Raw genomic sequence first — 143,637 nt, forward strand, 5'->3', positions numbered from 1 at the left:
AAGGAAAGTAGATACAGGACCAATTCCTGCGCATCACCAAATCTCCTGCACCTGAGTGGGAGCCAAATTCTCAAACCTTTCTGAAAGCTTTCCCAGAACAGCTGATCTTACAACAACAGATTAATGCCTTCAATCCCATCGGCGACAATAGAGCCCACAAAAGAAGTTTTTTGTGTTAATGCCAAGGAAATGTTGGACGCATCAACAAGTAGCTGATGAGTGATTTTTTTCCACAGTCTGCAGTTAATGAGGATAAACTTGTTAAAATAATATGTCAACCTGTTCAAATGATTTAAATATGGCCAGGTGTTATATTCTAATATCAGGAGCACCAGGCTGTTCATGGACCTTTTATGTATTCTCTTGTATAAGTTAGTTTGACTTCGAGCTGCCGTTATCTGTAATTTCATAATGAAATCATGTGTTGTGTAAAGGTGGTTAAACTCTTGATTGACGACATTTAGGATGTCATGTTTGGTGCTTTCGGCCTCGCGGCGTGCAGCTGGACAGCGAGCGCAGCAGTTACCGGAGCTCAGGCCGAGTGTGATGAAGAAGACAAGCAGAATCTTCTCTCCTTCCTCGAACCCGCTGGAAGCAAACGCAGGTGGTTGCGTTGTTCCTTTTGTTTGTTCGAGTTTGGAAGCGATGTTGTACCCTTAAATATACAAATTCTGTGCAGTTTACCCTCCAAATGCTCCAAATCCAATTCAGGTGTCTCTGCTTTTCTAGTGTGACCCCCCCCACACTGCAAACATCTGGGAGAAGCCTGCCAGCTCACTCTGAATAATCCTCGACCTCCAGCCAATTCTTTTTTCTGAGGAGACGCCAGCGTTCGTCTGGCTCGAGCCTCGCCATTAGACAGACATGTCCTTAAGAGGTTATCTCCCAGTAGCTGGTTGTATGACTGTTGACCAAACTAACCCCCCCTAAAAACAAAGAAACCATGGCCATTCACTTTTTGTTTCTTAGCAAAATGGGATGGTTTGCTCACACACATTTAAGAGCTGCATTGTGCTCTTCATCGAGGGTGAGCAGAAAGTGATTACTCAGAGTGGAGGGGCACGGATCCTCCGTATTTGTATTCGTCAGGCCAGCGTCCTCTGAGTCAGACGGTGGTCAGGCACACAGCTCCAACTGAGTCAATAGCATTTCCATGTAGAATGCAGAGAGGAGAGCTTATTGTGTCACATGCTTATTTCAATGCTATATTGCACTGAAGATGAACTCAAGGCTTTGTATAATAGGCAGCTGCCTCCCGCCCAAACTCCACCCCCCCCCATGGCCTCCAGCAGAATGCATTTAAGCAGTATTGGGGATTTACATTCCTCAAAGCTTGAGATAAAAGCAGTCAAGCTATAACTTGAGTCATACGGAGTCTGTTTGGACAAGCATCTCTTTTACACTCGGCTTTGATCGGTGACCAGCCGACGAGTCTCACTTCTGTGATTGTTCAGTGATGAAATTTACACTCTCAGACCACAGACGTGTTCTTTTTGAGCACACAACCACAAAACACAAAACGCTCAGGTTAACGTTGTGTCCCTGCACCGGCAGCTGATGTGCTCTGGTTAATGGTAATCAGTAAATACTGATAAGGATCTGAAGCCGGTCCTCTGAGAGGCACATGTGGAAGCAGCTTGGGGTTTCTGGAAAGCAAAGCATAATGATAATGTGTGAAGGAAACCAGGTGCTTCTTATCTCCCGTCCGACACCATCAGGGTGATGAAGCACAGAGGTGGTGGGGTCAAGGTGCCGGAGCTGCTCCTTCAGGGGCAGGAACAGGAGTCGAGCAATATCCCTCGTGAAGTCCTAGTGCAGCGTTCAGGATCTCAGGACAGTGAAGCCAAACGGATCCAAGACAAACGGAGGAGTGGCTCAGGATAACGCAAGGCCTGGACGCAGCTGTCCGCCCTCGGTGTCCATCCAACTCTGCTCGAAAGTTCAACCAGTTCACCGTTTATGGCTTCACAGCTGAGGAAGACCAAGGAATGTATTCTTTGCCAAGGCTGCTTCAACCGAGTCCAATGAAACGTCTGCATTTTAACTTCAACATTGATTGATTTTAGCACGAGGCTACATCCTAACAAGTTGGTAAGTGCAGCGAAAGGGTCTGAATACTTCCTGAACGCATGGAGGCCTCATGATTACTGTGCAACCATGATGTGTGATAGCAAACGCCCCGAAGCGCCATCAGGCCAACAGCTCATCACGCCACTTGGAAAGGACATTGTGACTGACAGCTTGATTCTCGTACCCAGGCTGTGTTGACAAGCTCTCGCTTTGATGTGGTGTCTAATTTTACACAGTTACAAAACAAATACAAGAGACTTCACATACCGCAATTTTCATTGATATTTAAACCTAAATTCTTTTTTCTTTTTTTGCTATTTGCTCCTGAGGTTGTTTTTTTTTTTTTTTAGCTGTGGCCTGTTCTTGGAAAGAATTAGATTGTAATAATTTAATCATAGCAGACGATTAAAACCGTCATTAATACAAACAGACATGTAACATGAGGAGAATCGGTTTTGTTGCCAGGGAAGTTTGCAGAAGCAAGGAATCTGCCATGGCACGAGGGTGCAAGAAAAAGAACAAAAAGCAATATTAGAGCAGATTAAAATGATTATCATGAACATCAAGTTACTTACGCGTGGAGAAATAAAACCATCTTTGTAAAGCCAGACCAGGACCAGGTCCTGTTCCGTTGGTCCCCATGTCCTGTCTGCCTGTGCTCCGGTCTCTAATCTTTATTCATCAGAGGCCTATGTAATGAAAAGGTCACCTGAACGTTGCGTGCTGCAACAGTTTTAACACTTTTCCAGACTGGCATCTCAAATCACAACATTCAGGATGGCATCACGCCAAACTATCTGATTACACATGAAGAAAAAAAAAATATCAAGGGTTGAACTTGCTTCTTTGTGCAGACATGAGAGTTCCCTAATGCTGAAAGTAGAGCCTGGTAAACGCGTTGTTCCTCACAAGACCCATTTAATTTTCTGTCTGCACCATTGCAAGGAGTTAAAATCCCTCCAAAGGGGCAGATTCCATGTGTTGGTAAATAACGTTACATTGAGGAACTCAATTTGGCGTTTTAAAATTGGATTGGCAACGGGTTGAACATCCTGCGAGGGAACGGCACGATACGCCTCTGGCATGAAACGAGCTACGTGCGTTCCCTCATCATAAGGGCCTGCAGGAGATGAGCAGGCATCCGTTTTACCACACGCAAGATGTGAACAGACACCACAGAGACGAAAATGATGAGTTGTTGTCTCACTTTATTTAATAACCTAGACCCCCGCCACCAAGGGCTATTGCATTTAAAAAACAAACAAACAAACAAACAAAACAAAAAAAACAAACAAACCTGAACTCGTACAAAAAAAAAAAAAAAAATCAGTCTCTCAGCAAAATGAGGTGAAAAAAAAATAATAATGTGACAAACTTCCTCTTTCATATCTGTACCTTTTTTGGGGCACATAGGCAGCAAACTGAATATTTCATGCGTGGTTCACACTGAGATGCTTCTTTCAAAAAGGTGAAAAACATCTATGAGAAGTGACGAACACTGAAAATTAGTGTAACCAAAAATAATGCACTGTGATTTTAAAGCATACTGTCACTGGTAAACAGAAAAAAAAATAAACAAAAAACTAAATCTACAGCATTTGCAGTGCATATAAAAATAATAAATAACACTGGATACAAGTACATTGTAAATATATGTACACAGAATTATCAGGGCTGAACAAGAACAATGCATAGCGAGGCTAATTAGTACCACCACAGTGCTCTGAACTTACAGTAATCAGTCTTCCCTCCATAAGTGCACTTCAGATGCACTGAGGGTCATCACACTGTGTGAATCGAACACAGGAGCATCACGGGAGCCGGCGAGACAATAACATCAGCTCCAAATAGAAAAGAACAGTTCCACCTGATTTGGGTTTTAATGTGCGTGATGAATTGGTTGCTGCTGACACCGCTTCGGGGGCCACGCTCATGTTTAATTCATGACAGCTCCCAGTTGAGGGGCGCGCTTGTTAACCGTTTTGTGCAGCAACATTGGTGTTTTCTGGAATCAGTTATTGGCCTGTGCACAAAAGTGCACAAAATCAGAAAGGATTATGGTAAAATAGAAAATCATCAGACCGGCTGGAAAGCAGCCAATCAGGCGCTGGCTTTTACAGTGGCATTATGGTCTAAAAGAAGGGAGTTATTTGTGCATCTGATGTGTTTTTTTTTTTGGAACATATTTTTTTAAATTATTCTGCTGGCCTGTAGCTGTTTTTTTTTTTTTTTTAAACAGTTTTTTAAACAGTAACTGCAACAAATAATTTTTCGATTCATCTTACTACAAAAACTTGGAAATGTGGTGGTAGATCCCGATGATATTTTAGTGCCAGTAAGGAGGAGAAGGAGGAGATGGTTTGTTTTCATCAAATGTGCTGTGAAAATTCCCCCTACGAAGTGGAAGGAACTTTGGAAAATGAAGAACACATGATGAAGCCTGATGCTGAGGATGAAAGTGCGTCATTGTTGTCACATAAAATGGGTGTTGCCCAGGTCAAAGGCGGGGAAGGAGGAGGGCGAATGAGGCTGTAGTGTTTATCGGATGACAAGCAGGCATGGGGATGCAAGGGAGGTAATGTGACTGAAAGGAATGAGATGACAGTCCTTTATACGGGATCACAATGACATTTTGGGGCTGATGTAGTGGCAGGAAGTGCTGAGCGAGATCAATGAAGATTAGCAGACGGTTGAAAGGCCTGTTGTCGATGTGGTGAGGAAGGGTATTTATTCTCTCGGCGGTTTGGGTTATTTAGAGGCACAAACTCTGCAGATATCATCCTGCCTTGAGGAAATCTCAGGGAACACATCATTTCCTTTAATTGTCCACCATACAATCATTCTGTTTTTAAAAACAATAACAGCGCGTGAGTCACATCTTTAGTCCCCCCCTCCAAAAAAATAAAAAACTAAATAAAAAAATCCAGTGATAAACAATGACTACACTTGAAAAAGAAAACAGAAAAAAATATTTATAGCTATGATACGTTGAGATGAAGCACACACATGGACATCTACATCTGCCATAAGCTTTAAATAGATCATCCCAAGTGGCTTTGTGCTCATTGTTATAAGTTTCGTGTGCAGATCAAAATTTCCCTTCTTTATAAGATTAGTGTGAGAGCAGGCTGGTGCTGAGAGGCCTGCAAACGTGATTAAATCAAAAAAATAAAATGGTAATAGATTGAGAATACATATTCCTAAGAGGGAAAAAGCATCCTGGAGCATTAAAGAGCTCTATAAAAGTAGTCCATCTATAAATTACAACAATGTCAATCGCCACTTAATATGCGCTCAATCTCCTCTAGTCTCTTCAAGGCAGCTGCCCTTTTTTTCTCTATATCTTTAATCTCTTTAGTGGACTTACCCTTAGTCTGCTTGTCAGACTGGCTACTGTCCAAAGACTCTGATTGGTCCACGGCAACACCTTCGAGGCTTTCTGCAGAGGATTTCCGTGCATTCTTCTCATCCCCAGCCCCCTTTCCAACAGCGTCAACACCCACTCCTTCCTCCTCACCCTGAGCAACCTCCTGAACTCTTTTTGGCTCTTCCTCCTCGGCCGCTGCGGTGGCTCCCTCTGCCGAAGTCAGCGGCTGCCCCGCCGCGCTCATGGCAGCCATTTTGCTGCGTACGATGCTCAGGTGGCGACGCACATACTCCTCGTTTGGCGCCAGGGCCAACGTTTCCTCCAGGCACTGCTCGGCGCGCGGCAGGTCGCGCTCCTCAAAGTAGACCACGCAGAGGTTGTGCTTGCCTTGCACATTGGTGGGGTCCATGCGTAGGATTCGCTCGAAGCAGGTTTTTGCGCCGCGGGTGTCCTTCTTGTGGTTCATGAGGATGTCCCCCTTCAGAATCAGGCCCTTGATGTGCTCAGGGTGGTGGCGCAGCAGCTCGTCCAAAACGGGCAGCGCATCCACCTCACGTTTGGACTGAGAGAAGAGCAGCGCCAGGTTGAACAGGGCACTGCGGAAGCCAGCCTGCAAACTGATGGCTTTACGCATCCACCGCTCCGCTGCTGCATTTTCGTTGGCATCCATTGCCAGCATGCCGAGGTTGAAGTAGCCATTGGCATCTTCGGGCTCCTCCTCCACATAGGTGAGGAAACGGCGGTTGGCCTCAGGCCAGAACTTTGGTTCACCTGGAACAGGAAGCAGAGAAATGATTTTGAGCAAGATAATGATCCTAAAATTGCTTCTAATGGCTTTGTGTGGGTGTAATCTCCCACCTCTTCAGGACCTCCTGGTACCCGAAGGAAAAAGCAAAGCCCAGCCGACCCTGCCCCCCCACTCTGGATACAAACTATTCAAGCCTGTCCTTCAGAATCAAACCTGACACATGGATAGTTTTTTTAACCCTGTCTGCAGTTTTCCTTGTCAGAAATGCCAGCGTCCCCTCTCCCACTAATAACTCACATCCACCTCCAAAATTTTGCCACACTCAGGGAAATTTCAACATCTTGCAAAGCAAACAATCAATCATAATCACTCCTTGAGATAATGCATCCAAAAAAAAAAAACAAAAAAACAACCTAAAAAAACATTAACGACACAGAGTAATGGGAGTAGGCATGTGAGGAATGAGAAGAGAATAATTCATAGCTTCTACAGGCACACCTGCCTGCCTGCCTGCCTCCGATAAGGTCCAAAATGAGATGAATAAGGTGGAGCACCCAAGTGACCCTTTGTTGAACTGTATGTTAGCTATTTCTCATCTGAGAAATAGCTAACAATGAAAATGAACAACAAATGATGTGTATATGTGACGCTTTGCAAAAGTTGCTCATTCACATTCGAAACTTTGCAGTCATACAAAAAAAAAGTAAATAAATAAAAATAAATAAAAAATAAAATAAAAATATAATGTAAAGAATGTGAGCTGTCCAATTAAAAAAAAAATCTAATCTGGAGAGTGGGCAGCACATTTGGCAAACGAGAAGTGTTTAGCACAATATTGTTTAATACCTGAGCTGGTATAATAGTTGGCTGATCTCAAAGTCATACTACAGCGAGAACTATTGAAAACAAGCTCAGAAAAAAACAAAACAAAACAAGAAGCACTGCCGCTTCAGTGACTCACCTTTTTCTCAATTCTGTTGGAAACACCCCTCATTAAATTAAAGAGACATGCCATTCATAATCTTTTTTTTCCCTCGGTCACTGAAGTGTGACCTGACAGAAACTTGGCCATTACCTCAGTGCACGCAGAGTTCATTTGGTTACACCCTAAAGGTAGTATCAAGATATATTTTTCTTTGTTTGTACCACTTGACATTAAAATAAAAAAAACTAAAAAATAAAGCCCTTTTCAAATGGTAAGTTTGCATTGGGATTCTGGCCCCTGCATGGCAGCAATAAAATGGATTATCTTAAAACTTTTGATTTCCTTATCGCAAGCCTCACTCACCAGACTCCTGCATGAGAAGTGCGGAGTTGAAGAGTGCCAGCTTGTGGCGGGGGTTGAGCTCCAGGGCGTGGTTGAAGTTCTTCAGGGCCTCTGATGGATCCTTCATCTCAATGTTGACAATGGCCAGGTTGTACCACAGGTCAGCGTTGGTGCGGTCCAGCTCCAGCGCTCGGAGGTAGGCGTCCCGGGCCTCAGTGAGCTTATTCATCTTCAGCAGTAGCTCCCCCCTGGGTCCAACAAAATCCAATAAAAGTCAACCCTTTAACACTCACAAGAGCTAATTATATTCAGAACTGGCACACTCAGCTTATTATATGTGTCAGTCAATAACAACTGCTCACACAAGAAAAAAGAAAAACCGAAACCCAATAACATAGATGTTGGTGTTACTTACATAATAGATTAAAACATTGTAAACCATAATAATGTTTTCCACACATGTATTTTAGTTGTGCTAGAGATGAGATGACGTCTATGTTTATTTTTCTGAGCAATGTAACAGTCATTTGTTTCTCCTTCTGTCCAAAGCCTCTAATGCGCCAAATATCTGATTTTCCACGTCTCTGTCTTCATTCTGTCAGACCAACTGCTCCTAACTTTGAAATCAGAAAAATACAGGACCTATCCCAGAGACTTTGACTATACAAGCAGCTGACAGCTTGGCCTCTGATTGGCTGTGACGTCACCCACCAAAGCCAATAGGAGCCTGCCATGTGGAGACGTGACTCTAGATATCACTATCAAAGACAGCGGGTGAGAATCGATCGACAAACACACAGAGCAAGCAGTTCAAAGTTATCATAAAGTCCCATAAAAAAAGAACAGCATGTTTCCGAAGTGTCCCTGAGCTTAATAGGCTTACAAAGACACACATAGCACTATAATTATTTTATTTGTGTGATTGATGAGTTCCAGTAAAAACCCACCCACGTACACTGAATACCAAAAAAAAAACCAGAAAACACTTAAGTCCTCTTTAGTCCTTTCCCTGTAAACAAAACATGTGCATGCATGAGAGGAAAAGATATTCATAATACTTGAAGAATTCAAAGATACGAATCTTGCCTGCTGATGTAGGCTTGTTTGAAGTCAGGCCTCATGCTGATTGCTTGTCGGTAGAGCTGGTCGGCCTCTTCCAGGCGTGATTCGTTGGCCCGGATCAGATTGGCCAGGTTTATGTAAACGTTCAGATGGTTGGGGGCCACACGGGTCGCGTACTTCTTCCCGGGAATAATCTGATGAGTGGTGAGAAAAATCTAAGGATTACCATTTTGGTAAGATCTGAATAAATCCAAAGAAACAGAACAAGGTCAGTGTGCTTTACCACTTTCTGTTTTAAGAAAATGTGCGAGGATGAGATTTTAAAATAGGGAGTGGTGAGTGTTTTCATCACGGCCTTGGAGATGGTGGTTACAGTTGACATCACTGCTGCTTTCTATATCAGCAAATGGAACAATTGGATTGAAAAATGGCAGAAAAATCGCCATTTTAGATTTAGATTTAGATAGTAAAATTCAGGCCAGCCAAGAAGTAGATTTAAAGATGAGGTGTGCCACACATGCCAATCAGCGCCAAGGCAAATGGCAAAAGGTGCAAAGCTACGGCAAAAAGCAAGCCCAGAGCAGTTCCCTCTTTGCTTACCAAAACCCAGCCAGCTTAAATTCATTAGAAAATGAGCCTTCCTGGTTTGCACTGAACCAAACAAATGCTGGCATCATGCCGCTGCTAAGATTTGTGTGTTTTCTTTCTACTTGGTGTTGGGACTAAGGTGTATTGTCTTTTTGCCATGCTGGCACTCTCTTTTACACAGAAGTTAATCTGGCTCTGCAACTGCCTGTTGCAACTGTACCCCTTATACATAAAGGTTTAATAAAAGCGAAGAAAGGAGCAGAAATATACAGCTACATATTTTTTGGTTATACAACACAAGGCTGCCTATTGAGGGATTGTTGTCGGCAAGTCAAATAGATAACTGAATCAAATGTAGTTTAAACTGGTGTTCTTGATTATGTAACCGCCGCCATTAGGTGTTGCACAACATACCTATCACACACATTAGGAAAGCACGCAGGACAATGTGATACAATAAATGGTAAAAAAAAAGGAAGGAGGAAGTCTGATTTGGACTACCGAGTAATGCAACATGATACCTGTGGCATGAGGGACTTGGCAACCAAGTAGGCATCCTCTGCTTCTTTGGACTTGTTTAAGTTCTTGTAGGTCCTTCCAACATTCATGTGAGCGCCAATGTCATCTGCAGACAAAAAACAATAAAAAACAATGAGCCAATGTCTCAGCTAATGTTCAATATGAATAATGATAGAAATTATTTGGTTGATGAAAGCCAGAAATTTAGAGCCTAGAAGCAACATTAACTCAAAGTGTTGAAAGGGCTTCAGTCAGCGCAAGGCAGAGCTGATGCTTAATGATTGACATAGCAGGAAGTCCTCACTGAGTTAATGTGCTTACATTAATTTCAGGGGAAACATTCTTGGGTGGTGAACTGACCAAAATGTTATTTTCTCAGGTGACGTTGTAGCTTCCTAAAAAATGAGCTCCGAAGTGAAGCGGAAAACGCTGGGAGGGGGCTCTAACGACATGTTACTTAGGAAAATTAAATTAAATTCTCAAGACTGAGATGGTGGTATTTGTGAACAAGGAAGGGAGTCTAGAGTGTGGAAGACTTCATCCTGTCTTTTTAACCTCGACGATGGATGGGGGTCTCAGCTTTAGGGATCACATCAAGTGATACTCATTCCTTCATTCACACTCTCACTGGCCTACTGTAGCAAAAACATTAAACAGCTGCGTCTTTTTCAGAACACTGCCGTTGGGGTTCTGATCAACTCAATCAGGGTTTTCGCACACTGTTTTGCCTTTGGATGTTGTCTGTGTTTTTGTATTGCTTTAAATTCTTGAACTGTATCTGTTTGGTCTGTCTGTTTTATCACATGCGACAAGTCATTCGATTTTACTCTTAGCCAGAATACAATCTCCCTTCGTCTTGTAATAATATATTAATAATAAACCACTTCCTCTCCTTTCTGCTACTGCTTCCAGTTTTCCTGTTCCATTTTCTTTGTAAGACAACAAGGAAACTATTGTGTGATCAATGTGTGACCCTGTGAGCAATTCACACTGGCCTCTGATGACCTCTTTCACTTCATAAAATGTGATTCATAAGGGCTCGGAGCCTGAACTGTAAGATGAGATAACAACCCTTTATTAGTCATACAGATGGGGAAATTTGGATGTTACAGCAGTAAAGACAATAGAAACAGAAAAAATAAGTGAGACAAAACAAAAAGATAAAACTGACAAGAATATATAAATAAACCGATAAAATCAAAATCTAACCAGCAGATATGTACAAAAATAGGCAATGCAACAGAGGAATGAAAATGTCAACTAACACTTCAGTAGATAATATGATGCGTGGTGTTGTTTAGCTTCCATTTTCCATTATCACTATTCATTACATAACTTCAGTTAGTTTGTCTGGTGTGGCAGCAACACCAGCAGTGACTACCTGGTCGGTAACTTTTACTTATGGGAACATCTTCATGTTGCCGCAAGAGTTGCTTCATTCGTCTGATTGCACTTGTAAATTTGTGGAGTAATATATTAACTAGCACAACGAGGGGGGAAAAAAAACAAACAAAAAGGGCCCATGTATAGAATAACACATTGTGGGGAAAAACAACAACAACAACAACAACAACAACAACAAAAAAAAACATGTAAAGTGTTGTGTGATGGTGATAATGATGCTGTTTCTTACCCGGCTGCACCCGAGTGGCCTGGAGAAAGTACCTCAGTGCCCTGGCGTAATTATTTTGATTCTCCAGAGCGTGTCCAACATTATTCCACAGCTTGGCATTGTTTTTGTTGACCTGAAGCGCCAGATAAAAAGAAAGAAAGAAAATAAAGTAATGCTGCACTTTTGACTGATCCATTAAAAAGAAGATTGGTCTTCAAAAAGACACAAAGTGGTGAAAGATGTGCATCGGCGCATTGCAGATCAGCCTAGAAATACTAACAGGGCGGGACACTCAGTGATTCTTTTCATCTTACCTTCAGAGCAGAGGTGAATAGAGTGTATTCTGACTCCCAGTCCCAATTCCTGTTGAATGTTTTCACTGCGTGTGTTGTTAAAAGGATTCCGATCATCAACCAAGACATCTTCTTCATGTGACTGCAAAGGAACATTTAAATGCTTTCAATTAAAAAAACACACCAAGGCTTTCTAGATACTCACATTTCGCATTTAAACCAGTATATAATGTAAAGATTTGACATTATATACTGATCTCTTCTGATCTCAGTCCAAAAATTGGAAATGTCCCCCGGTACTTAAGAGAATGAGATATTGACGAGTATGCAATGTTAACAGAATGTCAGCAATTTGTCAACACCTCACAGTGGAAAGTCCCACCTGTGCAGATGATGGGGAGGACACAGGCCATAAAGTGATTGCCTGGCACTCATATATCTTATCTATCCGCACTAAGTGTGGGAACCTTATTGTTGATCGAATGGCGCAACATGGGGGGATTGTAGAGGCTTGTGTTCCTCATCTCGCTATAACTTGATCTTCCCTTGTGGCCTCCTATGAAATTCCACTGACAGTTTTTGGTGGTGACCAGAGTTCAAGTCTTGTCAACGGTGCAACAGCACAACACACTTGCCTGCTGTCAATTTGACTAATGCCTTGTGGTGCTGTAAATTCATGAACATCATCATTCAGCTGTTATTGAACTCTTGACATCCCTGCAGTTGATTTTGTTTTTGATGGTCTGTCCTCGTCAGATTTATTTCGGGCACCGAACTTAATTTGTTTGAATTCATGTTTAATGCTTAATTCAGTGCTCAACAAACAAATGTATTAACACACATTTGTACTAGTTTATTTAAAACAAACAAACAAAAAAAAAAAACACAAAAAAACAAACATAATGGCATTCGTGTATGTGTTTGTGTTTTACAAAGAGACTGATCTGAGCTATACAATAGCGTCAGTAGTGGTATCACATCAATACACTGGTAGGAACACTGTCAAACTGTCAGGTGAGAAAAATGACCATGGAAATGTGCGTCTCCATGCTTCCTTTGGCACGGGGCGGGGGGGGGGCAAGTATCCATTTGCAATGAAAGATTGTTTTTTGTGTCTTTAACACTATCATCTATCATTACAGCACCTTTTTGGAGGAGCACTCACCCTTTGTGTGAAACAAACTTGAACCCATGTGCAACAAGGACACAGAAACCCATGCTGGGCACGTACAGAACCCTCTCTGCCACCACGAAGCCCACAGGGAAGAAGAGGTTAGACGCAGGAATGAAAGGCAGGACGATGAAAGACAGGGCCTGAGAGGAAACACAAAAAAAAAAAACTTTAGATTTCAATGACTACATGCAAAACTGTAATATAAAACATCGACTGGAAATAAAAGGTATCATATGAGTTGATACTCAGATCTAATACTTATCCTGATACAAGACACAACATGACAAAGATAGGGGAGAGAGCAAGGTATACTAGTTCCAAAGAAAGGATTCCTTGACGGGGATTAATTGAGTCAAACTTAAACGAAAACCACTGAAAAGGTTAACTTTGTGTATTTTCACAGTGAGTGATAAATTTGATTTTCCACAATGCCTCTTCACTCAAATGAACCATACATCCCTTAATGTCAAGTATTCTGATGAATAATCCAGCAGTGAAGTGTAATTAAAATCTAGTGTAGTGACTTGAAGAAGCTGTATTTCTGCCAGGGTGTCAGCTGCAGGCTTTTCAGCTGGGAGCCATCCTTCACTCATGTTTCTGCCCTGAACAACACCAGAACATGATGGAGGAGCATCTTTAAGGACGTGTCCTCGCAGCTCACTGCACCTGGACTCAAATGGTTCCATCATGTGGCTATTCTCCAACCCTAACCCTTTTCAAATGCAGCTATTGGTTGCTGATTTCTTTTTTGTGTGTGTGGAAAAAAAATTAAAGGGATGTTACTGACATTAAACAAGAAATTAAAGCCAAATAAATCGATAAAGAAAGCGATTCCTAGCGGCACCACATTGTAGGTACTCCCAGGCACCAGAACAAATAACTGTTCTCTAAAACATTTCAGTGTCTCATACCTCATGTGGGACAGACTACAGCCTTGCAATGATTCTATGTAGGTTGGTGTTGTATGATATTGTTATGCAACGTATTCCAAAATGCAACACAAACCAGAGTAAACACAACAAAGGTCATAATTTGTGCTGATTTGTGGTCCCCTTTTCGAGGACTGAAGCGGAGAGCAAAACTGTGAGGGAGTTTACTGACCTTCAAGTATGAGAGCCACAGGCCTGTTGCACAACAGATGCTGAGTTGTCTCTGTGCCACAGTTACCACTCATTCATTTCTTCAAAAGAGCTCATTTTTTATCTCTCTGGTCTTTATAAGTAATTTTGATTACTTATAAAGACCGATTACGGCTTACCAAAAGTAAAAATAACTGATTGATTTTTTTGATTAAACTTTTTACAATGATTGTATCGTGCAATCGTGTTGTGAATGTCATATGTTGTCAATAAAAAAAAAAAAGAAAAAAGTGTGAAGCGCAACAATGAGAAATAAATGCGATACACAAGTTACAATAATGAGATCTGTCTTAAGCAAATCTATCAATTTAAGCACCAACTAAACTAATCCCCAATATAGTAGGGTAAAGTCATTTGTTGTTTCAGCTACACACGAGGAACCACTTTATTTAACAGCTTTGGTAAAGCCCAATGTTTTTGAAGAGTTTAAAAAAAAAAAAAAAAACAACAACAACCCAAAACCAAGCACAAAGGCTTCCGCGAAATCATTTAAGAATGTTGTTGTGTTCTCCAAAGCAACAGGGGGTGAAACTTTTTGTTCGCCATGTGGCACACCAGTATTTCATTGTTTTGTCTTCCGATAACACCATGTGCCAACACATGCTCCCACACTGCCGACATCCAGAACTCATAACTAAATATACATGGGAGCCATATGTAAAATCAAAATGCACCTAACCAAACTTCCTCTCACCATGACAACAGTCTTGGCTGAGCTGTGTTTGTAGCGCAGGCTGTGGTAAGCTAGAAAGCCCAGGAAAGAGTAGAAGGTCAGTGTGGCCAGATTACGAAGGTCTAAGAGCGACTCCACCAGAGGGATGGTGCCCATGGTCCAGTCGCAGCAGAGCTCCGACGGGTTGAGCAGAAGCCATGCGTTCACAGGAAGCAGGTAGTTGAATGTCAGCTGTCTGGTGGGAGTAGGGCTGACAGCTGCTGGGTTATCGAACCTACAAGAAGACAAAGACAGCCAATAAAGCTGAAAGGAGCAGGAAAGGATAATAAGTATGTGTATAACTGACATGATATGAAGAGAAGACAATGATGAAGAGTTTCTATTTGAAATTAACCCAAAATTTAAAAAAACAGTGATCACTCTAAATCTTTGTTAAAGACTTGTAGTGATGAAACAAGCACAGACTGGTCTCGATTGTTTTAACACAGTTAGTTTTCAGTAATTTGGTTGAGAAAAGCTCAGTTGATAAAATCTTCTGACAGAGAAAGCGTACGGAAGATGTGACATTGAATTGGTCCCCCATCTTGAAATCTGAGCAGAACTAAGGGACCCAAGTCAAGGAAAATGCCCTGCGTTGTATTATGAATACCCTCAGTCCACCTTTGGACTGACATTTGGGATGTTCTCACCTTTGATAAACCTCGGTTCTTACAGCTAATCAAAGTGACCTTATTCTTTCTCTCTTTTTTTTTTTTTTTTAAAACCAGGACCATAGCAATTGTAATGTGGTATTGAAAAATAACAGCTCTTTTACAAAAGAAAAACTAGCAAGTGAGAATATTAGATTGTGTTGGCATGTTTGTTAATCAGACTTATGAGACAGCACAGCGACAGCCTAATTTTGGACAGTTTAAACTGAAGAAATAATGCGTCTGGAAAAACATTAATTATATACTGTAGCTCACCACCTGCTGCTGCAATAATTATATTTACTGTCATTATTAACACTACTTAAAATCACTCACTGTGTTATTTTAACTTACAGCTGATATATACTAACATACTTTCAGAAGCATAAACCATTCATACTCTGCATCTGTGTTTTGCCAGCATTTTAATGCGTTCTTATCTTATTTCTATTGCAGCTCATTCAGTACTCCTTTAAAAAAAAAAAAAAAATGTTTACATTTTTTAAGAGTTAATCTGGTCCAAAGTACCCTCACATGAAGAGCCCCCAGAAGCTTCCCAAAACAACCTTAATCCCAGCGACACCAACTAGGAGATGAGATCTTAATGTTTTGTTTAATAGATGCCGTTTTTCTTATAGTCGGGCTACTGAAAAGACCGTTCTCTGCTTTGAGCTTATTAATAATAGCAAACATAATGTTGTCCATGGAAAATATATTTTTACCCGTACTGTTGGACAATTAACCCATTAATTAATGTCAAAATATAATTCAACTGAATATCTTCAATACCCTGCAGCCACAATGGTCATGTTTTGTCTGTGCAACTGCTGTGTTACACCCTCACATCCTTAACTTGCCATCTATCTCTCTTTTGTGTTTAACGCAAGCACCTCTATCCCCTATTTGTGTCTGATCTGCTGTGGCACGGTGGGAAATCCTAAATCGTTTAAATGAAGGCTGGAAAAGTGGTAATCTACATGTGGTATTGTTGTGGTTTGAGCACTGAATTTCTTGCAGACAATCTGGAGACATCTCCAGGATTACTGCACAGGGATTAGCATATCTAGGCTAACTGTCTGGAATTTTATCTTTTCAATTGAGTTTGCGTGTTATCCTGGATGGACAGATTCAAAATTATTTAGAATTTATCCAATTAAATCGCTGACTTTTGGGCAGGTCATGTAGTTCATCTAGAATAAAAGCCTCAGACATCAATTTTTTGTGGTTTTAGAATTAAATTTTAAGATCAAATTTCCTTGTTCAAGTAAACTCTTCTTTCATTATCTTTTTGTTTTATGTAATTGATTGAAATGCAGCAGCATAAGACTCTTTATCCGTTCAGTAATCTTACACAGAAAAAAAAACAAAAAAACAAAGAAGATGCTTTCCAGAAACATCTATTCATTATGTATACCACTTATCCATGCAAAATCGCTTCAGGCTGCAGCTAATCCGAGTCTATCACATCCGTCACACCCTATCAGTCATCAGTCTATCACATGGTTGATGTATAGATATGATAAATGTTCAGGGATCTTGCTCACACTCACACCTACAGCAAATTTCAGTCACCACTTAACCCAAACAAGCCTGGAGTTAAAGATTAAAAAAAAAACATTTGAATTCCGCCCAGAAAGCCCCCAGTTCTGGCTTTTCAACCCAAAAACCACTGACTTCATGGAATGCAGCTTGAAAATGAATGGAGAAAAAAAAAAAAAAAAAAAAAAAAAAAAAAAAAAAAAAAATATATATATATATATATATATATATATATATATATATATATATTTATTTTTTTAATTCAGATAAAAACCATTGAGATCAGCTGAAAAGTAGTTGACCCAAAACTATATTTTGCCTGCTGTCAAACATAAGGATTTTGAACTTCAGAAGTAGGATGAGTAGTTGTCCAGCACTCTCATGCCATTGACTCTACCAATAGCAGATGTGATGCACAAGATCTACACCTGGAGCTCCAGATGGCAGCTGCCCTGAGCTCAGTGACCACCTCAAAGCAAAGTTGACATTAGCTGCAGTGTTAGGAGCGATTGGCCGTCCTTTTCTTCCTACAAACTGTGTGAACCTATCGTAAAATTCACATATTTCCCACTGATGAAAATCTCATCTTTAACTCTGCCAACACCACAGATATCACTCACCAATTTCACTGAAGGACCAAACAGCTCATAATAGAGTGAGAGTAGTATCTATCTATCATGCTTCCAACTATGTAGAAGTCAACTGAGACCTAAAAAACATTTTCTCTCTCTCTCTCTCTTTTTAAATTCCCTTTTGTGTAAGAGGATTACAGGGAACATTTTCACAGTGGTTTTCAGATTGGCCTCTGAACCGATAACTTGGTGTGGTTCATCATCAAACTGATGGTGAGCAAGTACATTGCGAATGTGTGCACGTATAATTAACTTTAAGGCAGAAAACACAGAAAAATTAATCTATGCCTGTTTTTTGCAGCCATCAATTGCAGGAAGTGAGAAGCCATGGGATGATTTTCTACTTTGACCAAACAAATAGACATTATGTAAACTATTACATAATCTGAAAAAAATAAAAGAAGTCGACTAGTATAATGTGTTTGTATAATTATGCAATCCATTTACATTCAAACTATGACTTTAACTGTATTCCACAGCGTATTCATGTCTACAAATGTCACTTCTTTTTGTGCAGATAAGTTGCAGCAGCTGGACAGCTTCACTTTTTACAAGATTTTACTACAACCCAGTAAAAGCTAATCATTCTAAAAATGTATTGTGCAATAAAGCTTATGAACAAAACGACATGCTTTGAGTGTATTTGTAATAAGACAATGGAATTCCTAGTACAACAATAAAAAACAGTCTGGACACACACACACAAAAAAAAAAAGAAAAGAAAAAAACAATGGTGGGAGAAAACATTTTGGAAGGTTGTGAGAAAGGCAACTGATTGGATACCTGGTGAAGACAGGAAGCTGGGACTGGATGACTTGAACTCTAATGATCACGAGCAGCAAGGTGCTGATGACGAGGACGATGAGCTTCAGCAGAGTTTGCAGGACAGCGTAGGGGAAACCGTCTTTACCCTGCAGGACCTGACGCAGCGTGTCCAACAGCATGGGAAAGGTAAACTGGGAGCAGAGAGACAGGCAGGATGAGCCAGTGCAACGCTGACGTCCTATTGTTTATTTTACACCCTTTCAATCTTAATGTTGGGTTGTGCCGCTTCTGCCTTTGCCAGTGTTGGTATTTTTCTCATTTCCCATTAATTTAGTAACTTTTTATTGATTTGCCACAACACAGCACCACATAAAACTGATGTTTGCAACACCTCACTCTGATGTACAGCACCAATTTGGACGCACTTTCAAACGGGACTTTCCAATTCAAATGATTGGCATGCAGTCAGTGCAGTCGACAGAGGGATGATTGATCTATTGATTCACATGTCATTTGGTTCAGCTTCTTAGCTGCTGCTCTTCATTGTTGTAGGGAAAGACAGAGGGCTAGAGGGCCATAAACAATTCTTTGTGTATTATCACGCTATCTCAGGATAGCCATGACAAAATAAAGAGTTTTTCACAGATGTCACAGACAATCAAACAACCATATTTGGTGGTTACAAATTGTTAAATCTTTTTTGGACATTCCTTTAAGGAGGTTTAAGGTCTAATATACACTGTTCAAATTGTTAATGCCACCTTTTATCTTACACTTCAGTTCAGCCTATTGCAAAAAGCCAGTCATTCACCAAAGGAGGCCTTACCCCTTGTGCAACGAACACTTCATAAACGCAGCAGATGCCAACTACGGTGATTCCCTGCTCCTTACACAGTGTCGCTGCAGCCACGAGAACGACTGTCAAAGCAATGGGAGACCAAACTGGAAAAGAAAAGTGAAAAAACAAAAACAAAACACATACATAAATTACAAATGCAAATTCTTCACTGGACAGAACCGGCTAGCAATTGAAGGACTGAGGTTTGTTAAAGATGTTTCGCCTTCTTATCCCAGGGGCTTTATCTGATGAATCATCGGATGGTGTGCTTGATCCAGTTGTTGGCCGGATATGACTATGACCTGGATGAGTGAGAATATTAGGGATGTGCCAAAAAAAAACCAATTCATATAAGAATTGAGATTCTCATTTACTGCAATTCAGAATCCATTTAAAATGTCTCATCTTGGGTGTCTCATTGGGTCTAATCTAGACTTGTTCAGGTGCCCACACCCAAGGCGCTTTTATTTTTGTAACTTAAGCAATATGTGATATTGCTTTTATGCAACAACTCCATCTAAGCATGGATAAATGTTTAAAACTTAATACATGTGAAAACAACACTTTAATGTCGCCATCGTCTCGAATTGTGAGATAGTAAAAGATTCCCACCTCTAGAAAATATGCAAGACATTTCCCTGGACAGACTCTTCAGCCAAAAACAGCTTTCTATTGTCTGGATTTAGAGGTCACGGCATTTTAATCCTTTGCAGCACTTAGTATGCCAACATCCATTGTTTAACACAGTATTCAAGCAATCCTCGTTGATATGCAGAGTTGAAAAATCCTAATCACTCTGTAAATTTCACCTTAAGTTCAATAGCCCAGAGGCAAGTGCAGGGTGAACATTATGGAAGTCAGGTATTAGGCCATGTGCTTGCTTGTTGGCCATGTAACATGTAATATTAATTAGGTACTACTGAGTAAGTAACTGCACAGACGTTAATCCTGGTCCCTGTGCTGGTTCAGACGATCTCATTGGTTCAGAAAAAAAGATCTGTAGTCAGATACAGTTTCAAAGAGCTGTCAGGTCCCTGAGGAAGAGTGCTAACAGACATCTGGCAGGTGTTCCAACAAAAGCACCTTCACTAATATAAGCCAAAATAAAGAAGAATCAAAGTGCTTTAGATACAGTACAGGCCAAAAGTTTGGACACACTTTCCCATTCATTTGAATGAGAAGGTGTGTCCAAACGTTTGGCATGTACTGTATTTACAAAATGAAAATACACAATGATTGATCCATCTGCTTTGCAGCAAATGAACTGATTTAAGGTTATCACAGACAGGCGATTTACATGTAACTGCGGGTGAGAAATTCCAAAGCCCTATTATGATTGAGTTGATTTAAGAACAGGAGCAATGACAGGAAACGATGGAAAACAAATAAAGAGCACGATGCAACAAATGTCTCTGGACAGATGTAAGAGAGATACGGGAAGTTCAAGGTTGGCAATCAAACCAAAACAGGGTGTTTAACCCTGAAAAATCCCCAATCTTTTAAATCATGGGGATTACTCATGGCTTTTGTTGGGTTGCTGCACTGAAATTTAAATGCAAAACCTGAACAATGTCAATGATATAAAATTTTGACATAAGGAATTCTTCATATTAAATGTACAAGATAGAGATGCACTCATAAGTCATCTTGGCCGATTCAGAAAACACTGGCTATTAACTGAAGGGATCTCCCACTGGCAAACTCTCTTCACTCAGTGCAGAACTACAAGAATAGAATCAAATATTTGAGGTTGATGCAGCCACTGGTCCAAGTACTTCACACTGAAAATCAGATCTAAAAATCGCCGGATGTTTGTGATGTACATTTCTGAGTCTTGCGAAGTTTCTAAGCATGTTTGTAAGCAGTTTCTAAGCATGGGGTATTTACCGACAAATCACATGAACAGGCCTATTTATCCAAGTCCCAACCTTTGACCAACTGACAAGTTTCATGACTGACAATTAACACTTTAAAAATGCATAAAAAAAAAATGCACTGAACATGTCACAGTAAGTACAAATATAATACAACCAGATATGTATGATATTAATCTCTAGCAAAGAGTATCTATCAAAAAAAGTATCTTTTTGAAATCAGGAATAGTTTTTGCCAGGCATGTGAAAAAAATACTAGGAATTTCACTCTGGAGTTTCAATCTTAGACAAGGGAAAGATAGATATATATAAAATAAATTGAATTTGAAGTGGGATATGATACAATTGTGCAATTGTGCAATAGCGAAGTAATGCAACTGTTCATGAGGTTGTCAGGTGGCTTATGGGGAGATCTGGGAGACAGCCTAGGGGAAGAAACAGTTTTCTAGTCTGGTGGTTCCGGCAAAAAGAGCTCTGTAGTGGCTACCTGAAATGCATACTGAATTGGCATTGAGGCGTGACAGTTTCCCCTTTGTGCCAGATGTTTGTTCCCATTCAACCCCTAACATTGCCAGTCCATTCACACAAACATCTGACTGAACTTTTTATGCTTTTAAATGAATGAGTACTGCAACATTGCTGAAACCTTTGCCAGAAATCACTCGTGTCCAACACAACTTGAAGTAGGTGAATTCTCGTGAATGTTTACAATGAGAGTTCACATGGTAAATAAGAACTGCGATGACACAGTTGAAGGGCACTGGACTTACCTATGGAGTGGTCTGCACCTGTTGATTTTGTGTAGGCCAAGAAAGCAGCTAGAAGGAAGATTGAAGAAAGAAGTTCAGCTCTGCCAACCACACCTGTAACCTGGTGATCAGAAGTGACAGCAGTCAGTACTTCAGTCCATCTATACCGATTTACTAAGAGCATTCATCAAACTGAATTAATAACCCTTTTGGAGATGTGTCGGAGCAGATCCCACAATGGGATATCATAAACCTTGAGTAAACCAACACAGGTGATAAATCTTTTATCTTGTCACTTTGAAAACACTACACACGCTGAGAGTTGGCAAACTGCATGTACCAAATCCTCCTATCAAGTTGTGATAACAGGTTAGTCCAGGTAATTCATCTCAATAGGCAGCATGCAAACACACAGTCCACATAATAAAAGGCTCTTTGAAAACATCGCCTGTCATTTTTGTAAATAATGACTGCCCTCATGTGGAAGAAACAACATTCCCACTTCTATAATGACAAAAGGCCTGAATTCTCAGGGGAAAAAAAATAAAAATAAATGAAAATATCACACATTCAATCCCCAAAATTATTCTAGTACTTCACAAAACTAATCTGTAGTGCATATCCCTTCACTAAGCATTAACAGGAGGGTTAAGGTTTCCTCAAAAAAAAAAAATGTATTAACTTTTAGGTGAACTGTGACACGTGCAACATTCTTACCACTTGACATGGCTGAAATCAAAACATGCTGCACGAACGGACTGAATACTTAGCTGAAATTTTGACACCCAAACTGTTGCATTGACTTATTGCATTCCCTTAAATCTCCAGTCTACAAGGATCCTTCAATATTTGATATTTTAATTTGATTGCAACAATTGCTGTGAAACAAAAACACAATGTTATCTATATCAGTGATTCCCAACCGCTGTGCCATGGAGGATTGTCCAGTTTCACCTGACTGGTACTCTAAGGAGTCCCTTGGAGTGCCTGTCACGTGAGGTTGGCTGGTCTTCTGCGGCACAGCGGCTGGGAATTACTGATCTAAATAAGTGCACACCTACTTTGTTATCACTTTTCACTGTCACTTGATTCAACTCAGATTTGGTCATTAGGAAAGCCAAAGTAAACTAATTAGGAAAGCTAAGGACTACACATTATATCAATTTACAGATGGAGTTAAAATGGTCCGATCAGCTCATTAAATTCAACTGAATGTTTGAAAGTCTGTTGCTCATGGCAAATCAGTATGTGCTACATATATGGTTATTGAGCACACCAAGTAAACTGTATTTGAAGGTACTTGAGATACTAAAAGGGGAAAAAAAAAAAAAAAGGCAAAATCTCCATTCAAAACCACAGATAATCAAAAAAAGACACTGACAAAGACATGGGGAGACACAGTCAGTCTTTGTGTGCATTTATCATGAAGGGATGTTCAGTGCTTGGAGCATAACTCAAAAACAAATGATCCGTTCAAAGATTCCAGACGGCGATAACATGAAGGGCATTTGCTGGAGTAACTCCAAGGGCTCATTTGTGAGGCAAATTGTTTCCATTCAAGAAGTCAGAGAGACCCGGCATAGATTAGGAAACACCATGAGGGAGATTGGCACAGCAGTGCACGCTGTGTAACAGTAGCACTCCTCCAAAAGAGGCAGAATGTTTCCCTTGTTTTTCTGGTCAAGGCCTGTCTGGTCATCAGTTCATCTGTGCTGAATAGGATGAATTACAAGTCCTAATTGGGGAAGAGGCTTTTCAGACAGCCCCTATTGAAGAGAACGAGATTAAGATCAAATGATCAACAATGTGCAAAAAGGTTTTTGGTTTCCAATCAAGTTCACACAACTTTACCACCTTGATAACACCCGTGAAACAGCTGAATAAACCAACTTTCCATTGAAATACTGCTTGTAAAGCTTTTGTTTAACCAATGTCCATTGTGTAGAGGGGGGTTGAATGACAACAACAGCAAATCCATTTGCCTAAATCGCTTTACTTTACTCTTTTGCAGGTAATTCGTAGCATGTGTTTAAGCACACTAAAACAGTTAAGAAGGATCATGGATAAGGTTCATTCACACCCTTAGCAAGCCATTTGGGTTCAAAAATGTTATTTCACCTACTAGTTGATGTTATATTATTTCCAAAAAACCTATATAAAAACAATGTAAATTAGATCACTGGCTGTGGCTCAGCAGACAATAATAATAATACATTTAATTTATATGGCACCTTTCAGGTCACCAAGGTCATAGAACAGGTTGTTCTCTAATTGGTTATTCAATAGATTGACAGCTGGCTCCTCCAGTCTGCATGTTCTCAAGGTAATATACTAAACCCCAGAACGAGACCAAGACACTCAGACCTAAATTCCCTGCTGATGTGTGTGTTAGACAAGTAGAAAGGCTTATATTGAGTGAATATAGCTTGTAGTCTAAAGCCATATAACTGGTGAATAAACACATAGAAGCACAGCCCATTTAACTTGCAGCTGTTAGTATTGTGTCACTTGAATTTACACATTTTCAGCTTTTCAACTTCAGCCTGTGATTCTGTTTAATACAGCCATAGCTTAAAAATAAATAAATAAATACATTTAAAAAAATCAGCTAATAGCACATATTACATAGCTTGCCTCAGCTGGTATATGTATACTTACAGCTTCAGTATGGATGGGATGCACAGCAAACAACAAAGCTGCCACCAAGCTGGAAGTCTTGTCCAGGAACAATCGGCACACTCGCAGGAAAAGCACACATACTATGCCATGTAAAACCACATTGAAGAGATGGTATGAAGCTGCGCTCAGTTCACTGAAGAGGTAGTTCAGTCGGAAGGTGAATACAGTGAGTGGTCGGTAAGATTTATGGCTCCGCTCCTGTAGTGAGACACACAAATATACTGTTCAATGCAGATATGTTGACAGATTCAAAGCTGAGAAGTGTTTAGATAAGCTTTTGACTGATTCCTAAACTTCAAGAAGAAATTGCATAACTATTTTAATGTTTTGATAAACCACAAACATCTGTACACAAATGTCATTTACCTCAGCCATGGGCGTTCCCCAAAAGTCATTGAGGAACAGGTCACGGAGAGGGGTTGAGGGCCGCAAGTCTTTGTTGTCAAGGATTGCTGAGACATCATCAAACACAAAGCCGCACGACAGACTGTTCCAGTAACATCCCACCACCAGTCCAGTCAAAAGTAAAATCTCCTTCCATGACACGACAGCCATGGCTGACCAAAGCCGTCATTGATCACTGAGAAGGAAAGCAAAGGGAACAGATATCACAATTGCTGACAGCAACAAGGGCAGAACACTCACCTTGTTGTATAGATGAGCTTAGCCCATTTTCAAGACAACTAGTCTATCTTCTTAACTTGCAAAAGTCTTGTATGGTTATATCATATGCAATTATAATTCACAACTTTCCTTTATCTTCTCTTAACTTGCCTCATATTACAGCGACCCTCGATTAGTTATGCCACTGTTAAACCTGCGTCTTACCACCCTTGACATCTGCCAGTCTCTTCTCTTGGGCTGTGGGATGTTCTACAGTATTTGGAGATGTAACCAAAAGGCCAAAATACCCAACAAATAAGCAACGTGGCATACAAAAATTAATGGTGGTTGTACAATGGCAGCAAACTAAAACCATTGCGAATGACTACTGGGAGTGGTTAACCAGCTGTTTAACTTCAGATGCTGATTACAAAAGGTACAAACTCAGTTTGTGCCGTTCGATGGCAAGAGGATGGGCTTAAGAAGAGTATCACGCAAAACGCTATGTTGTTTTCAGACTGACTGGTGTTACAGAACTTATAAGGTTAGCTGACGTTAGCTAGGCTAGCAGCTAATGCTAGCTAGCTTGATAACAGTCTGAAGCGCAAACCGGAAAAGCAGATCTGTGTTTTAGGTTACTTCTCGTTTCTTGTTTTTTTTACTCACCGTATCTGTAGCAGGGCAGGTGGGTGACTGCATGGATGATAAAACAATAATTAAAAAAATCTGGATGTTACAAAAACAACTACGTTGCACACACCTCGACAAGCGGCAATGGTACTGCTACTTGTGCAAGCTAACTTCCGACACTTCGCTTTCACTTCCGGCTCAAAGGTCACCGCGCAAGCTAACCGCTAGCTCTGTTGGACGATGTATTTTCTGATTAAAAAAGGCCTGAGTAACCTCCGAATCTGCATTTAAAGTGGCGTTTATAAGTGCCAAATGTTAATTTTATACCCGCAGTGCCTCTGCAGTATGGTAAAGTTTCTTGAAAGTGTTTTCTCGCCGCTTTGAAAAAAAAAAAAACTCGTTTTGTTTGCTTGTGGACTAGCCTAATCAGCTAACCGTTGTTGTCAGTGGTAACCTAGCAGCCAAAGCATCTCACCATGGAAACCTCGACATAGATGTTTACTTTAATTTTATCATATATATGACATAAAAAATCTCCGACTTTTGTATTAGACACATCCTTATAATCATAGGTGCTTGAATTTGATTTATCCAAAACACATTTTCAAACCATCGCAAGGCACTTCATCGAAACGGGGGGAGCTGCTCGAACGCTTTATTTTTCACAAGTTTATGATGTGACGTGCCTTTTTTGTTTAAGAACAACATCGTCAAAAAGTTGTTGTCATGCAAAGGATGACACTGTTTTTCTAGGAGCGAAACAATGTTTGATCGCGATCTAGCTAACCAGCTAACACTGGCTGGGCTGTAGCTAGCACTGAGGTGTCTGGTAAAAAAGAAAGAAAAATCTTTGTCAACAAGCTGCAGCCGAGATGCCTGCTGTTCTGGAGTGGGATAAATTGACGGGAATCGATCCTGCACGCCTCCAAGAACGCGAAGACCAGCTGGAGGAGGTCCTGGACATGTTTGTTTTGGTAAAAGTCCACCCTCCACACTTTGATTGATAACACCTCACATTTTCTGCCCAGTCGCCCACCAACCAGTCATCCAACACTTCCTCTTCTCTGGTATCACATTACGAAGTTAACACTGCATGTTAAGCGACCGGAATGGCACCAGCAAACACTCCAGTTCTTCTGATCCTGGATTATTGCAAAGCTCCTCACTGATTAGCTTTGCCAGCAAAATACAGCCTATCACATTGTTTTACTTTGCATGCCTCCCTCCTTCTGTGATTACAATTAACCTCACAAAACAGCATTACATCTGCAGCATGTCCTGTCTGAGCTTCATACACACATTTAGTTTGACTGCTGTCTGCTGTATACACTTTCTCTGCAGACTGAAGACTGGGAGGTGAAGGATAAATCTCCCGACAGCATTGTTCACGTTTTTAGACTGTTTCAGGCCTTGCTCAAGGTGATCAATGTTATTATTACTTATCCAGTGCCAATCTCTACCACACTTATTGTTAAACAACTCCTTTTGCATATGTGATTCCATCAATGTTAAGTAAACTTAAGTTAATGTTAAGTTAAAATAGCATCAATGTTCAGTAAAGAATTCACATTATAGACCCTGATTAATATTCTACTTGAAAAATTGGATTAAAATAAATTTGACCTCTTTCCCGCTCCCTCACTGCCTGCTAGATTAAGGATCGGGAACTTGCTCTTTCCCACAACTTTATTGAAAATGTTGGAATACAGCATGCTAAAACTGGTAAGTGTCCAAAGAAAGTTTATTGGTCAAAGAGTTTTATTTGTTCTGCTAACAAACAGCACAGTGGTGATCATGACTTATGCTCTATAGAAAAGGAACTCCTTGCTAAAGTGTCAAGACTTGAAAAAGAGCGCAAGGTAACACTTTTCATGATCTCTCTTTCTCTTTAACTCTGCATACAGTGTGACTCATGGGATTCACTGAGAAAAATTCAGTATTTTCTTTTTCTTTTTTTTTTTTGCATTGGAATGAAAATCACCACCATTGTAAATCAGAAAGAAACATATTAATGTGTCATCTTTCATGATAATTTACAACTGACAACAGTGCATTATTTATGTATTAGCCAGCCATAGAGTGTAACCCAGGCTACAAAGAGACTGATTGCATTGACTCAAACACAGCACATAAGAAGATTACAGCTAATACCTCACATGCTCACAGCCATTACGTGTAGTTTCAACTTGATTGTTTTTAATGTTTGTACATATTCCGATTATTCAGAATTCTACATGCCAGCTATTTATATTACAAAGAGAACGTTTAGACACAGAACATGTGTAAATGATGCTGTGTGCATATACATTTTGCTATCAGATTAGTTAATGGGAGACTAACAGATTTCTTGGTGGGGGTTGTTTGGCTGTTTGTGTATCTTGTTTCCGGTGCATGTGGCTCAGCACTCCGGCAATGGGCCAGACACCCGCTTTCTTAGAGATGAGATTCGGCAGCTCGAGCTTCAGCTGGAGCAAAGGGAGAAGGAGTTAACCCATTTAAAGAAAGAAATGGGCAAGGACAAAAAAAACAACGAGGAGGTATGAGCATGTTACCCATCGTTCCCATGAATAGCGTAAGACTTTGGATTGAGCATTTGGTCCTTGGAATGACCTATAATTGTCAGGTCATTAGTTGGACACACTGTGTTGACATTGTGCAGACATTGCCTTTTAAGTCCATGCTGTTGAAGAGCTTTTTTTAATCATTTGCAGAATGTGCTGATAGGTTTTACTGAAATGTGTATAGTTTTATTGAACTGCATATCATTATATATCAATATACATAGGAAATTATGCATTATTTTCCTCACAGAATAAAAAAAAACAGAATTTGTTGGATTTACAGGTTCATTCATATTAAAACTTAAATTCTTAGACATTATTATTATTATTATTATTATTATTATTATTATTAGACATTGTCTACTTTGTCCCATTGTCCCTTTCCAGTAATTAATACTTGGGTTTATATAAGGGAAAAAGAATATTGCCTCCTAAAAATATCACAATATCAATATTTAGTGCACATCTAGTGTGCTACATTTTTACTGTGTTTTATGCGTTTTGTACTCCCTGTTCTGTTTTCCTTAGTTGGCTCTGCGAGTAGAGGAGGCTGAGGGAGAGGTCAAGAAGCTGAAACAAGAGGTATGTGGTGACTGGCACTGCACCACACATACCATCAAGCTTTATTAATGGTTTTCTCAAAAGTCATCATTTCTTTTCCCCACATTCTGTTCCATCACCATAGATCAAAAAACTTAAGAAGAAGGTAAGAATTATAGGTACCGTAGGAAAAGTAGATTCGTTTATTCATCTTCTCCCACTTATGTTTCTGGGTTGCGGGCGGGCGCTGGAGTCAATCCCAGTGAGCATTGTGCAAGGGCGGGGTCACCCTGGACAGGTTGTCAGTCCATCGAAGAGCCGACAGACAGAGACCAACAACCACTCACACTCAGGCCTACAGGCAATTTAGAGTCACCAATTAACCTAAACATGATGTCTTTGGACGGTGTGAGGAAACCCACGCAGGCACAGGGAAAGAATACAAACTCCACACAGAAACCCGGGACAGAACCCGGAACCTTCTTATTGTGGGGCAACAGCGCTCACCACTATGTGCTGCTCCAAGTAGATTTCAGTTCTCATAATAAGCACTAGTTGGGTAGTGAAATATATGAATGTTTCAATTGTACATGCAATGACGCTGTAGATATATTAATTTCCTTTTTTTTAATACCATAAAATTATCAGGGAGAGGGAAAGGTGGCCCCCAGGTAATGTCAGAAAGGCTGAAAACATTAACATTAACACTGTCATAAGATAATATAAGCTACAGATGAGACAAGGAGGAAGGTATGAACAGGACACAAATAAGTAAATCCAAATTAGAACTATATGATTCAGGCCGTGTTTAATTAGATAAAATGTACAATATATACAGTACAGTTGTGGAGTGTAGTTTCCTGGTGTTTTGTCTAAAGTGACAGTAGATTTTGCAGTAGTTACCCGTAGTTGAAGTATTTAGCAAAATAAAAGTTCAAAATGTTAAAGATATTTCACTGTTGTCATTCCAGTCCTGTGTAGTAGCTACAGCTGGATGGAAATTAATTTAATATAATAATAATACATATAATAATATATGTATATATATTGTGTATATATATATATATATATATATATATATATATAATAATTTTTTCAGCATCTTATAATCTGGCTAGTGTTTTGTTAATTTATAGATCAAGCTGTATAGAAGTATCAAGACATGTTCACAACAAGATCTCAGAGGTGAAGATGACATCTTTAATCCTTTTCGGACAATAATTCTGTCCTTCCTGTACCACGACAGAATGAGCAGCTTCATCAGGATGTGGACTTCTATCGCTCAGAGCTTGATCAGAAGGAGCCGGGCCCATCCAGAGACGAGAACGCTGAGATCCAGAGAAAGCTCAACTTGGCCAACCGACAGCTGTACCAATGCTTGGAGGACCTTCAGGTACTTGGAAATGTTTTTCTCTTCTGCAGCCTCTCCTCAGCGAAGCCAGCCTCGCAGTAGTACTATGCGTTGGTCTTTGAGAAATGTCAAACCTTCGCCATGCCAGAAAACATGCAAGATCAAATTGATTCCATGCGATTTTTATGGATTTCATCTGCTTTCCATACCTTCACTTTGAGCCTGTAATTTATTTCATGCAAAGGTATGCGGTAACAAATCATATTTATCATAACACTTTGTGTCCATTAGCGAGCAGATGACGACAACTTGCATCTGAAGACACAGAATGAGCAGATGCAGAAAAGTCTGGAGGAGTCTGTTAAGGATATGGAAAAAATGACGGATGAGTACAACAAGATGAAGATTGTTGTGCAGCAGACTGATTCTATTATGGACCAGCTCAGAAGGGAGAGGGATCATGCAAATCTGCAAGTAAAGTCTCTTTTAAAACAACTACTAGAAAAGTCCATACTAAATGAGTGACTGCTGAGAGGGGTTAAGTGACATTGTTTAACATTTCACTTCAAGATTATCACTTGGATGAAGTTGAATAATATGATTATAATGTGTACTTGATAACAAATCTGGCTTTTGTGTGTGTTTAATTTGCAGGTCAGAGAGTTGACGGATAAAATTCATAGCATGACTGAAGAGGATGACCCAATTATGGCAGCAGTCAATGCCAAAGTAGAGGAGTGGAAGGTGAGTGTTAATTAAATGACTACAAGTGTCAACAATGCATCTTGTTTTTTCTCTTTAGGCCAAATAGATGTAAAGGATAACTAATAATGGAGTTGCAGCATTAAAAGTGCTTAAAAAAAGCTAAATTTTCAACTCTTTAACATTTTTAATCCATTGCAAACATTTTAATTGGCCATTTTCTGAAAATTAGTGACTGAAGAGCAAAGTGTCAGACTTTATACGACTGCATTTTGTATCAAACAATTAATCAACATGACCTTAGTTAGTGACATTCATGCTGCACATTCTCAAACAGCCCCTGAATTAAAAAAAAAAAAATGTATGCATTTTAACCATCACTACTCTTTGTGGCTCTTTGTGGACAACCATGAACTTTCCTTTTCCCCACACACAGAACGTGCTCTCTGGGAAGGATGATGAAATTTTGGTGTACCAGCAGATGATCCGGGATCTGAGGGAAAAGCTTCGTTTGGCCCAACTGGACTTAGACAAAAGCAACATTATTGCCTTGCAGCAGGTCCTTCATCTTTGTTTACGCTTTCTTTACGCATGTGTGTAACAGTAGTACTTGGAAAAAAGCGAAAAATTACAAATATATTTATGACACCTGCGTGTTTTCAGAGTAAATTTCCTGACATAGAAGAAGTGTAATTCTCTGTGAGTGGCTTAAATATATCTCACTTGCACAAGAAAAGGGAACGCTGCATGACTATACTATCCCACCCATCTGTCACATTTCCTACTTTTTTATGCCTTTCATCAACCTGTCCTCTCTTCCGCTGCCTTGGCCCAGGTCATATATGAACTCTGTGCTGTAAGTTTCACCTGTCATGTGCATATTATTCCCAGCCCGCTCGTCGTTTTTCATTTCCTACATTTTCTTAACTTTGAAAGTGCCGACACATGTACCTTAATTCTCATTATTTCATTGTGAATCTCCTGAAGGCTGTTCAAGAGAGAGACAATCAAATCAAGATGCTGAGTGAGCAGGTGGAGCAGTACACAGGGGAAATGGAGAAGCACAGCCAGCTCATTGAGGAGTTAATGAGGTCCAAGAAGAAAGACAGAGGTGTGTGGATCCTTCCAAAAAATTCCTATACCTTCAAAATAAGATAGGACAAGAAAAAGAAGAAGAAGAAGATTGTAAAAGATCACAACACACTTTTAAGATCAAAATAATATAATACTCAAATCTGCTTTTCCCTCTATTAACTTTGGGATGCAAACATTTGCAGTAGTGATATTGTGAATGTAAGTCAGGAGGAATAGAATTTCTTCGCGCTGCTTTTTGGAAAAACTAACAAAATAAATTAAGAAAAAACATTTTTCAAAGATTTTAAATGCCAAGCTTAGGAAAGATAACAGCATTTTAATGAACACCACAAAATAAATACCAGTTTATGAGGATCTTAAGGATTTTCTGCTCCAGAGTTTTACACAGACACGGAGTTAACAAACTTCACAGTCAATAATTAATAATGACAGGAGTTATTAAACAGAAGATGACAAAAGATGACAAAGAAGTTATGTAAGGGGATCTTATCTAATCATCCACCTGCTATGAATGTAATATAAGGCCCAAGTCACTCTGACCTCACAAAACATGTTTCAATCTTGCTGGTGGAATTTCTTCACCTGTATTTAGCTAGTTAAATTTCTGTAGGCAAAAGTTCAAGGTCTCTGTGACCTCTCAAGTACATTTCTTGGCCAGTGAATTAACCTCTTAATATTCTGCGAAAAAAACATCCTCATGCTGTCCAGGAACAGATTGTGACCACATGTCCTGCTGTTTCCCTGGTTGATGGGTGTGCACTCCTGGGATGTGGGAATTTCACTTGAAAGGCAGGCACAAAGACAAAGAATCTGTCATTGTCTTTTCTTTTTTGGGGTGGAGGTGGGGGAATTTGTCTTCTACAAGAAGCCAAATAAAGCTGCTGAAATAGAAATCAGTAGTTTTAGATTTAGTTGAAAAATGTGGCTTGAAACCAGACTGATCACCATGCAAAAAATCGTATTGAGACAATTTCCTTTTGTCATTCCAGACCTGCCATTAACCACGCAGCAGAGAAGAACTGAAGAATTGAAGTCCAAGCTGGAGGCTGCAACAACCAGAGTGGTAGAAGCAGAGCGAGCTGTTAAGCTTGCAGAAGCTCATGCTGAGGAAAAAGACAAAGCACTCATTGAGGCCTCAAACCGTTTAAGCCAATACGAGTCTGTAAGTCTACACATACCCTGTCTGTCCCTTAGGCATATACCAAAGATTTGTTTTTTATCTTAATCAAATGACTTGAGACTTCTAGAAGTGGGGATGATTGGGTTTTTTCGCTGTCCATGCACACTTCATCATTGCAATGAAATGTGACTGTGGTGTGATCAACATGCTTTTCGGGTCTACAAGCTCAGTGTTTGTCTTACACCATGGCTAATTACATACCGATTTGCTTAAAAAGGGTGCAGTTAGAAAACAAGGGAATAAAGTCAATGAGACATGCTTTTGGAAGGATGCATTTTTTTTTTTATTACAGGGTATTTATGGTTTGGAAGCTGCCATTCTGGAGATCAAGGAGTGTAAAAGTCAAATCAGGGCAAGAGATTGTGAGGCGGAGGCCATGACCAGAGAGATCAACCAGCTGGAGATGAGAATTAATGACCTCATGGACGAAAATGAGGATTTCAGAGAAAAACTAGGTCAGGACTTTTGAACAAATGTTGTTGAGTCCATCTTTCAGACTAAACCTAAACCACAACTTGACTTAGAACGGTAAAAATAATTGTAGTTTTGTGTCTCTTTCATGACTCCAAAGGTCTAGAGCCGAAGCAGGAAGTGGACCTGACAGAGTTCAGGCGAGCCAAAGAGCTCCGGCAACGTCAGTACAAGGCAGAAAACCAAGTCCTCACCAAAGAGGTAAAGTGGGATGTTAGTGGTTATAACTGCAGCCACTAAAAGCACAACACTTTCTGCAATCCTTTCCTCTCACTGAGTTTTTAACTAAATTTTCTTCTAGATTGAGCGGCTTGAAGAAGAAAGGCTGGAGCTTAAGAAACAGATCCGAAGCATGGTTAAGGAAAGAGGTGATGATGAAACATGGAAATTAATAACAGTAACAATAACAATTCTATTTATTATCTTTCAACCTAAATACTTTTCTCATTTAGTCAAGTGAGACCACAGGAGTTGAGTGACAAAATATTTGTAACTCAAAGTTATTTCTGGTTTTATTTATGGAGTGTCTCTGCATAGTGCCTACTACTGATTTGTACAAAGGGGTCATGCTAGTTTTCTCAACTTGCATCCATCTGCACTGCACAGTTGTTCGGCATATGTTTACCATCTGGGCCATTGGCTCTTCCCAATTACACAAGAGAGCTTTATGACAAATTCAGTTTTATAGCTAAAAATTAAACTATATCACCTTTTTGATGAGTGGATGAATTCATGGATGACTTCATTCATCTCCACAGGGAAATGAAATCATTATTGACGCTGATGATAGATACATTAAAATACAGAGACAAAAATACACAGTCCAAAAGTCTACGTCAGAAATGAGAAGTAAATAAATGTGTATATGGACTAATGCACAAGGTGGAGGAGACAAAGGTCTGTAGATGATTTATAAATGTATTATCGAGTCTGACTGCAGATTCCATAATGTGAGGCGGACACATTGCTGAAAATATGCACTGATCATTACGTTTCAAGAATCTGTTAGTATTTTAAAAGTATTTAATGGGTTAATTATTTGATTTAAATACTGTGATGTAAAAGATAAGTAATAATCAGGTGTCCTCTGTAGGGATCCCTCAGTCAAGCTTGCTTCTGGATGAAGACGTCAGGTCCAGCAGAGCCATGCCACTGAAGCAGAGCAGCAGTTACGCAGATGAGATCAGACGCAGGGTAAGCTTAAGGCTAGTGATGTAATTTCACTGATACGTCAATCATTTTGAGTGATTTGGATAGCATTAAATGAAGTAGAGTAGGCTTAATTACCAAAATAAAAGAAAAGGTGGAGTATCTGAGCATCTCAGAAGAATCAGACTTTTGCCTCAGAGTACATTACATCTGAATCAGCCCTGTTGTTGCTTTAACTCGTATTTGCAGAACGAATACCTAGAAGAAGAACTGAGCAGAAAGGAGAGGGAGCTGGGACTTCACAAGACCCAGTTTCAAGTCAAACGTAAGTTGAACCATTCAGTCCTTTGTTGAGTCTCTTCCATTAGCTGCACATTTTTTTGTGTGATGACGGTTAAAAGCCAGAGACACGGGGCATTTCATTGATACCATTCCTCCCTGTTTGAACTCACAGTTGAAGAGCTGTCAAAAGTGAAACAAGACCTGGAGGTTGCACTGAAAGACGTCCTCCAAGCCATGAGGATTAATCAGGCAGCCTCTCCATTTGATGGTGCCATCAATGTTGCCAACTTGGAAAGACTGACCAACGTAAGTGTCTCCTATTGTTTCACACTCATTCTTTCTGGTACAAACTTTGATTTTACAACATTCTTCTCTTTTGCTCCATACATATTCTACAAAATATGCTACAAAGTATACAACTGGCATACAGACGGCTTTAAACAAAGAAAAGTTCTCTTAATCTAGAACAGAAACCATCCCAACGATGATTTTACCACACTTTCCCCAATAAAGTAAGCTTCCTATGCAGCCAGCTGCTTATTTCCCTGAGAGCAGTAGGACTAATTTGTTGGCTTCACATTTGAAGCTTTTTGGCCTTTAATGGCTCCCTGCAACATCATTATTGTTAGATAATATTGCAGTAACATTCCACATGTGGTCAAAATGCTTCTAGATTGACAGGTTTAACCAGAATATAATGTTTCATCATTTCTATTTATATGAAGTCAAACAGTTTATATGTCTATCAAGCTGAGGTTAGTTATGAACAGCTTGTCTCCAGTGTTATTCAAAGCTGCACACACAAATCAACCAATGAACAAACACCGCATTCAAATTCTATATCACCCCTACTTCGCAACCACAGGAAATTTGAAAGCTCATAAAAATGGTTGGTCTCTACCCAAAATGTGTAATAAACCATAACAAGAGTCAAATGCATGCCTGATAAAAACCGAAGCTTGAAATATGTCTGCAGGTAGCCAAAGTTAAACTGTTTGTTTTAATGCCATTTCTACTGTTCTCAGTTGATTGATGTCAACAACACGGGTGGCCCATCAGATTCAGCCCTGCACTTCAAGTCCCAAATGCATCAGCTTGTTGGAAGGAACGAGGAGTTGAGGCAGGAGCTGAAATCGGCACGTGAGGAAGCAACAAACAGCTTCGGTCAGCTCGCCAGAGCCAAAGAAAAGGTACATCATAGATTGTTTCAGTTCAACACAAAGGAGAAAATTTCTCATTTCTCTTCCTTTGGTAAAAAAAAACAAAACAGCGTTATCTACGTCATTGGGTTTCTGTGGTCACATGTTTTAATATGATTTGATAAGTTGTTTATGGCTAAACCATTAGGCACTTTAGGGCAACTCATAAGTGTTTTCAGCTGTGTGGCACAACAGCCGTTTCACAAATTAAAAGCATGAATATCTCATATGTAAGTAATTGAGCACATGCAATTTTACGTAATGACGATTTATAGAGTGGCAGTTTCTGAAGTAATCTGAGATTAATTGCCAACAGGGCTGCAACATATGCATAACCCATGTTAAATTAATTTCCTCTGAAATAACATGTGCTGCTTTTGTTTTGCATAAAGAGAGGTGGAACTTATGTCTCAACTTACGTTTAGCTCCTGCATTCAAACAGCATAAATGATGAGTCATGTCCAATAGAAACTATGTTTTCCAGACCACAACCACCAAATGATGGTTCTTTCAAGCTTCTTCATTTTATTTTGTCATTTCACTTATAATCGTTTGTTTTCATTTGTTTGTCTAGCTTATTTTGCGCTTGGATTTTTAAAAAATACATTAATTAGAACTTAATTTGTAGATGTTTATAGTTAAATTAGTTTGAATGAAACTGATCATATTCCCCTCGTTGTTCAACTGACAATATGTAAACCTTCATCGACATGATAATGCCTTGCATGATATAGTCATGATAGAAATGATGTAGATAAACAATTACAATTTTAGTGACACTAATGTTGGTCTGGCTGTCGGGCTGTGATTTGATTACCGATCAAAATACCGATTTAATTTCTTTCGTTTGTGCTTGTCAGGTGAGCCAGCTGGAAGGAGAAGTGGAGTTGCTCAGGAAGTCTGGCAGCAGTGGAGTTGTCCTCCGACCCTTGACCCTTCCCGGGAACTTGGAGCCCAGTAGCACTGAAATCATCACTTCCCTGAACGAGTACGCTGTTCGACTACTTCAGGTTTGTTTATGCTGTCTTTTCAAGACCTGGACAGAAATGCACACACATTATCGATGTGTTTCAAGTGTTAAACATTGAGAAAACTTCTCTTAATTAATTAGGAGCTAAAAAACAAGGAGGAACAAAGTGATAAACTTGTAGGAACACTGGAGGAATACAAAGAGAAGTTGGCTGTTGTCAGCCACCAACAAGGACTCCTCTATAAAGAATACCTAAGGTGGGTTCACAAGGAAGCTTCTTGCAGTTTTCTGGTTGTGACTTGAAGAAAAATCCTTACTGAGTGTTTTTTTTTTTTTTTTTTAATCAGTGAGAAGGCTGAGTGGCAGAAAGAGAAGACAGCCATTACAGAAGTGAAGGACAAACTAGATGAGCAAAAGCAAGTGGACGCTGTTAAAATCCAAGAGTTCAATGTAAGTATGATAAATAAGTGCTCCCAGTACATAATGGCTGCAAGATGGACTCCATTAGTGGAGCATCGACAATGTGCCTCATTCACACACAGCCACACACACACAAACGGTCCAAAATCGTCTGAGGTTTTCCTCTAAGATGATCAATGTGAAAAAGGCCACAAACTCTGCCTTTCAGTTTAAGATCTTGTATGTGTATTATATATATATATATATTGCTCCACCATTAGTTGTGGTGTTTAGACGTTGGTAGTATTGATAACAATAAAAATAATGATTTTTTTTTTTTTGCCAAGAGCTTCAGACTTTGTTGTGTTTACACCAACTACTTCTTCATCCTCTCATGCAAGTGAAAAGCATAGCATTTGGGGTTTGAAGCAGTAAGAGATGCTTTGCATCAGCAGGATGAAACCTTTTTTTTAGATCTGTTTATTTATTTCACCCTTCAGGAGCTGCTAGACACCCTTCAGAAGGACCCAGACGAAATCAGAAGACAGTTGAGCGAAGCATTCCGCAAGTTGACGGTGCTGAAAGTTAACGAGAGAAAACTGACACGGCGCTACACCACCCTGCTGGAGCAGGAACAGCACCTCCGCAAGGAGAACAGCAGGCTGCAGGAAGAGAGCAGCCACATGCAGGCTTCTGTCACTCAGAGGATAGGTTACCTGCAGAGATACAAGGTAGAACAAATGTATTCTCATAGACAACCATTCTAACGTCTGTTTGTCCAAGTAAAAGTGGAAACGCTGAATCAGCTTCATCTATCCAGAGATAATGCATAAAATAAAAAGTCACTCAAGCAGGAATGCACCAGAACCATCACACATTTTGAGAAAGTTTACACTTTTGTAGATAAGTAGTGGCAATGTTATTTATTCTCTGTGCTACTGAATATAAATCAGCAGCACATAGAAAAAAGAATATTTACAAGCACAAAGGAGGCATTAAAATAAAAGCTGAGGAAGAACTGGAACCTGTATTTTTTCTAGTTGATTGATCTTAACCTCTTATCTAAAATATAGTGAGCTTCTTTTAAAAGGAATTTAGTATATTTCACAGCTTGACTTCCATATTTACAGATTTACGGCCATCGGGATGATTGTAACATTGTTGATGATGACATTTAGTCAGCCCCCCTGGCTGTAGAGATTTTGGAAATGCATAGTCCGGTCAGAATGACGTTAACTGGGACGAGGAACACAAGCCTCTCTCTGACTGTTTGCACCATAAATCATTTAATTGACTCGTCTTTGACGAGTGAATACTGTAGCTATTGTAGCAAGTTTTGGCCAGAATATGAGCGAATCACTGGTTGCCAAATCACATGGTTTCCTTTTAGAAATCACAAGTAAAAGTTGTGGTTGGCATCAGCCATAATTACCACCAAAAAGTGGCCATTTAACAGCACTGCCTTTTGTTTTGACTGTAGGAAATGGCTGCATATAAGATAGCAGCGCTGCAAAAGGCCCTGGATGACAGCGTGCCCTCCTCAGACCTGGAGAAGGCGAACAAACAGTATACAGAGCTCACAGTCAAGTACAGAGATGTGCTGCAAAGGGACAGTCGCCTCATACAGAGAACCACCAATCTCGAACATTTGGAGGTATTACACCATTAATTCATCAACTTCAATACACATCCTGGCTTATAGTACCATGCTTTTTTGATTTTGATGTGTTTCAGGGTGAGAATCAGTCTCTCCAGGAGCAAATCTCCTCCATGAAGAAAGAACTAGAGATCACAAAAGAGAAACTGAACACTTTGGAGCAAGCATGGGAGAACGTCGGCTCAGTCGGTAAGCTATGGAGGCTGGATACTGACAGTGTGCTTCTTATGCCTATGTGCCAATGAGAGCCAGGGCCGGTCAAAGGTCAAGGTTTTGACTTTGTGAACTTGATGTCTAAGTAAAATGTCATCATAGCCCACACAAATGTCAGCAAGCCCTACAACAAAAATACAGTAAGTGTCAGCAGGATTTGATTCAGACTGAGAATAGCTTTCTTTTTGCTTTAATGTAATTCAGTAATGTTTGAAGAATTTAATAATTATCTGTGGATCCTGCCGTTAAATTGTGTTTTTTTTCTTGAATATCAGCAGGTGAAAATGGCATGGATAAAGCAGATAAAGCCTTGGCCAACAATGAGATGGTATCTGCTGCCCGACGAATCACCACTCTGGAGATGAAGGAGCTGAATGAGAGGCAGAGAGCTGAGCATGCCCACAAAATGTATGAACACATGAGGAACTCTCTCCAACAAGTGGAAGAGCGCAACGTAGAACTGGAGTCAAAGTTTTTGGAAGTAGGAACCCAAGTATTGTTTTTTTTTTTGTTTGTTTTACATTTTCGTTCATGACCCCTGAATGTATGTCCTTTCTGTGTTACATTTTGATCAGTTAAAGACATTTATATGTTTTGATTTAAAGAACTCTTTTTTTCCCTCAGTTGACAAAGATGAATGTAGAAGCCCAGAAAGTGGAGCGGGAACTGAGAGATGAATTGGCAGACAGCATCAGCAAGTCTGTGAGTGATGCTGACAGGGCCAGGATTACAGAGTTAGAGAAGTCTGAGGCTGAGCTTCGCGTTGAGGTCTCCAAGTAAGTTTGACAGTGTGAAGGCCTGGGATTAATCAACAAGGGTCTTATTATGAAATGTATGTGCAATTTACAGTTATATCATTCAACAGATAAATTATATGCAAATATTTTTGTCAAGGGTCATTGCTGTAGATTATTCTGTAAATAAAGACTGAGCTTGTTCCACCATCTGGGAAATGAACATGAGAGAGGCCTTGGCTGTAATTACTTTGTTTGCAAGGATGAGAAACAAAATTTACTCAAAAAGTCTGTATAGGTTCAGTCATACAGGTCTTAGTTTTCTGAAGTTGAATCAAGGGCAGCTGGACTTCATCAGTTTTGATTGACTAGTGGGAAAACCCAGGCCTTGGCATACTAATATATTGGACTATTCATGCAACGAAACTAAACTAAACAGAATTTGAACAAACATGTGACCATGCATGCAAAGTTAAACTGCATTTGCTTTCATATCTGTATAAACTGTTTTGTTATTTTGTACAGGCTTCAAGAGGTGTCTGATGTTTCCATGATGCAGGTGTCTGCTCTACAGGCCAGACAACAGTCCAAAGAGAAGGAAGTAGAAGCTTTGAGGAGACAAATATTAGACTACCAGGTAACTGGGTGTTTTTCAATGTGATATATTATTCTATTATTATGTATAATAGAATAATATTACTGCCTGTTATGTAGGAGTGATGAGGATGAATATAGTACTTCTGATTCTGATTAAAAAAAATATTAAGACAGGCAGTTATGTACATTATTGAATGATGTGAAACAGTCTGCAGCTTCAGTGTCACCTCTCTCTCTCAGTCACAGTCTGATGAGAAGGCTCTCATTGCGACGCTCCACCAGCATGTTGTGGCTCTGCAGCTCAGCGAGGCAGCTGCTTTGGCCAAGCTTGAGGCGGCCACCACTCACATTCAACAGCTGGAGGCCAACAAGCTGCGTGCTGAACAGCGGCTGGATGCAAGCGAGCGAACCCTTTTCCTCGCCCGCCAGGAGGGCAGATATCGCTCCAAGCACCTTCGACAGACCATCCAGTCGCTCCGCAGGCAGTTTGCCGGAGCGCTGCCTCTTCCCCAGCAGGAAAAGTTCTCTGTGACTATGATGAGCCTCCAGGAGGACAGAGCTAAGGCCCAGGAAGAGAGAATGAAGGCCGAAAAAGAGAGGAGGAGAGCAGAAGGCAGAGCTGATGAGCTGGAACTGAAGCTTCAAGGGCTAGAGGAGCTAATCTCAACACTAAAGGACGTGAAAGGGGCCCAGAAGGTCAGTAGAGAAAATGCTGCAGCAACACGTATCACTCAACTGATTAAAAAAAAAAAAAGTATCATAGCTGCTTAAAGTGGAACAACAACATTTCATTACAACGTTCAAACAGGTCACCGAATGGCACAAGAAGATGGAAGAAGTTCGTCTGCAGGACCTGAGAAAAGGGAGGGAGCTGATGGTCCAGAAGGAGGAGATCAGATACCTGAAAAACCTCGTGGAGGAGCAGGAACGAAGCATCCGCTCGCTGGAGGAGGAGATTGTGCAGCAAAACACGGTGAGGGGAAAAGTCAGCTGTAATTAATTCTACACATGTTCACAATTTAAATCTGCACATACAGAATCACAAATGTGTATGTAATTGTTTCTGCCCACGTCAAGGCTGCAGAATAAACTGCAGGGTGCTAAAGAGAAACCCCATTCATCATCATATCATATTCATCAAAATATTCATAAATCGTATTCTAAACATGTTCCACATGAAGGATCATGTTTGGAACAAAAACATTAAATCATCACTCGTTAACAGAGAAACATTTGACATCTCTTGTTAAGGAGTTTTTCAGAGAAGTGTTTTGGGTAAATGTCCAAGTTTTTCTCTTTTATGCTGTCAAGCTTCAAGAAGAACGCCAGCTTGCATGGGATCAGCGGGAGGTTGAACTGGAGCGTCAAGTGGACCAATATGAGAAGCACCAGGATGAAGTTCTGAGAGGCGTTGAGAAGGTAAACCACCGTTTACAGTCATAAATGATGTGAAGATTCAGAGACTGACTGGCTTTCCAGTTTTCTTAGTTCAGACAGTCGGCTATCAATCATATGATTGATGTTGAATGTGGAAATGACTTTTGTTAACTGCATGTTTCTGGTTGTTATTGCTACCTGCAGTTTGAGGAAGTAGCTGACTCTCTGCCAGACCCGAGCCTACCTCTTGCTCATCAGTTAGAATTTGCTTTGACTAAAATCAAAGTGCACATCCGCACCATCTTGGACACACAGGCCGCCTGCAGAAGTTTGGATGAGGTATTATACTGTCATCCTCTTCATATGTATTTCATTTAAATCCGAGGTATGTCACATTGTTTGAATTATCTTCCACATTCAGAAACTGAAGGAGAAAGAAGCAGCTCTGTGGAAGGCAGAGCAGAACATTGTGTCCAGGGATAAAGTGATCAATGAGCTGCGTCTTCGGCTCCCTGCCACTGTGAACAGAGAGCGCCTGCTGGCTGACCTCTCCAAGCATGAAGAGGGCCAGTCAGAGAGTCATCCTGCGCTCAGGGTCGCTCACCAGACCATCAAAGACCTCCAGGGTCGACTTGACAGAAAAGAAGATGTGCTAAAGAAATATCAGAACCAGTTGGATCAAGCAAGACAAGTAAATGAATAAAAAAAAAAAAAATACACTCTTATTTTCAATTTTATTCTGATATTATTGAACATGCATTACCTTATCTGAGTTGGTCATTAGTTGCTGGGTGTGACATGAAGCCTGACCAAAACAGATTTTTTTCTATGAGAAATAGAATAAATACAGGGTTAAAATGATCAAAATCCCTTTGAAACGAGTAGATTGGGAATAAGTATCTAAAAAATTATACTTAAGTACAATACTTACATGAAGGACGAACTATTGAGTCTCTCTTTTTCTTTTTACCTACACCTTGTTAATCCCAGGATCAAGAGGAGATGATAAAGAAACATCAGGAGGAATTAAGAATGTTGCATCAGAAACTGGACATGCAGACAGATACCTCCCTGGACCGCTTCAAACAGACAGCAATGGTATGCGTGTATCTGCTTACAGCTTTGACAGTTTGGTGTCTGTTAAACATCTGAAATGGAAGAATATGAATATAGGTGAAAGGATAGAGGCAGAGTATTTCTATGGATACATCATGTGGCCCAACATTTCACACTTGATGTTTCAGGTGGGGAAAAAAAAATCTTTTTAATTTCAAGCTGAGCTTTTTTGTTTTTCTATGTCCAGGAACTAATGAAGAAGTCCAGTATCCGGGTGCCAACCTCAAAGCATCTTGAGCGCCTGGCTGAGCTAGAGCAGATGGTGGCTGAGCAGGAATTCTCACTCTCCACCGCAACAGAGAAGCTGAAGCTGACTGCCGCTGAGCTGGAGCGAGAGAGGGCCGGCATGGAGACGCAGGCTAAGAAACAGGCTGACGAGATGTCAAAGTGATTAACCCCAAGGCTTTTTCTGAGTTTGACCCAGTGGTCATCTGGGACAGTTACATTATAATCAAAATCTTTATCCCACTTCTTTATGTCCCTTTTGTCTGAGCTGAGTGAGTTCAAAGTAATATTCCATTATAGCTTCAGTTATATATGGCAGTCAGATGGAATGAGATGACTTTAACAACCTTAAAGGTACTTACGGGGGCACTTGAGGAAACTCCAGGTGAAAGGATTAAAACAGAAAAAGATTTCAGTAGTACACTGGAACACTGATGTTTCAGAAACAAGAGAACAAGTCAAATAAAATCATTAGTTTAATCTCACATTATTTCTGATGGACAGCAAGTCAAGACAGCATTTATAATATTATTTGCAGAGGAGTAATATTATTCATTCCAACTTTGACCAATTTTGTCTCTAAACTAGTTAAGAGAAGTCTCTCTGTGTCATTGCAGGCTGGAGGAGCGTCACGCTGCTGAGGTGAAGGCTCTGACTAATGAGGCTGAGGAGCAGAAGAGCCAGGTGGTCCAGGTGCAGAAGGAGCTGAACAACCTCCAAACTGAGCTGGAGGCCCAGAAGGAGGCCAACAACCGCTCCCCCAGCAACACCATGAAAAACCTGGTGGAACGGCTCAAAGCACAACTTGGCCAGAAAGAGAAACAGCTCAAGGTTGTTCTATCATCCTACAAGATGACAAAATAGTTTTTTAATTTTTGTCTAATGAAAGAACTCAGATGAATTTCTCAGGAATTACGACATGTCGTCCGGTTTTGACATGTTTCCCCCGAGTGCTTCTGTTTCATCCCTCTCCAAGAGGAGATGAGGAGATGCTAAAGATGATTTTAAAACTCTGTCCACCTGTCCACAGAGTGAGTTGTTTCCTCTGTCATAGCCTTTTTATGCACTGCTAGGTTGAGTTAGATGCTCTCCCACTCATCGTCCTGTTTACTGTATTTGGAAGATGAAGGAAGAATGAAGTGTATGAATATCGCTTTTTTGGCTTTTTGGTTTCATAACAAGCAGCAATGACTATCAGCTTCGGAATAAACAAAAGTTCCCAAAGCTTTTTTTAACATTACATGCGCAAAATTTTTCTTTTTATTTTCAAAACAAATCCAATTGTTATTTACAGCATATAGAAAAAGAAGTCAAGCTGCAAGTAATAGCTAATGGTTCATGCATAACTGTATAATGATGCAATAAGAGGTCTGACTGCTGCACTGGTATTCATCATAACTGACATCCCTTTGTTCCCTGTTTTCTCAGGCTCTCAGTAAAGCTCTGCTGGAGCTACGAGCAGAGATGACATCAGCTGCAGAGCAGCAAGTCAAAGCCAGTGCTGCACAGAAAGAGGAGAGTCTGAATGTCCAGATGTTGATTGACAGACACACCAAAGACCTCAAGGTGAGATCCTTATATTTTACATGTACTGACATTTAGAAACAGCCTTTGGGGAGACAAACACAACAAAAGTGCCCAGTGGCCCAGCGACGCCCCCTGAGATTTCATGTTAATAAGGAAAACATAGAACTACATATGTATTTTGGACTCTCTCGTCTCCAAAGGGGCGGCTACAAGAACTTAATGAAGAACTTCAAAGTGCAAAGGAGTCCGTGAAGACAGCCCGAGGCCGGGAGAACAGCCTGAGAGAGGAAGTGGACTGTTTGAGCCAGGAGCTCCAGAAGAGTCACAAAACCCAGAAACGCCTGCAGACAGAAAAGGAGGAGAGGGAGCAGGAAATCCAGGAGCTCAAGCAGAAAATCAAGAGGCTCAGCACTGCGCTGCAGGTTAGTCTCTCTCAAAGGTGTTTTAGTGCGGTTGGCTTTGACTGGTCGCTGTTGTTATTGTTATGCAAGATGGATAATTTGAGCCACACCGACCGTCCACTCTAAGCATAACATCATGTGAGCAAGTCACTAGAATCCTCTGACTCAGACAAGATGTTCAGGTCTTGAAATAGGATAAAACATTGAAATGCAAGGCATGCAAAACTGACTCGATTCTGCCAGAGAATGGAATCACATGTTCGAAGATTTTAGATAAATTCCTCCAGTAAGATGTCAGAGTTAATTACATTTTCCAAGAAAAATCTCTCTCTCTCTCCTTATTAAACCTCGACACCATTTCATGTAGTGTGATCGTAACCACTACAGTGTTAAGTGCCTTCTCATCGAATCAAGAAGGTCAGAAGGGATTACTTGTTATGCTCTCTGCCCTTCTCTGCTGTATTTATACTGCTGGTGAAAAGTGAAGTGCTATGGGAATCCTCTGACCCATATTAGAATCAACCAGAACCAGATGGGCAGAGACCAACTGTGGAGAATCTGCAGAGAAAGATCAGGAGACTAGAGGCTGACTTGGAGAGAAGGACAGAACTGAAAAATACCAAAGACGATTCCGGAAAGGTTTGAAGATTAAACTGTCACACAGTTATGCGATGCTTGTTGTCATTCAATACATTATTGATGTATGATGTGTTTGAACACAAAGCTAAATTTCTACTTTTGCAGGCCAAAGAAGAAATTGCGCGGTGGGAGGAGGGTAAGAAATGGCAGGCGAGGTTGGAAAAGGTAAAGAATTCGGTGAAGGAGAAAGAACGAGAGAACGAGTCTCTGTCAAAACAGCTCAGCACTCTGAAGGAGCTATATGGCAGGTCAGTATGTAAAGCAGGTGACGGATCTACTTCCAAAAACAGCAGGATGTTGGAAAATTTTAAAACTTAGAAGCAGAAAATGTAAGAAAACTGCTGTAATTAACTCACGTACTTTCACCATCAAGAAACATGATATAACCCAAGGGGGAAAGTGGGGAAGGTTTATATGGTCTCTTAATATGTATAACATATCAATGTCAACTTTATTTATACAGCACATTTTAAAACAGCCAAAGGCCTACTGCTCTGCTTTAGATTAAATAAATACAGTAAAACAATAAAGAGAGTGGGAGCCGCAACTGCAAAAGCTCGTTCTCCTCTAGTTTGCTGTAGGCTGTTTAGTTCTGTCTGATCAATACCCACACATAACGAATTGCAGAAGTCCAATAATAATAATAATAATAATAATAATAATAATAATAAAATAACAATAAAAGCATGAATAACTTATTTCTGGCATAAATAAGGTTTAACTTCAGTTAGGCTATGACAGAACTCGGTCTGACTGCGGAAATTTGTTCCTAATTTTAGTTTTACTAAGTGTCAGAAAAATGTGGGGTTCTTTCTTGCCCTCATGGAGCTGTTACACAGCTGTGAAGTCTTGTTTTTGCTGCTGTTGGCACCAGGTCTGATTTCATTCTGTGATTCTGTCATTGTGTTTGCAGGCTGGAGCAGGAGAAAGGTGCACTGCAGAGGAAGCTGAAGGCCCGCGGTGTGACTGCTGATCAGGTAGTGGGAGTGAGATCCACCGAAATGGAGAAAGAAATGGAGGAGCTGAAGAAGAGGAACTCAGAACTGGAGACACAGATCCGCACCATAAAGTATCTGTCTTTTTCTGTCTTATTTCACAGACATTATGCGTTATTATAAACTAATATAAATTATATAAGCAGGAATACTTTACTAGTAAAGAACTGAGATTCAGATATATGCAACCTGCAGGCAGCGCCAGGCTTTACCTCGGGATGACGCCATGGAGAATCTGACACTGAGGAACTGCTACCTGGAGGAGAGAGTCCACAATCTGGAGGGTCAGACGTCCAAAGGCTCTCTATCGAGACCCTCCGTAAGTTCACCTCACCTCAAAGTATACAATGACTGTGTTGGAATGAAAGTCAGGACTATCTCCAAGTTTTTACTTCATTATTTATGGAACTGAGAAGAAAAACAGTTATGATCAGCATCACAGTAAATTTAAGATGCTCCACATTCATTGAGTGATGTTTTTACATGCTTTAAGTTAAAAAAGAAATCAAAATTTGTCACAAATATTTGGCACAAACACCTTTTTTGTGTATATATATATTTTCAACTCTAGTACGATTCACCTGAATCATCACGGGTCCAGACAGATATCAGCTGTGGCTACTGAAAGGATTACAGTTGACGATAGTTCAAATATTCTTCTTCTTTGTTGTATTTCTTTGTTCATCATTGTTTACTCTCTCTCCTTTTGTGTCTCCGTCACTGGATTTAATGTGATCTGTAGCCTGTGAAGGTAAAAAGCTTCCCCCTCCAGGCTTTGAGAGGGTTTTGTTCCGTCACTTTTGATGTTGCACCCTGTCCCGCTGAATCCTCCAGACACTCTGCGAGCCCTAGAGCTGACCATCAAAGGGAGCCAAAGATGAGCCAAGCATATAGAGAAACTCAAACCAGCTCAGAGCTACCGACCCCTGACGTGATGGAGAACACAGCCGCTCACCAAGAGCGTGTGACGGGAGAAAAGGGGCGTGGCGAGACTGACGATGTTCCAGGAGACGAGATGCAAACAGAAGAAGGAGGTGTTGAAAATACACAGGACATCTCACCTGCTTCTGATCAGGATGTGGTTCAGGAAGGGGAAGGGACAGGGACAGGGACAGGGACCTTACTGTCTCATCATCAGGCCTCAAAGAAAAACCAGTCCGAGCCTGATGAGCTGTTAGAAAGACCAGGATCAGCAACAGGAGGTGAAACAAGCAGCAGCGCCAAAGAGCGTGCTGCAGAAGATGATGATGGAAAGTCAGCTGCAGCTGAGCAGCAGGTTGAGACTACAAAAGAGGCAACAGAAGGACGACAGTCCTGCTCAGAAGAACCTGATGTGGAGTCCGACGCCACACTGAGCGAACCCTGGGCAGTTATCGGTAGAAAAGAGGGCGAGCTTTTAAAAAAGCCAGAAAGCCGATCGCTTAGATATCTGAAGGTACCTCAGGCTGCTTCTGTAGTCACCCAGCTGAAGTGATAGTGCTGAGATAGCAGTGCTGTAGATATAAACTGCTCGATAGCTTGTTGGCTCATCCCGTCCCCCGTATCGTCCATCATGGACTGAAGGGTTCTGTGGATTTGTGTGATTTGTTCTTTGCTCTCTTTTTCCCATCATAGCTTTTGGACAAAGCATACATTTAAATCATTGTCTGCGGCACACTTTATGGGTTTTATTTTATTTTATTTACTTTTTTCTTTCTTTTAGACCTCAGGACGCGGCACTGGCACCCCCTCACAGAGAGATCAGGACCTGCAAAAAGAAAACCTCAAGCTGGCTTCTGAGAACCTGGAATTGCATTTCCAGCTGGAGCAAACCAACAAAGACTTACCAAGACTCAAGGTATGCAGAATGGTTTGTTCTGTGTTAATATTTTTACTGATGGCAAGCAATTTTAAGGAAGTCGGACATTGAGGGACATTTAGTGTGTTGACTCGAGATTGAAAGTATTTTTACTCATGAAACTGTAAAAAAAAAATCTTTTAGAAGCTAAGAACTTAAAAAAAAACAGGCAGAAATCGAATGAACTTGTCACAAAAATATTCGTTTTTGTCTTTCATGTCCACCCCAACATGAACTTAAAACACAACCAGCGTGTGCTTCTGCTTTATGTGATTTTATCCACTTTCGCTTTTGTTTCCCACAGAATCAAGTTGCAGACCTTCAGGAGATGTGCAGTGCACTGAAAAAGGAAAGGGCGGAGATGAAGAAAAAGTTGGCTCATCTTCAAGGAGTGAGTTCCCCTATCAACTTTCAATACACAACTACTTTCCCAGCATTGACTCAGAAGAGAAATAAGATGAAAGAACAATAAGACGTCAACACAGAATCAATAAAGTCTGTGTATCTTAACCTTCACATAGTTTATCTAAACTACCCAGTCCTTTAAAAAAATTATTAAAATCTACTTGTAAAGAAATAGAAATGAAACATCCCCAACTATTGATCATCACGGTGGTTTGTAATGTGTTCCTCATCAGACTGGTCACAGCGGTAAGACGGTACCTGAACTGGAGAAAACCATCGGGTTGATGAAGAAGGTGGTGGAAAGAGTGCAGAGGGAAAACGAGACGCTGAAGAAATCCGGCTCACCTGCAGACCAATACAAGGTGGCTGCCTTGGAGCAGGAGAACATCCAGCTCAAGGTTGTTAATCACATTGTTGCTCAATCTGTGGGGGAAAATTTGTTCACTTTGTTTCTTTACCAAAACTGACTCTATATTTTTTTTTTTTTTTCTCAGGCTGACTATGAGAAACTGAAAAGTCAAAGTGAAGCTGAGCTCGCATCAAAACTTGAATCTAAAACCAAAGGCCTGGAGAAAATAGTGATGGAGAATGAACGTCTACGCAGGGAGATCAGAAGGGTGACTGCACGTTTACATCCTGCATGTTGAGTTTTCTACTTCGATGCCGGCAACCTGTTCACCTCTGTTGTTTCAACTGCGTGCAGGAGATGGAGGCTGCGGAGAGGATGAGAGTCACCAAAACAGGTCTGGAGGTGAACAACGAAAAGCTGGAAGCTGAGCTTGAGGAAACCAAACAACGACTTCGAGCAGCTCTGTCCAAACCCGTCACAGACGGAGCAGACAGCAAGACATGGAAGGGGTCCGTGGTAACAAGGTCAGAAAACTGCTCCTCTTTGAATCCTTCAAGTCTGATGTGACGTTCAGTTATTAGTTTAGCTTAAAATCTAAATAACTCAGGCTTTCAGTAAAAGAAGCTTCAGTCTCAGTTTGCAGAGTGTGAGTCAGCATTTGTTCTACTCCTGTCTGCAGAATGTTTGAGAACAAGATGAAGGAACTAGAAAAGGAGCTCTCCCAGAAAACTTCCAACCTCTCTGAGCTCAAGCGGCAGCTAAAGGAGGTGAACGAGCGCGAGGAAAGAGCACAAATAAGCATCCGGCAACTCGAAGATCAGGTACCGATCAGGGCCGAGTCAAACAGCTCAGTGAACGTTTTCCTCTGACTGACAGGATGTACCACACCTGACGGCCAGGACGGAGCACAGAGCGGCTCAGATTCTCCTCCAAATCTGGGTTCTTCTGTTTTCAAAAGAACTAAGATGGCCAATTTATAAAGTAGAGGCTTCCAAACACAAGTTCTAACAGCAGCTATTCAGCCCGCTTTAGTCCAGTTGGTTCTGTGGATTGGTGACCTTTAAATGTTCAGGCACACTTGTCATTTATTGCCTCATCTCGGGGCTTTCTGAGGGCTTTAAGAATTTCATATTTTTCGAGACAAATAGATAAAAAAAGTGAAATCTGAAGCAGCTCTCCTGACTTTTAGTCCCAGTAAGGAACAGAGGACATGAACCGTGTGTGCTATAAATGTTTTTACGTTATTATTTATTTTTATTTTTTTACAGGTTGACATGTTGAAAAGCTCTCCATCTGCTGCAGGCCGCACCAAGGAGTTCCAGACAATGAGGTGTGTGAAACCTGAAGTCTGCACTGATGAGCATTCATAAGAATAACAATAACATCCAACAATATAACTAATATTATGTGTATCCAACGGCAGAACGTAGAGCATTAAATGTTGGTTTGTTCTGTAGATCAGTGAACGCTGAGCTGAAGAGGGAGAACGCAGATCTGAAGAAAAGGCTGAACGAGTACAGCGAGCGATACGGGGAGACGTCTTCTAAACTCGGTGAGACAAGCAGTTTGGACTTTCGTTTTTCTGCCAAGAGTTTAGAAATGTTAGCTTGAAAATCAAGCAGTCAAGTTGAGAACATTTTAAATTGATGATATTTTGATGTTGAATAATGTTGAATAATGAATAATGTTAACGTTTTCGCTATAGTTTTCCCTTTTTTTCTGTTGAGTAGTGTCAAACTTTATGATTTTAAGTTGTCTAGTCAAAATAATTAAAAATGTTTCTGTCATTTCTTTATGCTCACAGATTACGGGAAGCTCAGATCACTTTTGCAGGCGGCTGAAACTGAGAAGACAAAACTTCAAGCCGAGGTGAAAAAGCTCAGGAAAGAGCTAGAGAACTTTGACCCGACCTTTTTCGACGAGATCGAGGATTTGAAATATAACTACAACCTGGAGGTCAAGAAGAACATCCTGCTGGAGGAGCAGCTGAAGAAAGTGTGTGATCGGTTCGGCGTTGAAGCTGAGCTGCCCAGAGCGTCCGTCAGTTAGCTGGATTATTGTGCTTTTAGTGGAGACCAGCGTTTAAACGTAGATATGATCATGGCCTTTTTGTGTTAGAACGTGAAGGTTTTCAGCTAAATGTGTTTACACGATTAACTATCAACAAGCACGGCCAAAAGGCGTTTGAACGCCAGCTTCCATTTCTTATGTTAAATAAGCTTTAGATATTTTCCAAAGTGCGTTATTGAAATCATTAAGGTTCGATGTTGATACTGGATTTCCGGCTCTTCCCATCACAGAAAACTAAACGTGATCCATATTTTTTTTTTTTTTTGCAGATATTGATATATTTGATTCAGATTTGTTGCTGATGAAGATTTAAATCCACCAAAGTCAGTTAGAAGAATGTCTCCTGTTGAGAACAGTATAATGTTTACCTCTCAGCCTCTTCCAAAAGGCAGCTTTTAGTTAATACTAATTCTTAAATGGTGATGTAGCATATTTATAAAGATTCCTTTATATCTGTACAGTTCTGATATACAAGTGTTTGTCAATAAAGCAGCTTTGATAATAATCAGATTGTCCAAAAGAAATATTCACATACATTTATTTCTCCCAAAGCAATTAAATGACTGCAACATCTTTTTTTTTTTTTTTTTTTTTTTAACTTTACAGCAAATTAATTGAACACTTAAAAGCATCTTCACCTGCTGAAAATGTCCAGTTGGTTAGTCAGTTTTACAGTAAAAGCTGATTCACAGTGTTGCAGCAGAAATCAATTTTGTGCCTCTTCAATGTTCATGCATTGAGCAATGTGTGGAGAAAAAAAAAAAAACCTTAAAACTGTCTACAGCGCAGCAACATCAGTTTGAGTTTGAGACAAGTGAAGTCTACACCGTCTCAAATCTGTACACCTGTCTGCGGAGCAAAGGAGCTTTTAAAGACGCTACTTCTAAGTTTCCCTGCCGCCAAATGTGCTTTCTTGGCGGGAATGGGTGGCGGCAGATGGTAACGTGCTGCAGGAACGTAACGAGGAGCGGGATCTAACTGGTTAGCTCTGTAACAGACATAAGATTTCCACCTCTGAGCAAAGAAACGAAGATTGATGCTGAACTCACAAAGTGCGAAGTTACGCTGGTCAAGCGGCAAAAGCTAAACTTCCAAATAGCTCCTTTAATACAGACCACTGTAGCTCGTGTCGTGTTAGCGAGCTCATCCTAAACCGCTTTAAGACTCACTTGATTCAGAATCTGTTCTTTCATCAGTGTCCTTCAGTGGTTTCCACTGAAATTCAAGTCAGACTTCAGACATTTCATCTGGAATTACAGTCAGTATCTGGCGGGAAGTGACAGAAGTGACGAATCCTTGCAGGGTCACGGCAGAAGCGTTAGGAATGGGAATGTTTGGCCTGGTGAGGACTGATGGGCTTCAGGGGTCAAACCGGATGTCCTGGAGTCGGCTGAAGCAGCGTCCCTTCAGTGCGGAGAAAGACGAAAACAAGTCCTGGAGGTCGGCGTACTCCCCCGTCACGCTGTCCACACAGACGACCGCCATCCTGTCGCTGAAGCAGGAGTCCCCGTCCGGCCACCGAAGGCCCAGGTGGTGACGATGAACCTGCAGAGCAGCCACAGGTCTGTCAGTTTAACACAAACGTCACCTCAAACGCTCAACCGGTGGAGTCGTCCCACCTTAACGAGCGTGCCGTCGGCGCAGTGCCAGACGATGCCCTCCACCCGGCCCTCCGGACTCCCCTGGAACCAGGACCGGAGCTGCTGGAAGTCCACCGGTGGAGGGTTCCTGATTTGAATGGTCCCGTGTGACACCAGGAAATGCACAGGATGCTTCTTACTCCCCAGTCCTGTCAGGACAGTAACACACAACTTGAAAAGACACATAATAGAATTTGACTTAATATAATTGAATAAATATTCTGTATCAATTCTGAAAGAGGTTTAAATCCATCTGAAAAGAGCCTCACGTCTTGTTTCAGTAAATTCGACTGAAAAAGTGAAAGTATCATGTTGTATTAAAACTGGGAATTTTTCTTTCTTTTAAAGAAGCATTCAAATGTCACATACTGTAAGAAGTGAGACATCGATGTTCTATAATCGTGCCTAAAAAAAAACGCACGCCCCAAAATCCAGCCAACCTGGACCCATCATCCAGTAGGACAAATTTTCCTGAGTGTTGGACCTGAAATCTGCTATATTTTTTTGGGGTCACTCAGAAAACAGTCAGCCAATCAGAGGACACATGTGGATCCACTCTTCTGATTGGCTCACAGACCTGATGGATATCGACAGTACAGAAAATACGGGACCTTTAAACTCAACAATAAGGTGAATTAACGTCGGAGGAAAATAAGGCAGCACGTCACCATAAGGGTTCCCGTTCACGTTGGTCCCGATGAGCTCCAGCGTTTGCTCCAGAAGCTCAGCCAGAGGAACGGCTGCGACCTCGAGCACGTCCTCATCCTCGGCGCTGGGCCTGAGAATGAGGGCCGCCCCGACTTCGTAGTCCACCACAGAGGAGTGCCAGCAGTACTGCTTGTTGTCCTTCTCCACCGGAACCCAGCCTGAACATCAACATTTATTATTATGTGCGTGTAAGTTAATAGGCTCTTCCTTCATGTCTATATCTGTTCTAAAAGGCGGGATCTATGTTGTATCAATGTTAAAGACATTAAATGTTAAAATGAATTTAAAGAACATGCAGTTAAAGTTGGCATGGTGAGGTTTTATTCTCCGGCTGAAGAGACTAAACCAACAGTGATTCTATTCAGAGGACCTGGGGTGTGTCCGTGCTCATCGGGCAGAGGGTGGCCGTTGTGATGCCTGACCCTGTGAGCGGGAATCCAGGTCTCCGGAACCGTCTTAAAGTCGTTGTCTGCGTTCCACTTGAAACCTGAGGAGGAACACGGCGACGACAACAGCCAGTCAAAACTCCCCGCAGTGACGCCGACGCACAACGTGCAATAACTACTGGACATGAACCTTCACAGCTCCGGTGGGAGTGCTGGTACTTTTTGAACCTCTTCTCCGCTTGTTTGTTGGGCTTCCTGTCGAGTCGAGCCCAGAGGTAAGGCCGCCCTGCGAGACAGGAGATATTTAGCTCATGTTGTCACAGAAAGGACGTCACTTAACAAAATAATCACACATATTTATTTAGTTAATCGTTTATCTTTATGCTTTTACGTAAATATTTCAGTTGAACACTCACCTTTATAGACTGTAACGTAGCAGCAGGTACCATCCAGTTTCTCTGTGGCGAGCGCACAGTCCACGTCGGCCTGCAGAGCCGCCGGGTTCAGACCCTCAGTGGCGACAACCTGATACTGCTGAAGACAAACAGAGGGAGTCTCCTTTAAACGTCTTACAGAAAACACTCAGACAGCAGATATTCACATCAAAAGAAGCAGGATCTGTCAGGATTTTCATTTTCAACCCCAGAGTTCATCGACAAATTTTAAACTCAGTTCTGCAACAACGTCTTTGTTCAACCTGGAGATTTGATTTTTTCCACAAATCAGTTTTTTTTATTTTTGTCAAAATAATTAACATTATTTAACGACTGACTCCATTTACAGCGAATTGTTAATCTGCTTCACTATCAATTTGACAATTTTAATAGAAAATAAAAAATATCCCTGATAATCAGCACGGCTTTGTTTTTCACATTTTATGATTAACATACAGTAAAAAGGGGCGTGGCCTCAGGATTTAATTCTGTTTTTAATTACTAATATAAAATTTCAAGCTGTGTGAGTTAAATGTTACTTATTCTGCATCATGCAGAATTGGTTTTATTAAATATTAATTTTCTTATGAAATAACACATGTAGGTTTTTTTTTATTATTATTGTACCGACGGTCCCTGAGTTAAAGTGACCGTGTGTGGACACCCTGACCCGGACTGTCCGCGGGTCTCTGTGCGGCTGATGCGTTCAGGCTCCGGCTGATGCGTTCAGGCTCCGGCTGCATGTCCGTGTCTGCTCTCACCTGACAGGCTCGTTTTCTGGACTCTTCTTCTTTCACCTCCGTCAGGAAGACACACGGTATCTTCTGCTGGACGGAGCACAGGCTTCTCATCTTCGTGTCCTATTTTGACTCCCGCCCGGATGCTTTTGTTTGTTTGTTTGTTGGATTTATTTTATAAAAGCGCAGAGAAGAGCAGAAATTGTTGCGACGTTTCAGCGTGCATGTAGGCGGGACTTCCGGTCACGTGTGCACTCTTCTTCTTCTTCGCCGCTTCATATCGAGCCGAGGCGGCAACAGGAAGACTCAGCAGCGCCTCCGCCAGCTGGATTTTATACAAACAACAAGAAAAAGCTTCTTTCTAACTCCTAAATAATTTTTATAAAGAATTTAATTATTATTTTTGACGTCTCATTCCTCTTTAACTAAAAAATTATATATATATTAGTAGATGCCTTCCCTTTAAAAGAAAATGCTAATTTTGTTTTTCTAAATTTTCTAAATCTTAATTGTACACATGCTTCACTGAAATGTTCCCTAAAATAAATAAATCGTGCTCATGAAGGGGATTAAATAAACAAATAAAAATAATAACAACTAAGTGAAGGGCTGAATGATGTAAAATGGTAATAAGAAATAAAAAGTGACGTTCATATTTTTATCTACTTGAGTTTTTTAATATGACAAAGATTGAATGTTACATAATCTAATGACAAACGTTTTCTAAATGAACTGATTGAGGAGCGTGTGGAAATGAACCAGAGTCAGTGGCCACTTTATTCGGCTCGTCTTAACAATCAAATTGTTTGGCGTTATAACGTGGATGACATGCAGCAAAGGCCCATGGGTAATGGGACACACCATGTGATGAAAAATTAAAATTAGTTTATATATATATATATATTTATTTTATTTTTTTTTCATACTGTAACACCAGATAAATATCCATCCTCTGGTCATTTACTGATATTAATCTGGTATCTCTGTGGCGTCAATTCGTTTTAAGAAAACCTGAAATGTGATGAAGCTACTCTGAACAGTTCTTCTTGATGTCTGGATTCACACACAGCGTGATGTCACTGGAGTACTTCCTGTCCGCTCCTTCCAATTCGTCGTCTTCCTCGTCTCCGTGGTGACCGTCCAGGTCCAGCTCGCTGTCGGCGTGTTTCCACATCTCTGTCTCTGTGTCGTCTTTCTGCTGCCCCAGAGACCAAAAGGTCAAACGGTTCCTTTTCCCAAAAGAAGAGAGAAATCATTTAGAAAAAACTAACTTATTTAAAGGTCTATTTGATGGAAGTAAAGCTGCACAGACAGCAGAGCAAATCATTCATTTCTAATCATTCTCGTCCATTTATTCTTCCGTATTTCAGCCTAAAGCAGTTCTTCCTGCTCCCAGTTTGATTTGGACGGCTTGTGTGTGGCGTCTGAAACCGGGACTCACAGTTTGTGGTGCCACACTGCACCTGCTGCCGTCAGGATCATGACGATGACGCCAAAAACGATGAGCGTGGTCGGTAAGGCTGGAAAATAAAACCAAGATTTATTCACAAGCTGCCGAAAACTCTGATCCGTCAAATCTGAGCTGAACAAAAGTCATCATGCAGTTTTGCGTCGTATTTGAGCTTTAGTTTCACCAGATAGCTGGACGAACATTAGAGACCAGATCCCCGTCACCCAGACAATTGTTGTTAGTTTCAATGTACAAAACCTCATTAAGACGCTATTTTTGTATTTAATTTATTAATATATTAAAATGTCATGTCTCCCTGCGGCTAAATTTTAATCAATGCAGCTTTAAGGTTGTCAACAGAATGTTTTTTTTTTCCAGATATGGTAAGGAGAAGGAGGCCAGGAAAAAAATCAGCTAAAAACGGGAAAAAAAGCGTTCAGAATGCAGATTTTTGCACCAAAAGGTAAAAACTAAACATCTCTGTTTTTCCCTCCATGATATTTAATTGTAATTCTGAAGAGTGAACAAATCTTCTTTTGACTGCTGGGGGCTCATTTGGTTTTCTAAAACTGTAGTTTCACAACAGGACGGAGTACATGAAGTGATTTCAGGGGCGGCGTCATTTCATCTCATCACCTCCGAAGGAAGGTTTCTGGGGGACCGTTGGTGGAGGCGGCACCGACACGGAAGTCGAAGAGGCCGCAGTGAGGACGGCGGGCGACGAGGTGATGAGCTGAGGAGATGGAGGAGCACGGGTGGAGACAGTTTTAAGAGAGGCCGGAGTTAAACGTGTTGTCTCAACAAAAAGAGGAGTTGTTGAACTGGAAGTTGTGCGCTGGGGAGGTTTTGTCGTCGATGGCTTTGCAGAAGTCGCAGCCTCCGTTGCGTTGGGTGTCACCGGAGCTGCGGCGAAGGCTGTTGAGGTTTGAGCGCGAGCCGTCAGGGTGGTTGGAGACGTGGAGCTTCGGAGCGGAGCTTCAGATGTATTCAGTGTTTCCAAGAAATCTGCAGAAATTCATTGAACCAAAACTGAAGGAGGAAGAGCTCCAGTTTTCACCTGCAAAGTGAAAGCAAAGTGTGGAAGCGGTACCTGAAGCGTTGAAGCAGAAAACACCAAACTTCGTGGTCAGGCTGGCACGCCACACCACCACGCCGGTTTGACCTTTTCCGCAGTTTGGGTTGGACGCTCGTCGAGGAATGACGACGACCTGCTCAGATATCCAACCGAACCTGCAGAAAAACAAAACATCGGACTCCGACCACAGAACTGTAAAGGACCGAGGTCCGAGAGGGTTCGTCCTAAAGGGCGAAGAGAGGAGGCGGACATGTTGAGACTAACAACACTGATAACACACAACCCACACACAACTAACACACTGCTAACACACAGCCAATGCACCATAAATACACAACCCACACACAACTAACACACAGCTAACACACTGATAACACACAACCCACACACAACTAACACACAGCTTACATACAGCTAACACACAACCCACACACAACTAACACACAGCTAACACACAACCCACACACAACTAACACACAGCTTACATACAGCTAACACACAACCCACACACAACTAACACACTGCTAACACACAGCCAATGCACCATAAATACACAACCCACACACAACTAACACACTGCTAACACACTGATAACACACAACCCACACACAACTAACACACTGCTAACACACAGCCAATGCACCATAAATACACAACCCACACACAACTAACACACAGCTAACACACAACCAACGCACCATAAATACACAACCCACACACAACTAACACACAACCAATGCACCATAAATACACAACCCACACACAACTAACACACAACCAATGCACCATAAATACACAACCGACACACAGCTAACACACAGCTAACACACAACCCACAAACAACTAACGCACAACCAATGCACCATAAATACACAACCCACACACAACTAACACACAGCTAACACACAACCAACGCACCATAAATACACAACCCACACACAACTAACACACAACCAATGCACCATAAATACACAACCCACACACAACTAACACACAACCAATGCACCATAAATACACAACCGACACACAACTAACACACAGCTAACACACAACCCACACACAACTAACACACAACCGACACGCAACTAACACACAACCAGTGCACTCTAAATACACAACTAACACACAACCAATTCACCATAAATATACAACCCATATACAACTAATACAGAACCAATACACAAACTTACACTATCAGTACATCACAAACACACCACCAATACATACATGACTTACACACAACCATACACCACCAATACAAACCACAATCATACACAACCAAATCACAAAAAACAGATCACCAATACACCAGCAATAGACAACCAAGACAGAACCAATAAAATAACAACACACTGCCGAGGTGAATGTGTCTCCAGTGTGTTGCAGTGCTCACATAGAGACACACAACCATTCGCACTCACTGAGCCTCAACATACAACAAGGAGAGACCGCTCCACACAGAGAGGCCTCGGGACGCCGGGGGTTTGAACCCACAACTGAAACTACAGCACGAGCCGCTGGGCCACCGTGCCACACATGTTTTTTTAACCGTACATTAAAGGGAACTCGGATAATTCCATTCGTTCACATCTCGGCCTACTTGCACGTCTCCAGTCCTTCCTTCAGCGCTTGCAGAATCTGGTCTTTGGTCGCCATGGTGACGCCCATCGTCAGGCAGGCGTCTCTGGCGGCGGTGAAGTTCAGCGTGTACGCTCCTCCCTCCATGAACATGGAGACTCCGGCGAATGTCGGACTCTGAGGGGCCACTGACACACACACACACACACACTGACACAATGCCATTGTCGTATCTGTGCACATTTAAGGTGTAAATTTATAAATAGATCATTCTAACAGCATGTGTTGTACTAAAATAGTCACACAATTCAGGCACAAAAGAAATACACAAATTAAAACTGTCACAGTTATATTTGATAAATATAACTTATTTTTGTTTCTACCTGCCTTTGACCAAATAATTAACTTTCTGCTGTCAAATGAAAACAAACACAGAAGAAGTTAGAGCCTAAAATGTCCTGAAAATATTCCATTAATGCTAAAAGATCATTCAGGAATGGCTGCAGCATACATCAGCAACGTAAACTAATGTGTACAATAAAAGTCCCACAAACAAAAAGCTTACCCTGAATTACTGAAGATGCGGCAGCAGGAAACAAAGCTGAGAAGTAAAGCAGCAAAAAGCACCAAAATCTTCCCATTTTCTGCAGAAAATCTATATGATAAGTGAAGCGGACGAAGGAGAGGGACCAAATAAGGCGACGGCGGGGAGAACGAGCCGCAGAACAAATGTCAGATGGATAAGAGGAGGAAACAGGAAGTTCAGGTCAAATCTGCTTGGCGCCCTGTTTGGAGATAACACCCACAATCGCACATCAGAGGGACCTTGATGGGGGCCCTCAGTGTGCTTTCTCCTCACAATTATCAATCTCACTTACAACAACACTCCAGCTAAAAATAATAGTAATACTAATAAAAGAAAAAAAAAAACTATTGAGGATTTCCAGGAAGTATTAAAGCAGAGCGGCAGGAAATATCAGCTTCAAATGATCCTTTAGGAAAAGTAAATTATAGAGGAGTTTTTTTAGAAAGCTGAACAATCACATGCAGACGGTCGCTTCATTTTTGATTAATCAGCCCAATAAAGGTGAAGTGATTAGATTTTTGGGGGGAGCGTGGGGGCGTTTGGAGACTCTCTGCTGTGCCAGCGTTTCTCCTGTGGAGGTATGTCGGGTTGAAAAGGGAACTTCCTCCGCCTTGTTCCTGCTTCTCTCTTCTCCCTTTTTTTTTTAATATACACTTCCCTCCTTTTGGATTTTCTATCCAACTTCTGTATGTATGTGGACGTCCACAGCAGAGCAGGGTGGGAATTGAACCTTTAACCTCAGCACTGAGGCACATTCACTGATAATCACTCCAGCTCCTGTGCTGCGGTGGCATCGCCTCCATTTCCTTCCTCTTTGGGCCGAAAAACTGTTTTTGAAACAACAATAATGTGATAAAATAAAGAAATGAAACAGGCGCTTTTTCATGTTTTGTTATGATCAGATGTTGCTTGTTTTGAAGATCTGATACAAATAAACTGCAATAGATCTTCTCTGGGGTGACAGCTTCAGCAGCAGCTGCAGAGCTGGACACAGTTACACATCACAGAAAGTGATGCAGTGGAAACATCCATCCATCTATTATCTCCACCGCTTCTCCGCTCAGGGTCAGAGGGCGGCGACAGCTGAACTCAGAGTCGTGGAAAGCGGCCATTTCCTGTCAGGGAGAAAGCAGCAGCACGACAATGTGAAGATAAAAAGATTAACAAAACAATTTGTCTTACTGAAGAACATGTGACCAAACGTGGTTCCTTTGGTTAAAAGCTTCGCTCAAATTAGTAAAAGAAATAAAAAACATATATAAATCTGGAGCCACGCGTTTCTTCTGCGGAGCACAAACTATCACAAACGTTTGTATCGGCTTCTGCTGTCAGTGTCACTCAGCAGACAGACAAAGTCTTCAATACGGCTCCTTTAGAGGAAAACAGAGCAGACGATGGATTCGGGTTTCTCCTGCTGTCACACAAATCAACACAGAGATGACAAAGAGCTGCAGCTCACAAATGAAAAATGGGAACGTCACCATGTTTGGCCACCATTTTGTAGCTTTAGATATCATACAAGAAACCACTGATATTAAATATAATATAGTCTTTTGTGAGAGTTGTTAAATGTGATTTATGAAATATTGTTTTTGTACATCTGAAATGTATTTTGTTAAATGTCACACACCAAATTCCATTTGCTTTGTGTTTTTGTCACAGTTTTTTCAGGTCATGATACTGGGATCACTTTATCACCCCACACAGACAGCGAGGATGTTCGTACGGAGGAGAGTTCATGACGGTGAATATCGTGGAGCTTCCTGCGGCACGGACGGCGGCCTGTAAGGGATACAGCAGCGCCGTGACACAGATAAGAGCTGAGGGAGAAGCTAATTGGTCACACTTCCTTGGTGAAGAAGAGCGTGAGTGTCACTTCGCCCAGCAGGGAGAGAAAAAACATAATTGGGTGTTCAAACTGTGGCGGCTTCCCTCCTGGGGGAGACGAGCAGTTTTTGCCAGGCTGCTGGTCCAAAGGCCAACACTCACTTTTCCCCCTAAAGACAGATTTACTCGTCCTTTTTTTTTTTTTTGCTGCGTCTCAAGAAATACAGATGACATTTACAGTAATTTGTCAAAGTAATGCCAAAGTAGCTACTTTAATTTCTTATCTGGTCTAAAAAAGGTGTGACTGAGAAACCATTTCATCATAAGGCAGAATAAAAAAAAAGGGTCTAACTTTGCCAAGTTCAGAGAGGTGTCCCTTTCATGTAAAAATCTGATTGAAAGCCAACAGAGAGGAAAGGTTTCCTCAGAGACGGTTCGTCCTCTCAGGTTACAGAATGAATAATGAATGATGGCAGGATCCACCCTGTGAACTCGACATGCACCTGAGAACTTCATTCAGTTTCTTGGCCCGAGCCCTGACTTCAAATCAGGAGCCCCCCCCTCCCACCCATCTTCCCTCAGAGCACCATCAGGGCAGCGGCGGCGAAGCAAACCGCCTCCATCTGGATTTGAAATGTCTCTCAGAGCCAAATCCCACACGGACCTGCAGACGGCCGGGAGGTCCTCGCTGGACGACAGCCTGTTCACGTCCCTGTCCATGAGCAGCGGCAACGTCAGCAGGGGCGGCCGCTTCGGGAGCCGTGCGACGGAGGAGGTCAAAGGTCCCTCCAGGCCGACCAGGAGGCCCGTACGTGCGGTCCGCCCGGTCAGCACCGTCAACTACAATGGCACCTTTCTCCAAATCAACCATCTGCAAGGAGAGCTGGTGCGAAAGAGGAAGGTAAGAGGAAGGAGGAAAAATAATGGAATCACATCAAATATAACCAACAAAAAAGAACAAATCCTCAAAAATGTGCATGATTGTGTGCGTGTGTGTGTGTGTGGCTGATGGCTTTTATTGTGAAAAACCTGCTGAGTGTTTAAACTCCGTGCTGCAGGAATAGATGTAAACCTGAAACCAGAGGAAAGAAAGCGGAATTGAGCCTTCAGTTAATTTATGTCTTGCCTGAATGAAATGTTAAATATTTATTATTGATTTGGACTCGTGAAGCCAAAGCTGAATATTCTCAGATCAGTTCATTCATCAGGTGTCATTAAATTCCTTTAATGTTGACGGTGTTCCTCAGGAATGTGAGGACCTGAAGAAAGAAAACAAGTTCTTATCAAATGAGATCCACATGGAGCGGATCATGATGCGCACGGAGAATGAGCTGACCATGAGGAACCTCAGGAACCTGAACCAGGAGCTGCAGGTGCAAGTCAGAGAGGTACGTCTGAGGGAGGGGCAAAGTTCGAGAGGGCCCCAAAGGCCTCCCACCTCCTCTGAGGCCGAAGACACAACAAACCTGACACCAGTTTTTAAGTCTCAGCTTATTGATAGAAGTCACAAAGGGGCTTTTTCTGGATTGTCAGATCTTATTCAGCTTCTGCTTTGTGACCTAAAAATCAGCGAATTGTTGTTGGAAGCAGTCACGCCGTGTCAGAGTGACATCACAGATAAGAGGCTGAGCGGTTTATCGTTATCTGGATGTATGAATTCAGAGGAGTGACCTCCGTTTTACATGAAAACAAATGATAGGTGGACGGAGGAGGCTTGTACAGATTAACAGAATGTGAATGGGCTGTAGGTAAGTGAAGAGTAAGAGGAAATTCTGTGTCACATTTAGTCCAGAGGAGTGAAACTCTTTAAGCCTGCATTTCCCATAATGCACCAGACAGCACCTTTTTCCTCACTTAAAGCCAGCTTCAGACATCACCTCCAAAGGACGCCATGGTTACCAGGCGGTTGGAGTTGTGTTACATCTAGAGACAAAGGCGGCCTTCTACTGTTCCATCACCACGGTCACCACAGGATACAGAACACACACCACCACACCTGACCCGCCTGTCTGACCCCCCCATCAGCTGAAGCAGAAGCTGAGCCACAGCCAGCAGAGGGCGGCGTTGTGTTCCCGGGCTGCAGGCGAGGCGGAGGAGTCCAGGGGTGAGGCGGAGAAGGGCAGGGCCCTCGCCGAGGCCCGGGCCCTGGGCTCTCAGAGGGAGAAAGAGACAGCTGAGGCTGACAGGGGCCGACTGAGTGAGGAGCTGCAGCAGCTGAAAAAAGAGGTGTGCACACACACACACTGTCAGCTGATCTGTAAACACAACATGTGATCTGCTCAGTGTTAAAAAACCACATCAGAAGGCATCGTGGGTTCGATTCCCCTCTCTGCCACTTACGCTTTGATCTAAAGGCAACAAAAAACAATGGTGAAAAATCAGAACTTTTCACTAGAGCACCAAATATTAATAAAATAGATCAGCACCTTAAAGAGTAGCATTTTCTTATCCTTTTAAAACAGTTGCTTAGTATCCAAAAGCGCTTTTAAGATAACTATATCTTCCCTCATCATTAGTCGTCTTATTGTGAAATGATGATAAAACAGCTGATGTCTCTCAGTAACACATTTTCATTTAGAGCAGAGAATGTCAATGATGAAAAATCGCCATCATTTCTACAGCTGTTGATGTTAATGAGCAGAGCCGTGAACGGCAGATGGCATATCTTTAACCGAAAGGGATGTCAAGCCTTTTTTAGGCCAAGCGCTGCCCTCTCTATTTTCCCGGAATCAGTCCGGGCAGAAATAAGAAATGACATTATCGGTGGACCGATGGATAACCTGCTGATTACCTGCTGCAGCACTCCGACCTGCAGCTTTTACAGGCACAAACTGAGAAGAGTTATTTCGAAGCCAAGCTGAAGCAGGACCGGGTGTCTGGGGAGAAACTGGCCCTGCTGCAGGAGAACAAGAGCCTGGAGGAAGACAGAAACGAGCTGCGACACAAACTGAGACAAGTCACACAAGAAAATGTCCAAATTAAAGAGAGGTGAGCACATTTCATCAATCAGAGACCCAGAGATGTGATGAAGGCGAGGGGGGACACAGATCTGTTTCTGCATTTTGATTTTAAATGTGCTATAAAAATACATTTGACCTTGACCTCGTTTCTATCTGACTTTAAAAACACAGCAAAAAAATAAACCTGTGTTTTCATGTAGACGTGCAATCAGACTAATGTCATTCGGTGTCACGTTAAAATGCTGCAAAGGAACTTTAGTAATTTCCATAAAGTCACCACAGGAGAGAGAAATAATATAAAGTAAGTAGCATTTTCTTCTAAACGATGAGCAAGAGAATTAATGAAGAGGAAACTGAAAAGGCCCGTCTTTTTAACCTGTCACTTCAAACTGGAGAATAATCTCCTCAGTAATAAGACAAAGCCAGATTCTGATTTTAACCAGGCATGAAGCCTTCGGGGGGTTCGGCCTCTGCAGTCTGGCTTCAGTAACGTCGTATTCTGGGGGGTTGAATATCATTATTGTGTTAACAGCGAGATGAATTCGAGGCGCAGAGCTGCGGCCTCCGAGGAGGAGAGCCAAAAGGCCAATCAGGCTCAGCAGGAGGCCGAGGCCGAGCGGCGTCTGGCGGAGAAGGAGCGACAGGAGAGGACGGCCGAGTGCCTCAGCTGGAGGGAGAAACACCAGCAGCTGGCGGAGAGATTCAGAGCCGAGGAGGACCTGAAGGCCCTGAGGCAGAATAAAGCAGTAAGACATCCGGCACACCTCACCGCCAGCCAACAAATCAGACCCTCCATTATAAAGGTAGATGTTTTTACCCCCCAACAGTGTCAGGCCAACATCAGGAGCTACTTCCTGTGCATGACTGAGAGCGACCAGAGGCTGAAAATCCTGAAAAACCAAGATGGCACCCCGAGAAACTTTACGGTGAGATGGTTCTACAGCTCTGTGAGGCTGGACCGGGTGAGACCAGTTTGTGCCCTAACGTGATGTGGTTCTGTTCAGGAGGGAGATCCCGTCTTCATCTCCACCCCAGAGTCCAGTCCTGAAGAACCTGAGAGGAGTTCTTCCAGGTAAACAAAGAGCCGAGTCACATTTACTCAAATGTTTCAGTAAATGTGTAACAAGCTGCACAAAAAGGACAGATGTTAAAAAACTAATCCCAAAATCAACATCCCCGTTTTGGTTCCTGACAGCCTGTTTGAAAAAAAAAATGAAAACGTCACATTTTCTCTTTAAAGCAGAACTCATTTGTGAGTTACATTTCCTCAGGACCATGTTCAGGATCTCGGCCCCACAGGCCGGCAGGGATCTGGGTCAGAGTCGCTTCGACGAGCTGCCCGCCTTCGGAGGGGACCGGCCCGACTCGGCGCCTCCACGCAGGAGCAGGAGGGTGGTGGAATATTTCTGGATCCCCACAGACCAGGACTGACGGCCTGTAGGGATCCAGCAGATCCAGACCGTTCCCTCTGTCAGGAAACCAACTGGACAAATAAAAAGTGAGAACGACTGTTGGTGCTCATTGTACTGGACTTTATTGACAATAAAGCAATAGAGGTGCACAATAATTCTGAATGCCTTACATTGTGATCCAAATCCATTGCCTTATACATAAACATGACTTCTGAGCACGATTCTTGGATAAAACAATCTTTTTTTTTTTTTAAACTTGATTTTTTTTTTTTTAAAGCTGTTAGACTTATGATAGTGTGTGTGTGTGTGAGCGAGAGAGAGAGTGAGAGAGAGAGAGAGAGGGGAGTGGGGGGGGCAAGTAAACTCTAAAACTTTGCCAATTTCAGAGAAGCATTTAAAAAAAAAAAAATCATCCAGGAATAGAGGAAAGCCATTTTACAGGTACTCGTAATTCATAAAATCAAGTTTTTTTTTTCTTCTTAAATATTAATACTCGTAAACCACGTCAGAATAGCCTGCTTCCATCAACTTGTCGTGCAATTAGGCCAGGACTAAATCAAATACTTCAGCGTCTGCTTGGACTCAGGTTTGTTCTTAGATTTCATTCTCCCAGCACAAAAACAAAAAAGCCAGTCTAACTAAGAGGTAGAAACACAGACAATTCTGAAATGTTACGGCGGCACACCAATGATTACAGTTGTTTTTAAAATATTGTAACATCTGGAGGATAAGTGTTGCAACCATTCTTGCAATTAATGACAGAGGAAGAGGCAGGTGTGCCAAAAAAAAACACAAAACAAAACTGCTTATCACTGACTGAAGCGCACCGCCCCCCAAAATAACCAGGAAACAGGTATTTTCATTGAAGTTTCCTAATCCTGCACCATTTTTTTTTTCTATGAAATGTTGCCAGTTTATGCTTCAATTTCACTTCAGCTGCCCCTTCTCCCCATTTTGTTTAAACTCATTCTGTAGCCGGTGTGTGGACTTTAAACCCCCCCCCCTCCTCCCAAAAGTGTGAGTGACGACGATTAAGAGAGGAAAGATCCAGGATGGGCCCAAAACAGAAGATCACAAAGCAAACCACAGACAAGACCTTTTGTTAACTTGCCTTATACTTCATTACTATAATTAGTGAAGGGCACCACTAATTATGGTTGGGGTAGGGTGGGGGTCCTAAATATTCTTAAATAAACCAATTTCTTGTAAGGGAATACAGAAAGAGGAGAAAAGAAGTGAGTGGGAATGAAAACATGGGGGGAAAAAAATCCTAATACAGTCAGAGCAAAAATAATAATTATATATATTAAAAAAAACAAAAACAAACAAAAAAAAAAGACATGGTTGAGCCACTCCAGGCTTCCTGTAGCTGATCACAACACAGATCCAAAAATCAAACGATGCTTCCCAGCATCTCATCACAGGTGTGCAGGTGTTAACACAGGAGGCCCTACAGGTACAAGCTTTCGTTTGCTAGACGGCAGCAGCTTTGTGCTGCGTGGTAGGAAGGGGTTAAACAAAGCATGGAGTTTAATAAAAAGGAAAAGGCGAGCATTATAATGAGAGAAGGTCGATCTTCTAAAACCGTCATGCTTCTCAATCCGCTTCGTCCTCCGACTCCTCCTCCTCTGCCGTCTCCAGCCAGGTGAGCCACTGGTTTACCTGATGAAGAGGGGGAGAGGCATCAGTTGGTTAAGCTGCGTTGATGTCAGACAGACTAAAGGACAATTCTTCTGTCTGTGTGTGGATAAAAAAAAAAAAAAAAAATGGTGGTGATGTGTTTACCTGGAATAAAGCTTTTCCTTTTCCAGGGAATTCTTGGGTAATGTCTTCTTTCCATGCAAGGAAGGCTTCTTCTTCAATGATCTCCATGTCGTAGAAGTTGACAAAGTAGCGCAGCAGCATGCCTTAGTGGACACAAGTTTGAAAAATTGTGTGATGTCCCTAACGTGTAACTTGATTAAACATGTCCTTTAAAGAAGTAAAAAAATTAAACCAGCATCCATTGGTTTGTGCAGAACTGCTGCACTTCTGACTACAGCTCAATAGATTTAAAGGACAATTCTAGTCTAAAAAGAATTTTGGATTCTTGGGTTAACGGTGCATTTATGACACACAGTACAACCGATACAACTTGCAGATTTATCGGTCCGCTCTGAGGTGCCGTACCTTTAGGGAACCCGCTGGCGTTGCAGTGCACCTGCAGGGCGTACAGGGCGCTGACCTGCAGCTCGGTATGGTCGTGCAGGAACTTTTGCATGACGGGCTTGAAGGCCAGCAGCAGCTGTTTCTCCTGCTCCAGCTGCTCTTTGGAAGGGGCCGCCAGCTGCTCGTCGCCCTCCGCCATGCACAGCTCCTGGGAGATGTACTGAAGGAAACTGGGGGACATAAAGGAAACTGGTCAGGTCCACTACACACAGCTTCTCGCTTAAACATAACTGTAAACTGAATTTATTCCAGCTGCTGAAGATGACAAGTGTGTAATCGCCATAGTTCGGTTTAGCTCCCTGGACATTTACCTGGTCATGAGGATGTTGACAAAGCCTTTATCGGTGTGGAGCTTGGGCGAGATGTTGTCTTTAATCCACTTGTAGATGGACTGTGGAGAGGGGTCTGCCTTTATCTGCTTCAGCAGCTCCTTCTCCAGCTTCAGCAGTGGGAACAGGAAGCTCAGGCCCTTCCCCTCCAGGATCTCCAGCATGCGGTCCTTGTTCTGGTCGATTTCTGCCAGTTAGAAGTTTAACACTGTTGGGCGTGTTTCTCACACGATCCTTAATCGTCGGTGTAGAGCACAGGAAGGGTGAGGGGCATACCTGGGAGCATTTTCTGCATGTTGACCTTGCTCTGCTGGAAGAGGTCGGTGAGCCACTCCCGGTCCTTCAGCTTGGCTGTCTGCTGCAGACAGAGCAGGAAGAGGGGGAAGTGGGTGCCGTTCTCCAAGGGGTGAGCCAGCTCCGCCACGCTCACCAGCTCCGCTATGATGGCCCGGGCCGCAAACTGGGCCAGGTAGGACTTCACCAGGGGAACGTCCAACTCGATCTTGGGGCACTGGTCTAGGACGTTGAGGAAAGCCTGCAGGAGCGTGGGGTTCAAAGATTAACAGCAGCCTTTGCGGGCGCTTCATCACAATTTTCAAAATGTCAGAATTAAGTTGTGGTGCTTGAGCTGCTTAGGGGACTGAACTTGATGGATGGGTTAGGGTTTTCATTCCTAGGTGAGCCTTTTGCTCAGTACACACATCTGTTAACGCACCTGCATGAAGTTCTCTCCAGTGATGAGGCCCTCGATGCGCAGAGTGTGGATCAGAGTGCTGGCGTGCTCTTTGTCCTCATCGGGACGGTCCAGGGAGCACACGATGATCTTACTGAGCATCTCTGGCAGGAAATGCTTAGGAGCCTTCATCTCTCGCACGCCGCTCACAGCTTCAGTCAGGTTCTTGCTGTTCAAGTACTCAGTCATGACCGCCTCCTTGAGAGAGGATTGTTAAAGCGTACAGAAATGTCAGTCTGAGCACCGGCCTTCATTAGACAAACATAAACCTACCAGGCATAAATCCCTTTTTCTGGCAGTGAGCAGGATATCCGCTGATTGCTTGCAATAAACATTATGCAAATGTAAACAGCTAATTAGACAAAGCTACGAGAGAAGCAGCATATTTATTTTACAACTCATTTTCTGGTCACACCGGTGAGTTCCATTTGAACGGTAGCTTGTCGAGACCTGATTTATCCTGAGTTATCTTAGAACTTAGCAGTTAAACATGGTTTATGCACACAGTTTGTCTCACCGTCATCTTTAGAAGTTCTTCCTTGGCAGGAGGTGGTTTCTTATTTGTCTTCTGAGGTTTCTCTTGGATGGGCGGCGGGTTGGTCTTCAGGCCAAGCTGTGGAGGCTGAGGTGAAAAGGGTTTGTGATCAGCTCCACCAAACGCCATCACATCCATGCCACTGTCTTTCATTTACATCTTCCATCCTCATTTTGCAATCTACTTTCTTGTGCAAGAAATCTTCTCACCTGCCCCAGAGGCGGTGTTTGGGTGCGTGGGGGCTGAGCACTGGGAGGCATCATGTTAGGGATCTGAGGCTGGAGCTTGGGTACCTGGTTCTTATTCAGGAGGAATGACTGAGCAGGCCTGAGGCTTATCTGTGGGACCATGAGGCATCATGAACGGAGAAAACGGCATGCGATTAGTCAAGGATGTTATTTAAAAAAAAAATAAAAAATAAAAAATATATATATATTAAAGTGGGCATATTCGCCCTTTCCATGCCCTCATATCTCATAATCGCAGTCAGCGGACCATCCACCAGTTTACAGAGAGGAGAAAGAGAGAGGGGGAGAGAGGAGGAAAGATTGAGGAGAAAGATGGAGGCAAAGGTAGAAGACTGGTGGCCGGTTTATTCCTCAGAATAACGCGTCTTTTCATAATCAGCGGGCATGAAGACTTTACACTGACACCTTTAAGTCATGAACGTGTTCTTACCAAAAGATCAGGCTTCATACATTCAATGTTTTTTTACACCGTTGAAAGTATTTCTAGGACAACGACTTTTTACCTCATCAGCGTTGAGCTGTCCTTTCTTGCTGAATCGTGGAGGCATGTCCTTGGACTGCACCTGCTGCTGGGCAATGTGGTTCTGGTTCTGGTTGAGGAAATGCTGGTTCTGAACCTGTTTAACAGTCGTACAAGCAGAAAAAGGATTTTTTTAAACGCTTCAGCTCAAGCTTCGCAGAGAAACATTCTTCACTGGAAGCAGGTTTACCTGGTTGGACTTAACAAAGGACTTGGGCACCATGTCGAACTGTGACTGTGGTGGAGGGGCGATGTGGCCACCGTGGCCGTTGAAGAGTGGGTTGGTTCGATGGCGTCCCATCGTGGGCGAGTACCTATCCTGAATGACCCCCGGACCAGTTCCAATCCCACTGCCTGAGAAAGAAAGGCAGCATCACTGAGCCTCTCTGGCAGTAACACATGAAGTAAGCCCATTTACCAAACATGTTCAGTATTCACATGAACACAACTACAGGAAGAGTGAACATTTAAAAGATGAGAGCACACTGAACGGAAATACCTGGCATCTGTCCGAACATGTCCGCCAATCCGCCAAGAGTCTCCCTGTCCAGTTTCAGTCTGTGGGGTAAGAAGGGGCTTTCCAGGAAGAAGTCCATCCTCATCCCCTGAGACATGGGTGCTGGGATGAAAACACCCAAATCCTACAGGAACACACAATACAGCCGATTTACATTTAAGTGATTACGGTGATTAACAGAACTGAAGTTGAATTCCTAATTGCTGGGCTGTTATGAAACCAGAAACTTAAATTACATCCTTTGTTGTAAGGAAAATGTCTTGCTGGCTCACTCTTCTCAGCAAGACTGGGCTTGACTTGTGCAGAAACTTGTTTTTGTGGGGGAAATGTGGCTCTAATGCTGTGACACTAATTTATGTATCATTAACACATGCTCGTCCTAACCGCAGCTACCAATGGTTGGCATTAGCTATCAATCATCTCAAAATATGGGCAATATGAACGAGCATAATAAATTCCCTGGACTCACTTTCACTGCATCCTGGCGGATCTGGTTAATCGTCTTTGGTCCGTTGTCAATGAAAGCCTTGCGGGGGATCCAGTTGTTTTCTCGCAGCTCCACTGTATCTTGCAGCAGGAAGCGGATCCTAGCAGGCAACTCCTTGTTGTTCATTAAGGATCGCATACGGCCAAAGTACTGATCCATTAAAGACTGGAGACAGGAAGACGGGGGTGAGACACAGCAGAGGCTAGTACATATATTATGGCTGCAGGAGTTAGATTAGCCACAGCTGTGAGCCAGCTGGGGCATTAGGTGGAGCTGTGTCCAGGCAGATGGCGAACTAAGCCACAACATGGGGGGAGAGAAAAAAAAAATACACCCAACAGCCTTCCAGCTAGACAAAATTGTAAATTGTTTGGGAACGTTAAGAATTTTTTAGTTTTACTCCCAGTTCTTGCTTTATTTTTTGCAGGAATTGGCCCAATGTCTAACTGGCCCTTAGTATTACGACTTCAACGATATGGGCCAGATGGCATTGGTTTATGGTGGCCATGACAGACTGGAGTTGTTACCTTTGCTTTCTCATGGTCGAGTCTCGGCCCCACAGTTCTCATTATCTGACAGAGGCACTCCAGATCCTCCCCCATATCCTTGAGCTGGACTCTCTTCTTCTTTTCCAGAAGCTTGAGATAAAGATAGATGGGAAAGGGAAAGCACAGTGGGCGTTACACATGGCATTCTGCTCTGTTTGGATCAAGGATAGCAGAATTTCTTTTGTGGTTGTAACTCAGACCATCTTGTACAATCAAATGACACAGCGCCTTCATTCATATTCAAAGGATGTAGGATTCAGAACACACAAGAATGAGCACGTACTGTTTTGATGCACTTATGAAGGATAGATTCATGGATGAGGTCGAGTTTGCCAAGTTCCCCGATGAATTTAATGTTGCCAAGCATCTTGATCTTGGCAATGGCACGCTGCTCCTCCTCCTCAGAAGTAAGAGGGTTGTCATGTTTGTCATAGACTGAGGGTTAGAACCAGGGGAGTGCGGTTAGTGAACAGGCTGTGGTTAAAAAAATAAAAACGCTACTGCTGCACATCACATGACAGGCACTTACTTTCAACATTTCTGGTGCGGTTTTCAAATTCATCTTGAAGCTTGGAAATCAGCAGTCTTCTGAAGGTCTGCAGCAACAAAGACACCCATCAGTTAGACGTCAGGCAACAAGCAAAAACCAAGGTAAAGCGCTTCCATAAAAGCACATTTGCACAGTGTTATAATCATTAAGGAAAACTAGCTTCATAAAAAACACAAGAATGGCCCTTAAAAAAAAATAAATAAAAAATACACTGAAAATGTGAATTTTAAAAATAGTCATATTTATATATTTTTAACTCACTGAATGTCAAATATATCATCTGTTGTATAGTGTTACTTTTGCTGACGTAATTAAACAGGCAAAAGCCCAAAACAAGACAAAAATTTGCAGTAAATAATATAATAATAATAATAATAAACTTCTATTTTGCACTAGAAATTTGTTTAATTGCATCATCCCTAATAAAATAAATATGCTTAAATTAACTAATAGAAAACAGATGATGATGTTTGATAGAAAGTAACTGTCCAGAAGAATATGAACAGCTGCACTCACTGTGCTCTGCTTTTGGGATGTTTGGATCTCAGATGAAGGGCCATCAAAATTTGGTGCGTCCTCTGCCAAGCGCAGACATAGCTGAGCATAGAGCGAGCTATACTTCGGCTCTTCTAGGGCTTTGTCTACAATCTGAGAGGGGAGAGGGAAGGGAGGGATAGGAGGGAGAAATCAGATACCACTCAGATCATTAAAAGCATGCAGCGTCTGGGTATGAGTCACTCATTGCAGCCTGCCAACTATTGATGAATTCATTTCCATTATACAGATCTCTTAAGAATGAAAAACAGCGCTTACTAGCAAGATGATTCCTTTAAGGACGAGTTTTGAATCTACGCCCACGTTCAGGAGCTCAAGGCATAGCTTGTCAAACTTCTCAGGCGTGAGTTTGTTGAGTATGCTAGACAACACAAAGGGGAAAACAAAAAACAAAAAGGAGAGTGAGGCAGCAAGAGAATGAAGTGAGGATGACAGTGCAGGATCAAGATGCGGGGGGGGGGGGGAGTCTTTCATTGAGTCTTGAGCTAAAGAGGAGTTATAAATGATAGAAATCACATAGCAATCTTAAACTTATTACAAAAATGTAAATCTGAGCAGTATGTTGCCTATGTTGAAAAATGGAGGTTTGCTCTGGACCTCTGTATCCGTCTAACAAAGGTATTTGAGACAGTGTAACATGGCAATGTAATTGATGTTGAGTCAAACCCACTCCATTATTGTTTTATGCTGCATTACACCTTAATTGTAGTCTTACAAAAGTTAACCATCAACCAAATTGTAATGCTTCACTGCATAAGCACCCCTTCACACCACTGCAACACAGACTATTAATTATAATAATTGACAGGGTTTGTTTACATCTAATTATGCACAGTGAGTTTCTCATTCTTCTCTGGCTTTGCAGCCAGTGAGAGCAAAATATTCTCTCAGTGTGTGAGTCAATGTTTGAGTTAGTGCTGGACATCTTTTCAAATTAGAAGAGCATTGCAGCAAGAAGAGGAACTGTGCCCAGGATATAATGAGAGGTCCTGTGGGACTTTCCCAATCGCTTCATTCAACTGTACAGCTGAGCAGCACAAGTCTAAAAGTCTAAATTGGGCCTAATTATTGCACAGAGATAAACATGTGCAGTAGTTTACTAAATTTCACAACGCTGAGACTCCATAGTGGAACAACTGCGTCCTGTGCTGGCCAGCTGCAAACTACATTCCTGGGCAAACACTTTCATCTCCTGTTTTGTGCTCATAAACATCACCTGACACAGAGGGGAACGGGACTCAAGTCTCTCTTTCGTAAAGCGTATGTCATCATAATGACAACGTTATATTGTTACACAGTCCAACAGTTTCACCCTGATGAGCACACAACAGTTTGTGTACACCGATTTGGTCTTACACAGTTTAAGAAAAATAGGTTTTAAAAACCAGAGGAAACTGAAATCTAGTCAGGTATTTTCTTGAGGCAAGTCCTGTAACCTTTGAACAATAATCCTCAAAAGGTGAGCCAATGTGAGCCAAAGATTTACTGGATTATTTTCTTCAGACCAGCTCTACAGGCATGAATGGATTTTTCCAGGCCAGGCCACACTTATCTGTTGATGTGATGGGTTTTTTTAAATTTCTCAAGAACTGGACACAATTGATATGGTTTCAGCTCAAAAGAGAGAAAATTCCTGCACGCTCCTACGGGGTAAGGCTACATAGAGAGTCAAGGAGGAGGCCACAAAAAATATGTTTTTTGGCCTTAGGGAGGGATAATTAACTCTTGAAAAAGGCACTTGGGTTTTAACTTACCCCCTCACTTTCCTGAAGATTGCATCGTGTCGCTCTTTTTCGTTGCTGGAGTTGACATCTCGTCTAGTGCTTCGTGAAGGAACCCATCTCTGAACGCTTTGCCCTGGGGTTTTCCCCAGGAACTCGCTGCAGAAGTAAACAAAGATTGAGTGAACTGTCACACAATATAACGATATCGCAGTTGGTACAGAAACACTTGTGATACAGCTATTGTTCTAGTGAATAATAGTTCTACTGCAAATGCTGCACTACCTGGCCCGTCATATTTGTTCATTATTTCACTATGCCAGTGGCCTGACAATGTACACTTAAATAACTTTCCTCCATTTTGTAATATGACTCCAGATAGTCTACAAACAAGTCTACAAGTCTACACTATCAGAGATTGACTGACGACGTGCTAAATGACTTCTGGGTATTCATATCAGAGTTTCCTGGAATTCTCTAATCAACAAAGTTGTCTAGTCCATTTATTTTCTCTGCAATGGAGGAAATGACTTACAACAGTACTTTGCCATAGTCCTATTTGTTAAATCACTACGGCTCTCTTGGGGTGGGGGTGGGGGGGGGAATGCAATGACAAACCTGTTGCCGACAGTCTTGGGATAGTGCTGAGGTGCACCCCTACCACCTCCTCCCCCCGAAGAAGCACTGCAGAAAAATGAGGACACATTATACGCATGCAGCACTGCACAGACGCAACGATCCTTTAACTTCACCTCATTATGAGATAAATTTATGCCCTGCTTTTTCATGCACATAGCATTAATTTACACTGGAGAAGACAATAAGGAACAAGTGCCGCCAGATAAATTTGCATTTTAAAAACTGCAAAAGCAAAATCTGAGAGGGTGTCTTTATTATTCTATCTAAATCTGAATTCACAAAAACAACTATGTGTTTCAAGGCTGCAGGAAAATCTATGTTGAATTCTTGCTGTGACTGTTGCTGGAGAACCAGAGATGCAGCTCCAAGAATAACAATGTGCACATTTAGAAACAACACTGGCAAACGGAGTGCATTCAAGGTGACGGTGTGTGAATTAGTGTTCCATTCAATCAATGGAGGGGAGCACAGCTAAAATGTGTAGCCATGGTTCAGCCAACCATGCGAGGTAATTGCTCACCAAATAAATGGATTACCACTAATTTGTGTTTTGGTTGTGTAACAAGCTTTGCCCCCTTTACCTTCTATTATAAATTTGCAGTTTGCAATTTCAATCAATGTCATGTTGCTCAAGTTTTCCCAAAAGGCTTGTGCTCAAAATCAGAGTGATAAAGGGTAACGAATAGATCTAATGAATCTATCAACAAAACACTCGTAGTCAGCACTATTTTTGCTGTTCTTTTCAATGTCATCAAATGACGCTTCATTTTCTCTACAGGGTTAGGATCTGCAGTGGACCGGGGCTGGTTGTTTACACCGAGCACCATGAAGCTATTATAAAGGAATTTATAAAACCACGATTGATCACCATGAGTCATTTGAAATGGCTCATGAACCCTTTTAGAAGCTGCACCACTAGACCAGCTTTTAACACTCAATCTAGCCATTTCAAAACCTCAATCCATTGTGAGGCACCCTTTCAACTATGACCCATCACAATGAATTGGGTACGTGCCATCATACCCACTTCACAGTCAACATGACAGAAACCCTCCCACAGCTCGTTATGTCGATGCCCCCCCCACCCATCCTCTTTTTTCCCCAAAAAGGTTTTCCAGAGAAATGTCTGACAGCCATTTTGAGCCTTTCCCACATCCTGCTTTGTTCTAAAGGCCGGAAGTTCCTGCCCAAAATGCTTGCAGAAGGTTAACCATAGAAGAAAAAAAAAGAAAAAAAAAGAGAGACTATGTTGGCATTTCCTGTGCAAGTTTTGGGCCATTACCTGAAACGAGAAGCACCCCCTTCTGCAACCACACTCTCCACTTTGGCGGCTTGACAATGAAGAATACTCAAAAGAATAAGAATAATAGGAAGGGGTGGGGAAAACGGTGCTGGGGAAGAGAAAGGGGGAATGCAATCAGTAACAGCATGTGTGCGAAGTATGCATGTAAACAATGACCTGTATAATAATTCCAACATTCAACTAGGCACTTTTGAGTTATCCAGCCTTTTTGTATGGACATCGTCTGTTCAGCTTCATAAACAGTTCAGCAGCTAAGTCTTTGTTATAGGCCTGAGCAGAAGACAAAATTAGCACGGAAACCTTCTTACACGACACGGTACATATGTATATTAGTTGGACACGGACGTGTGTGACAGCTTTAAGAGTCGAAACCTTGATTATACTTCTTTTTTTCCCCAACAACAATTAAAAAATATATGCGTCAGCTACGATGCTAACGCCAACTAATTAGCCGGCTAGGTGGCTAAATCCATAAGTGAGCTACGTCACGACACTGGCGTGATGTTTACCCCGCCGCAGTGTCCGTATTTTCTACGACATAACACAACTTTAATCGGCTGTGCCAACAAAAAATGAGAGGCTACGTCTGCAGAATATTTGTAGGGTTTCTTATATTTTACGTGCTTCTCAGTGACAGGACTAGCTTGCCAACCAAACGTTAGCCCACCACCACTACCACCACCATCACAGTCGTCGCCCTCCCTCCCACCATAATGCAGTGAAACGGGGCAGGGCGGCGTGGTTAGCCGCTAACACTACCCAACCCACTGTGCCATCGCCATCACATCACGGTCGAGCCTTGACATATGAATTTAAGGCCGGTTTAGGAGAGCCGGGGCACGGATCTGATGCAGCGGAACAACCCGGACTCACCCCAGCGACGAGATCGTTATACATGATGCACAATCAACTTTTCACCTCTTTTACATATATATATATATATATATTACATTTGTAAAATTTCTTGCAAAACACAAAATTAAGAGTTATCAAGACGACGACGCCGCCATTTCCTACCAAACCGTAAATCAGCTGAGGCATCGGAGAGCTAAAGCTGGCTAAAAGCTACCTGCCGGCTGCCAAGCTAATACTGCTACAGTTAGTTAGCTTAGCTTAGCTTAGCTAGCAGAAGCCATTTTGGATAGCTGTTCTGCAAAAAAAAAAACAAAAAAACCTTACCTTTACTGAAGCAACTTCAGTTTTGGATTTTTACGTGGCCACCAAAAGAAGAAAATAAATCAGCTGTAAAAGAAAAGAGGAGTTGTTTGTTGTTGTTTTTTGTTTGTTTGTTTTTTTTTTTTTTGAGGGGGAATCAGGAGAGCAGAAAGATGAGCCACACATCGACCAGCCCTCTGCCTGCCTGCCTGCCGTGTTTGCTGTAGCTAGCCGGGAGAGAGGCTCGGACTCTGGCTGCCTTATGGAGGGAGGAGGGAGGGAGGGGGGGGGCAGAAAAGTCAGCCATTTGCATTGGATACGTATCTTGTTGCTATGTCGATTTTTGTCCAATCACGTAAGAGATTTGGCCGTTTTCTTTTTTTTAGCTGGTTCCGGTGAGGCGCGTCAACCAATCAGCAGGCGAAGCCCAAACAAAGAGCCCGCCTTCTTCGGTTGATTGACACATTAATTAACATCTGCAGCGAACGATGGGTGATATTTTGATAAATTCAAATTCATTTTGCACAGTAAAGAAACACGTTTCACTGTGCAATCAAATTATTTTTGATGCCCTCAGCGAATTCCAAACACACACACACATATATATATATGCTTGGCAGAAGTTATTTTGTTAATGAACATATCACCAAATTATTTAACTTCCAGTTTGGTTTTGGAATTTGTTTGAATCATATCTCCTTCTTTTTAATGATTTATATGGAATACATATATTAATTAGATAATTACATATCTGTAATTTTTTGAATTTCTGTCAATTTCTGTGTACTGAGACTACTCAGTAGACTGGATGCCAGAGGCACACAATAGTGATGCAGTTTTATTATTATGTGATATAGTTTCTGAATTCAAAGGTTATATGAGAGATTGATCTTTCATCAGGTATCTTGAACCCCCTAACCCCACATTTCAATCATTCACCCTGTTAACCCTGTGCTGATGTAAACGCAAAAGAAAATCAACAATCTGCTGTCAATCACAATCCTGCGTCAAAAAAAGTAATAACTTACTTCATTTTCACTTTATTCACATATGCCAGGGCTGGAGCTGCAACAGTTATCCAAGGCCAAACTGCTACACCACTCAGTCTGCAGAGCGGGGTCATGACCGCCTCTTCTCCATGCAGGCAGGGGAATAACTGGAGACCTCCATCACCTTAGACTCCACAAAATTCCCTCTGGCACTTTCAGTTAATCAACCCTCCACCTCTTCACCTCTCCTGCAGCACTGCAGCTAGAAAAACACAAGTTTTTCATCATTAGCACAAAAAGTAAAATGAGTTTGTGGAAAACATCTATGCACAGCCTAATACTATAATATTGACATTGAAAATAAAACTTGGGTAGTGTTAAATATTTTTGAATTCACCCACATAAATTGGCAGATTGATAAAGTAACATGACTTCAACTTCAGGGAAACAAATCTAAAATTCAAATACCAGCAGGCGTATTTATGTGGTTTTATATCAACCAAGCAATAAATCAGCCACTATTACAGCTAATCGATGAAATGAAATGATCTGGTGATGCTGGACTCAAACGTAAATGAGTCGTCATGTTAATTTAAAACTATAATCTAAGAAAAGTGGATACAGATATTTTACTCCAGACCAACATTACATCAGGTGATTTTTTGATTCCTCCTTCGTTGTTTGAGTTGAAGAAAAGTAAAAAGAACTAAACACCACCAAACAAATCCAAATAAACAGCAGCTCTGTAAATGAGTGCAGCGGATACCTGCTGCAGAGTAGCAGTCAAACCCGCATACACATTGAAGAAGAGTGCTTTTGTTTGCACGAAAAACTGTGAATAAAGAATCATCTCCAGGAATGTGGATCCATTAGGGAAGATCTGTTAGGAAGATTGCAGGGCCAATCACTGAATGTATCATTAAACTCCACGTTGTCAGTGGTGTGGACAATTGTGTCTGGATAATGCGTTTTGCATTCACATACTAGAGACACTAAAACATAAAAATGCACAAGCTGGACCTCTGCAGCTGGCTAACTTCAGGGGCAAACTCTCTCCACACCTGAGCAGCTTCTTTCTGGAGAAGAGATGATCTGACTTTGCTATTATTATTCGTCTCGTCTGCTTTGGTGCAGATTGTTCCATTACTTTGTCCACACACTGTGTTTAAGCTTTGCAAAGGTGCAAACAGATAAAGGCATTGGCCTAATTCTAAAAGCCTTTCAGGTTAAGGCAGCGATATCTACTGTCAACTCTTTTTCCCATTCATTTAGTGATTATACATATATAATTGCACTATATGCAGGAAGTTATTTATCACAGATTCACAGAGCTATTATTTTCCATTTTCTATCTTAATAATATTAGTATTCAGTGGTAGTAATGATTTGGATAGCAGGCTTTCATGCAAATTTTTCCATGCCCTTTCGATTGAGACACATCTGCATGAGAGAATCAATTAATTAGCAAAGAAAATGTAATATAATCATAATAACACATAATTACACTGTTTTGATGTTGAAGGATGGATTAAGAGGAATCTGCATGCACCTGCAGTAAACCCTCTTACAGTGAACACAGGCACTAAAAGTACGATCAGATTATTGAAATACTGCACCTGCCTCTTGTGGTTAGAAAATGAGAAGATGTGCTGTCGGTAATTATGTGCATAAATGAAGATAAATGGATGAAACATAGCACGGTTTTGCCAAACTGTAGCAGCAAATGGGAAGGAGAGGAGAGCTGATAATCAAGCTTAAATGTGGTTTGTTCAGTTTTCCACTAGAGGGCAGGATGAGCCCTCCGGTGGAGGGAAGGTTCAGGGACTCTTTGTTCACATGATGCTCTGTCCTCCATTAGGATGCACACTCTCCTGAATTCTATTACCTTCCCCTATCACATCCACTGACTTCAAACCCTGCAGACAAAATAAAACACTTGTGTGCCGTACCCTTGACAACACTATCATGCTGTTCTCTCTCTCTCTTTCCATCCTCTTTGTTCTCCTCTCTTCCTTCAGGAAAACTTTTATCTTGCAGGTCTGCAGTAACCAGTCTTATTGCTTTACGAGGATAAAGATCGCTGTCTCAATTATAATTAGCTGTCTTTATTAAATAACTGTCCACTGGCCCTCGTTTAAACCACCAGCCAGCCTTCGCACCAACCTCAGCCCCCCCTTTGTGTTGCTAAAGTACAGCGTGATTACAGATTTAATTAGCTCAGGACCTTGCGTCCATATCCATACTGATATTTGTGCAGTGTTAGGAGACAAGGCCCGGGCTGTGTGATGATAACTTGCTAAGGGAAATTAAACTATTGGCTCGGTTCTGGTTATTTTGACTACTTCAACAATAAGCTGATAAATAAGACGATGAAACAAAACAAGCTTTTTTTTTTTTTCCCCCAGATCATTTTCACTACCCATCTGCTGCATTTTATTACTACACATAACTTTATTTAATGACTTAATTTTTCTTATATTCCTTTCCTGCTGTCAACAGACAACTGCAGAAAACAACAACATGGCAGCAGATCCTAATCGTTAACCAAGGCCAGCTTTAAATTCTGGACTGCTACAATCACAATTTAATGTTTTGATTGACAGTTTCATGAAGCCTCTGACAAAATAATCACATGACAACATCTGCACTATGTATTCAGCTGTACTGATTTTAAACGAGTTATAGCCTAGAAGAAGGTGAAGGTGGCGATACCTTTTCCTCACAGTTTAACTGATACATGTCTGGGTTCTCTGAACGGTCTCTACACTGGAGACTGTTTTCAAACAGTGCTGATGCTGATTCACAATCCAGGCACACAGACACAAAAACCCAGACGCCCATGTGGTCTTGTTTATAAGACACTCTCCTTGCAAGTCCATGTGTGTCATAAATTTGGGGCTGCATGTGGATTTATGCCCAGAGGTCCACCTGGAGCCTTGCAGACATCGTGGACATGGAATGTAATTGGATGGAGGGCGAAAAGGGAGGGATAAAACAAAAAAATGTATTTTTAGATCTGTATGCTTTCATCTGAACATAGTCTGAGGGTTATTTTGAGCCTATATTAATACTGATAACATTAAAAAATACATGAACACAACCTTCCGCTGCAGGATATCAATTAAGCATCATGCACAGGCATGGCAGCCATCATTCTTTTATGCTTTCTTCTACGTAAGAAACATTTGCTGTCACTACAGAAAGGCATCTGCTGCTCTAAATAAAGGCCACAGATTGGGCTAAAGATTTACAAAAACTGTAACATATGCATGCACAGTAGAAGTGGATGAACAGCTCATTTCTTTAATCTAAACAGTCAGTAAAGCTGTCACATAAGGTGAACATCGAGCTCTGTTTGTGTTTCTCTTAATAGGATTTAAAAAGGGCATGTAAAAGAACCAGGTACTGTCAACAAGCAGGAATAAACAGCCAATATGTTCTTTGCCATTGACGCGTTTATTGCTCGGTGACTGTTAAAGCAAGACTTTTCTTTTTCGTTTAGAAAGCAGCTTGAGTGACTCGATCTGTATCTGTATGGTGGAGAAGATATAAGGAAGATCTGATGGTTTAAAAGAGAGAAGCGTGGAACACCGAGCACTTTCACATATTAGTCACAGTGCACGGAAAAACATTTACAGATTCTGTTGTAAGTCATTTCTTGCAACTGCATGTCAAAGTGTCTTCCTAAATTGAAGTACTCCCATTGAATGCCTTTTTTGTGTGTGTGTGCTAAAGAAGCATAAACAGTTTGCGACTGACAAGGTCATGCTTGCACCTCCGAACGCCGGCCATTTATACGAGGCTCACCTTTAACCCACTCATATGTGTATTTGTCTCTGACCTTCGGAAAACACAGAAAATATGAATGAGACACTCCTTCACTCTCCCCTTGAGATGAGTGTGACCTTTCTCACACATTTCAGAGCCTCTATTTATCCAGAGAAGGGTTTTCTCAGCAGGCGATTTTTTCCCAGCTCCTCACGCTCAGTGTTCACACAAAATTCACACCTGAGAGAGAAATCCTCGACTGTCAGCCAATCAGCACTCGAGCTAGCCCAGAAGAATATACAATAGATTTGTTTTTAGCTGACTCAAAAAGAGACGCTGGCAGTGCATGAGGGTTCGGAGAATCTGCTTATTTTTGCTGTTTTGACATTCAATCATCACACAAGGAGAAAGCTATCACAGCGGAGGAGGTAGTGCAGCTTCACTAGACCTCGGCTTAACAAGCACGAAGCATGTATTCCGTGAGAGGGGGATGTTGTTTACTGAGGAAAAAACTCTGGCTCTGCTGTCTGCCACCGCCAACAACACCGGCTCCGAGGTTTGTGCAAGAAGAGTATTCTGGTAAACGGCTAATTGGAACAGAAGTGTCATTTGTGGGTTTCAAGCAAAGTTGGTAAAATGCAGAGACTGCTTCCTCAAAAAAATAGACTCCAAAAGAAGCGCTTGGGATCCGATTAGAGAATCTGAAGGTGGACCGTATTGCAAGATTTTGGTCACGCCTTTGATTTTACCTCCTGGTGTCGCCATGCATCGGCAGCTTTTAGATTGAATTAGCTTTGGGGCCGCCTCGGGTTAAATGACTCAAAGCGTAACAACAAAATTTATATATACTTTGCTTTTTGACCAAATACGGGCAAAATTCCAATCAGCCACTTGTTTGCAAACCCGCTAAGAACTCAGGTTCTAATCCAGGTAGACATCAAACCGTCTTGTTCTCAAAGTACCCTTGCATGTTGATTGTGTAGTCTGGTTGTGTGCTGCCTTGGTAACAGATATCTTGATTGGCGGGTTTCTCATTTGGTCTGTTAATCTTCCCCTCGCCGGCCCTTTTATGTAAATCTGAGACCAGAATCCTCTCTACTGTCATTTATGTTGAGAGCTGCCTCTTGGTTTGTGCCAGACATCTTGTTTTCCAAAATGGGGTCAGTAATGGTGGGCATGAGACTAGAAATAGGCTCTAGTCGGGAACTTGAGAAACAATTGACTGTGTGCAACCCTTTAATCCTTCCCCCTTGTCCCCGGAGGGTTTTATAAAGTCTCCCATTCCCAGGCTGCCTGCCGAGGCGCTGATAAACTGCAGTACATGTGACCCTCCTCACATGTGAATCAATAATGCACTGTGATATCTTCTTTTTAATCTCCCCAGTCAATTACATTGTACCTGACAGGCTAATCTAAAAGAAGGCATTACCGTTTGAGTGGCCCGCAGCAGAGGTTATCGCTCGCCACGTAACAAAGGGATTTCTAGCTGCTTGGTTGAATTAGACTCCAGAAGGCAAAACGACTACACATCAAACTTTAAGCACTGGTGCAGACGCCAGAGAAATAATTCACTTTTCATGCGAAAATCAATAGGAGTTCTTGTTTGCAAACATCCAGTCAATTTTTGGTTCATCACCAGATGATGTGATGTGTTTAACAGACTTTCCCCCCAAATTTCTCTAAGTGGGGAGATTGATCTGGCCGTCAGCCACATGTCGAAGTCAGGAATGACCATTTAAAGGCTTCAACAGGGCGACTGTGCGTTTTCAGGGTTGAAGAGTGAGAGATTTACGCCATCATGATAAAAAAACTTAACTAAACGGGAAGTACAGAAGCTATGAACGAAACAAATACTTGTTTGTTTGTGTTTTTCTCTTCGCTCTGTAGTTCTCCGTCTTGGGAACACTGGGATTAAAATATTAGCACTTCCCATTCAAACTCTTCCCTCAGCTGACAACAAAAATCAATACAAGCTCAATTGTGTGAAAATGTTCAAAGAAACTCAGTCCCAGTGGTGGGCCTGCTCACTGTGAGCATTTGGGTCTATTTAGACTTGAGGATATACAGCCGTCTGTTTGAACCGCAGACTGCTTTGGGGCTAATAATTTAAAGTTCACTTGACGTTCGACATGCAAAATAGTAGCAAATTACCAATTTTTATGCTTCCATGTTAAGTATTCATGATGCGTACGTTTGTGAGCGAATTATAAAAGAGGACGTGTGGCTCCTGGGTATAATACACACAGATGTGTTTGTGTATGTGTCACTTTTCATATAGTTGATGCTGAAAGGCGGAGCTGGTCTGTTTGTCTGATTCTGGAGGTAGAACGTATAGAAAAGTCTTTCATTAAGAGCCAACACTAATCTCGGAAACAAACAACCGTCAGTAAACAGAAAAATATATCAAGCCTATCAGGTAAACCTTTGAAATCGAAAGCCAGGCGTTGATATATTCATGGGAAGCTTTTTCCCTAAATGGACGAAAGAAGATTTCTTGTTGTGCTCCCTGCTGACATTCAAATCTGAACCTGAATATGAGCACACATGTTGTTTGATCCCTCACCTTATCTTTTTAAAAGAAAAACGAGGAGCTGTAGTGGCACAGAATGGCTCTCAAATGCAGCATTACTCCAGACCTCTGTGTAATTTTGTACCAAGCCAATTACCACGCCCCGTCATTTGTGTCATCCAAACAGTAATGGGCAGCCTAACATCAGAGGGCAAAAGCATCCCTAAATAATTTCTGACTGCTGAAACGGAGGAGACCACTGAGTGGGAAAAGTGGCCTCGCTGCTAATTAAAAAAGCCACCGCTCATTAAAGCCCTCCAGTCCTCCACAGGCTCAGAGAAACGCTGTGTCCTGGACTGAGCGGGAATAAAAAATGGAGACAGACGTTTTAGAGGATGACATCCCAATCCAACCCCCCCTCCCCCTCAGTGACCTGACATCTTCTGGAAGTTATCCTTAATCTGCTGGAGGCAGCATCTGGTTTGTTCTCTCCTTTGGTTCCTGTAAACAACAAATTGGGGCAGTTTAGTAGCTGCGCGTCGTAATCTTTCCGAGCAAAATATTCTCATTAGGAAAATAAATTGATTCATTAAAATTTTGCTCTAACAATTACCAAGCACAATGGTCGACACGTAGGAGCGAGACGTGTTTATGTTAATATCCCCTCTCCTGAATCGGAGGTGATTCCTCATTTCGCAGCAGCATCTGAGGAAACTCCATCAACAATGGAGCACATGGAGAAATTAACACTGACTCCGCTGTGTACGTGGAGGCCCGCCATCCCTTTTCCTCTCTGATTCTCTAAACTAACAAATTACCGCCTGGCCCCTTTCTAGATTTACACATGAAAGACGAGGGTTTTTTTTTTCCTTTCTTTTTGATGAAGGGGCTTTCAGCGTTAAACTTCAAAGCGGTATAAATAAATCACAGAAGTGGAGGAGGGACACGTCTCAGAACAACAACAACAACTAAAAAAAAAACACAACAATCATCATGGCACCATGAGTTCCAACACATTACACGATGGCGATGGGGTCGTATTGGAAACATGAGATTTGAAGTAAGAATAATGTGATATGAGTTTGATGGATATCTAATCAGAAACCAGAGTCTGAAAGTTATTCGTTCAAATGGCAACATTAGAGCAGCCCCCCATTTAGGAATATGAATGAGATTTAGTCCTCAGGAAACTCCAGCTGAGACTCTCTTTAGTCATTTCGTGCTGTCTCATCGTAATGGATTCGTAATGGAAGTAAATTTGAACTAGTTCTTGGCGTTTCCTGGAACAGCCTTGAGGAGCCCCGGAGGCCGTTAGAGCTCGCTCTGGGATCCCGTATTTTCTGCAATTATACAACACTTCATGAGCTGGATGTCCAGAATGGTCATTGAGTTGTGTGATCCTGCTCTGCTTTGAAAAAAAAAAAAATCTCCTTTCAGTGTGTTCAAACTGTGCATCCTCGACTGACGTGTATGTGGTTTACCTCAGAGCGAGCGTAAACCCACAAACTAATCTGTCCACCTATACACCTGAAATACCCAAATCTATACAATGTGATGTTGCAACGCTTAAGTTTTGAATATTTTCAGTGTTTTTATTCAAATTAAAATCCTGGGCTAAAAAAAAAAAAGAAAAGAAAAAGAATATAAGAATCATCAATTTGACACCTCAAAAAGGAAATTCTCACGCATTTATGGGAAAACCACACCGACCGCAGCATTCAGACACGTACTGACAGCCTCCAGTGCTCTTGGGTATGACTCAGCAGGCTTTGCACATCTGGATTTAGGAATTTTCTACCATTGTTCTCTGCAGATCCTCTCACACTCTGTCAGATTGGACTGGAAACATCAATTGGAAGCTATTTTTAAGTTGGGACTCTTTTTGACATTCACAGTCGTCCCTAAGCTCGTCTTGGCTGCGTGCTCAGGGTTATTGTCTTGTGACCCAGTTTGAGGTCTTGGCTGCTCTGGACCTTATTTGCATTAAGAATATCATCCTCAATTCAGCTTTGCCTAAACCCTGACCTGATTTCCACGAGGAAAGATTGATCAATCTTGATTTAATCATGCCAGGTAATTTAGCTCCTTGCAGTCCGAGACCCCTCAAGATGCGTTTTCAGCATATTTCTCTGAACTGACACCTTACAAATAACCACAATCCCAAAGCTCCCTTTACGCTAATAAATTCTCTCATTAATTCCCTATCATTAATTCAGCACCAGCATCCACCTCCTTTCCTCAGCCTGACATTGAAGTGTCTGATAAATTTCTTAATGAACTTTATTGATGAGTTGGGGAATGATAAAATCAGCACCCCCCCCCCCCACCGAATGCAGCCAGTTCTTTAAATTCTTTCACTTCCCCATGTTAATTTCATTTTCTCTCCCCAGTGTACTTTTATAGTACACAGGAAGCGCCCCCCCCGCCCCCCCCCCCACAACAAGCTGCTAAAATTAGCCCTGTCATTTTACTAATTTATAACAATTCACAGGCCTCATGTTCATTTCCTGACAGTTTTAAACAAGCGTTATTCACACTCTGTTAAATTAACCTTTTTTGGGCCCCCCTGTCCTGAAATAACTGCAGTCCCTTTTCCATCCACAGGTCTGGAGACAGCAATCTCACCTCAACTGATCTCTTTTATATTTAATCATTTCCACTCTGCACTTTATAGTACCAAGGTTCTTGATGACCGGCTGCCAACTGCAGAGGTGACTTCTCGCTTTTGGCTGCTTTTAGACTGAAGTGCAGCCTTTGATCACAGCATCGGCTTTTGTCAAGGTTAGCTTTTGTTCTTGCTGTTTTTTCCCCCACCCCCTTCTGCCGATTTCTGGTCCCCGAATCCCATATTTGTTGATGCGTGTGTCTGTCTGCAGGTAGGCAATGTTACGTGGCTCATTTCTGCACAGCTGATGTCCTCGCCGGAACCACCTCGTCTTCGCAGCTCTACGTTGGGTAATTTTTCACCATATGCACCTTATGTTTTCCTGCTCCGCAGATATTATTACCTGCCAGTTTTGCTGTAAAGCTCTGGCCCGTCTACCTCGCTCAGCTGAACTCATTATTCAGCCTTTCGTCCAAACTCTTCCCTCCAGACTCCAGACCAGTGGAGTGCTGCAGTGATGGTGGTAATTCCGGACTTTGGATTCCTGATCCGCTCTTTTGGCCAGTTGCTCAGTTGGGCTGAAAGAATATTGAAGGCCGCTGCTTGGTTGAGAACCTTAAATGGAGCAGACGTATTTTAGTATTTTTGCTTTATTCATTGTCATCTATGAGATCAGGAGGTCGAAACACAGAAACATCAACAGAAATGAGCGGACGAAATTTCAGTTTTTCCTTTTTAATGTTTGCAATGTTCATGAAATATATATTTTTTTTTATTTCAATATGAGATGTTCTGTGTAGATTGATGCCACTAAACTTGTCCTGGAGTAGAGTCAAAACTGAGAGAGTGTTTCAGGCTACTTTCTGATTTTATATTTTTCCCCATACGTAATAAATAGGAGCCATCAAGCTGCTGGATAATCGTATTTCCCGCTCTGTAGTGTAAATCCAGCGCTGGTAAGCGTTGCCGTGACTTTTCCCCTCCATCCTCTCAGCGCCGGGTCTTTCCCAAGTGGCGTGTTTTCGTGGGTGCAATTAAGAAGTGAGGCGACGATAAGAAATCTCTCAGAAAGTTGACAAACTGAGGCAACGTGAAAAATTAATATTTAATTCATGCCGGTGCCTTTCAGCACTTTATGATGTCCTCAGATGTTCTTTAGGAAGGAAAAACACACATATTTCCATGCAAATGAGAAGACAAACACAAACAAAGTCTTCTGGATCACCACATATCACACAGCGCCAGACGGCCAGATTATGCCAACGACTGAACAAATATGCCCCTCTCTTCTTTATTCATGGCTTTTCTGTTTAGTTTGTTGCCTTGTTTGTTTGTGCAAAGAGATTTACTCTGTTCCCGGCGGTTGTCCCGTCCGTATTGCCGGGCCAGCGACCGGTTCACGGCTCACGCAGACCCCCTTCGTCTGCCGTGGAGACTTTGAAAGAAGTGATCAGCTAAAATGAGGCTAATGTGCAATTAATCTTTTCCATCAACAAGGGAAATTAAACATCTCTATTCAGCATGAAAAGGTGCAATCGGAGGGAAGATTAGCTTAACTGGTACAATGGTACACCGTTCGCCGCGAGGGAATCGGTGTTGTCAAAGCTAAAGCTGGCGATTAGCTGCGATTAGGTGATGGCTGATAAGCAGACACTGATTTGTTATTGCTTCTTTTCACTGGAACATCGCAAAACTTTAAGCTGTTTTATTATTGGAACTAAAATATTTATAGCATGAAATCTTTAGCCCTCAGCATTTCTTATAATTGCTTATTTTATATGTATCTGCATACATCTTGTCCTCCTGGTCACAGGTAAACACCTCCCTGTTCATACAGGACTCTGTTAGCAGCATATCAATGTTTTATTTTCCTGCTGCAGCAGCTCAGCCGTCAGACGCTCACCTGCAGACAGACAGCGAATCATTTACTCATTCTGTGTTTTCTGTTTTCCTGGGCTACAAGCCTTTCAATTCTGTACCCACAAACAAGCCAGAACAAATATGAGCCAACATAATGGATTCCAGAGGGATTGTGAGGAATGAAGTCTTGACTGTTGTAGATCATCACTGTGTGAGGCCACAAAGGGCTTGTCATGTTTGTACTGTATAAATACAGTTTGAGTTGTCGTAGTTCAGACTTTATTATGTGTCACTCAAGCGCAATCACAAGTAAGCCAGGTCTGCCTCATTGCAGGACGCTGAAGTCTGTTTTTTCAGTGAATATAGAGTAAAGTCGCCAACTCCAGCTCGTTGTATCTCGGTGGGCTTTGGGAATTTGAATAATTGCAGGATTGCCGTACAATATCCACGACTGCTGACAAAGTCTAATTTCAGTACGTTAAAGCTGCACTTTTCACTATTTCATATTTACAACACGTGAAAGATCTCACTCAGAGCAAAGACATCATTTTTACTGGATCTACTGGATCTCACCAAGCACTGAGAGAAGACTCTGAAAATGCACACATAAAAACTATATTTATTTAAAACAGCACCTGGTGAATGTAGTTTACCAGGTAGTCAAGTATTTTATGAAACTATCTAAAAGGAGGATGAATACTGGACTTATGAAGTCTATCTAATTATAAAGTCTCAACTATTGCAGTTTACACTGAAAGTTGCGCTGACATGATACGTATTCCTCAATAAAATGGTCTTCATGAAATTTCTATTAACAGTTTTCATTAAGACACAGATAACAAAGTAATATCCCACCGTATGAGCTGGCTTGTCCATACCTTCATGGGGCCCTCAGCTGAATTAGATTTGGGGGCCCCTCTTTGCTTTTGTGCAGTTAATATCGGTGTTGGCTGGCTATTAGCATTTTGTTTCATTACCAGCAACATAATAAATATATATAATTGGGGACATTTTAAATGCTCTTGGCAGGCCCCCTGGTGACCACGGGGGTCCAAAGCACCACACTTTGTTCGCTCCAGTTTCTGGTAATATAGTGATGCTGGTATATGTAGTTACACTTAATGTGTTCCAGTGTTGACAAAAAGCCAATAAAAGCCCTACACAAACTGACTGCTTCAGTTATATAATGGTCAATAGACTGCACACATATAGTGCTATCCATTACATTCACTCAGTCATACACACTCATTCATAGCTTTCCTTTCTTAAACGTACACCTATCAACACAAATGGGAAACATAAATGAATAAACAAAACGCTGGTTCAATGGTTTTCTACATCAGCGAAACAGCTTGTATCCTGTTATTGTTCTGCCAGTGTTATTGTGAAATATGACGTGTTTCCATATCATCAACTCGAGCGGGAACATTCTTTCTTCAACCGCTTATGCGGGAGCCAATTCCCGGCTCACTCTTGGTGAGAGTGAGGGACATACAGAGACCAACAACCACTCAGACCTACGGACACTTTAGAGTCACCAATGAACCCAAACATGATGTCTTTGGACGGAGGACACATGGAGACTCCACACAGAACGGGAACCGAACCCGTGACCTTCTTGCTGTGGGGTAACAGCCGCCGTGCTGCCCACCCAAGCGGGAACAGTGGGGGTGAAAAAGTGTCATGTCAGACAGATACCAGGCTGCACACAGAGAGAGCGCACTCAATCTGCCGCCGCTGTCAAAACACACATTTGACGGTTAATGAGTTTGGGTCATTACGTCTAAATGTTCGCCGCCATGTGCCGTGATGCATGGAGGCTTAGCGGGCAGCCAATCAGTGCTGGCAGCAGTTTGCATTAATTGCTCGTTATGACGGGGCATTCCTCGGTTAATGAGACACGGTGCACTATTGTATTTTCTTTTGCACTTGAAATTAATCATTTGATAGTTAGTTCGAGGCAGAGTCGAGGCGGGGAGGGGGCGTTATCTGAAGCTGCTTTGTTGTCAGGACACCAGGCCGATGGACTTATGGCCTGGCAAAGTACAGCACGTCACTCTGAGTGAAAAGCCGCCGTATGTAGCTTCCAGCAGGAATATAAACCAATTATATGTAACAGACGGCTTCGGTTTATGACTCGTGACATTTAACCCTCCGCATTTCAGCACGAAGAGGAAAATATTTGCTCACAGACAACAGCGATTGCCCCCGACACCTTCCATCAGCCTGATGTCTGATGCCACCGCTCTCTTCTCGGCATGGCGGCACCTCTCACACTTCCCCTTCACGCTGTTGAGTTGGCAAAGCAAGATGGCTGCCCCGAAGCGACGTCTTTGCAAGAGGAAGACCTCCGGCCTCGGATACAGATCACAAACCTGAGTTCCTTTCAAGGTGTAAAGCCCGAGGATGAGAGCTGTAAGGGTAGATGAAGCTTCTGTTAGTGTCAACACTCGAGTCCTGCTGCGAAGACACAAGCTCACCACTGTTGTGTCTCAGGCCTAAAGACTGACTGAGTGTGTGCAGAGGAAATAATATATAAAAATATGAATCACCATTGATCCAGAAGAAGATACCTTTGTTTTATATCTCCTCTGTGAAGATCTTGACAAAACAGAACAGTGAGCCAATTCTCTCTCCCCATTGGCTGACTGTTTTGCGAGCGATTCAATATGAATTTTGCAGATTTAATTCCCTCAGACAAATCCTGTAACGCTGAACATGGATGGAGGTTTTGCCAGGCTTGGGGGCGTGGCCTAAGGTGAGATCAGAAAGTCCTGACGGCAGGTTTTTAAGGTTTAGCTGTGTGGGTTTCAATGTGGACTTTGACAGTTAAAAGCTATTAGAGTAAAAACTAAGCCTGCTCTGAAATGAAAAACGACACGGAAATTTCCCTTCATACAACGTGCGACCTTTAAATTCATCATGTTGCCGTCATCTGCAGGTAAAATACCAACAACAATAACAACAACAGATTGGATTACAGCTGCAGCTAAAAAATCCAAAAGGAGACGGACAAAGATTTCCTCGGTAGCATTTCTTCACAACTGACCTGAAGCTGAATGCTGGTGTGACTTCTGAGTTTATTCGAGGTCACATGGCTGTCTCATGAGAAAGCTTTCAGACGCACATGAACTGCAGTGTGAACTAGTCAGAGAATGCCCGGGAACAAATGACAGGAGATGAGCAGCTTCACACCATTTCACACCTTAATGACTCTGACCGACACAGACACACAACCAGACACACAGGCAGGTCAGCAGGGGTCAGAATGCCCGAGACTTCCCGGCGGCAGAAATCTCAGACAGGTGCCTTTGACATACGACTGCACTCTGCTTCGTTTTCTGAGCGTGCAATGAAGTCACGGCCGATTTTATCGCCTGATTATCTTCCAAAATATTAAACCCATGGTGGCAGACACACTTCCTGTTTGTGTTTTGAAGTTTGGTAAAATTTGGATCAGTCACCTGAAGCTTCGCCGTTTCACTTCTGTGTTTCATCCTCCATCTTTGATAGTGACGACTGGATTCCCGACGTCTCCACATCGGACGCTCCTATTGGCTCCAGTGGGTGATGTCACAGCCAATCAGAGTGCCTCATTCAGTCTCTGGGATCGTTGGTCTGACAGAGAAACACGGGCAATCAGATATTTGGAGATGATTTTTCATTATTACTGCTCCAAAGAATGAGCAGAACTCCTGATCAGATGAAGATAGAAACTCTGACTCTGGATTATAACATCCCCTCTTTCTGCTGATGGTGTTTTTATCCATAAAATAAGGAAAAATTAAAATGTCTGTCTGCGTCTTTTTTCATGAGCTACTTTCCCTTATTACAGTGAAAACTCTCTTTATCAGGGGACACATAATGAACTGGGGTTGTGCTGATTCTCAATAAGTGGAGACTTGGTGTCATTTTTAAGAATTATAACTTAATAAGGAAAAACATAAAGGGATGAAAAGCTGAAAGGGTTAAATCTAAAAGCCCAAATAAACTTCGAAGTGACTCAGTCTAAATATATACCTCATTTTCAACAAATGATCTCTGACCTCTAAAATGGATTGAGTGTTTTTAGAGCACATTAATAAATACCACAGGTCATGCAGTCTTTCACAATGTGTGTGTGTGCGTGTGTATAAAATAAAACCAAAATGATGCACAAATTGAGCCCTGAGGGAGCAGATTGTTCCAGATTCTAGTGCTGGCAGCTGATCTCTTACTTGGAGAGGGGCCGCACAATTCAATCACAAAATCCATAACCCCCCCCAAAAAAAAAAAAAGAAAGACCAAAACAACAAAAAAGCATTACAGTGCTATGCCAAACAAATCCACCTACATGCACACATTTTCAATTTGACTTACATCATGACTTAACTAAAAAAAAAAACAGAAGACCAGCAGAGGTCACGGACACAGCTGAAAATCACAATATAAATCTGCTCTTTGAACAACCAAGGCAATGAACGTTTTTCATGAGCGGACACACTTCTGAGAGAAGTTTCCAGAAGCACCATGCAGATGGTGCGTGACTTTCATAAAAGGCTTAAAAAATGGAAAGGGTAAATGAAGTGGACAGCTTCCTCCCGACCGGAACATCTGGGAGGTTCTACAATCTCGGAGAAAATAAGTTCACATCTAGTTTCACTGGTCCAAGGAAATAATGACACATGAAAAACTATCCTGCAGCAACTAACTTTGTTGGTTGTCCGACTCAGAGAGCGCTGATACTCTGTAGACTCAATGTTATTCAGACAGGCTTTCCTCCTCTGGGTATACAACAGATCTATCGTTATTTGGTTAACAGCTGTTGTAGCACAGGAGAAAGAGAAGATGGTTTAAAAAACCTGAGAGCGATCCATATTTCAGCGAACTCTGTCAGAATCAGAATCAGCTTCGTATTGGCTGATGTTTTTTTTTTTTTTTAAACCAATCACACCAAATGAGGAAGTCTGTTAATTAATCAGGATTTCAATTAACAAATCCAGAATGTTTGCATTATCTTTGTGGCTGCAGATAAAGCTGCGGAGCAAATTAAACGAGGATCAGCTCTTGGATGTGGATCACACAGAATGCTAATGGCCGCCGCCGCAGATCACACGGATTCATGCTGCACATTGTCAAATGGGAGTGCGTGTGAAGCCGGCTGGGAAGCAACAAAAAGTTATCTCATCCATTTTTCTGAAGTTTTGGCTTTTTAAAAAAAAAATCATTACCGCATTAGTTGATTAGTATTTGTCTGTCAGATTAATAGCTGAGTGCCGGCCGACATGTTACCCCTAACAGGGGGAGAAAGACAGAAAAAGTGATGAGCATAAGGTTCCTTGTTGCTCAAACTGGGCTTACAGTGCAAAGTGCAACGCACCACAAAGCAGAGTTGTTAATTCTCCATCCAGCACCCCATTTGCTTAACTAGCAATTAGCCGTCTTTCAATGTTGTCCAAGCATCAATGAAATCATGTACAAAGCACGTGTACTTTTTCTGCACACTTCACTTCATCAAACTAAGAGTGACACAACAAGTCACTGTAACGGTTTTCAAAGAGGCACTTGGAAATGTTTAAAAGTGTACATCTTCTGTCGTAAATATATTTTTAGTAAATGACCTCAAGCGTACAATTTGAATTAGCATCTATGAACCATAATATCAATTACAGTAGTAAATAACGGTTGCTGATGATGACGAATATCATCATTACAGAGTGATTTAGTAAAGAGATGCGTTCTGCTTTAATAGCAAATCCCTCCACACTGCAGGCTCCAAATGCGTATTTGTGGCCTCCAATATGAAAAACTGGTTGTGGTGGTTAAAGAAGCCTCTATATTAGCATCTGTGATCAATAAGGACTTTTAGTTTTATTGCACTGCAATCGATAGAAACCAAAACAAACTACATGTTCATTCCCTTCTATGGCAAATTAATGGAATCTAGAAACAATAGCTTATTGATTCCAGCAGAAGTTTTATATCACCAACATTTTAGAGGTGGAACTTCAGCAAATTCCCTGAACCCATAACAATTAACACATTAGACTCCATAGACAGAGCCATTATGTTTTATTCATAGCTCTCCGAGCAGCTTTTCGGAGCCAAAGCTCTGAAAGTTATCTAACCGACATCGACAACGCTCGCAAAACAGCGTTTGATAAATTACAGCCCGATGTCCTCACGCAGGGATTTCCAAACAAAGCACAAATAACTGACGATAAAACTCAAAAGGCAGAGCAATTAGGGTTAAAGGCTAACTGGGAAGACTCCTCCAGGTCTCGCTGACCACGTGGTCGTGCGGATGCAGCTTCTCCGCGTCAACCAAATCGATGCAGCCGGATACAGGTGATGAGGGAGCTTGGAGTCCGCAGGGAGAGAAGTCGGATCACGTGGTTTCCGATCAATACTCAGCAGAGTATTTCACCTCTGCAGAGACGCCCGACCGCCGCCATCTGCAACACACACACAACTGGCTGGCCTCAAAAGCTGCCCCAATAAGGATTGTGCGCCGCTTTTCACTTCTGCAGCCAATTAAAGTGTTTCCTTTTTCAGTAGCACATGTTTTCATTGCTGCTGCCGTGTGTTTGTGTGGTTGTCTGAATGCATCTGCAGCGAGAAAGACCAGAGAGCAAAATCAGAGGTATGACTAACCTAACTTTGGATTTTTTTAAAGAGAGAGGTCCACAAGTGAGGATGTTATCCTCACAGAGACTAATCATTAGAGCCAATCTCACGCCCAGGAGGGCTTTACTGCCCATGAACTTATTGATGCTCTCGCAGTTGGGGTGCTGGTGCACATTAAATCCTTCAGTTCCTCCTCTTTGCTGCCCTCAGGAATCGGCACTAAAACGCTGTAGAGAAACGCTGTTTCTTTTTGATTTAGAAAGAAATGAATTCATTTCAAAATGATTCCCGAAGTCAATACTAACAAATATTCGTGACACAAAAGCTTGAAAATTAATTTTTATTCCAAATACTTAGTAGCGCCTATTCATTTATCCTCTGTCTTTATCTGAGTGCAGAGTCCAGGTTTATCGAGTGTGTGTGTGTGTGTGTGTGTGTGTTTGGGTGCAGTGGGAAATGACAAGAATCACACTCACATCAGCAAGCAGAGAAAAGATGTTTTTGTTGTTGGACTCTTGATGTTCCTTGACGATATGTTTCAAGTCCATTAAAAGAACAAAACAAAACACAAGCGCACAGAAAAGAGAAAATCACATCCTGCCATGCACAGTCTGGCACAAACACAATTATACTCACGCATTCACACAAATTGTGTAATGGTTGTCCACGTTGTGTTGTGTAATTTTGGTGTTAGTCGTGTTTTTAACGCTTTGGGTCTCTCAGTTTAAAAGAAGGAAATCTGAAAATAACAATTTTGCTTTTACAGCTGAATTCTACTCTGGATTTTTATGACGACTATGAAATGTTGCTCGTTCCATTTTAGTTTGGAAGCACACATTGTTGTGTGTCCTGTGGAAATATACACAGTAGCTTTCTGATTGGAAGCTCATTGTCATCACGTGGATAAATTCCAAGCTGCGCTGACCTCGTTGTTTTTGGTAGCAGCAGTCGGCACAACTGGTTGGTCGTATTATTTTCTGTAACCAGCCGACCGCAGAGCAGCTGGGCCCACTTCCTGCTCGGCGTACAGCAGCTGTGTGGACGTGGATTGCTTTTGATTTAAATAAAGGAAAAATAGTCAGTGATTTTCCTTACTTGGACTGAAAACACCACACAGAGCCGCATCCTCCCAACACATCTGAGGACAAAATGCTCACTCGCCGCCTCATGTGTCCCGCTCAGTCACGGGCGCCATGGTAAGGAGATAATCGATGCTATTCACTTCACCTGTCAGCGGTAATAACGTTACGGCCGGCCGGTGAACGCTGCTGTAGATAACAGTTCCAACTGTGTTGCAAAAGACTTGAGGCGACGGCTTCAACACAAGAACAAAGCAAGCTCTGTCTGGAAAAAAAATCCTCTGACCTCATCTCCGGAGTGAGGAGGCCGACTTCGAGTTCGAGCTTGTCCAGAAACTAAAACGTCTTTTGGCAGCACATACTTTCATCGATATAGTCAGATTTTTTTTGTTGTTGTTGGTTTTTTTTTTTTCTGTGTTTAAAAGCAATTTGATTGAAAGCATACAGAAACAGCAGGGACAAAATTTCTTAAAAGCATAACGGCTGTTTGAGAGCGTGATAATTGACGAGGATTAAGGTTAATGTGCAGAATCATAAAACACGGGCAACACGTTAGTTCAGCTGAGACGATGCCAACACTCAGACATGATAACTATCCACAACAGGACGTTTCTTACGGCCTTTTTCAGCGTCGGTGGGCTCATTTACAAATGACCTCATGGTTAGCTAACATACTTTTAGCTGGTGAGAGACTCTTGGCGGTACAACACAAGATCTCTGTCATGAATCTCTGCGTATGTTCGACTGGGAGTACTCATTTGTTCTCACTCCTCTTATCTTTCCTCTAATCTGCAGACTCTGTAAGTTTTCACTGATCCATGAGAAACTTTAAATCCATTTCCCCCCTCTTCTGTTGTTCAGTGTGCTGCCACCCGCCTCCACCCCCGTTCACCTGTGGCCTTCTGGGTCGAGCTCATCAGAGTCCGCTCCTCAACTCATCCAGATCTTCGTTCCTCTCACATCTTTCACTTTTCTCCTCGTGTTTGTGTCTGATTGAGATGTTTCTGTTGAATCTTGTCAGCCCCTAAAATTAAAAGTGACTATATAATCTACCCATCAGTTGAAGGAAATACGAAGTCATGCTTTATTAAGAAGGTGTCTTGTGTAATATGGCTAACCAGGACTTGTAGTTACACAAAGGTCTCCCGCAGCACTGAAGCTTTAGCGATCGTTGGTCGGTCCTTTGTGAGCTGCTTTGCAAAATTTCAGAATGACAAGAGTGACAGAACCCATTAAGACTACGTGTTAACCAGCTGCATTATATAGATTTAACACATTTCCATGAAACCAATATATGCACACACCCCCGAAACTGTCTGCCAACAACTGAAGTCTGATAAAAACTTGTGAAAACTTGTGTGCTCACACATACTGAAATGAAAAGCTTGAACACGCAGCAGTAAAATGTTCTTTTGCATGCAGCTGAAAGGCTCCCCTATAATTTTCCATTAAGCTAGAGCGGAGAGAAACTGAAAAGTGGCGAATGGAAGCTAATGGTGGAGGGTCAGGCCACTTCGATCTCCACTGGCAACACACAACGTTTCCCAAAAACGGGGGCAAACTGAAAGCGGTTGGCCACTTTGGGATTGTAATTGCTGCCAGTACGTATGCATCAATGTGAAGGTGAAAAATATGCTTTTATTATCTGACCTAAAATAGTCTTTCTAATCGTGAACAGAAATTTGCAGCTGGTGTTTCAGATGACTTTCATTTCTGTACCTGAGAGATCTAAAGTCCTGCATTTATGGGTAAAAAAAATGTCACTTGTTTGTGTGTGCAAGGTTGTCAGCATAAAATGTGATGCATTTTGGTTTCATACATCTACATGCATGGGAATTGTAGATTATGGCCCCTCATATAAAAGGCAAACAACACTCTAAAGGAAAGTAATGCATCGAAGCATAAATTGAATGGCGACGTGCCATAACGCCTATAATTTTTGGAAAGCAACCTTGTGTTGGTGCTAAAGAAAGCACATTTACTTTACAACACAGATTGGATGAGCAGCATATGTGAGATAGAGCCAGATAGGGAAGCACTTCAGTGCAAAACTTTGGGAGCAAAAAATCAAAATCAAAAGGAAATTCCTCCCATGAAGCCTCACACCCCTCTGCTGCCCCTCCAAAGTAATTTGTAGTGCCAGATTGCTTCTGCACCGTATGACGGGGAGAAGCGGCTGTTTATCAGACGAGCTGGTATTTAACTTTGTCCGACACGCTTGTATTGATTGGGCTTTGTAATTTTCTCCTGAGTTGATGGAGGGTCTGGTTGCAGGCTGGTGTGCATTAAAATTAGAGGATATGCCTTCAGCGTGGCCGAGCGGCAGCACGGTGAGGAGAACACGGCTTGATTCTTGTAGTCGTTTATGTGAAAAGGAAGAGCACTCAAAGTGATGGGTTTTTTTCAGCTTTTTGTGGGTTGGATGGGTTCACCAGGTAAATTCTAAAAATACACCCGTCAGCTCACTAACGATTTGCACTTTGATGTACAGTAAAATTTCATCAGCGCCCACAGGGAAGGTGAAAGTTGCGATGTTAATACTGCGCTGCTGTCAAAAAATGCCTGCATGCTTGTAATTTAGGAAGCAATTGCAACATCCCACATGTTCAAATCCAAGCACGGCCCCAAATCAGGAAGGAGTTTGTTTTCCCATTTATTATTTCTAAGATGACTGTAACGGGGCGTTTTAGTAAGGAGAGCTTTTTAGATGAGTTCAAGGAGCTTTACAGAAAAGAGTGAGATAACAAACTACAAGGAAACAAATAATAGAAGAAGTGAAGGAATCAAATGTATCGTTCAGATCTGAAAGGAGAAAGAAATATTTAATTCCAAGAAACAGCAGAAGGATTTATTCCTTTTGATCTGAATGTGTATGAGCAGCATCCTTGGCAGATTTACAGATTTCTGCAGAGGAGCAAAGTTTCTCCATGGCTGGTTCGAAAACAATCTGAAAACTGCCGTGCAAACAATTTCTTTTTTTTTTCTTATCACTCTGCTGAGTTATAATCTGGTTGGAATTAAGATGGATTCAACTTTTTTTTTTTTTTTTAACCAGTTAACTCCAAGCTCCAAGCCCCTGTGCTTGAACTCACGCTGTAACAGAATGAACTGTCGCGTTAAGTCTGCGGGTGGGTGGGTGATTGGGAGCTGGGGGGGTGGGGGGTGGGGGGGGGGTGGAGGGGGGGTTGCTGAATGGGTTTGTGTCTCTCAGTGAGCCTGGGAGCTGTGCTATCAGGGGCATTAACCCAGCCCAGCCATTCCACCACCACCTGATGAAAGGTTATCTCTGGCTGATTGAACTGAGACCCCTCGGGGGCCCAATAGGATCGGGTCCAGAGGGTCCCGCGGGCCCCCCCGCCCCCCTCCCTCCCTGTGTGCAGTGACAGATTGGATGCAACGAACGCCGGGTGGCCGTTAAGCTCACCCCTCAAAGACAAAGCTAAGTGCACCGATCTGATTAATTTCTGATTTATTTCCAGAGCTGTCTTTGTTATTTACTTTACGTAGATGATGCTCTGAATCTGCACCCCCCCCCCCACCATCATCATCATCATGGCTGTAGTACCAGGAACAGGTGTAATGGCTGTACTGGTAATATCTCAGGTCTTTAAAGCCTGTGCTCTCATGTAGAATTGAAAGACATGATTGGCCTGAAGCTCCCTGATGTGAGACAACCTGACAGTGTGACTGAGCATTCGGTTCAGCTCCACTGAAGGAGCAGGGTAAAGGGAAAGAACTAACATCTTCACTCTACAGAGATTCCTTTTTTCTACCTTGCTCCTCTGAGTGATCACCCCTCTTTCACCACTTCTTTCTTCTCGCGGGCTTGTCTGTTCAGATTACAAGGAGGTGGAGTGCAGATGGACAAACCTCTGACATCCACCTCTCCCTGCTGCGCCCTTTTATTCAGGCCCTCTGTACGCTCGAGAGTTTAGGAGAGGAGAATAGTAGTTTTATTTCCTATTCAAGATGCAGCTCGGGAGCCAAGTCAGAGGAAAATTCATAGAATTCTGGCCATAAATATTCATGATTATGGTAATAAAAGTGGCAAGTACTGCAGTTCTAATAGTATAATTTAGTCGGTTAAAGGTTACGTCGGCAGTGAGCAAACTAATAATAATGGCTCTTTTTCAAGAGGGAGAAGGCTCATTAAATCTGTCAGTGATCAGTGTCTAGTCAGTTCCTCTTCGTGTTCTCCTGCAGCTGAGTTTTTCCTGAATGAATGGCTTTTAAAGCAAAATCCATTCAAAATCTATCTTTTGAGTTTCAGCCGTTCACTCCCCAAGGTAAGCCTCGGGGGAGGACAGTTATTTAATGCTCACGGTCGTCTATAGGTGATCCACTTTTCTTTAGCGTGAGGACAGAAGTCGGAAAATGAAAAGCATTCATGATATGGTTATTGCCATCTTGTTTTCCTTCTTCTTTTGAAACTGAAGTGTGAGCTGGTCTGTACTCAGACCGGATGGTTTCAATTGGAGAGCGGCCTGTCCTCGTCCATAATCTGCGTTATGCTCCATTTTCCTCCAAATGGGACCATAATTTAAAACGAGACTTGAAACTGGAGACTGAGACCACAAATTCATTGATGAATAAAGATGTGTAGGGCCATTTTCCCATAGACTTCAGTGCAATCTGATGTTTTACAGCCAGTGGATTCGCCCCTTGATAGTCACCGACTTCACTTATATAATGGCAGCAGTTTAGTGTAGATAAACAAGCCTGCTGCTGGAAAATGAAATAATTGGTGTTTCTGACTAAAAGTTAGAATAACAAAAAATATACATAAACAAAAAAAAAAAAAAAAAGAAAGGTCAATGGGAAGTGATCGCTGGTTAAAAATTACGGCTCAGAAATGTGTGAATAATTGAAGGGAAATGGAAGAATGTCTCCAGCGGAGGAAGAACGGATAAACATTTCTCATCAGTTTTATCAAACTAATGAAACGGCTGTTCAGTCGGGGCTGATTGCCCGGCCTGCCGCGACACTGATGATGCCGCACTTTGTGTGATGGGCTGGATGCTTCTGTGGGGTTCATGGAGATTACTTGATGTCTGCGTTATTGATTTTCTCGAGAAGTCTAATCCAAAGATTTTCACAGTGGAGGCTGCACTTTGTTGGGTCCTCAGTCCAAAGCTGAACATCATTTTATTTATGGGTGTCGTTGTCGAAAGCAATCAGGAAACTTTCCAGCGGCGGGAGTCGCCCAGCAGCGTCTTATTAGATCGACCATGAAGATAATCAAATTCCTCACCATCACTTCAAACATCCTCTCTGTCCTAATAAAACTCTGGCGTGTTAGAAAGTGAAACGGCAAATTGACAGCAGGAAGAAGAGCCGCATTCTGCTGCCCTCTCCGCCTTTTTGTATCAACACAAACATTTGTGTTGCATTTTGTAACAGTTCTTATTTGCATTTGGATTTAACGCTGGCGACCACAACAACATTCTACTCTTTTTCTATCCAGCAACAAAGTGTGATTATGATGTTGTCGTGCCGAACAACAGGCTGAATTGTGAAACAATTTAAACAGTCAAACAGTTGAAAAATGAGGATTGGATTCGCATGTTAGAGCCGTTCGTGACATCACGGCGTTTAATTCGGCTCAGTTGGCAAACACCTGTCTCGTGCTGATGATTGATTTAGCCGTACCGCTGCGTTGATTTGCTTTATTGTTTGTTATGGAAACCTTGTGCTGACAACATGTTCAACTAAGTGTGTGGATTCCCGCCATTTGAGGCGGCGCCGTGCGTCCGGTCGGTACGCCTTCGTGAGTTGCATAGCAACAGCAGCAGCCTCTGCAGGGAGCTCCTCGGTGGACAGGAGGAGGCGGATGCTCCGTTTTTGACGGTTCATGTTGTGGGTGACACTTAGTTTACTTCGCTTTTCTGCTTCCTCCTGAGTTCAGCTTGTCAATTATATCAGCCTGTCGCAGTTCACCGAGCTAATTTCCATCTGAGAGGAGTTGTGATTACACTCCATATCGGAGGGAGAAGACTTGATAAACACCCGGGGCTCTCTGCTGAGAATCATTATCTTCATTCCCAACCTTATGGCAAAGGTCAAACGTACTTTCAAACACACACACACACACACGTAGAATTCATCTAATAGCTAAGGGATCTAGTTTTTCCCATCTCCCCTCGAGTGTCGCTTCATGAAAAAGTTCTTCCCAGCCTTTTAGTTGGAAGGTAGCAGGTGTAGCACCACCGAAGTACATTTTATTACATCAACTACATCAAGAATTCCTTCCAGGAATAGTCACTTTAAATGCCAAATGTTTGGTCCAGTTCCATCAGATAATAAGACAAAGATTAGAAAAATATCCGTCACAGCATCAGCTGTTTCCGTTGTGTATTATATAATCAACATCTTTCACACAGCTAATTCCCGATGAGCCGATCTCACATGTTCCTACAAGTTTGAGACAGCTCATGGTCTAAATCCCTTTTTTCTGTGCAGGTCAGCAGGCTCATCTCAGGCTGATCTTTATAACAACCCCATGAATTTCTAAAAAAAAAAAAACAAAAAACAAACAAACTGCCAGTTCTGCTAAAATTCAGACTTTGAGTGCGAGTTTCAAAATGGCACAGACCATTCAACTGTGCGTAACAATACCCAAACAAAAAAACATTGCTGAGCAGCCAGAACTTTGGTTCCTGGATCAGCAGGGCGCATCTTGTCATCCGGCCGTGAGGATGAAGGACCTCCACCGTGGGAGGATCTGCTGTGGTGCTTATGTGTTTCTGCTTGTCTGCCTTGCTCTCTGTTTAAACTCACGTTCTTCTGGCTGTTGTTCCGGCCCACTTAAACCCAGCTGTCAACGCTCTCTGTTTGAAAAGCTGCTCGAGCTGTGCGTTTCTTAAAAATCCCTGTTAGACTGTTAGCAGCAGTTCATTTTGGAAGCAATAAGAGCCAATGGGGAGACTGCAACTCTGTCACATGGCATTCAGCTGACCAATGAGGTGACTTGATGACTCGGATTGAAAGCCAAAAAAAACCTATATTCATATTCATTCACGGCACATAACTAGCTCAGTATGACTGGCCCCAGAGTTCCCTCTGATTCATATCTGTGTTCCCTTAAAGCCTACAACCCAGTGGGCTCAACACGCTGAGGTTATTTCTGTTTGCTTGAATAAGTTATGAATTTTTTTCATCCCTGGCTGCTTTGAAATGTATTCAGGCTACATTAAGCTGTATTATTATTATTGTTTTTTTTTTTTTTTTTATTCCTATGAACCTTTCAACAAACCTACCAGGCATTTATTGGGAATTTGCATTCATAATTAACTTCCTTGCAGCACTGAAGGAGCTGCTTCAGTAGTTTCTGAAAAGGTGTTAAACCCAGTCAGTCCCTAAGAGACCTGAAAGACAAGAACTCCCACAAAACACACACATAAGCTCGCTCGAGGGGGCGCAAAGTACAAATCACTCTGCTTATTTCACTTTACTCTCATAATACTGAACAAAAGTTCCATTGGATCAACCTCTCATGGCTTTAACAAAGGTGTCCTTTAACTTCCCGCTTTAAAGTGTTTGGAATATTGTTTTTCAAGTGTCTTTACCACTTGAACCGTACCTTCGTGTTAAACTGAAAATTCTGCATTTCAAACATCACTTCATCTGTAACTTTGACAGGAGTCCTAAGGACCGAGAGAGCGGATTACACAAAGACAGCCGGGGTTGAATGTGAATGCCGTAAGCCTGTGTTCTTCTTTTTATGTTATGTGGGCCGTTTGTGCAGCAAACGGCACGGCAACGGGCGAGAAAGACCTGGATTCTGCTCGAACTGATCGTACCCGCACTCGATCATCCTCCGGCTCTCAGCGCCTAACAAGGGGATATGAGTTGTGCTTCCTCAAAGCAGGTTACAGCAATCCCAGAGGTCTCCGCAGTGCCGGGGTGGTCCCTGGTGTAAATGTGTGTGTGTGTGTGTGTGTGTGTGTGTGTATACGTGGGTGCATGAGCGGTCCGGTAGGGAAAAGAAACTCCACTAATAGCGCTGCCGTCTCCGCGGGCTCTCTTCCAGGCTTGGCTGACCTTGAGCAGGATGGGTGGGTAGGTGTGTAGCGGGGTGGGGGGCTCTTAGAAGATGACATGCACAGGTATTCTCCCAAAGTTGGAGAAACACGGTGTAAGCCTTTCCATTAATCATCTAACTCCTGGGTCATTAAGCCTGCTGCAACAACTACTTTTACAGCCACGCTATCTCCCAACAATAGCCAGGAGCTGTGGCATTGCTCTTTAATAACAACCACACACACACACACACACACACCTCCATGCTGCCCCCCACCTCCTGGCCTACTGCCGTTTGGGGAGTCAGTTATGTGCCAGCGTCACGCCGCTAATGCAGAGAGACACGTGCAAATCAGGAGTTAATGAAAAGCATGGAGTCCGTGTGTTAATATCACCGCTGTCTTCTCCAGCGGAGGCCAGGACAGCAGGACGGACAGTGACGGGGTGTCTGTTCTCACTGCGGTAACTGTGGGACCGAACCTGTTGCTGCAGCGTCACGCCGTACTTTACATAATGCTGCAGCAACAGGTTCAGTACTTAATTAGACTGCGTCTCGTCTGAGGGACAAGCTTAATTACTGAAGCATAGTGCGGCCAATGCTAAAAAGAATACACAAAGTACACAGCTCATTATATTTAGAGGCACTTCAGGATCATCCGCAGCTCATTTTGTTTTCTTCTGCTTTATTCTTACTGTAAGCATTTTTTGAGTTGGTTGCAAAAGGATTTAATTTTTGGTAAATCGCAGCGAACGTCGGCTTACTGAAACTGAAAAAAGAACTTTTGGGTGGCTGAGGGATGTAAAATCTTTGGTAAAAAGAATGTTTTTTTTTTCTTCTTCTGCTAGTTGGTTTGGCTTTGTTAAATAAAGCACAGAAGAAATATTGACAAATTCTGAGAATTATCACCTTCCACTCTACTGAGGAGACTTTTCGCCGAAGGCAAGACTTATCTCCTATAATTTCTAAGGCACAAACTTTTTCTTTCCCTCTATCTCTAAACTCTAAACTCCACCAGCTCATTCTAGTTTCCATCCAATCCCAACCTGACACGCTGGCCGTTAAAAGAGTTTTCTCTTTCCCCGCTGTCTTCCAGCTGTCACTTCAGTGCTATGCAGATTTGGCAGCCCACCTCCAGCCCCTCACCGCCTGAGAAACTGAAGGGGACGTCTCCTGTCATTGTCCTTCCCCCTGTGGACTGTTCCCCATCAACTTGGGAAAAAAAAAAAAAAAAACTTCTTCAATTCACTCTCTTTGCTCTCATCCTTATTCCTTCACTCTGAGTTTACCTCAGACAGCTACTTGCGACTTTGAAAACTACCAATGACTTCTTCATGTTACTCAAAACTGCTATAAATTAGAATAATGAACATTCCTGTGTGCGTAATCTCATGTTTGTGTTTGATTATTACTGCATTTCTTTGACTCACACACTCAGTCGAGCACCAAATTGAGGGTGAGATGCAGGAGACCCATTTTAGTTTGCACAGCAGCTAGCAGCTCGCTGGTTCTCCCTTGTGTGTCTGTGTGTGTGTGTGCATGGGATGACATCACTTTTCCGCAGTTGTGCGTGTCCTCCGCTGGAGCTGAAAGTCAAACTCGTCGGGCAGTGGAAGAGGGGTCAGTCGTTTTAAGTCTGTTTGTTTTGGTGGAAATAACATCACGGACGGATTCTTAATAACATTCTTGACTTTTTTTGCAGCGCGTACAAAGAACATCTCCGTGTCCCTGATGCCCAACCTGATTTTAAAAACCACCTGCAATGTGAGCCTGTTCTTAAGTGAGCATATGACTTTTCTTTGTTGCCGTAATGCCAGATGGAGCTGGACCAGATTGCTATGGCCACGGCGCCCGTTCCTCCTCTCGAGCTGGCCTCGCCATCCAATTACTTTTAATTACAGAGGAGAGAACACGCAAAGCACCTTAGCAATAGTCATCGAGAATGAAATTGTGGGTTCGCTGGTGGGTGAACAGGGGCTGACATGTGTGCTTTATGGATGACTTCTTCTGGGTCTCGCAGGGAGCCTCTGTCTGTACGCGGCTCCTCGAGGGCAGAATTAGCCCCCTGATCCACTAATCAATTTGGAGAGGAAGGAAAATGAATACAGGTTCTCCCACTTGGAGTCAAGGAGGAAATACATTCCTCCTGGTGCTTATAATTTGCTGCCTGGGTGAAATAGATGCCAATATAAAAAGCACGCCATTTGTGTCAAAGCTCCTATTATTATTGCTGTGTGATATATAGGACACAGTCGAGGTGTTTTTGTCCTGCATTGGTGTGGAAAGTCTCAATCAGACTCATGTGCAGAGATATGGTTCAATTTTGAGGTTGAGATGATCACAGTGTCAGGTGTTTTGTGATCAAGCTAGAAAAAAAATATTTGAGCGCCATCTGTGAGCGGTAAAAATCATATCCCACAGCATATTCAAAGTGTTATCATGTTATAATGAAATATTCAAATGCCGGCGGCCCGCTTCTTGCACGGCGGAGCAGGTAAGTCCGTAATGATGACATAACGGCCTGGGAGGAAAAAATGGGATTCATAGGAAATGAATCAAGGTCTCTGGGAGTCTAGGTGTGACGGATGAGGCCAGAAAGTGGGTCAAAAACTGCAGGTTGGTTGGCTGCACAACTGGGCCAAGACACAACGCCACGGGGCAATCAGGCGTCGGCAGACAAGCCCCCGAATTCAACCAGTCAGGTCGCAAGCCCTGAGGTCAGTTCTGGACGGCCGAGCATAAAAATCAGGCCTTGGAGGCGTTCACTTCAAAACTCCAGCTGTCTCCCTCAGCTGGAACGCGGGGGATTAATCGACGGGGAAACTCGAGGGATTCAGCCGCCTTTGAGTGAGTTCAGAATCTTTCACCAAGTCAGTCATATTTTAATCACCCCGGCCCTGCAATTAATCATCGAGCTGTTTAGTGCGATTGCGATGAATATTCAGTTACCTACTGAGGCCTTTCGCCTGACCCTTTCCGCGTACCCCCCGTCTTAATTATATTCTGCTCGGCGGCCCCCTCGGTGGAGCGGCGCCTGTTTGCCTTGTGCGCAGAGCTTCCCCTTAACAGTCATTAAGAAAAATGACATGGGCGCAGGCAACAAAAGTATCGCGGCATGCAGAAATTAGTTTAAAGGCAGACGGCATACAGCTCAGCAGAGTGAAACCCATCTAACTTTCTCCGGCCCGGTGTGGGAGAGCCATAAATCACCGCCACGCCGCTCCGTGACGGGTGAGAATCACAGTGAGAGGCCGAGACAACCCCACCTGCCCTTTGGTCATGCACCCAGCTCGCTTTGTCATTATTATTGGATACTGAAAGTCAACTTGGACCCACAGATATGAATAACTGCAGTCCATTAAGATCAGCGTGACACGTGCACCGTTGGTTATTTTTGTTGTTTATGGTCGCGCCGGGCTACATAACCACGTAGAGCGATGGCGCTCCCGTTGGTCGGGATGAGCTCGTCAGAGAGTGGGTGAGTTTTGTCTTTAAAAAATGGGCTTCGTCCTTGTAGACAAATATTCTGTGTCTGTAGGTTCTGACATCTGCTTTTATCTCCTGACTTTGCCTTTTCAGAAGAAGCCTCACATCACTTCCCATTACTTTTACTTTTCAGATCTCAGAGTGCCTCCCAGATTGTCTTTGTCACCCGCTGGTGGCTATTAAAATCTTCTCCCCTCGCTCTGCTCTTCTTGTCTGGTTGTTCTCCGCATGCATGCAGAGTACACTTTGGAGGGTTTGCTTCATAATTTGGTCTATCCAGATAGAAAATAACTCTCAATGATCCAATAATACAAGATTCAGCTACCACAAAAAAAAAAGTTCTTCCAAGTCAGATGCTTTAATTTCCTTTCTGTCAAACGTAGACTAAAATGTTCTAAATGAACTGCCAAAGATCAGACTCGCCGCGCCGTTTTGTGTTATTTGATCTATCTTTGCATTGAAATCTAATATAATGCAATGTGCCGTGTGTCTTATATCAGCTGAAGGTTGGAAATGTCTAAATTTAAACAATAATGACGGCCTTTCAATGGAAATAGTTTGGTGCTTCATCTCCCGTTAAATCTGCCCTTCAACATCTCAGAACATGTGGTCTGGTGTTGATCGCATAATATTAGTGTTTAATGGAAAAAAGGCTACAAAGGAGCCCATTCATAAGAGGCTCAAGGCCATTCATTGAACTGTTAAATACAGTTTTTTACCATGAGTGCTAATGCACAGCAAAGTCAAGGGGGGGATATAAATCCAGTAATTCTACGGGTTGATGCAATATGATGTGAAAGGCATACAGTGATTCATCGACAACTAAGAGTAGATATCAGAGGTTTGGAACGAGCTTCAGCGGTCAGACTGCAGTCGGAATAATTTGTATCTACCTCAGAGATTGTTTTATAAAAGATATATGAGATAGTGAAGCCTATTATCATCTGTCCATTAACAGCCCAGCCGGAGAAATTATATATCCTCACATTCAAGGAAGATTTCATGCAAGTACAAGCACATTCTCCATTTTCCTAACAAGTGGAAATGTTCTGCTTGATAAATTACTTAAACGCACAATATGAAATTTTCTGCCACTCGCGTCTCTCCAATAGAACAGTAATGAGAGTAACAATAACAGACGGAGTCTGAAATGAAATGGACCGTGCCTTCCACTGAAAATACGGATTTCTCTCTGTTTGAAAGTTTCTGGGAACATCTGGGAGTTCAGTCCTTTTTGGACAAAGATTCAAAATGGCTAACTCTCCAGATTTGCTGTTGATTAATTGGCTAAAATCAGCTTGATGTTGCCTTTGAGACCAACTCGTGTTTTCTGAATCTGCCTGGAATGAAGTGCAGAGCCAGAAAAGGGAACAGGCAGCCACGGATGGATCCGGCAGCCATAAGGCAGCTCCGACAGTCCGGCGTAACGAGACACTGAGGATAAGGCCGCAGGGCGCTGTTAGAGATCAAAGTGTATTTCAGCTCCTGTTTTTATCCTTGAATAGACAAAAGGGGAATACACAGTTTAAATCAATAATAATAATAATAATAATAATAATAATAACTGTTACTGGGTTTGAGGCCTGAGGACATTTACTCCTCTTCCTCCTCCTGCGGTCCAAACAAAAGCACAGAAATGAAACTGTTGAATCTAAATTTGTCCTTATGGGTCGACTGGCTGAACCCCTCAAGAATAGATACTGTCACCAACAACTGTTGGCTCTTTAATGATAATAATAATAATAATAATTTAATAGCAGGAACGTTTTCGTATAACGCCTGATGCTGAGCTGGTGATTTTTAAGCACACGTGGCTTCAGAGACATGAGGTCAAGTTGGTAGCTACACTGCAGCACAGTTGGAGGTTTTGTTTCGTTAATTTAAATTATTTTAGTAACTATCACATTCCGCATTTCGGTGATTCACTGCTCTCGTTATATTGACATAAATAAATCGTTTCCTGAAACAGCTGGAAATGGTAGTAAAGACTTTTGTTCTGCTGCGGTTTTATGGGAACTGCTGCAGCAGGACGGTTTGTGTGTGTCTGATTTGGGCTTCAGGCAGCAATGGAGCTCTATAATACGGAGGAATAAAATATAAATAATCATTACCACTACATTCAATTTAGTTGTATGTTTTGTGTCCATTTAGGGGGGGGGGGGGGCAGGAATTTGTAGAATATAAGCACCTTTAAATGTGCAAAAGTTCACATCAAGTCTGTAATAAACGCTCTATAAAACACATTATTTATTATTACTCCAATTTCACCACTTTAATACCGACTGCACCTGAAAATGGTCTTTTCTAACATCTGTGGCGTGATAATGATTCATTTTACACGTTGCAGATCTGCTCTTTTAGCAGCAATTACTTATTATAATTACTCAGTCATGTTCAGTTGTTTGGGGCAAAGATTTGTTGATTTACCGCACACAGAAAAACAAAAAAAAAACAAAAACAAGACTTAGTGAGAAGGTTTGTGGGTTTGAATGCTACACTCAGAAATCAGCAGAATTGGAATAAAATGATGCCGTAGTTACGGTGACAGTGAAAGATCATTTTGCCATTAGGTAACAGAATTAATTTCCTTTTCCAACATTTCCTGGGTGAGACCTTCAGCGCCGACGATATACTGCAGCTTGGTTGACGTTCCCACGTGTGTTTTTTCCATTTCTCCGAGACATTACAGTGTTGTTGTTTTTTATTTATTTTTTTGAACCATCTGTTCACTGAGGCAGGATGATCTAACACTTGTGACCAAATGACTTTATTATGATGAATGAAGCGCTAATGTTGGTGTCAGTCCTGAAATTACCGCCATTACGACGCGTTGTGTTCTCGCCTAATGATGCACGATAACTTATCTGGTAAACAATGTAACTGTCAGCATGTGACAATGTGACTTTGGGGAAGAAAATGACTCATAAGTCCGTTGATAATTACCTGTTCTGTTGTGGGGATTCACCGCCTTTTTTTTTTTAATGACTTTCACGGTCTCGCTCTGTTTGGACACAGCAGCTCCGGCTCGTGTGTCCTTTTGTGATGCTGCAATCAAAGTGTTTAAAAATTACTCTGCAGGAATCAATCAGGCTGAAAAGACGGCACATTTAAGGTTTTTCTTCCCAGAGACTTTATTGAAATCTATGGGAAAAGGGCCCCACTTCTCTTTTGATTAGAGCTTAGTCTCCCTCGCTTCTAATCATCTTTAATACAATACCTGTAAGTCAGCCGACGCAGAACCGTCTTAACTTAGACCAAAAAGAAGATTCCTAACGTCCCAAAATATTTCATAATCTCTCCTAACTTCTGCTTTTCAATTCGCTTTTACACAACCAGTGAATTGTCAACAGGCTGTTTGTAACTATTTGGCCAATTTTTGTGCCTTTTAAATCTAATGGGAAGCAAAAATACTTTGGGGAGATGAGAAAAGTAGCATCAGTTGAAGTAACAAAAAAAAAAAAAACAAACTAAAAACGATGCTGGGTTTAAAATGTTGGTTTTCTAACTTGAGATGAGAGGATAAAGTAAGATGTGGGAGAATTCCTGGAGTTATTTAGGATTGGGGTTCATTCCTTCAGAGCAATCCGATCTGCACTGAAAACACAGTCGGGGACAGTAAATGTTCACTTAAAAAAAAAAAAAAAAGCTCCAATCAAACTGCCTTGCAGATGATAAATCAGAAATATTTACAACAAGCACTTATGTTTGCTGCCAGAGAGCGTTGCAAGGATCCACCCACTTTATAAACCCGAACATAATATTAGACGTCCTCGGCCATTAATGCTGAAAAGTGTTATATCTTCATCTTCCCTTCTAATGTTATGAATGGTTGTGCTTTCTCAGGACGTATAACTTTGCTCACTGTTCATATGATGGATGGTTATTGATCCCCTTCTGGCTCAGAGTGTGTGGCAGAAACTCTTTTTACAGAGATAAGATCTCCTGCAGAGTTAAGAGAGCCGGATCGATACGAGCGTGGCAGCATCATACATCACCATTTTCCTGCCACGCTGTAGATCTGATGACAGAGCAGATAGACAAATAGCACAGCAAGAATCTGGAGATGATGTGATCCCAGTTTTTCAGAAATGGTTTGGCTATCGAGTACCGAGGTCAGCAGAGATCAATGCTGCGTAAAACATTAGCTTTTCGAAGTTTTGTTGCAAATTTCCATTAGCAAAGTCAATTTATATACATGTAAAATATGATTAAAAAAAGGGAAGCTCAGATTAGAAATGAAAACACAATGAAAGGAATTCAGGGTCATTGTTATTCTGGCGGAAATTACAAGCACTGCATCCATTTTTATTTTAAAAGGCTGCATATTAAAGTCAAGTAAGCCATCATCACTTTAAAAAAAACACCAAATATTCTTTTTTTTTTTCCATTCATCTTCAACTGCCTATCCACTTCTGGGTCATGTTGGAGACCAACAGACACTCAGACCTACGGACAGTTTAGAGTCACCAGTTAACCCAAACATGATGTCTTTGGAGACTCCACACAGAAAGGCTCCAGGCCGGGAACCAAACCCACAACCTTCTTATTTCTGGGCAACAGCGCTAACCGCTAATCCGTGCTGGATTTAAAATATGTAAATTTAAATGAATTCATCCCAAACCCCCTTCGCCTGTTTGCAGATCACATGGAAAACGTGACTTGGCAGCTGCAGTCACAATCTCTTTTTTAAATACAGCAGTGTTTTAACTGAATGAATAGCTCTCTAGCTGATTCTTCAACCATTTGCAATCGCATTCAGCATTTCTAAAACTAAGAGAGAACCCCAGCTGTTCCTTGTGAAATGTGCGTGTGTGTAGACGTGTACGCGCACAAATAGGAACAAAGCTTTTTCGTAAAGTTACATCAGAAGCAGCCGGGCTCGGGATGGTTCATTATCACTAAACCATAGTGTATTGAAAGAGCATCAAATTATGTGCACTTAAGGGAGAGTTCTGCTTAAAGATGGAGCATATTTAAGTAGGTGTTTAACACAAGAACGGCCTGAACAAAGACCTGATTGACTGATGACAGGATCTCATTGTTAAAACATCATCGGCGCCTAACAGAGACAAGGCGAAGCAACTTTGTGGTTTAGTTTTGTGCATGCATAATGAGTGCAGAGGCAGAGCACATCAAATGTACAGTATGCAAGAGTTGCATTGTAGTGCGTCACCAGAGAACGCGACGCATTGGGGCGGGGGGGGGCTTCCATCATTTATTTACATCAAGCATGATTTGTGGGCTTCGAGATGGAAGAGAACTGCGAGATAACAGATGCACGGATTAATTTCAGAATAATAAAATGTATTATGTGTAACAGCGCCTGCTTGTTTCTCGTCATAAATCACAGTCGTGAAATGCAGCTTGCAAACAGAAGCCGTAGATGCCTGCAGCCTGTTTGGGCTCAGGCAAACAAAAGAGCAAATACAAGCTTCGCTGGCGCCTTCTCTCAAACTGCCATTTTTAGAGTCACGAAAGTTGCAGCTAAAGGAGAACAAAGCCAACATCCTTCAGACGCGACAGAGGGGGCATCGATCTGTCCCAGTATAACAAACCCGCGGTGAATAGGAGCAGAATAAGCTGCTTACATGCACTGCTGCTGCTGTCGATTAAACAGGAATTAACTTGCGCCGGGTTGCAACCCTCCACAGGAACATATTTAGCTGTGTAAATTTGAAGACCGGCCGAGTGTCTCAGCACTTAAGTTGTACAACAGCAGAAAGGACTGCAAGGCCAAAACAACAACAACTAAAAGAGCTGCTGCAACAAACCCTGTCTAGACATTTTCAGAACACGAAACGTGTCCTTGAGTCCTCCGACACGGCACCAAGAAGGAGAGTCCAAGTCTTCTGCCATGATGCTGAAATGATACTTTAGCTTAGTAATACTGTAAAGGAGCATTCATATATTTGGTATAGATACTGTTTATATTGTAAAGCCAGTAAAAGTTCATATTTCACAACCATCATTTCATTTCATTCTTATTTTTCAAAGTTGCAGAACAACAAAGAATTTCCTTCCTCGTTGATTTTGTTTTCGCTTTACTTCCTCCTGTTGCTAACCATCTTTCCTCTTATGAGCTTTATTCGGCCAACGCACGGAGGCTTCGTCACCTTTATGACCCGCGAATGTGTTTACCTGACAAGCAACTCAAGCGGTGTCGTAACTCCTGACCTCTGACTGTCAGGAGCAAAGCTGGACGCGGCATGAAGTTGTAGAGCTGCACAGGCTTATAGGGAGGAGGTCAGGTGGATGGAGAGGTCTGCATATTTGACAACTTTGTTGGGAGCGACTTGTGAGATTTGCTGCTGCGTGGCGAACGTCAACGTGACAGCTGTTTATTTCACCATCATGTCGGATCTTACCTGCCACCGATGCCGGCATGCTAAACAGCCAGTCTAGTTTTCACTCCAGCACATTTCGTACCGTTATGCGAATATTATCTGTTTGACTTTTCAAGGTGTTATGTTACTATTTCCACGTATACGACTGAATGTGAGCATTGTTGACGGATACATTAGCGGTATTCTGTGACTTTTATTTGATTTCATTCTGACTGAGGTGAGAGAGAAACTGTATTTGAGTGTTTTCTTTTCTTGGATGTGAACTAAAATGTAAATGCAAACTCAGTGAAGGGGCTGAATGATAATTTTTTAAAGCAGCAGTGCACTGATTGAACTGAGGATTATTCTGCTCTGAAAAAGCTGAATGTGGGAAAAGAGTTTCTAAAAACTGATTTCACTTGTATTGCATTATTTTTTGAGATTCATTGGAAATAAAGGCCGAACTGGACAGAAGTAACGCCGGCTGTTTATTCAGGTGTCCGATCTGTGCACAGATGGAGCTTCTGTTCTGTGACAGTCACCGCCGACCAAACCTTAATTAAAGGTGGTGAACTTTCATTTTTAGAAACGCTCCAGACAAAGATAACTTACTCTGTTGTTTAGTGTGTAGCAAAAGAAAGATGGACCAGCCAAGCCTCTTCTGACGGGTCAGAAATAGTCGACTTGATGTGCAGGACTGTGTTTCACCGCCTGGTACGTTCAAAGACGCAAATTTTGTGCTAAAATAAACACACACAAAAATTCTGATACTAAATTATTTCATGAATATTTAATGGCAGCAGAGGAGATCCAGATGGAAACTGCTGGAGAGGAGGTGTGGTGAGTCTTTAACACACATTGTAAGTCATCTTTGTGGCAGCCATCACCGCTGCTGACGCACACTGAACGCGCAGCTCCTTCAAGGCCGTCTCCAAACTGACGCACAAGGTCGTCGAAAACCATCTTGGTGTCAAGTTTTCTTTTCCACTCTGATTATGATTTTATCGCCTCCTGGCAGTTTACCAGATAGCGGGCTCCACGTGTGATTCCATTGTTCCACGTTCCTTTCATATCAAACCTTTTGATTCCCTCTCATCTCCGTGCTGTTATTTCTGGTTATTACACTATTACAGGGATGTCAACGTGCTGCAGGCTCGGCCCTCTTCCACCTCGGCGGCTCTGTCGATCGAGGAACAGAGGCTTATTCTCCCGCCGCACGCACTGTAAGTCATTTTGGATAACAGCTAAATGACTCATGTAAAAATGCTAATTTGGTGTCACTCAAACTAAGAGGCATTTTAATAATTTGGTGGAAGGGGGAGGGTGGTGCTTTTCTTTGAGGGCCCCTCTTCGACAGAGCGATGCGAATAATGCTGTTAATGTCATAAAAAGTGACAACTTGCAGATGAAGCACAAGCTGCGTTGTGCGTGCGTGTCTTCTGGCTCCTACCTTTCCCAGAACAGAGAGCGATCGTCATCGAAGGAAGCCCGATTTACTTATTTATGACTTTGATTTCTTTTTCCACTTGATGGAGATGGAAACGAGGAAACGTTCCCTCAGCGCTCTGGCCGTGTTTACATTCGGCATAATAGCACATGAATAATTTACTCTAAGTTCAGATGAGTCATTAACACCTCAGCTGGACAGAAGCTGCCCCCCCCCTTCCCTCAGGCCGGAGTAGAAAAGCTTCCATTCCCCTTTTCTTATTTCAGAACCGAGGCAATTCTGATTGTCAAGTCGGGCAGCTGTTAATTAGTTTTTCTTTTTTAATCATTTTGAGAAGATCCAAATGAAACCTGCATGTCAGCGTTAATCACCATGTCCTTTCTTTTTTTGAGTTTTATTCCCATTGCAAACACACTCTTGTCATATCCCAGTCTTCTGACAGCTGGATTTTAAAGACATCACCACTGATTACACCCCGGGGAGGAATACAGTCTGGCACAGTTAATAACTCTCCGACATGACAACTTTTTTTGTTCCGCTAGCCTTTCAGGGATTCCGGACAAAACTCTTTCTGCGTTTGTAGAAAACAAGCCTCGATAAGAAGGCTTGGAATGGTGCAACACGGACATTTTTATTTCTATTCTGACTCCTTCTGAGGGGATCTTAAACAAAATCAGCTTCCATTTGTTTTATTTGGCCAAAAGCAGCTTGAGCTCAGCATCTTATTTCTGATTACATTAACTCTTGCTATGCACAAAACTATGTTAGTTTTTGCTCAACCAGCATTTTTTTTATTTATTCTTTTCGATTAAATTACGGACCCCCTTAAGGACAAATGACCAAAAAAAAAAAAAAAAAAGCACAAACATTAAAGGAAATGTGCAACAGATAAAGAAATTCAAATGCATGCAAATCGAGCCCTCTGGAATCCAAAAGCACTTTTCAGAGGAGCAACTCTTGTTGCATTCGATTGCTGCATGCATGCTGGCAACTCCAGATATGAAGCAGTTGAGATTCCAACTTTTTTTTTGGATACTTTGTGCACAAATTCATAAAAACCAAAGTGGTTTCAGCTGTTTGGCGGAAAGGAACTCGACCTGACCCAGATCCAACCATCGGCGATCAGCCTCGCTCCTGCTCTTGTGTCTGAAAGTGAGCAAATTCCTGCAGCCAGGTACTAAAATATGATGGAAAGCCCGAAGGAGAAACAAACTAATGCTTTCTTAGAATGAGATAACAAACAATAAAATATGAGCGTGCGGTTCTGATGTTGACACACTGTGGGCTATTTATTCGACTGGATGTGTTTGCGCAGTGAATCCCGTGACAGGTGCACGGAAGGAGCAATAATAAAAGTGGGCACTCGCTTGGTAAAGTGTCTCACACCACCAAAAAAAAAAAAAAGAAAGGAAGCTGTTATTTTTCCTTCTCCCAGACATAAGAGAGTTTCATCATGTGCCACTCAGGAGTTTCAGAGAGCGTTCATGGCACATTAACCTTCAGAAATGTCAAGCTAGGTTTGTCGTGCGTGGAGCACCGGAACAGAAATCTCAAGCTTTTTACACGACACACACATACACCGACGACGCTGCACCGCTCCCCGGCGGATTCTCTGCAGGTGACCTGCTATCAAATGAATCTCCAACCCGCCTTTGTGTGTGTGCGCAGAGATTGCCTAAATCTTTTGTGACATGCATATAAATTAAGGAGGAGAATTTCATGGCTTGGCTCCTCACAGACACACAACAATGCGCAACTTTATACTTGCATCTTCAAAGCCGGCCTAAAATAGAAAACCGAGGCGGAATCCGTGCTGCTATACATCTGTCATTAAACTGTATATTTTTAGAATGAAGTTAATCACTAGTTTTTCAGCTGGTTTGATTTCAAGACCAGATTCATCTCTTTGTTCGGCAGGCTGAGATGAGATAGAGATCTGAGCCGGTTTTTAGCCAGTGACACCATCATTAGGACGAATTTAGTTTCATTCTTAGGATTCATAGCTGGGGCTTGAAGGAAAAAGTTCAGTGCATTTCTCTTCCGACTTGAAAGTGATCCCGACGAATAAAGTCGCTGAGATGCAGCTCCAACTTTTGCAGAGCTGCAGTGGAATCTGTTACGTCAGCTCTTTTGTTAAACTGGAAATCCAGATTATTCTAACCAAAGGTGACTGCCCCTGCATCTGCTGCCCCAGCAATTAATGAGATCGGTCTCAGGAGTCACTGAGGCAGATCCCCGGATAGAGCTGTCCACTTTATCTTGGGCTACATGGAAACGTTGTTGGCAAGACAGTGATTTAGTGCCCGAGCTTCGCAGAAAGGTCACAGCTTCCTGTACCACACGGCGGGACCTCCCCTACTGTATCCGCCAAAGAGTAATGGGAGCTGACTCCGCACGCTGCTACAGCTAACATTAACATTATTCTTTTCTGACATGCTTTCGGATCCTTCCCACTTAAGATACCTTTTTTTTTCCCGACATGCTCGAGGTCATACGGGATCCATGCTGAAGGGGGAAATGGAAGTTTATTTGAAGGCCCTGCCTCCATTTCCCTCAGCCGATGTAATCAGTGTGATTTCTTTATGTTTACGTATCTTGCGTATGCTCAGAGGAGCCACATAACCATCATGAGTGTGCGGCACAAGCGTTAGCTGCTTCGGGAAACCACCTCAGGATGAAACTAAACCTTCCTGAAACCAACTTGCATTAGTTTTTATGATTTTATTTCCTGATATTCGAACATCATCATCATCAATCCAAAACTGCCCTTCAGCCATTTTTTTTTTTTTTTTACCACAAAAGGTCTGGACTGGACCTTAAAGTTCACTCAGTTCACTCAGCTTCTCTAAAAGCGATCCGAATATTCTGACTGTAGGTCTCCACATCAAATCCCCCCAGCTGTCATTTCAAAAGAAGTCTCAGACTGGCCATCTTTAGCCTGGCTGGAGTTTTGTCCTAAAATAGAGTTTTACTGCAGACCAAATGCCAGAACCAAGAAAATAGCCATGATCGTGTGGACGGGGCTTTATTCCCATCCATCTCAGCCCGGGACGTCACTGGCTCCTCTCCTGAGGTTTTACAGGATGTGACCAAGCCGTTCCTATTTTGTTTGAAGGAAACCTGCTCAGGAGTTCTGTTGTGTCACCAAAACTGAGGGGGGGTTCTGTGTGTACAGGAAACAGCCAGCTCTGACGAATCGGCTTTGGTGAGAGAATTCAGATGTCGCTGTGATAATGTGCCATTTACGCTGACATTCAGCTTCCACCTCTCCGATGCTTCATGGCGGGAGCCTTGTTCGTGGCAGCAGGGAAGGTCAGTTCACTGCCAGCATGCTCATCAAACCACTCATGTCAAACTATAAAATGAGGACAACTCTCCGGCTTTTAAGAGGAAAACACACCCAGGAATGCTTTGCAATCCATTTAATGTAATGACTACGCCCCGATCACACACACACACACACACACACACACACACACACACACACGTTATACGAGTGTAATTCTGCAGAGGCTAAACGAGGCTGCTCACAGGGTGCTAGTAAGAAAAAATCTTGATTGCACTGAGATTTTGGTATCGCCTCAGGCTACATAATCTACACTCCAAGCACAGATGGCTGATAGCATGGCATAATTTTAACTGTTCATAACGGAAGCCCGACCAATCACCTCGTCCGTTTCGAAGCGTCACCGGCTTGAAATTTTAAACAGGAAGCCAAATAAACGCTCATATTATGTGAATTTAAATCACGGCCATAATTAGGTGACCTTGAGTCCACATCGATGGGTCCGCGGCGACTGACCGCTCCTGTTTTATCTCTTTGATCGGCTCCCATCGATCTGGGCTCTCTATTAAATGAGAAGGGGACACACCGTTTGTTCTGCGGCCTCTTTCGGCCTCCTGGTGAGATCAGAGCGGGGAGATGCAGACGAGAGCAATAAAGTGAGGTTGCTCTTCTCTGACGGGAGGCCATGCGGTTCACACGTCGCCTCAAGTCAGTCATTAAGCTGTCGGTGAATCTGGTCGCCGTTAACGTGCACGCTTCGTTTTTCTCACTCATGACACACGGTCTAGTTTTCTGTGACGGTAACGCTCTTAGATCAGACACAGTTTGGCCCTTTTTAAAGACAAACACTGATGCATTTTGTTGTTTTATCTGGAATGTTTCAAATTATTTAGTTTGAGTGAGGTGGATAAATCATGTCTCGAGGAACATTTTGGATTATGTTACTAAAATCAAATATATTTACAAGGTTTATTTTCGGAGGATGTTTTGTCGTTTACTTTTATGCAAAAAAATTCAAAACTCAATTTATTTCTTTGCTTTTGCTTTAAAGAGCTATTTGTAAGATTTGCTCTTGCTAGCGTTGGCATTAGCAGCTTGATCAGTCTTGAAGATTTAAGTGTCAAACTTTCTTTCTTTAGAGTCTGACTGACAGTCTTTGTGTTGTACAATGACCTCTGCTGAACATGATGGCCTGGAAGTGAGGCCAGACTGGGAACGAACAAAAAAGCGTCTTTAATCCACCTTTTATGGCACATTTTCCTCAATTACACAATATTTTCTCTTGCTTATTTTGGGGAAATGTTTGCAGGGAAATACACGGTGGCTTCTCTTTAAAGGCAGCAAAAGGAACAGCAAACCTTCGCAGTGTTTATAGCGTCATGTGATGTCGGTATCTGTCGGCGTGTGTAGAAAATGTGAAGGCATTCGTCAGAGCCAGCGACCGCGTAGGTGTCTGCACCGAGCTGATAGCGCCCTCAGCTTGAGCTCGCAACAAAACAGCTTTTAAAACTTTGATTCTGAGTCTCACCACGATCTAAAAAACACGCCTGGTCACTCCCACCTCCTCGTCTCATCGACGGAGCCGACTTCTTGGCTTTCCTCCACTTCGCTTTCTTCTCTCTCTGCTCTCTGGTCCAACAGAATTAGAGAGAGTTAACTGATCTTCAGAGACGTTCTTGTCTTCTGTTTTTTTTTTATTTTTTTTTTTTATGATTTTTGAAAAAATAAAAATGCAGGTACGGCTGGAGCTGGTCGGTATTATCAGCCAATGTCACAGAGAGCGAGGCTGTCAGATGAAAACTTCGTCTGTACAGAAAGCCACGGAGCTTAAATTAAAAAAAAAAAAAAAAAAGTATGTTTAAACAGCCGTGCAGTTTCCAGCCTGCAGGATTTCAAAGCGTTTCATAACTCCAAGATCATGAAACTTGCTCAACCTACAAGGGAGCTTGTAAACCTTTTAAAATTAGATTGCTTAGTTTGCACATGAAACGACGCGGCCCTTCATGCCTGGACGGGAACTTTGTATTTTGCTCTGATAAGCAAAATTTTACTGCACTTTTCAGAAGCTCCCTTATCGGCCGTTTAAATGGTACACGGTATGATTTCTTTCATTTCAGTCTTCAGCTGCATTTTTCAGGTTTACAGGGAAACATAAATGTTACAGGAAACTCTTCGTTTTATGGGAAATATACAAGAAGTCTTCCTTTTTTCTTTCTTTCAGGCTCACTGTGGAAGCCGGTGAGAGTCAGAAATAGAATATACTTCGGTTCGTGAAGTGCAGGAAAAAAAAAAGAGAAAAGGATTGCGTTGGTAATCATCAAATCAGCTTCTGTCCATGCACCTCTAATTGAAGAAAAAAAAATATTCCCAAAGAAAATGACGATGATGCTGCTGTCGGCGTCAGATAATTTAGTTCTCAGCATGAGAATAACACGAGCGGGATCAGGTACTGCTGTTTTTCTGAGAAATGGGCCGAGCCTCAAATGCCACGGAGCCAAAGTGGAGGTTTGGTTTTGTGCCGGTTTGACAATGACAGATTGTGGGCCGACTCCACGAAGTCAGAGGCAGGTCCAAATAAATGATTTCAGTGGAATCAACAGGAGCTAAAAACTACAAATTATCAGGTTGTGTGTTTATGAAGTGGCTCGCTGTGGCACTAATGATGAATCACATATATAATATTATCTGAATATACAGAAATTTGGAATATTCCAAAGAAATAATAAAGTTAAGCAATAAAAAGTTTCTTATTGCCTCAAACTGAAGCTCTTTTTCATTGGTGGTGGTAAATTATTTCTTTTTTTCTCTTTTCATTTAGCTTTTTTATCTCTTCAATCTCTATCTCTGTCTAGAGGGACTTCAATAAACAATTTTTATTTTAATAACTTAGAAATGTCTTTCTCATTCTGTCACTGGATGTAAAAGTAAAACAGGAACTCAAAATACCCCTGCACGTCATTTTTATTTTAAGCATCTAAAATTTGTCTTTTCCCACAGAAGTTTTCTTTGGATTTTTCCCTTCAGCGTGTGATGAGGCTTTTGAAAGAGATCTTTTCATGTTGTTTTACATTTTTGTGGGAAAATTGGCTGTTAATTTGAAGCCGAATCAACAAAATCACCAAGACTTTATTTTTGGATTTACTTTGTTGCTCAGACATAACGTATCAGCATGCATTCATTTTTGCAATCAGAGCAACAAAGCTTTTGGAACAGTTTGGTGTAATTTTGAGCTGTCAATCATTTCTGAGAAAATAAAAAAAAAAACAACAAGTTGGTTTACAGCATCTGAATCACTTCATAATCAGCTTGGTGCAAAGACTAAATAGACACACAACCCTGTTCCTGTGTGTTGTCCATGCTTGCTTTTTCTATCTTTTTTTAAGTTTTTTTAAGATTTATTGTCTGTTTATTGACAGAACTTCTTCACAGCTTTTGCACAAACATCCATCAGGACAGTGACGTCCTGCATTGGTTTATGAGCCGTCATTTTGAAATCCAAAGTTTATAATTCAGCCATTGTCATTTTTTATTTCCAACCAGAAGAAATCTTTGAAATGATAAATATTGTGCTGCTTTAAAGAAGACACATGAGATGATCACACCATAAAGTCATTTAGAAAGCCAAGTGACAGCCATTTCCCCATAGACTTCAATACAGACTGACTTTGGGCAGCAAATCACTTTCCTCTTTTTTGGGTCTACGCCGACTTTCGTGGGACGGGATATCACAGTAATGCTTCAACTGAACTTCTTCAAGTTTGGCACAAATTTGGTTTAAAAACTAAGCGATTAGACTTTGAAGGTCAAAGGTCAAAGGTGACTTCGATCTCACCAAATGTGCTTTTGTCCTGTCTGTTGTGTACTCGAGAGCGTCACTGCAGGTCCATCAGTTCTGGAAAAGGGACTCCTTGTCACGCTCATGTGTCTAAGAACTTGGGGGGGTCTTCAGATCTGTAGATTTGTGATTTGTGGTATTTGAGAGAGCCGTAATGTCGGACGAACTGTGAAAACAACGCTGTGTGTTACCTCCTGATGCAGCATGGGGCGGGTCTCAGCAGCTCCAGGCCTCTCTCGTTAATTGCCGTGGCCGCCAACAGTCACCTCGAATCAGCAGAGTAAACTAATTTAAAGCGTGACACTCTATAACAAAGACTGCATTTTTGTTTTATGTCCTCAGATCTCACGGTTAGTTTTTGTCTTATTTCTCATTTCTTGTGATGATTTTTATTTTTTGTTCTTCCTGTGAGCATTCTTGATGCCGACATTGCGGACACACCTCCACAGAGGACGACCAGTCGTGTTAGAGCGACGGACCTGCAGCGAGGGCGTGACCTCGGTGAACCTGCACATTCATGCAACCTGGCAGTCATTGTGGAGTTCAACAGGCAGTAAAAGACGCTTTTCTGCGGTGAATGCTGTGCTGCCAAGTTAGCAAGTTAGCCATTATGCCACAAAACAGCCGACTGAGCTGCCATGTGATCAGAAGATATCGGGCTCCACTGTAAGTTCAGCCATCTCATCAGAAATAGTGCACTTCGCATAAACATCAGCGTGAACACGTCGTGCTTCATGAGCTCTGACAAAAACGTCCTAACTTCGTTGCTTTTAATTTCAAAAGTCTCCTGCAGTAGAGAAATATCTAAGACTGAAAAATTTGGGTTCCAAGCCAGAGGAAGGTTAGAGGCAATAAAAATGCACTCAGCGTTCAGCATCACTGTGCCGACTGTCTGGACCAGTCGAGTCTGCTGACCTTCAGAGACTCTCCGCAATGAAAATCAAGTGTTTAACCTTGTTAACGTGTCCATATGGTGACATATCATGAGTGAAATGAGCATCGATGGCCTCACGTAAAAGGATCCAGGCGGTTAGCCATTCATGCGTTATACAACCGAACTGACACCTCGCAGGGACGGGGGGGGGGGGGCAAAATAAACTACGTGGCAAAACGATATTAAATCAACTATTAATAAGAGTTTTGTTTTTTTTTTTAACAAAGTTGAGAAACTTTAAATGCGAACGTAAGTAGTTAGTATTTAATGTGTTTTATATTTGATTTTGATGGATGATGTCTGCGCCTGGAAAAGCGGCGTTAAGAGTGAGTGGATTATACTGATGAAATGAAATCAAATGAATCGAACTTCCCTTCGCAGACATAGTGTATCTATTACTCTGGATAGTTTTAAATTGTCATTTCTCATCACTGCGAGCACTGCAAATGAAATTCTGTCCGTCTCCATTGTATTGGTTTTTTTATTGAAGTCAGAAATCTCGGAGGTGAATATCTGCACACTTGGACTAATGAAACTAAAACTATATGCATGGCTGAATACCGGTATAGATAGCTGAGCTGTGAATGTGTGTGTGAATATATATTTAGATATCTGAACGTGATTTCCCAGCTATTACGGGGCATTGCGATGCTAAATCGACAGCACTGTACGCATTACTGAGGATTTATTTGGCTGTCACTGAGGTTTTAGCCATTATTGACACAGTTATTATGAATATATCAGCAGCAATTCTCTCCCATTTTTGCGTCCCTTTCCTGGGATGACAAGGGGAAGGAGGCTTATTAGTCATATGGCTCATGTTGGATTTGAAATGGCATCGAATTAAATGCCCACTACAGAGCAGCCGGCTAAGCAGGGATCGCTCAGAGAAAGAAATGTCTTCAGGAATTCGACATTCACTTGATGACTCTATCGCTCAGCGAGGCCAGTCGACTCAAAAACAAACAAAACGCAGCAGCACAAAGTGACACCACTTCAGCTCTGATCACGGCCTCCATTATGAGCATTTAGCCTTAATGGACATCTTCAACTGACTTCCACAAACGGCTGTAACGCTGTCATGCAGTGGCCGCGCTGCAGCTCAAGAGCACTCCAAGGAGGGAAAAGGGGAACGTCTGGGCCGCTTGACGAGCAGCGACGCATTCGCACTCCACCTGAAATTAGGCCAGAACTTCCACGAGTGTTCCCCAGCTGGGAGCGGTTGAAGAGATGTGCTTTGGGACCATTTTAAGCAACTAACGCTACATGTGCTGTTTGCCATATTTTAGCAGCCATTTGAACTGCCTTTCGCATCACAGATGGAAAAACCAGAAGCGTTCTCCCCGCCGCCGTCAAGGCCACTTTAAAGTTGGCGAAGTTCGTGGATCATGTGAAAAACAAACATTTGATGATCCGTCCTCAGAGGGAATGCTTTCAATTATTTTGGCAGCATTTGAAGAAAGAAGATGCCTCGCCGTCGTCTGCGCTTAGAGATTGTTCTCACACTGTGTTGTTACACAGCCACCATCGCATATTTGAATTTCAAAGCTTGCTCTTCCCAAGGAAAGTTTACAAAAAAAAAAAAAAAAAAACAGTGAAAAGGTATCTTTTTCTTTTTATTATTATTATCATTCACTCAACCAAATCCCAAGAGGCGTTGTTTGTCTGAGCCAATTTAGAACGGGTCCGCTCACATTTGGGGCTTTAAAGCAGAAGAAAGCTATTTAAATTGATCTTCAATCGCAGAGAAAGAATTTTTGAAATAACATCATTCTGATACGGCACACTGCAGCAAATCAGATAACACATACAAACCCAAATATGAATTCAGACGCTTTTCTCCGGCCCACATTCATTATTCCGAAAGTATTTGCTCCACTTTTGTTCAGATACAGATTTTCTTCCCGTCATTTTGGTTACGACGCTGAATCTGAAATCTGAATGTTGCGCACACATTGTGAAAAAACAATGCGTCCACCTCAACGCCACATTAATTGACTAGCGTGTGCACACTGTAGGGACTTCAGGAGAATCCAGGAGAACTTAAAAAAAAACTTGGACTGAATTGAAATGATCAATAAAAAAAAAAAAGAAAAAAAAAAGCCCTCGTCACTTTTTCGTTTGCCTCTGACCTCCGACTACGACACGCTTTAGCTAGCAGCGCATGAGTTAAAGGCCGAGACACGCCGCTTTTCCACACACAGAATGTTCCTGGAGTCGATTCTAAAAGATTCTCCTGCTTTCTCTGCACATATCCCAAAACTTGTTGCTATCCAAGTCTTTCAAATGGTTTTTAAACACGGATGCATTAATGTTTTCATGTAGAAAGGTGAGCTTTTCTGTGGGGTGTGGCAGAAAACGGACTCAAACTGAGACCCCTAAAATCTAACAATCATGATAAATAATGATAATGCTGTTTCCATGACACTGCTAAGAGCTTCACCTTTTCATAAACAGTCCGAGAGCAGTTTTTATATCAAGCTACAGACGTATTAAGAAAAGATGAGACTTTATTGATCTCACTTGAGTAAATGTGCTCATTAACACAGTTCTGTACAGACAGAATAGAAAATAAATAAAATGAAATATAATTACAAATCAAAGATCTCACAGCGATCTAGAGAGCACACCCCCCGTGGACTATCAATCCGTTATGAAATCTTCTGTCTTTTCTGTGAGCAAAGAAAAGGGAGCCGTCCAGCCTCACATCTCACATCAGCATGGAGAAGGTGAGTCTAATTTAATGTCCGTCTCTGTTCTTAAAGCTCATATTATCTTCACAGTTTCTTGGAAAAATGCCTCAAAGTAAAGTTGAATGTAGTAAACAAGGACTTCAAAAGGGCTCGGATCCAAAAAGCGGATTCAGCACAGTGCTATCGAACACCAGCACCAGGCCTGGCAACATCAAAAGAGCTGTGATGGATGTCAGGTGGCTCGGCGAAGGGCTGATGTGCACCACTGACTAGGAGCAACATTTGCTGTAATTGGGAAAATAGCCCCACATCCTCACACCACCAAGCCACATTGATTTTCTCTTTATTCATCGCTCCCCCTCTTCCTGAAATCCAGCAGCACAGCGGGGAGAGGCGGCCGGCGAGAAGCAGCTTCAGCTCCTCTGGGAGCAGCTGTGTTCTGAGAAAGCGATGTTCCCGTTGTAAACAGGAGGCCGTCGAGGATGCGCGTTTGCCAGCGTGTGCTCGTATGTGCGCGGCGACGGCTTCATTAGTCTTGCTCTTCATGTTAGGAGCAATGAGTCATGTCACGGCGAGGGCCAAAAGACAAACAAGGCACAAGCTGGAGACCACCTGCTGGCTGGCGAGCAGGGCGAGGAGAAGTGACTCTCTCCGACTTCCATCTCAGCTCTGATTCATTATCATCTTTATATGAGCAAAAGGTTGCCGTCTGTGGATTCTGTAAAAAGAGCACGTGATGCATTTGTCCGCCTAATATGCCCCCGAGGCTCGGCAGCCTTTCCTTCCCTCGCTGCCAACTCTAAGCACTATTATTTAGAGTGATGCATTTCCCTCTGCCTTCCTGCTGGAGTGGACTCTCCATCACCTACACAAACACAAACACACCAGAAGGAGTCACGTTCACATGCCCACAAGTGTGTAAAAACATACACGGATACTAACACAAACAGACACACACGCACACATTTCTGCCACCGGTGTCTAGTGCAGGAATTGGAGCGGACACGTCACAGTATCCAGGGGCAGCAGATCCTGTGCAGCAGGACTTTATTTTAGACGGGTTGCTGCTTTGCAGAGGCAAAACAGGCAAAAGGTCTGAGGTTGAGTTTTTTATTTTTATTTTTTCTGCTTTCAGTCGAACGCAAATCTGTATTCAGCTTCATTAACAGAGGGATGAATGAACACAAATCAACGTGGCTTCATGGTGTGGGGGCGCAGTTCTACGTTAACAGGTTCAGGCTCTGATATTTATCAACACTGAGGGAAGAAAATGCTTCTTTGCAGACCTCCCTTGAATCAGACCGATGGTACGTTTGTTCCCTTTGTCTTTATTTCTGCTTTATGCTAAAGCAGGTAGGAAGGTGTGAAGATCCGCAGCAGCGGGGGAGGGGGGGAGGGGGGGGGGTTAAAAATCCACCGCATGAAAAGAGAAACTCATATTCACTGAACGTAAATTTGCCGACGTTTATATTTCTTGGCTGAGGTGAGCTTAAATTGGCCCGGTAATGAGATGCTGCGATAAAACGGAGACGCCTCCACTCAGCCAAAAGTCAAAAAGCGCAAAGTGAAACACAAAAAGTGACTGAAAATAAGCAAAAGAACACACACACAAAAAACAAGCTAACGTGTGACACGTTTTATTTGTGTCTCCATGAGCCCTCTCAGTGGTACTCACTGCTCGCATTGATCTCAGCTGTGGTTTGCATCCTTGGAGAAGAAATGAACAGTCACACAAAAGGATTCAGATACGAGTGGAAATTTGGAGTTCAGCATGAAGGCCTGTAGACTGAATGTCTCTCTATTTGTTCCCCTTCCCCCTCCTGTCGCTCTCTCTCTGTCTTTATCCCCCCATCCTCACCTCTCCTCGTGCAGTTAGGAGTGATCTGCGTTTCAGGGTTCCCTGAATCGCAGCCGCAGAGGCACTCCGACGATCCTCCTTTAATGTTTCAGCGTTCAGCCGCCTGGCTCTGTAATTTTCCAGCCAGCGTGGCCGGGGGAGCTAAAGCGCTAAATTGCTGTCTGAAGATACTCGCTGGCTCCTTAAAAAAAAAAAAAAAAAAAAGCAGCCCACTAAAATGTTCTTGTGCAGGACTGTGCGACCCAGCGCATATTTAATTCCTGGTTAATCAGCGCGGGCGATGGCGCGTGTAAGAAGATTAGACCCACCCTTATTTATCCATAACAGGGCCGATCGATGTCCGTCCATTTTGTTAGACGAGTTCACCGCCACGTGACCGGCTATTTAGCTTGTCGTTTACTTGCTGAGCAGATAAAAGAGAAAGGTATTGTAGTTTCACTTTCGCTTGGCTACCTTCCAGCTTGTGGGGCTCCACCTAATTCTTTTGGACGCCTCATCGCCACCTGGAGAGAACCTTTCCTCTAAAATAATCCGTGCATGAACAAAAAAATAAACTTTGGTGAGATCTTGTTGGCTTTTTGCCATGTTCATCAGTGTGCCCTTTGACCTTTTGTACCATGCTCATCAGTGTGCCCTTTGACCTTTGGACTGTTCCCACACAGATTCTTCTTTGAGCACCGTTGATGTGTCCGTCTTTATTTACATTCTATCCAAACACACAAAATAGTCGAGTTTCCGCAGACAACAAATAATAATAATTACGGGTGTACGTGTATGCTGAGGTGATTCCAGGAGAGAGAACATGTCTGCAGCAGTTCTACAAACATCACGCCGTTATTTTACAGGATAACAAAGACTGAAGTATAAAATGGCTTTTATGTATCAAAGGAGAACGCATGTCTGAATATCCAGCCTGTAAAGTCTGAGTTCGTTTGTCTGCCACAGAGAGCCGAGGATGAATATGCAGAATTCTTCCAAATGCCTTCTTATTTTACTTTCATGGCTCTTTGTCTCACTGACCCCCCCCCCACGAAAAAGAAAAAACAAAAACAAAGAAATACTGTCACATTTATATTTTCAGATGTTTTTATCCCACAAAAACAGACCAACATTTTTCACAAATAATAATAATTAAAAAAATAAGAACCTTCAGTGTTATGACGCTGTTCCTCTGAGATTACGACCAGCAGATGAAGCACAATATGCATGAATATGATTAAAACCACTGCAAGTAGCCGGGGTCAGAAGTCGTTTCACTTGGCGACTGAATATTCATCAATTTCACCCTTAAACTGTGCAATGATTAATTGAACCTCCAGTGTGATTAAAATATGAATGAGTTTCTTTCAAAGCCTAAACTCTCAGGGACGGCACATCCAAACTGAGCAGCTCATGTTTAATGCATGAACGACATATTGGTTTATCTTCGTGAGACCACTTTCTGCTGCCAGGTATTCTCTCCTCGCCGCAGGCCTCCGAGAACGTACAGGTTAGAGATCTCCGAGCTTTTAAACGGTGTCGCCTCCTGTTCGTTTGTTTCGAGCCTTCACTTTTTCTCTGGCCAGATCTTTTCAGGAGGAAAATGATAAATATTCCAGGAATCTGCGACGCTCCCGTCGCCACCCCGTGGCGTCGTGGCTCGGCCCACTTGTGCAGTGAGCCGGCCAGCCAACCAACCTGCGGTTCTGACCCACTTTCCGGACGCCATCCGTCACACGCTGAGACTCCCGCGGACTCTGGCCGATTCATTTTCCTCCACGAATCCCTTTCATTCCTCCCAGGCCGTTATGTCATCATTACAGACTTACCTGCTCCGTTGTGCTGGAGGTAGGTAGGCCGCATTTTAATATTTCATTATAACACAATAATGCTTTAAAATACGCCGCAGGAAATGATTTATACGGGCCCCAGAAGATGCTCACACATTTCTATTCCTGGGTGTGAGTGCCGCAGGTTGCGATCAGTGATCCGACATACGAATTTATCTTCATATGATGAATTATCAGGAGTTTGGGAAAGGATGAATTCGCTGAGGACGGCATGGTAGACGTCAAGTCTTCAAGACGTTCTTTGTTTTTGCAATCTTGCAAACCTGCACCATTTGGATTTCGTTCCGAGACCTTATCAGTGTGCCTTGTGTTAATTTTCGCTCCCTCTCCAAATTGATTAAGGGATCAGGGGGCTAATTCAGCCCTTAAGGAGCTACACTTAGACACAGACACCCTGAGAGCCCCCAGAAGAAGTCATCCATAAACCACACATCACCCAGCGGTTAGTCATCCTCCCTGCCTGCCTTCAACCCCCAGCAGCCTGCTGCGGAAAGCATCAGGCCAAGAAGTAAATAAATGCACTTTATTGTATAAGGAACAACAGAGATACGTGACCCAAAAATAAAAAAATAAAATAAAATAAAAATTACAATAATAATAATAAAGAAATGATAATGAGGAAAATCTAATTATATACCTAGTTGGACGTCCTGGTTGAAAACACAGCTTGCCACCAAACACACGGCTTCCTCCAACATTTTCTATCATTTGACTTAAGAGGAGAAACTAATTGATTTTAGTAGATTATGAATCATCTTTTTGTCTCCTTTTAACAAATGTGTCTTACGTTTATATTGGGATTTCTCTGTGGCTGTTTATTTTATTTTAAACATTTCAACACTTTTAAGTCACATTTCAAGTCTTCCGAGGCTCCATCCGCTTTTTCAGCTGTTGCTAGAAGACAAAATAAATAAATGGGTGTCGATGACATTCATCTTAATTGTTTACAATAGTGGACGACCACTCTGTGTTGCACCGGTCGGATAAAAGTGTCACTTCTCATGCTATTTACTTACTCAGTAAATATGCTCCTCATCAGTTTCACGCCTTCTACAACACAGCATGATGGTCACGTTTTAAAATATGCTCCCGTTAAGGAAAAAAAGAAATAGCCCATAAAGAACTGTGTTGTGAGGGCGTGGGTTCAGTTTGATTGACAGTCAAAAGCAGCTTTGATCAATCTTCTCTAAATATGGTTTCAAAAACAAAGATGGCCGACAGCCAATTTATAAACTCATGGTTTCAAAATGGCAGCTCGGGAACCAATCAGTGATGTCATGGCAGGCTGGTTCGACAAGATACATGGAAGCACGTCCTGTTTTTTCAGATTTGGGCAGATTAAAAAATCCTGACGGAAAATTCTAATTGATTCATATTTTCTGAATTTGTTTGTTGTTGATGAAATGAAAGGATAAAGCGAACAAGAGTCAGATTTTTAACGTGTGTTTGGATGTTGTGTCCTTCAGGCACTTGCTGTCAAAGGCATTTCCTCCCCGGAGGCTTGCTCCCAGGCGTCATGTTTTAACATTAATGGCTACTGTGTCCATTTAAGTCCTTTAAAAAGAATTTGACGAGCCAATCATCGTGGCAATAATGTCCCGGTCAATATTCGTTCCTGCTCATTAACTTGACTGACTTGCATTCAAAATGTGTTGACTACGAAGGAACTACTCATCGAAGGAGCCAATAACTCCCGACCCCGCAGGGTGGGGAAACTCACACTGAGTGAGCAGGAGAAGGTTCATTGGTTTTGCTCAAGGACACTTCAACATGACAAATGGCTGCTGATGAATGTATTATTGTTTTGTTTTTTTTCTGAACAAAACCCAAAACATTTCAGTTTCTGTGTCAGTCTCATCGAGTTTTGGCGCTTGAAAACTTGAGAACTGCCTTTTTTTCCCCCAAAATCAAAGTATCAGATGATTAAAAGGAATGATTCCCTGTCGATTTCACGTTAGAAGCACTCGGAGACACGTTTTGTTTATTACTATTCTGCAAATCAGCGGAGCACAGCAGGAAGAGAGAGCAATTACAAATGCAAATTCCCTATAAGTGCCTGGAAGGTATGTTGAAAAGGTCCTCCGAAGGATTATGATTACAGCCTGCCTTGATTACATTTAAAGGGAGATGAGAAGGAAGTATTCTTGAATTATTCAAGCAAACAAAAAACACCCTGCGAGCACGAAAGAAGCGAGAATTAGTATCAATCTGATGGCCTCCTCGGTCTGCCTGTCTGTCTGTCTGTCTGAAGAGACAGACATCACGTAGCCTGTTTCGTTCGCTCGCCTCCAGCGTTGCCAGAAAAGCTCCTCAAAACATTTGCCATTCCTGATCAAACTTCAATATCCACAACGTGAAAATTCTGCTTTCTTCTCCCCTCCACGGAGCTCAGAATGGAAAACTGTGCGAGGCCAGCCAGTCACATTATACATTTTTTTTATTGCCCGCCTCGCTGACATTAGCTGAGATTAATGTGGAGAGGAGTCGCTGATTAAACTGCGCTCTAACTGGTCAGATGTCACCATCAACCTCTGCACCGATCTCTCCAGTTACCCAATGAAAGTGAGAGAAGTGATGCATTGTCGTCTCGAGGAAATTCCACTTGCCTTTAACCTGAGTCATCGACCTGACAGAAGGACGAGCTGCCTCCTCAGCCTCTTCGCATTACTACATATCTACATGCTAACCTCACACAGGAGTCATTACAGAAGTGTAATAGGGGGCATCTGCTGAATTTTAATATAAGAAACAATGTACATATAAAAATAAAACTATGCTTAAATAATCAGAGGTCAACAGTCCAAACTATAAACCAGAGACATAATTTAATTTAAGGGAGCTAATGAGAAAAGCTTAAAATGGTTTTAACAAACTTGCATTGACAGGTTCTATGTATATTTTGAATACAGAGGTAGATATACCAAATAACTAGAAAATATTTCATATGGATATCCCGCATGTAAAAAATAAAATGTACAAAAGAAGATTAAACTGCAATTAGATATATGCAACAATAAATGTACAATAAGGGATACAGGGAGGAGTTCGATTAGATGGAAATGGTTGCAACGTGAACACAACTTCAGGTGACCCCCCCCCAGATGTGCGAAGCAGTGATAGATTAATGGCGTCCCTGCTGAGCTGCTGAGCTGCAGAGCTATAACATATTGAACATTTCATATTTATCATACGGAAAGTGAAGCTCTCATTACGCCTTTGAACCGGAGGGGAAAACTACACGGTGCCTTCTTTACACCGGCTTTCCTTTGACAGCGTTACCAATGTTGACAGAAGAATCAAAGCCCCGGTTTAAAGGATTTCGACTGCCGGGAGGAGAGAGAGAGAGAGAGAAACTAATGACCTTCTAGTTACAGAGCGGAGCAGGAGATAGCAGCCTTTAATTCTGGCTCTTCACTTGCTCTCAACAAACAGAGAGCGACCAACGTGGACAAGGAAGTGGGAGAGATTAATCAGCGTGACTCTGCGACCCTTTGGGGAGCGCCGAGGCCGTCCGTCCGTCCGTCTGCACGTGACCGAAGAAGCCAGCGTGACCTTTGGTGTGACGGAACGACTGCAGGAAATGATTCTCAGCGTGGAGCGCGAAGTGTAAATTAGAGCTTCTTCTCACTTTGTTATGGAGCGTAATCAAGACTCTGCTCCGACGCCTCTGGCCTGAAATTAGCTGGAACAAGGCAGCGAACTGTGAAGGGCTGTGGCGTTATGAGGACAGGTGCTCGCTCATACAGATAAACTAACTCGCTGATACACCACCTACGAGCAAGCAGATGCCCTTATTCACTCTGAGACACACACACACACACACACTTATGTACTTGACCTATGCTGGTTAGCACGTGTTCATCCAGTACAAACCATTGAAGTATGGACATCCCCCAGTGGAGATTAAACTAACACGGTTGGCAACTGTTGGTCTGCGGGCCAAAAAGTGGCCACCATATCATCCAAATAACCTGATTTTTATTTCATTTTATGTTTTTTTTTTTTTTTTTTACTTAGACCAAAACCCAGACACCTGGTTCCTTGCGAGTTATATTTTAACACAGAGAATTTTTTTGCTCTCCAGTTTCTGGCTTGTACTCCGACGTCTACATGCTCGTTCCTGATGCACAGGTGATGAGCCCGTGACATTTACACGGACATTTATCTGGCTGCACGCTACATCGCACAAATACCAGGGCAGCCTGGCTAATCCCCTGATTTTCTTACTCGCTGCTGTGGTTTCCCCCTAAAGCTGCTCCACACAGGTCAGAGCCATCATACTGCCATTTAAGTGCTCTGTTGGTGGATGACATGAACCCCTGTGGTTTTTTTTTTATGCTGCTGTTGAAGGAAAATGCAAACCTTTAGTAACTAAGAATGATTTATATATAAAAAAAAATCTCCATTTACAGCATCAGCATATATTTGAGGAAAATTAGCTTAATGGAATGGAAAGGCCAGAATCCTGCCCTGTGTTTTTAATTGAAGGTGTAAACTGTCAGTTCAAGTTAGATCCATGACTCCCTGGTGAGCAAGAGAGGAATAATATTAATAAAGAAGTGAAGCATTGATTTGGGATGGTGGGTGGGTGGGGGGGTGACCAGTGGACTTCAGAATGGATAAGTAAAGCATAAGAGCAGCACAGACAAGTTAATAAACCGACCTACACAGATATCGCTTCTCTCATATTGGCTTTCTGTCAAACGCCAGGACCCCCCCACCCCCAACGCCCCCAACCCCCCCCACGCCTCTCGTCTCCTTGATCGGGCAAGGCCTCACAGAGGATCAAATATGCTCACAAGCTGGCGAGCTCCCAGCAGCCATCATGTCTACAAAACCCCTGAGCTTTAACACGGCACGTACCGACTGCCAATCGGGCGAAGTCCCCCCCCCCCATCAAAACCTGTTACGCTGCTCTTATGGCCAACTGCTAACTGAGCCTGAAAGGATTCCTGCTCCGGGCTCCCTCGACACTCCCTCACCAGAACGTCGATCGGGAGGAAGTGAGGCTGACGTTCACTTGGAGCAGCAACACGGTGTGAAACTTGTGTATGTTCCTTTTTGTCCTTTTCAGATAGCGAAGCAGTATTAAAGCTGGGCGACAAAGAAGAGAGAAAAGATATAACTAAATAAAAAAAAAAAAAAAAAAAAGAAGAAGTGTGGCGGTTTAGGAAATGATCAACACATGAAGTTCACATGAAGAACAACGTGATGGTACAAACTGGCACTTTTCTGTTTATCCCCTCAGCAGTCAGCTCTGTAACTCCTCCCTTCCCTGATATGTGTTTGTTTTATGACATCGGATAGTTTCAACAATCAATTTTACAAATTCTTTTCCCCAAAACTATTTAACATTTTGTAACCATTTCCTTTCTAGCTGCCTAGAAAGTGAAATGTGAAAAATGAATTTGCAGGAATTCGGGGTGATATGAACTTAACCCGAAGCCGCCACGAGCTCACCTACTTGTTTTTGAACTACTGATTGTGAAAATTGGACGTCGGCCATCTTGTTTGTTTGTTTTCATTTTAAAAAGAAACACTTAAAGAAAGACTTAAAACTGGAGACTGAGACCACAAATAAACTTTGAGAAAAAAGTTTAGTGGATAAATCAAGTGAGTCGGGTCATTTTCCTATAGATTTCAACACAATGCGACTTCTTTTTACTGCCTCTGATGCTCATTATATAGAATGCAGCTTCAAGGCTCTTCAGCATTGGCCTCACTTTACAGGCCTGGAATCGATGTCCATTTTTATCTACAGTCTGCACACAGAACTGGTGTGAGACGGAGAATATTCTGCCAACAGAAACTTTATAGGTTCAGGCACACATTGCTGTTTAAAGACAGTTTTCTCCATCTGCTGTTATTGTTTGACCAATGGGATTATTTATCCAGAGCAGAAGTGCCTGAAGGAACGCCGTTAAAGTGAATCTCCATTTAGTCCTGCAGCAGCACTCGGGCACTCCAACTAATGTGGACACTGTGTTAATGAGAGAGCCGCCGTCCGCTCTCCATCAGGATGCTCCCACTTAACACATTCAATCATTAGCATTTTTATTCAGATGGAAAATAACTGTGTATTTCACAGCGCTGACAAGATTAGAAGTTTGCAATTAAAATGCATGACCACGAGGCCGGACGTCTTGAAAAAGATGAAATTTGAAATGTCAATCAATAGAGGCAGTGGCATGACAGCAGTTAAATACTTGGTTTTCATAAAATATTGGAAATACACACATCTGTATTCGATAAGCTAAGATACACACCATTGAAGAGAAATGTTGCATCCCCAGCAGGAACTCAGAGCTGTTTTTTTTTTTTTTTACTCTCTTTGCCGAGGGCATTTTACTCAGCCGTCATAATTACGGTTGACCAGGAAGCCTATTTGTTCAGTGAGAGGTTCATTAGTATGTGCAGAGACCGCTTTTTGGACAAAAGACTCACCCTCGAGAAGCATTGGAGGACAAACTGACAAAGTCGTCTTGGCCAAGCACACATTCACACGGATACACACACACACACACACACACACACACACACATAAACATACTGTAAAACACATTGTATACCTCCAGGAGATTGCACCAAAACACATTTTCCCATATGCAGAATTATGTTTCTCTCTCTCTCTCTCTCACACACACACACACACACACACACACAGACACACACACACAGTTGGCGTTCACAGGAAAGAGGTGTGTGAAGGGTGAGCTGATTGGAAGAAGGAGCCAGGGTGTTGATTAGTTAAGAGGCTGCAGCCCAGCTTGAGGTGAGCTGAAAGTCGGACTTGCCGTCTCGAAGCGAGATGTCGTATCTGGATCTCTCACCTTCAAAATAAAATTAGTCCAATACAGGACATTTAGAAATAGAGCTGTACTGTAAATCATCATGTCTCCGGAATAGTTTTATATTCAGCCTGCTTCTCCCCCACATTTGATTTAGTGTGGTGATTCAGTTCAATAAACCCTCGCAGTGTTTTGTTTAGAAACCAAGCCGAAGATAAAATGTTTTGAAAATCGAAATGAATAATTAAATTAATTGTGAGTTTTGTGCAGGTTGTACAGTCACGGCCCTAATTAGCAATAATTTTACTAATTTCTTGGATCCAATTATGGAGCCCAAGAAAAAAAGTGATATTTTCCAAATGACTAATTTTCAAAACAAATTTACCTCTTAAAAGAAATTACAGAGAAGCGCATGAGCGCCGCTGTAGATCCTCAGTGCTGCCCAACAAGCCTCAAGAACTAAAATATGTGAAGTTTGAAATAAAATGGGCTTTTTTTTCTACCATCCATTCATATTACTGCATTAAAAAGTTACACATTAATGTGAGATTTAACAATATAAGACTCACCTTTTCATTACTCAAACTCCCTCCCCATCAACAGTCTAATGCAGCTAAATCACTTATGAAGACGTTAAATGTGGACGTGGACGTTAGACAAAGCTCCTGATGTGGAGGATAGCCAGAATCAGAGCAACGACCATAATCACCTGTCGTCGTCATCATCAGCAGCAGTTTGAATTCTTAAGTTTCTCCCTCGCCGTGTGATCCGTTTTAGGGGCGTGAGGCGCCATAAAAGGTGCCGGTGTGTTGCTCAATAAAGCGCCTTCATTGCACCTTTTCTTTATCTTCTGTGCAGGTTCAGCATGAACATTCATGTAACAAGGCTGCACTCTATTAACATTTAATGTTACTGCTGCGTTAACATTTCCAGCTATTTGTCCGACGAGGTGAATGGTGATGATCGTGAGAGAGAGAGTGGGAGGTGGGGAAACACCTCCAGACGTTATTGGCCTCGACAGGTCTGGAGCGAAGCCCGGCCGTGAACGTTAACTGATGTGTCAGGTGCTGGCTGTTTTTTTTTTTTTCTCCCCCCTCTCTCCCCGACTATGTTGCCTCGGTTCAGATCAGCGGATAAGTCAAATCAAGCCGAACCAAGCCGAGCCAGACCAGAGCCTTTCCAGCCCGCTGCTTTGTGCACACCAGAAGCTGAACTGGCCAATTCTCATAACACCAACTGTCAGCCAATGGCTTTCCAAAACAGCTAAGAGGAGGGGAGCTAAAAATGGCAGTCTGTGACTCAGCTGCTGAGTAAAGGGCCGGACAGACCGCGTTGACATATGCTAATGAGGTTGATTTGAAGCCACTACATGTTGAAGTACCCTTCCGTTTCTTTCGGAGGAATGCTGCACACATGTAACACCACCACGGATGAAAATGCATTTCCTCTGGTTGGATTTCACGTATATCTCAGCAGCAGATGTGGAGCTAAACACGGACAGAACTGACTTCACTGTCGCACTGATACCAAGACAAATCCAGATTCTGGAAATGCGGCATCACTTATTTGCCGTGGCAGTCCTAGAATGAGCAGAACGACCACATTATTCGGAGGCGTATTTTCAGCAGGGACGACTCCGCTCTGTTTTATTGATATGACCACACACTCACAGCACACTGGAGTGCCTTCTTTCCATTTATAATTGGATGAACAACTGCATCGTCCAAGTGCTTTTGCACCCAGGCTGCAGAATCCTGTTTCCCTGAAGGGCCGCAAACCCCAAAAAAACAGAAAATTATGAAACGCTGCAGATTCCCACACACACAGTGACGTGTTGAGTGAATTCGAAGGAGGAAGAGGACACTTCAGTCATTTGGTAATCACCAAAAATTTGAGTATACCATTTAATGAAACTGAGACCTGCTCCAATGAACTCTGCATTAAATCCACTGATTTACAGGTTATAGAGCCGGTGAGGGGGCATCTAAATGGCCATCCATGCAGGATGGCAGCACGGCCGCACCCTGAGTCAGCCTTTATTTCCGGTCATTTACATCCAAGTGGGATGAAGAAATGTTACACCGGAGACACGCTGCTGTGTTGGCCGTGGCAGGAAGAGCGTATACTTCGGCTGTAAGGCTGCAGTGAACCTGCTGCTGTCAGCTTTATATTTTTATTTTTACACATTTGCCGTAAATCCAAATGATCAATTTAAGATTTGCTGTCTAACGTGTCACCGTCTCCATATGCAGCTGCTAAAATATATTTGCTTTTCTATTACAGATGCCAGATTCATCGGAGACAGACAGACTATTATTGGATGGTGTCAGGTTTGTGTGATCTTGCTGATCTTTTTGCCACACACACACACACACACACACACACACACACGCCACGGTGCGTCTCCAGCAGTTAGACCTGTTAATGCTGTCTCACCTCTGCCTCTCACGCTCAGCATCCTTTCATTCTCAGTCTGAAGTTCAGAAAGTACCAACAAACATAATTGCGTTGTTGACAGCAGAAGCTCAGATGCGGAGGTTAAAGCAGGATTTTTATTTATTTATTTTTTCTTTGTTTAGTTTTCAGAAAACAAGCGAGCAACAGGTGGGGCTTTCGGCTGGAGTCCAAAAGTGGAGCATGCCAGCAGGTGAAATAATGAGCTGGCTGGTAGACAGAGGAGAACGGGGGCACGAAGGCTTCATGAGGCACCGTGGATCATCTGGCAAACTGCAACAGGTGGGGGGGGGGGACAGGTGAGAAATCAGGGCAGGTGTGTCGAGGTAGATAAGAGCTGGAGGGTCTCAGCTTCCTATCTTACATCTTTCAGCAGAGGATGCAGCACGACGCACTGCAGTTTTACCAAACAAATGGAAAAACGCAATTCACAACTTATTACAAAGCATTTTGAGTTTCGAGTCAATTAAATCATCATCACGACAAAACAAATGATGCTGTACTAAATGAACCCTATCATTGAATAGATAAAAAAAAATATTTAATTTAATTACAGATTACAAAGAAAACTTTCTCTACTTATGTCTGAATGAAATGTTGCTTTTAATCAATCTTTTTTTTATATAAAATATTACTTTTCAGTTTTATTTAAAATTCAATGATATATATTGTTTCAAAATAATTTATGAGACCATACAGCAGAGGATGGGTTAGGGGGCGTGGTTAATGGGTGATTGATAGAACGTGCCAGAAATGGCGATGTGTCTGACGATGGGGATAAAATACAGAGGAGGTAAGAGCTGTCATCCGTTCGACCTCCTCCACCAAATATGAGCTCTAATAACCAAAGAACAAACTCATCACAACGTCCCGTCACGTCCTCCTGAGTCCACAGGTGGACCTTACTTTACACACACACACCGACCAAAAGCAGGATGTGACAGGTGGGGAGGGTGAGCTAACAGGCTAACAGGCTAAAAGCAAACGTCCCCAATCAAACACTGGACTGTCATTAATCCGTCACTCTCATGCAGCCCGACAGAGTTCTCTGCTGCTTTCATTATTTTACTCTGTGAATATTGAACAAGAATGCAAACAATCAATATTTCCTGCATCCTCCTGGACACCGGAGGGAAACTTTGACTTCTACAGGTCAAAGATAGATCGGTCTGAGCTCCGCCAGGAGGTGAAGCAGGTCAGAACGGAAACGTGTGACTCCTGATCGGTTTCTGACTCACAGTGAGCGAACGGCATTCTTTTCTGGCACAAATTCAAGCAAAACCGTCATCTGCATGAGCTGAGCTGTTTCAGCCTGAGCGAGAAATTAGTATTTATCCCCAGGCATCAACAAATCATGACGCAGATGGCAGCGAAGAATTTGGGTGGCGGGGGGTTGAAATAATGAGAGAGCTGACCTGTCCTTGGTGCAGTTACTGTTTCCGGTAAGTAGGCTGCAAAACAAAGAAAAGTCAAACAAAAATTATCGTTCATTCATTCATCTTCCAGCTCTCATCTGTTTCCGGGCGGGTGGGGGGGGGGCTGCAGCCAATCCCAGCTCACTCTGCTTGAGGGGCGGGGCCACCCTGGACAGGTCAGCAGTCCATCACAGAGACAGACAGAGACCAACAACCACTCAGACCTACGGACAGTTTAGAGTCACCCGTTAACCCAAACATGAGGAAGCATGGAGACTCCACACAGAAAGGCCGGGAACTGAACCCACAACCTTCTTAGCACTAACCACCAACCACTACGCCGCCGTGCTGCCCCAAAAGTAATCATATTTAATTCAAACCGTCTTTCATCTTGCCCCTCCTCCTTGTGGTCCATTTCCAAACACACACATGCACACACAGATAAAAGCATGCTTTTAGGAGACCCCGACGTGCCCCCCCTCATTTCTCTTTTACCATCATGCAAACACTGATGTGCTTTTATGATCCACTGCGTTCTTAACAGCCCTTTTATTGGATGTTATAATTATGATCGTTTATATTTTTTACTCTCTGTATGTTAATCAATTTTTTCTTTTTTTAAATTTCACAATTTTATATTTCCTTTTAGTGATGCTACATAAAGAATGTGTTTTCATTCACATTTCTTTTCTGCTAATTGCTGTGACATCTTTGTAGTATTTAACTGAATGCAATGAGGGCATCTGGTGCACTTAATGACAGACGGGTTCATTCCTTAAATCAGCCATTATTTTGGAGGAAACCGTTGCACATAATTTAGGATGTCATGTGACAACTGAAGGCTCATAATTTAATTTCAGTGTAAAAGGTTTGACTTGTTTAATAGTCTAAAAAAAAATAAATAAATAAAAGACTTTCTGTGAGTCTTTCTGTGGCACAATTGTGGCCGCTGACTATGAAATGCTTAGTGCGACTGATTTCCACTCGCAGTGAGACTTTAATATAATAATTTTGGAAAAAGTGGAGCGTTAAGCTTCACATAAAAATTTGTAAAAATCCAAATATTGCCCAGCGACCCACCAACCAGAATTTGAACCAGTTGTGTATGTGCCATGGTGTTTTAGCCTTTTTTCAGATTAACAAGACGATGTTTTGTGTCCTGCCATGTTTAAATGTAAAAAAAATAAATAAATAAATAAAACACTTTTTCTGGGATCTTCAACAACCTTAAGAATTTCATGGAGCATCAGCTGCTGTTCAAAGTGTCTGGTCTGTTGCCAAACTAAGAGGTTTGGCTCACAGCGAGTACTTTGTAAGTTCTCCGGTTCTTAAAGAGCACTCCTTGTTAGCAAACCTCAGAAGACACATATTTTATTTTTACGCTTAAACCAGAACCAACTAATTTAGGTACACTGAAGCACTAAACGCTGTTTGACGATGAGCACATCTGGCATCAGCATTCAG

The 143,637-nt window shown here is 42.2% G+C and overlaps 5 protein-coding genes and 1 non-coding gene across 10 annotated transcripts; 1 reads left to right on the forward strand and 5 right to left on the reverse strand.

The window, feature by feature from the left end:
• Positions 1-4,236: 4,236 nt before the first annotated feature.
• On the reverse strand, positions 4,237-25,681 carry tmtc3 (transmembrane O-mannosyltransferase targeting cadherins 3). Of its 2 annotated transcripts, XM_029523724.1 has the most exons (15): positions 25,547-25,681; positions 24,644-24,857; positions 24,257-24,475; positions 21,620-21,719; positions 18,964-19,079; positions 18,156-18,328; positions 14,534-14,786; positions 12,692-12,840; positions 11,548-11,668; positions 11,255-11,366; positions 9,624-9,727; positions 8,539-8,708; positions 7,474-7,700; positions 5,438-6,208; positions 4,237-4,912 (listed from the first exon to the last, which is right to left on the reverse strand). In XM_029523724.1, exons 2-15 carry the CDS (start codon positions 24,830-24,832, stop codon positions 4,908-4,910), a joined length of 2,709 nt encoding a protein of 902 aa, XP_029379584.1. In that variant the 5' UTR covers positions 24,833-24,857; positions 25,547-25,681; the 3' UTR covers positions 4,237-4,907. The 2 variants fall into 2 exon arrangements, with proteins under 2 accessions (XP_029379584.1, XP_029379583.1); XM_029523723.1 differs by having other exon boundaries at positions 4,237-6,208.
• A 42-nt stretch (positions 25,682-25,723) lies between these two features.
• cep290 (centrosomal protein 290) lies at positions 25,724-52,036 on the forward strand. 3 transcript variants are annotated; one of them, XM_029523784.1, is made up of 52 exons: positions 25,724-26,484; positions 26,852-26,929; positions 27,163-27,232; positions 27,323-27,369; positions 27,913-28,047; positions 28,600-28,653; positions 28,757-28,777; positions 29,858-30,004; positions 30,254-30,436; positions 30,617-30,706; positions 31,101-31,223; positions 31,652-31,775; positions 32,749-32,921; positions 33,232-33,394; positions 33,511-33,611; positions 33,712-33,778; positions 34,504-34,604; positions 34,809-34,884; positions 35,014-35,147; positions 35,867-36,031; positions 36,901-37,050; positions 37,152-37,267; positions 37,358-37,460; positions 37,910-38,140; positions 38,890-39,063; positions 39,144-39,255; positions 39,555-39,760; positions 39,904-40,055; positions 40,539-40,650; positions 40,851-41,306; positions 41,419-41,583; positions 41,922-42,029; positions 42,192-42,326; positions 42,409-42,678; positions 42,978-43,085; positions 43,291-43,490; positions 43,946-44,159; positions 44,757-44,894; positions 45,056-45,277; positions 45,773-45,895; positions 46,001-46,143; positions 46,809-46,964; positions 47,086-47,209; positions 48,593-48,727; positions 49,032-49,118; positions 49,366-49,530; positions 49,627-49,749; positions 49,836-50,005; positions 50,161-50,302; positions 50,750-50,811; positions 50,939-51,033; positions 51,286-52,036. In XM_029523784.1, the coding sequence occupies exons 1-52, from the start codon at positions 26,383-26,385 to the stop codon at positions 51,528-51,530; spliced, it is 7,296 nt and encodes a 2,431-aa protein (XP_029379644.1). In that variant the 5' UTR covers positions 25,724-26,382; the 3' UTR covers positions 51,531-52,036. The 3 variants fall into 3 exon arrangements, with proteins under 3 accessions (XP_029379644.1, XP_029379643.1, XP_029379645.1); XM_029523783.1 differs by lacking the exon at positions 28,757-28,777; XM_029523785.1 differs by lacking the exon at positions 28,757-28,777 and having other exon boundaries at positions 49,366-49,494.
• A 67-nt stretch (positions 52,037-52,103) lies between these two features.
• rlig1 (RNA 5'-phosphate and 3'-OH ligase 1) lies at positions 52,104-55,692 on the reverse strand. 2 transcript variants are annotated; one of them, XM_029523261.1, is made up of 7 exons: positions 55,481-55,692; positions 54,702-54,816; positions 54,476-54,571; positions 54,270-54,386; positions 53,860-54,057; positions 53,171-53,340; positions 52,104-53,096 (listed from the first exon to the last, which is right to left on the reverse strand). In XM_029523261.1, the coding sequence occupies exons 1-7, from the start codon at positions 55,568-55,570 to the stop codon at positions 52,911-52,913; spliced, it is 972 nt and encodes a 323-aa protein (XP_029379121.1). In that variant the 5' UTR covers positions 55,571-55,692; the 3' UTR covers positions 52,104-52,910. The 2 variants fall into 2 exon arrangements, with proteins under 2 accessions (XP_029379121.1, XP_029379120.1); XM_029523260.1 differs by having other exon boundaries at positions 54,702-54,819.
• Positions 55,693-56,144: 452 nt separating this feature from the next.
• On the reverse strand, positions 56,145-60,251 carry lyve1b (lymphatic vessel endothelial hyaluronic receptor 1b). The gene is made up of 6 exons (XM_029523552.1): positions 60,125-60,251; positions 59,582-59,747; positions 57,997-58,136; positions 57,543-57,911; positions 56,898-56,976; positions 56,145-56,685 (listed from the first exon to the last, which is right to left on the reverse strand). The coding sequence occupies exons 1-6, from the start codon at positions 60,198-60,200 to the stop codon at positions 56,484-56,486; spliced, it is 1,032 nt and encodes a 343-aa protein (XP_029379412.1). The 5' UTR covers positions 60,201-60,251; the 3' UTR covers positions 56,145-56,483.
• A 6,198-nt stretch (positions 60,252-66,449) lies between these two features.
• On the reverse strand, positions 66,450-83,914 carry eif4g2b (eukaryotic translation initiation factor 4, gamma 2b). The gene is made up of 21 exons (XM_029522386.1): positions 83,899-83,914; positions 77,217-77,325; positions 75,914-75,979; positions 75,329-75,454; positions 73,833-73,935; positions 73,536-73,667; positions 72,999-73,065; positions 72,753-72,904; positions 72,449-72,559; positions 71,904-72,086; positions 71,417-71,558; positions 71,108-71,271; positions 70,901-71,014; positions 70,359-70,487; positions 70,132-70,236; positions 69,597-69,812; positions 69,158-69,416; positions 68,864-69,068; positions 68,514-68,722; positions 68,130-68,251; positions 66,450-68,006 (listed from the first exon to the last, which is right to left on the reverse strand). Exons 1-21 carry the CDS (start codon positions 83,912-83,914, stop codon positions 67,941-67,943), a joined length of 2,796 nt encoding a protein of 931 aa, XP_029378246.1. The 3' UTR covers positions 66,450-67,940.
• LOC115057094 (small nucleolar RNA SNORD97) lies at positions 70,611-70,783 on the reverse strand. The gene has a single exon (XR_003841896.1). It is a non-coding gene; the product is annotated as a small nucleolar RNA SNORD97 (small nucleolar RNA).
• Positions 83,915-143,637: the final 59,723 nt, after the last annotated feature.

The sequence above is a fragment of the Echeneis naucrates genome, chromosome 16 (assembly GCF_900963305.1).
Source record: "Echeneis naucrates chromosome 16, fEcheNa1.1, whole genome shotgun sequence".
NCBI lineage: Eukaryota > Metazoa > Chordata > Actinopteri > Carangiformes > Echeneidae > Echeneis > Echeneis naucrates.

Excerpts from the sequence above, each read along its gene's own strand:
- cep290 (XM_029523784.1), top strand. The coding sequence starts at position 26,383 with ATGCCTGCTGTTCTGGAGTGGGATAAATTGACGGGAATCGATCCTGCA. Across the intron at positions 42,030-42,191 it reads TTCTGAGAGGCGTTGAGAAG|TTTGAGGAAGTAGCTGACTC; the intron begins GTAAACCACCGT and ends TGCTACCTGCAG. Across the intron at positions 44,895-45,055 it reads GACACACCAAAGACCTCAAG|GGGCGGCTACAAGAACTTAA; the intron begins GTGAGATCCTTA and ends TCGTCTCCAAAG.
- lyve1b (XM_029523552.1), bottom strand. The coding sequence starts at position 60,200 with ATGGGAAGATTTTGGTGCTTTTTGCTGCTTTACTTCTCAGCTTTGTTT. Across the intron at positions 57,912-57,996 it reads TTTCTGCTTCAACGCTTCAG|ATTTCTTGGAAACACTGAAT; the intron begins GTACCGCTTCCA and ends GAATTTCTGCAG. Across the intron at positions 56,977-57,542 it reads CCAGAAACCTTCCTTCGGAG|CCTTACCGACCACGCTCATC; the intron begins GTGATGAGATGA and ends TTTATTTTCCAG.
- eif4g2b (XM_029522386.1), bottom strand. Across the intron at positions 72,560-72,752 it reads TTCATAAGTGCATCAAAACA|CTTCTGGAAAAGAAGAAGAG; the intron begins GTACGTGCTCAT and ends CTTTATCTCAAG. Across the intron at positions 70,488-70,900 it reads GACAGCTCAACGCTGATGAG|ATAAGCCTCAGGCCTGCTCA; the intron begins GTAAAAAGTCGT and ends ATGGTCCCACAG.
- tmtc3 (XM_029523723.1), bottom strand. The coding sequence starts at position 24,832 with ATGGCTGTCGTGTCATGGAAGGAGATTTTACTTTTGACTGGACTGGTG. Across the intron at positions 18,329-18,963 it reads AAGTGTTCGTTGCACAAGGG|TTTACCTTTCCCATGCTGTT; the intron begins GTAAGGCCTCCT and ends CTCTGCTCCCAG. Across the intron at positions 9,728-11,254 it reads GGCCACTCGGGTGCAGCCGG|ATGACATTGGCGCTCACATG; the intron begins GTAAGAAACAGC and ends TTTTGTCTGCAG.
- rlig1 (XM_029523260.1), bottom strand. The coding sequence starts at position 55,570 with ATGAGAAGCCTGTGCTCCGTCCAGCAGAAGATACCGTGTGTCTTCCTG. Across the intron at positions 54,058-54,269 it reads TGAGCACGGACACACCCCAG|GCTGGGTTCCGGTGGAGAAG; the intron begins GTCCTCTGAATA and ends GTTGATGTTCAG. Across the intron at positions 53,097-53,170 it reads CCGACGGCACGCTCGTTAAG|GTTCATCGTCACCACCTGGG; the intron begins GTGGGACGACTC and ends GCTGCTCTGCAG.